Source organism: Phaenicophaeus curvirostris, chromosome 6 (assembly GCF_032191515.1).
Source record: "Phaenicophaeus curvirostris isolate KB17595 chromosome 6, BPBGC_Pcur_1.0, whole genome shotgun sequence".
In the NCBI taxonomy this organism is placed as follows: domain Eukaryota; kingdom Metazoa; phylum Chordata; class Aves; order Cuculiformes; family Cuculidae; genus Phaenicophaeus; species Phaenicophaeus curvirostris.
Window position 1 is genome coordinate 48402645 of NC_091397.1, and position 144179 is coordinate 48546823.

The window sequence follows — 144179 nt, forward strand, 5'->3', positions numbered from 1 at the left end:
CACAGCTGAGCTGGACCAGGTCCTGCTGCTGTTCTGAAGACCTGTTTATATAAAAGAGCAGGGCGAGAGCACACCACAGCGCGAGCTCAAATTCTGTTGTCACACCAATGCAATGCTGAAGGTCGACCTTTTTTTCTGACACACAGGGATATTCTCTGGCTTAGCTTATGTCATGCTGAAATGAGTTTAAAACAAACGCGGGGGGAAAAGTGCCATATTTATTCCCCAACAACAGCATCCACACAGGCCACTGGCCTAGTGGAAGGACTGAAATAAATTTAACAGTAATTGCTAAAACATTTCTGCCCAGAATCACTCAGGGGGGCTTACTGGAAGTGTCGATCTGCTGGAGGGTAGGAAGGCTCTGCAAAGGGATCTGAACAGGCTGGACCGCTGGGCTGAGTCCAATGGCATGAGGTTTAACAAGGCCAAATGCCGGGTCCTGCACTTGGGGCACAACAACCCTGTGCAGTGCTACAGACTAGGAGAAGTCTGTCTAGAAAGCTGCCTGGAGGAGAGGGACCTGGGGGTGTTGGTTGACAGCGACTGAACATGAGCCAGCAGTGTGCCCAGGTGGCCAAGAAGGCCAATGGCATCTTGGCTTGTATCAGAAATGGTGTGACCAGCAGGTCCAGGGAGGTTATCCTCCCTCTGTACTCGGCACTGGTGAGACCGCTCCTCGAATCCTGTGTTCAGTTCTGGGCCCCTCACCACAAGAAGGATGTTGAGGCTCTGGAGTGAGTCCAGAGAAGAGCAACAAAGCTGGTGAGGGGGCTGGAGAGCAGGTCTTACAAGGAGCGGCTGAGAGAGCTGGGGGTGTTTAGCCTGGAGAAGAGGAGGCTGAGGGGAGACCTCATTGCTCTCTACAACTACCTGAAAGGAGGTTGTAGAGAGGAGGGAGCTGGCCTCTTCTCCCAAGTGACGGGGGACAGGACAAGAGGGAATGGCCTCAAGCTCTGCCAGGGGAGGTTTAGGCTGGACATTAGGAAAAAATTCTTCACAGAAAGGGTCATTGGGCACTGGAACAGGCTGCCCAGGGAGGTGGTTGATTCACCTTCCCTGGAGGTGTTTAAGGCATGGGTGGACGAGGTGCTAAGGGGAATCGTTTAGTGTTTGATAGGAACGGTTGGACTCGATGATCCGGTGGGTCTCTTCCAACCTGGTTATTCTATGATTCTATGATTCTATGTATTGTGATGTCTGTGCACAACTAGGAGGAGGGGAACAACCAGGGCCTGTTTTGGCACCATGTCACATGCTTCTGTCACGGCGCTAGTGCTGCACATGCAAATAGGGAAACACTAGTGCCTTTCTCCATCCCAACACCTCCCAAGCCAAAGCGGCCCTCAGAGCTCAAGAAGGGCAATGATGCTGCTTCTGGGAAAGCACACGGCCACGAGGCATGTTCCTGCATGGTGGTGGGAGCTATGTGATGTCTTCTGCAGGCTGAAGGTTAGCAGCACAGGAATGGTCACACATGAAGAAGTACCAGCCTTCTTCCCGTGAAATACACTGCAGGGCTGAAATGTAAAGCCGTAGGGTTAATACAGGACTGGAAAGTACCATCTGGAACTGAATTTATTCTACAGTTTCCTTTTGCTGAAAGAAGGAAGAAACCAAGAGTGCTCCCAGCCTATAGAAAGCAAAATGATGGGAAGAAAGCAAATTAACATTAAACTGTAAATAATAATGAATACTAAATAAAAAAACTCAGAAATAAATTGTAAATGCACTCTAAATAGCAGGGCTGCCTAAAGACAGCAGGAAACACCCTTTTCATCTGCCAGTCTACATTCAATAGTCGTAACATTCATGGGTAAAAAAATTCTCAAGTATTTGGCAGCCTGGAGAAACAACCAGGTTGGTGTTTGATGGGACACAAATCCCCAACAGAGGAAGACAGCAATGTGAACTGGTCCTCTGCAAGGAGTGACCACTTTTGTGGTGGGAGGTGATAATGTACCCTGAGACAAAAGACCACAGAGACATCACATTGACAAAATTCTCTTGATGCAGTGAACTAAGAGATTTCAGTGACAAGGGAAACTATTTTGACAAAATCTCCTGCAATGTTTGCTATGTATTGCTAGAGAACTGTTATCATTCAGAAGAGCGTTACAGTGAGAGAAGTAAAACACTGGATCATGGGAAAGAAGTCAGATTTTGAATTTACTTACACAAAGATGAGCAGAAACTCAACATTAAGCTGTTCCCACTGTACACCTATATACAAGATGAAAAACTGGGCCCCAGGTACAGCCTGAGCAGTACAACCCAGCATTCTTCCTTTGGAAACTGAGTTAATTTTGGCAAGATTTACAAACCAGTTGCTGAAGTCACACCTGCAAGTACCTGTAGGTTTGTGAGCACAGCAGACACCTTCACAAGCCAAAGCGCCTAAGGCCAGCTGCAAGCCAGGACTGTGTGCACTGAGGTCTCTTTGTAAAAGCACTCTCCCATCCTCTCATGTGTCCAGATTTCATGCACATATTTTTTTTAGCTTTCCCGCACGTATTTTTTTTAGCTTTCCCATATGTTTTGCCCCTCCAGGAGTTAGAAGGAGCTCAGGTGGCAAGAAGCCTGTCAGTGTGTCTATAGACACACAGAGGCACAAGCAAAAGCAAGACATATATACACATTCCTCTTTTCCCTGTATCTGATCTGGAGGAGGGATTCAGGGTAGCTCTCTTTTCCCTTTGCATCTTCCTCCACCTTGAACAGCGAGAACCACACAGTGACCTCTCAGGAACATGCTGGGCAGCAGCCAGGGAGAGCTTGGACCTGCCTCAGGAAGGGCCCAAAAATCACTTTGGCATTGGTCAGAGCCAAAAAAAAAAGGCAGGTGTCTACATGCACAGACACTAACATTTTAATGGGTCATGCCTCCTAAATGACTGTACATTCTATTTGGAGAAACATGTGAAAACAGGATTACAAAATGAACAAAATCATTACAAAATGATGGATGATATTCCCCCTGGGCAGCAGTGTTACAAGCCCCATGGGCTGGTGGCTATTCTATCAGGCAGGGCAAGGAAGGGATTCAGTCTAGGTTTCTGCAGGACATCATAGTCCTTGTTTTGTAAGGAAAGAACAAGCCCTCCAACACCATGAGACGTTGTACAATCATTTGCATTCATTTGCATGAACATGAAATCCCTGCAGACCCCCAGACCTCGCACACTGCATTAAGAAGCTACCACCAGCTGTAACCATCTTGCAGCAAAAAAAAGGTATCATTTCAATGAAATACTAATTGCGGAGCACATCCTAATATGGCTCCTCAGGGAGGAGAGAAAAGCTGTGGGGAGGACGGCGTATGCGGTTCATTTGCATCAGTTGCCCTTACTGTTCCTCCAGGTTCTCTTTTCTTCTTCAATATTAATTAAGGCTCATGCTGTGACAACCATAGGGGGCAGAGGGAGTGATGAGGAGGCACACCGAGTGACTGGCAGACATTTCAGCAGGTTTAATTTATCCTACTACATCTTATTTTTTTCCTAATTTCCTTATTTTTTTCCTAAAGACCTAAGTAGCATAGGCTCAGGAATATATTGCATCTAGGAATAAAAACCTGATGGAAACAAATTCCTGTTTTCTCTGCATAAATAACCCTGTTGATCTCCTCCACTGACAATGCACAAACTGCTGTGGCTATCCAGAGCTTTCTCTCATGTTTGGGATGCTCTCAAACAGGAGTCATACTCCTGACTGCTTACTCTGCGCAGGTTTTGTAGTTACATCCAAGGGGAAACAATGCCTCAGAATTGTTTGAGGCTTCCAACAGGTTAACACGGGTCTCATGTCAGCAGCTCCAGAGATAGACTGTGACTTCAGAACTGATTTAACTACAAAAAACATAGGGTTTCATTCAATACCCTCCTCTCCAGGAGAGTTAATTGTAACCTGAAAAGGTCATGAACTAGCAGAAGTGAGAAATCTTGTAGTACCTCCAAAGCCCTGCAGATTTCTATGCAAATTGCTACAGGAAAGGTCCTCCAATTCTCCACCCTCTTTTTTCAACTGGAAATTTGGTTTCAAAGCAAGGTCTGCCCACAGTGCCCAAGTATTTCCTTTGCAGATACAGCCATTTAGCCGTGATTTGGATGCACATCAACAGACAGGCTTGCAAAGCTTTCCCTCCAGACCAGATCCACCTCCCGTTGATGCTGCCTCACCATCAGACTGGCCACACTGCTGCTTGTGGAGACCCAGGCTGGGGTCCCTCCAAGGGTCATAGATGAAACATGCCTCAGCAGCCCTGCCCGGGGCTTTCTGTCCTTTTTCTGGTTCATGACAGGAGTATTTTTCTCCATCTCAGGCTTGAGAGTAGAAAAACAAAGAGCTATCTAAGCTGTGCCACCTCACAGTGCTATGGCAAGAAGCTACAAACAATTTAGAAGCCGATTCCTAATGAGCACAAACACTGGCCTTTGCGTCTTTGGATTAGCAATGAAAACCTAGTTTTTCTGACAGTAGGATTCAGAATTAACAATCCCTTTTCCAAGAATGCTTGGCATGCTCTGCAGACTCAGGAGGCTTTGTTTCTATGAGGTGCTCAGTGCTCTGCAGTGGATATTGGCCATCTCACCAGAGCGTGCAATGCACATTTGGGTGCTCTACCAATTATAGTTTTAATACAGGCTTTAATAAGAAGAGGCTTAATAAAAGCTGTTGGGAATAGAGGTTTGTATTTTCCAGATATTTTAAAGCCAAAGCTTACTGTGACATTGACCCACACCATCAGTGTTGGCTCTTCCAATTCGACTTTCACAACTGTCACCCGCATGAATAGTTGAGAGGCTCAGTGTGCTATTTCTGAATTGCCGTGGGCCATGCTGGGGAAGAAACGGTCTTTAGAAGTGCAAATTGATTGACTCAGTTTAATTAAAAATTAATCTAAACACCATAAATCTAGATTTACTTCAATAGCATTTGCATTGATGTCATGCTATATCTAGAACTGGTAAAACCAACTTACACCACATGCACCAAAACCATGACCCTGGAAATATTGGGTACTGCTCCTTGGTCATAAAACAGGTTGGTATTTAGTAAAGACTATAACAAAAGCAAACTTCAATAAATTTTATTCTGAAAATGCCTTTTTGAGTGATTAAATACTTAGAATTGCAAGTGGCAGTGTTTAAAATGAATTCTCATCCCATAAGTTTAACTGTAATTTTGCTAACGAAGGCTTTCATATGCACAAACCCAGACAGGAGATCAGGGACTCGGTTTCCTCATTTATCAAACACCTGACTTTGTAATATTTAAGTCTTGATTCGAAGAGCATGAAAAAGGACACAAGTTTGAGGGTTTCTCCGTGTTCAAAATATACATGCTTTTTGAATGAAAAATGATCAAAATTGTTGTTGAAACTCTTGAGTATTAAGAAAACATGGTGGGGTTTTGTGGTGAATGTCCAAAGCTTCAATAATGTAAAGAAAATTATGAAAGGCTGGTTGGGGATTTTTCTTAGAAGGAGGTCACTTTGAGATTAAAAGGTAACAATTGCTACATGCTTCAGTCAAATTCCTACAAAAGATTTTTTCTCTTTAGAAAGAAATGTCAAGCTCAGCTCATAAGGGACCGCTGACAGCAAACCCAAATGGGCAGTTCAGCATGCACTAATGCCTGGAAAATATGCCCTCCTGCAGGCTGGAGCTGGCTGATTTCAGGGTACACAAAGCTGTGAGCTTTAATCAAAACCTAGGGGCCCTCCAATAGCATCTCCCATGGGATGCCCACCATCTCACAGCCATCTCTGCCTGTTTTCTTGAAAGTGGCAGAAGCTTAATTATCTCTGAAAGCTCTTGCTTTCTGTCACCTCTGATTGAAAGTAGTCAATAGTGCAGAAGCCGCTGGAAGAGGAGAGATACACTTCTTCTCACAGAGTTCACATTTCCTTAGGGAAAGGGAACTAAAAGCATATACTAGAGCAGATTTTCAAAAGATATGTTCCGCTACTTGCTGTTGTAAGGAGTAAGATTGGGGAAGTCTTGCTGTATAATCCTCTGACCCATGTAACAAAGCACAATGGCTCCTTCTCGCTCTAAAATATTTATTCCTGCCTAAGAAAAAAAAAGCCTCTAAAAATAGAAAACTGCTAGTCGTGAAGGATCAGAGCTGCATTTAGCAATTCATTGCAGTTTATGATGAATCTAAGCTTCTCCACACCTGTGTTGGACAAAAGAAAGCAGAGATTCAAATGGAGTGCTGTGCACATCGTTAAAGAAAGGAGCCACCTCAGCGCTCCCATTTGCTGCTTCCCCCTCTGTATTTTGCAGGTGAGGACCAGGAATTGTGCTGCCAGGGATCCCACACTGAATCCTGCATGAGCTGCCTTTGCTCAGGAAGCCAGCATGGGCTGAGGGTCTGCACTAATCATAGACTCCTAGAATCATTAGTTTGGAAAAGACCTTTGAGATCATCAACTCCAACCGTACCTGCCTGCTACTAAATCAGGTCCATAAGCACCTCGTCTACTCGCCTTTTAAACACTTCCAGGGATGGTCACTCAACCACCTCCCTCGGCAGCCTGTGCCAGTGCCTGATGACCCTTCAGTGAAGAAATTTTTACTAATGTCCAATCTAAACTTCCCGTGACGCAGCTTAAGGCCATTTCCTCTAGTCCTATCACCTATTGCTTGGGAGAAGAGACCAACACCCACCTCTCTGCAACATCCTTTTAGGAAGCTGTAGAGAGCATTAAGGTCTAATGAATGGGACCTCACCATTAATTGTCACACTTTTGATACTTACAGCCCTCCGTGGCTGTTTTGCTGCAGTGTACATATATATGTATGTATGTATTGCTTCAGCAGCTTATGCTTAGGGGTAGACAGCAAGAAGGCCTCCTTCTGTCTCATTAGAGCATCACTTCTGTCAAGGAAAGAGTAGAAATACCCCTGGTGCACTTGCAAGTCTGCCTGCCAACGCCTCCTTGCCTTTTACTCCTCCGTATTTCCTGCTTACTCTGCTCTGAGTGCTCCCAGCTGGAAAAAGCTGGAGCACAAGTCTTACGAGAAGAGGCTGAGGGAACTGGGATTGTTTAGCCTGGAGAAGGAGGCTGAGGGGAGACCTTATCACCATTTACTACTACCTGAAAGGAGGTTGTAGCGAGGCAGGTGTTGGTCTCTTCTCCCAAGAAACAAGTGATAGGACAATAGGAAATGGCCTCAGATTTCACAAGGGGAAGTTTAGATTGGATATTAGGAAAAAATCCTTTACTGATAGAGTGGTGAAGCATCGGAACAGGCTGCCCAGGGAAGTAGTGGAGTCTCCATCCCCAGAGGTATTCAAAAAGCGTGTAGATGTAGCACTTCAGGACATGGTTTAGCAGACACAGTGGTGTTAGGCTGATGGTTGGACTGGATGACCTTTGAGGTCTTTTCCAACCTCAATGATTCTATGAATCTATGAAAAGTTGCATTATTTTACTTCTTGTGGAACACATCTAGTACTTGTCACAGTACAATCCTCTCAGAGGCAGTCTTGAGGCTGACAGGCAAAATCCACTGTCTCTAATTTAGCAGGGAGTCTCTAAACCTCCCCGTTTCAGTACCAGGGGCTGCAGGTGCTGCTTGCTGACAGTGTGTCCCCCCTGCAGAGAATTCCTTCCTGTAGAACCATAGAATCACTAAGGTTGGAAAAGACTTCTAAGATCATCAAGTCCAACTGCCAGCCCAACATCACCACGCCTGCTCAACGATGTCCCAAAGTGCCTCGTCTACATGGTTTTTTAACATCTCCAGAGATGGAGACTCCACCACTTCCCTGGGCAGCCCGTCCCAATGCTTCTCAACTTTTGGTGAAGAATTTGTTCCCAGTACCCAACCTAAACCTCCTCTGGTGCAACAGAGAGCTGGGGGTGGCCAATGCAAAGCAGTGGTGACCAATGGAGAGTGGGTGGCTGCCAACGGCATGCAGGGGGCAACCAACAGAGAACCAGAGGGTGAACAATGGTGAATGGGGGGCGACCAATGGAGAGCAGTTGGCTGCCAATGGAGAGCAGGGGGTGACCAATAGGGAGCAGGTGGTGACCAATGGGGAGCGGGTGGTGACCAATGGAGAGCAGGGGGCAACCAGTGGCGACTGGGTGGCTGCCAATGGCTAACAGGCAGCGACCAATGGCAAGTGGGGGGAAACCAATGGGGAGCAAGGGGTGACCAATGGAGAGTAGGGGGGCGACCAATGGTGAGTGGAGGGGGACCCATGGTAAGCAGGCAGCAACCAATGGCGAGCAGAGGGTGACCAATGGCAAGCAGGTGGCTGCCAATGGGGACTGAGCAGCAACCAATGGGAAGCGGATGGCAGCCAATGGGGAGTGAGCGGCAGCCAATGGGGATCGGGCAGCATCCAATGGGGATCGGGCGGCAGCCAATGTGAAGGGTGCGGCAGCCAATGGGGAGTGGGTGGAAGCCAATGGGGATCGGGCGGTGTCCAATGGGGAGCGGCGCTGCTCGGAGGCCCCGCCCCCAGGTTCCGGAACTCTCCAGGGGGCGGGGCCAGTGGAGCCGGGAAGCGGCGGCCAATGGGGATGGGGCGGCGGCCAATGGGGAGCGAGCAGCCACCAATAGGGATCGGGTAGCAACCAATGGGGAGCGAGCGGCAGCCAATGGGGAGCGCGTGCAGCCAATGGAGAGCGGCGCTGGTCGGAGGCCCCGCCCCAGGCCCCGCCCCGGCGCGGGTGGCGGAGGCGCTGATGGAGGCGGGCGGCGATGGCGGCTGCCGGTGCTTTCTGTACTACGCGTACGGCAGCAACCTGCTGCGGGAGCGGCTGCTGCTCCGCAACCCCTCGGCGCGGCTCTGCGCCCCGGCGCGCCTGCAGGTGTGCGGGCGGGTGGGGCCGCCGGGGTTAATTGGAGTGCGCGGGGGGGGGTGACGGCGCCTCGGGGTTCCTCTCGGAGCCGACGGAGCCTCAGTGTCGTCCTTTGGCCCCGGCCCGGCCCCGTTTGGCAACTAAAACCGAGCAGTTGGGCTACCGATTCCCTTTTCCCCCAGGGAGAGGGAAGTTATAGAATCGTGGAATGGTTTGGCTTGGAAGGGACCTTAAAGATCATCCAGTTCCAACCCCTTGCAAAATGAGAGGAACAGGCTGGAAACTGGAACAGCTTTAATGAAATGAAAATGGAGAAAATAATAGGAAAATAGTGATAAAGCCTTTACAAAGGCGTGTAGTGTTAGGATGAGGGGCAATGGGTATAAACTGGAGAGGGGCGGATTTAGACTAGACATAAGGAAGAATTTCTTCACGCTGAGGGTGGTGAGGCCCTGGCACAGGTTGCCCAGGGAAGCTGTGGCTGCCCCATTCCTGGGGGTGTTTAAGGTCAGGCTGGATGGGGCCTTGGGCAGCCTGGGCTGGTGGGATGTACCTGTCCATGGCAGGGGGGTTGGAGCTGGATGATCTTTATGGTCCCTTCCAACCATTCAGCTCTATGATTCTAGGTGTATAGAAATACATGTAATTGCCTCCCCCCTGCCCCGATGACTGCGCCATCCCACAGAACAGAAAAGGGTCTAGGCTAGGAGGGGGCTGGACTTGGGAACTGGATTCAGGAATGCGTGGATCTGGGATGGGTGGATGGCAAGCAGACAGATGAGGGCCTTGCTGAACATCAGCTATCAAATAAAAGAGCGATACTTTCCCTCAGTTTATGCAGAGTATGATGTATCTGAGCTGGAACGCTCTGTTGGTCAGTTTGGGGTCTCCAGTCCTGTCTGCCCCTCCGTGCAGGTGCAACCTTATTTCACACCTCTTTCTTATGGCGCTGCCAGGTCGAGCATAGCCTTTGTTACTGTGGGGATAAGTATGAGCAGTAGCCTCTATACACCAATGCCACGTATTTTAACTTCTGGAGAGAAGCACTGTCGGAAAAACTTGCAATTAACTTTCAAAAGATGAAGTTACTTAGATAAGACTTAGCTGAAGTCAGAAAACTGATTCAGCTTTAGCTCAAACCAGAACACAGGTGCTCATCTGGGCTTACGGGCCAAGCTTCTGGCAGTTTTAAAAGGATGATGCTTTGTTAAAAGATGAAAATTCCTCCTTCCCTAGTGCCATGCTGGTTGCAAACGAGGAGCCCTCCCTGTGCCCTGTGTTAGGTGAGACAGAGGCTTTCACACAGTGCTGCATCCAACACCTTCCTAGGCCCCCAGCAGTTATCCCCCTGTCTAGGGCTATTAAATGTTAGGATATCCACTTGGCCATAATGTAGGCTTGGATGTAAGAGCTCAGGATCATTAAGCTGTTGATGTACAGATCTGTGCAGCTGGAAGGGTCCTTGGAGGAGCATTGATTGACTCCACTTAAGGATGACTTGAAGGTTCTCTTGGGATAATTTGCAGGAAATGATCTATGATAGCATGAATGAAGAAGTTCCAAAAACTTGTAATTAATAAGCTCTCTATAGTCAGATACTTTGTGTCTCTTGGGACTATCGACCTGGCAACTTAGCCCTGCTCCTGTAAAGACTGAGCCGGTTACAGATAACAGTGCAGAGCTGAACGTGCCGAGGGCCCAGCGCCACGCAAGATCAGACCTCAGAGGCGAGGAGGAAAGCAGTGGTATTGCACACTTACCTTGGAATAAACAAAACCCCTTTGCTTCAGCTCTCCTTCTGGCTTTCAGGTAGATTTTTAGGTTATACATTAAGAGTCTCTTGCGACACTGCAAGTTAGCTGTTCAAGAGCTTTTCTAGCTGGCTTTTGACGGATTGCTGTGCTCCCTGCTAACACCGGGTGGCTTCACTCCCTTGCTTCAAGCTGGAAAGTCACTGATACTTGGGAGTGAGGAAGCCACAAAGACTGGAGCTGTTTTATATTAATTGCTCTATGGTAGTACCATGTTGGCCTAAAAAAAAAAAGGGAAAAATAGCTTGTAAACAGAATACTTTGGATGCTAAACTAGAATATTACATTCACTTCTGTCTGGCTTTATTTTACAAAAACTTGTTACTCTTCTATCAAAAGCTGTAAGAAATAAGATGTGTAACAAACATAGAAAGGGCATTGCACCGGTACTTTGCAGAAGGACCAAAGACCAAGTTCTTGACCCAAGAAAGTATACAGTGTGTTTGTTCCCTCTTCCCTGCAGTGCCTGCTACGCCTGCCCATGTGGCATAACATAGGATTTCCTGCTTCCAGAATCAGTGAATCATAGAATCATTTAGGTGGAAGGGCCCTTAAAGGTCATCCAGTTCCAACCTCCTGCCACGGGCAGGGACACCTCCACTAGATTAGGTTGCTCAAAGCCTCATCCAACCCAGCCTTGAACACCTCCAGGGATGGGGCATCCACAGTTTCTCCAGGCAACCTTGTTCCAGTGCTTCACCACCCTCACAGTAAAAGATTTCTTCCTAATACCTTATCTAAATCTTCCCTCTTTCAGCTTAAAACTGTTACCCTTTGTCTTATCCCTGCACTCCTGGAGTTAACCACACTATTTCCAAACAGTCTGTGTTGTCCTTCTTGGGTGGTGTCTGACTATTTTATACACTTCTCACAGTTATTCAGTGCAGGAAAATATAACTGGAGGAATAAAATAAAAATTGATGGGTTTTGATTTGTTTTGTTTTGTTTTTAATAAACTGCTGTAAGTATAGTCAGCTCTACAGGAGTATTTCCTCGGGGCTGCCCTGCAAGCATTTGTCCACATCTGTAACTTCACTCTTGTATTATTTACTTGTGTGCAAAGTACAGTTGAGTGAGGAGGTGGCACAAAAGTCTGGAGAGCACCCAGGGTGTTATTTCATAATTGGGCAGTGTTGTATGTATTACTGTGTGAGGATGAGACCCAGAGTTCATTGTCTTGTAGGCTTCTTAACCCTTACTATTTTCCTGGACCATGTATGGTAGCATTTAAGTCCTGAAACAGTAAAGGAAGCTGAAAAGGAGCAGGCAACAGGTAAGCGTGTCTTGTGAGGAACAAGAAGGCAGCAGCAATCATTTCCCTCATTCGTGGTGCACCTTAGCTAAGGGCTCTTCAGATTGTGTTGCAGGAGGCACATTATCAATCCTGTTACTGCCAGCTTGGAGAAAAATAAAGCTGACATTTCTTCAGCACTACTCTTTACTGCAGAATTAGGTATGTGTGCAACACCTGAAAAAAGGCCTCCTCCACTTTCTTCTCACCACTATAAATTGTTAGCTAATGTTCAGGACAGACTACTAAGAGGTTTGGACATTGATCTAGGCCTCTGCAGACCAAGGCTTTTATCAATAGTACCTCTCTTCCCTTTGTCTCAAGGCTGCTATTTCTCATGGAAAGGTGGAAAAGGCTGACTTTGGTCCTTCATGATATGGGAGCTGGGTCAGATTCCTACCTGTCCATTCCTCCTTCTGTTGCTCCAATTGTAGACTCTCCATTAGCTGCCCTTTCATGTCAAGAATAGCCAACAACCTTTATCTTAAGTGGAAACTGATTCTCTGCATTGGTTTTATTTGCAGGATTTTAAGCTTGAGTTTGGCCATCATCAAGGCAGGACAAGTTCTGTCTGGCATGGAGGTACTGCTACCATTGTTCAGAGCCCTGGAGACGAAGTGTGGGGAATAGTATGGACAATGAACGCTAGCAATTTAAGTTCACTGGATAAGTAGGTGACTTAACTTTTGCTGTCTTCTACTATTTTAGAGAGCAATTGAAAAGTCGTAGTTAATTTTTGACCAAGAGCTATGTGGAAGCTTTGGTGTTGGAATCAAGATGATGCTTTGGACTTTAATATGTGAATTTCTTTTCACAGTACAAGTATTGACTTCTAATGTGTTTGTGATTAAAATGGCCTTGTTTTCAAACTAAAACTACTTAGGAGTATTTTAATACAGATTGGAGCTGATGTATTTGGTTAGGCTCCTTTTTTAATACCTGTTCTCACAAAGTCCTGTCTCCTAAATTACTTTAAGCTCTGTATGTCCCATGAGACTTCCAATTGCTTTAGGGAGAGTTTCCTTTGACACTTGACATCAATTTCTGTCTCTGCAAGTCTGTGGACTCCAGTTGTGGAGAAGGAAGGGATGATAACGAGACTTTGCGGAAGATTAGGAGATCTTTAATACAGGCAGAGACACCTTTTGCAGAGGTTATTTTGCATGTATTCCCTTCTAAAAATTCAAACTTTTGTGAACTTGAGGTAGATCCAAGCCAGGAGCTGGGATGGTTTTGTTTTTCCTTTTGAATGGCAGAGGCTGCCTGTACCATAGCAATGCATGACAGAGAATGTTCTGTCTGGGACTGATGATTAAGACTAGTTTAGGGCAACCTGAGCAAGTTGTTCCCAGGCTGAAGTCTGGAGGACCACCTGAGTTAACAAATCAAGGGGTAGCATAACTTCTTGCAGGGTCTAAGGCAGGACTTAGAACTTAATCTCCAGAAATTTGGCTGGTCTCACGTGCTTATTGCAGCTTTCAGGGTGCGCCTGCGCAGCATGGTGCTTCTGGGACACAAGGATCATTTGTTCAGAGCAGTTCATCACTGTCAGTTAATTCCATCAGAAATCGAGGCTAAGGAAGCTGGGCATATTGAAACCCGTTGAAAGCATTACATTAATACAGTTCTGCCCCTGGTATTGTTGCAATTTTGGCTATGGCTGCTCTGTGCTGTGTAAACATGTCCTTATAACCTTGGCCACGAAACCAGAAGTTCCAACTTGCTTTTCATTGCCTACAGCGAACCTGAAATACAACAGAAACTGTTGCCCAAGTTCTGTTAGCACATCATGGGAATGGTCACTCTCAGCACCCTCAAGTCCTGGTTGGGAGAGTTAGTCCCAAGCAGGGGGCATCTAGCTGTTGTACTTCTGGTTGGGGAGAGTCACGTGTCCATGTTTTATTTTTTTATTATTATACCAGCACTTGCTTCCTGGTCCCCTTTCTGCTGACCTTTACTAAAATTTCCTGATTTACCGTGCTATCCTGATGTGTGAAGTACCAAAGTATAGAGAAGCTGTCCGGCAGTATCTGCTCTGATAGTATCTCTCTGATCCCCCTGTAGGGGCAGCATTTTGTATTTTAACTTTTGGACATGTTGTTTACATACTATAGAATTCCAAATCCCTGGAATTTGTTTGATGGGATAAAGTTTAATGCTGGCTAAGATGCTAGAGACTTGAGAACTACACCATCACCAAAAACTGCAGGACAGACACTAGCATTAAAGATGGCTTTTTCCCAGCTGCCTCATTGATGCCATGAAGGTAAACTGGAAATGGAAGGAAACAAGATATGTTCTTGGCTTTTATAACAACAGTTGATACTGTTCTTCTAAGGATTGCTCCTAATCAACTCAAAAGAGCTTGCACATGTTGTTGCTGAAGAGCTTGGGATTCTTTGGCTGTGCACAGACATATTTGTAACTTCTCAACCAAGTTATTTCCTGGAATTTCCATGTATCAAGAAAAGAAGTAAAAATTGGTATTTGCTCTCCCTCCTCTTTTTCCCCTTGCCTAGTCTGGATAAAGAGGTCTGCTTTGTTATCCAGAAGCAGAGGAGGGGGACATGTAATTGATGCTGCATGTTGTTAGTTGAAATGCTACTAAAAGAACATAATTTATATAGAAAATAAATATGTGAGGGGAATCTTTAGCTTAGATGGCTTAACTTTTTGGTTCCAGATGCATTTTGGTGCTGTCTGATGGTCAGGTTATTTTTTGTCCTTTGTACTTCACAGTTCTAAGTTACAGACTAAGTCATGGGTTTTCCTCATATATCTATGCAATGGATGTTACTTAACTGTAACATTTTTCTTGCTCTCACACACCCATGTGACTTATTTTACAGTCTGTCAGCTTTGAGTCTGCAGTTAGCTTCCAGTCTCTACTTGCACTTAACCTAGTTATTCACATAACACGGCACATTAAATAACTTGGAATGGTAGTAAGTCTTTGAAGGAAGGATAAGTTGTCAAAATGATATTTGGACGAGTAGCATTAAAGCTCATGTTTTCACTTATATCTAAAGCACATCTAAAATTAATTGTGCTATAAAGTCTGGCTTGTATTGCTTAAGCTTCTCTTTTACTACTTAGCAATTTCCTCAGACTTCTCTTGGTGGCTAAATGCTAATGGTTAAAGGCAACAAATAGCCTTGTTGCTGAATGTAGTTTTGTTTTTTCCCAACACAGCCTGATTTTGCTAATTAAAAAAAGTAACAAAATGTTTTTTGCCCTGATCTGTCCCATTGTTGTTGTACACACCTTCTGCAAATTAAAGGGTGTCCTGGCTTATTCTTTGGAATGCACATTGCGAGAGTTTTGAGTTTCCTCTTATTCAAATGTAACACAATGGGCAAGATAAAACTTTGCTATTGTTTCATTATCTCTATAGAAGGTAATGAGTGATATGTGCCTAGCTAATCAATTCTGAAAATCCTGGTTGTCTTTCTCTTGTAGATTCCCATACTTGCACAGTATCGGTTCCCAAGAAGTATTCTCTCTCTAACTTTGCAATTTAACTACTAGTCATCTTTCCTGCAGAGCTGAAATGATAAAAGTGAATGCTACTTACTTCTTTAGAAACTTAGTTTTGTAGATGAAACAAGTTTGCACAAAAAGGACTGGAATATGCTTTGCTTTATTTGTTTAACCGTGCAGACCGGTGTCCTGTCTTGAATTCTGTTCATGTATTTAATTGCACAGTTTGTTTGAAAGATGCACCAGTCATTTGGCGTGAAAGGAATATGTGTCCTTTACAGGCAAGAGGGAGTTGAAGATGGCATCTATGTCCCAATAGAAGTTAATGTCCACACTCAAGCAGGAAAGGTACTGACCTGTCGGAGCTACCAGATGAAGGACTATGTCTGCGGTCCCCCTTCTCCTCAATATAAAAAGGTAGGTGTTGCACCACTGTGATTTTGGAGAGAATGAACAGAAGTACATAACAGAGATATATATATGTTTAATAAATACTTTATTTGCATTATATGGAAGGCATGAGTAACTCTAATGTAAAGGTATAACTTAACACTTGTGCAGTGTAGTGATGTAGTGATGTTTGCAGGAGATTGTTAGCTCTTACAGGCCTGTTAAGTTAGTTTTATTTTTTGGCTTCAGTTATGCCTTACAGGAAGCCTCTTTAACTCATTAATTAGTTATGACTGACACAAGTATTTCTGAAGGATGTTGTTTACATGTTTGCAGCAATTCTCTGTTTGAAAAATTAATGTATTCCACAAAGAGGACAGAGAGAAGCTTCTGTGGGGAGAATACAGCACCTGCTTCTAGTCTCAAGGACATGGATTATCCCTATTGTCTTAATATCATTTAATACAGGAGTCCACCTGCCTCCTTTTACCAGGTACATCATCTGTATATCACAGGACTCCCAGCAACATTGCAGAGCATTGCAGGTTCCCACTTGATGGCTGGTGAGGCAGAAGTGTTTCAACACTGTTCTGCAACACACTGACTCTATAGAGACACGTGATCCAGTCACGCAGCAGGCCTGACCTGCTTAGCTTCCGAGATCTGATGCAGGCCTAGCCTCAGGTGGCATGACTGCGTGTCTGGAATTGTGCAGCTGTGAGCAACTGCAGATAGACATCACTGGAACATACCAACTATTTTTTACCGAAAGCAAAGAAAACAGGTTTCAAGCTTTTTAGATCCTAAGCATGCCACCTTCTCTTAACTGAGGAACTCGCTCCTATGAATCAGCTTCCTGGAGCATAACTAAGGCCAGTTGCTGCAGGACTTCTGAAGAGAAAGCTTGCTTAGAAAGCAGACTCTGCAACTTCACAAACCTCCCTGCAAACCTACTTTTGTCAAGGCTGGAGGGTTTCAGGGAGCTAATAATGTAGTCTGCTGCTGTGTGTCGGCTTTCACTAGTATGCTCTAAGAGCAGACCTCCAATATGGGCAACTTTATTGAGCCAAACACTCCCTTCTGCTGTTCTCAGGGTCAGCCATTAGTTCTTTCCTTCCTCCCTGCCCCCAGCTTTTATTTGTTTAAGTTAACCAGGCAGGAGGGCTAAAAATTTAGTACAAATGACTGCATCAGCACACAGTGATCTATGTCCACTTACTGTTGTGTACTTTCAGTGGCAAAGTCCATCCTTTCTAGACATCTCATCCTTGAATTTCCTGGCTGTTGAATGCATGAAAGAATATGTACAATACTATCAGCTTTTAAAATCTGCATAGTTATCTATTCATTTCTATGTAAGAGCTTACTGGGCTCTCTTTAAAGCCTCCTGAAGCATCCTCTTTTCCTCTGACTGTCACTTCTTTTCTCTTGCACCAATACTTAAGTTTATTTTGTATGTAGAAGGAAAGCTGCAGTAACAAACTCTAAGGAATCTGTGTTCTTTCACTAAGCTGATTATCTGTTTGTGGTACTCCTATAACCTGTCTAGGTACTCACTGTTGTGCTTTGGATTTGAACAGCTTATTTTTAAAATACTCAAGTACTATATGCTGCTTCTCGCTCAGCAAGGATGAGAACTATGCTGCTTTCTTCCAGTGAGGATGAGAACTACTTTCTCTGCCTCTATCCAGAAAGTAGCTCTCATCCTTGCTGGAAAAAAGAATGGAATAACTGAGTAACAGCTTAATTATACAGTTTTGTGCACGTTAGCAACGTTTCAGAATCTTAGGGGTATGCCTTGGTAGTTAAAAGCATTTTTAGAGTAATTCTGTGGACAGTACTAAGGTCTTCAGTGGTCTTCCAGAAGCCTTTGGCTATCATTAAGTACAAATAACATTATTTGGGATTAATTCTCTTGTTACCTTAAGTGATTCTTCCCATATTCGTAACATTATTACAGATGGCTTTTTTCCCCCCACGTTTTAGGTTATCTGCATGGGTGCAAACCAGAATGGCTTGCCAACTGACTATCAGAAGAAACTGGAAGCTATTGAAACTAATAACTATGCAGGGCCAGTGCCAATCATGGATGAGATTGAAGCTGCTATTAAAGCAAAGAAAATAAATTCTGCGTAGAATACATCTGCACTCGCTTGGTCATTCACCTTGATTTAGATACCTGTCCTCACTGGGCTGATCAGCAGTTTCTTTATTTATCAAGAAAAGATGAGTTTGCTGTGCATCTACAGTAAGCCATTAGACATAATTTGCAGTCTGAAGACACACTAACATTGGTAACTTCAACTCTGTGTATGTATGACTTGAGTACATGCTGAAGCTTTTGCAGATTTAGAAATTAACTTTCTGTAATTATCAGGCAGTGTCATATGCAAATTTGTGTCTTGTTTACTTTAAAAGAAAAAGGCTGTCTCAGTGAGTATTGGCATCTGTTGCCTTCTGAGAAATAAGGGCTGCAGGATCAGGCCCTTTGTTCTTAAATATTTTATGCATAATTACCAAGAATTTCAAAGATTTCTTAGATGCCAAGTAGACTCAAAACTGTAATCCAAGACTAAACTTTTTCCTTTGCTGCCTCTCATAATGGTTTAAAGCCCAGTCTATCTGAAGCTATGGAGTTCCTGTTTCTGTTTATATAGTTAACAAAAAAAGAATGGGTAAAACCAAAAAAACTATCTTCATGTTATTAAGTGTTAGTTCAAAAGGCAGCCCAGGCCAGAAGACAACATTCAGCAAAGGGTCTCATTCAAAGCATAATGGCCTCCTGCTTTATGTTTATTAGTCATCAGAGCTGACCCGGTTAGGTATAACCAACAGACTTCAAAGGATTCATTTTAGTTAGGTAACGCTAGGGTTTTCTAAATTACCTTTTTGACTGGCTTGTTGCTTATCTTGTCCTTGGTGACATGTCCAGTGAAACTGGAAAATCTTCTGTAAGTTCTAGTGAATTTGTCATGGTTTTGTTTGTCTGTTAAACCCTACATCAAGAGACTCGGCCTTTTTTTTTTTTTTCTCCTTTTTTTTTTATTTCCCCCCCCTCCATCCCCCACTCCAGCTTTGACAACCTGCAAAACTGGAAGCCCTTGTAAGGTTTAGAGTACTTACCTTCAAGGTACTTGGCAACTTTTGTAGTTAATTTCTGGGGGACAAGTTAAAATTGACAACCTGGAAGAAGTCAAACAACTGAACTTTGGCTTATCTTCTGTACAGTGTATTTTTTTCTTTTGTTGTACAGAGGGTGTGAGATATAATCAGTGTCACTGTGTGACTTTAGATAAACAAATGACAAAATAACAGACTTGCCGTGTCTTCTCTGCATAAAATTATTTTGCAAACTTCTTCTGCCAGGGAAGTATAGGTGCTGTGCTGATGTCATATGCCCGTTTCCAGGGTTGGGCAAGTGGCTACAGTAAAAACATGGTACTTTGTGCAGTAGCACTGTCTAGTCTGAAACTGTGTAAATAAAACTGTGATTACCAAACATCTCCTGTGTGTGTTCAGTGCATGCTTCAAGAATATCAGTGGTGCTTACGTAGGCGAAAGTTGGAGATATGGAAATGTAATTGAAGCTTCCATTGTTTGTGGTTTTTAATGGCTATAATTTCAGTATGGAGGGCAAATTTGCTGATGACACCAAGTTGCTTGGTGCAGTCAACACGCCGGAGGGAAGGGATGTCATCCAGAGTGACCTTGACAGGCTTGAGCGGTGGGCCTGTGATAGCCTCATGAAGCTCATGCACTTCAACCAAGTGCACGGTCGAAGGAGGTGATTCTGCCCATCTACTCTGCTCTTGTGAGATGTCACCTGGAGTACTGTGTTCATTTCTGGAGTCCTTGGCACAGGAAGGACGTGGATCTGTTGGAGCAGGTCCAGAGGAGGCCACAAAGATGACCTGAGGGTTGGAGCACCTCTGCTATGAGGACAGGCTGAGAGTGTTTGGTTTGTTCATCCTGGAGAAGAGAAGGCTGTGGGGAGACCTTATAGTGGCCTTCTAGTACCTGAAGGGGGCTACAAGAAAGCTGGGGTGGGGTTCTTTATCAGGGAGTAGAGTGGTAGGATGAGAGGTAACAGCTTAAAGCTGGAAGAGGGAAGATTTGGATGAGCTATTAGGAAGAAAATTTTTATTGTTAAGGTGGTGAGGGGCACTGGACCAGGTTGGCCAGAGAATTCATGGATGCCCCATCCCTGGGGCTGTTCAAGGCCAGGCTGGATGAAGCTATGAGCAATCTGCAGAAGGCGTTCCTGCCCATGGCAGGGGGTTTGGAACTATATGATCTCTAAGGTCCCTTCCAAGGGCTACATGACCAAAATGAAGGTTTCTATGAAAGAAAGCAATCAGCTTGCTGGAAGACCCATACAGCATGGAGTGCATTTTGGTTAAAGTTCTTTTATGCAGCCCCAGAAGTGGCACATAGTTATCAGAAAGTCACACCACCTTTAATTGTGGCCAGTGCTCAAAAGCAGATACCAACAAGCAGCGTATCACACACAGGGGAGTGGTAAATTCCCCAGCACTGGACACTTTTAAGATTCAGCTGGACAGAGTGCTGGGCCAAAGGCTGGTCCAGACTGTGCCTTTGCTAAGAAAGGTTGGATGATCCTTGGTCCCTTCCAACCTCAGATTCTATGGTTCTATAATTAAATCATCCTTGACTTGATTTTACACTCCTCAACATCAGCACCACTTCTTTTGCTCACTGTGCTCCTGTGAGCTTTAGAACTTTTACCTGGGTATTCTACTCTTGTAAGAAGAAAACAGAAGATACTCTCCTGGCAGCCTCCTCGAGTGGGAACTGATCATCAATTCTCCCATCAGGTCCACGATGCCTCCTGTTGAGGAAAACGGTGGGAGCTGTGGAGGGCCTGGGGAATGCCCCCATCTCCTGAGGTGGGACCCCCAGCACCTTTCCCGGTGGAGGAAGCCTTCCCACCATAGAAACATAGAGTAGTTTGGGTATATGGTGTATTAACTGCAATGGAAAAGAATCAGAGAATCACAGAATCACCATGCCCCTCAGCACCTCGTCCGCCCGTCCCTTAAACACCTCCAGGGAAGGTGAATCAATCACTTCCCTGGGCAGCCTCTGCCAGTGCCCAATGACCCTTTCCATGAAAAAGTTTTTCCTAATGTCCAGCCTAAACCTCCGCTGGCGGAGCTTGAGGCTATTCCCTCTCATCCTGTCCCCTGTCACTTGGGAGAAGAGGCCATCTCTCTCCTCTCCACAACCTCCTTTCAGGTAGTTGTAGAGAGCAATGAGGTCTCCCCTCAGCCTCCTCTTCTCCAGGCTAAACACCCCCAGCTCTCTCAGCCGTTCCTCATAAGGCCTGTTCTCCAGCCCCCTCACCAGCTTCGTTGCTCTTCTCTGGACTCGCTCCAGAGCCTCAACATCCTCCTTGTGGTGAGGGGCCCAGAACTGAACACAGGATTCGAGGAGCGGTCTCACCAGTGCCGAGTACAGAGGGAGAATAACCTCCCTGGACCTGCTGGTCACGCCGTTTCTGATACAAGCCAAGATGCCATTGGCCTTCTTGGCCACCTGGGCCACTGCTGTATTTTGTATTGTATTTTGTAATACAATAGAAAGCTTTATGCCTTGTGAAGAAAAATTCTAATAAATGGCCATCTAAAAAGAGCTCTCGAGAGCTGGCATAGAGAATCATGGAATCATAGAATGGTTTCAGTTGGAAGTGGCCTTAAACATCATCCAGTTCCAACCCCTGCCATGGGCAGGGACCAGGCCTCCCAAGGCGCCATCCAACCTGGCCTTGAACACCTGCAGGGATGGGGCAGCCACAGCTTCCCTGGGCAACCTGTGCCAACGCTTCACCGCCCTCATGGTGAAGAAATCCCTCCCTATGCGTAGTCCAAATCCGGCAGAGCCAGCGGGGTGGGAGGGGCTGCCGGGCGCGGGGAGAGCCGGGGAAGGGGCGGGGCGAAACCAAGTTTCTGCCTTCTTATAAGTCAAAGTTTCTTTCCTAGTGGTGCCGCGGAAGGGGTGGCTCCCTCTTGGAGAGCTTCCTGCGCTCTCCGAGTGGAAATTTTGGGGCTTTTTCGTGTTTCTTCAGCTGCTCCTCCCCCCTCCCCCCCGTGCGGGATGGGGGCTGCCGTGGGCAGGGAGTGAGGAGCGGGGTGAGCCCGCAGCGATGCCCCCGCAGCTCCTGGTCCAGGGAAACGGCGCCTTCATAAGAGCATCCTCCCTGGAAGTGTCCAAGGCCAGGTTGGATGGGGCCTGGAGCAGGCTGGGCTGGTGGGAGGTGTCCCTGCCCGTGGCTGGAGGGGTGGAACTGGATGGGCTTTAAGGTCTCTTCCAACCCAAACCATGCTCCTCTCTTGTGAGACCTCATCTGGAGTATTGTGTCCAGTTCTGGAATCCTCAGCATGAGAAGGATGCGGAGCTGTTGGAACAGGTCCAGAGGAGGGCTACAAAGATGATCTGTCTCAGGCTGAGAGAGTTGGGGTTGTTCAGCCTGCAGAAGAGAAGGCTCTGAGGAGACCTTATAGCGACCTTCTAGTACCTGAAGGGGCTATGGGAAAGCTGGGGAGGGACTGTTTACAAAGGCTTGTAGTGATAGGACGAGGGGTGATGGGTATAAACTGGAGAGGGGCAGGTTTGGACTAGACATAAAGAAGTATTTCTTCACTATGAGGGTTGCCCAGGGAAGCTGTGGCTGCCCCATCCCTGGAGGTGCTCAAGGCCAGGCTGGATGGGGCCTTGGGCAGCCTGAGCTAGTGGGAGGTGTCCCTGCCCATGGCAGCGGGGTTGGAATGGGATGATCTTCAAGGTCTCTTCCGACCTAAACTATTTTATGATTCTATGACAACAAAGCACAGTAGCGCTGCCAGGAATAAATGCTGCAACACGGGCTGCCTGGCTGTGTGGGTTGCAGGCGGTGCTGGGCACGGTGTTACGAGAAGTAGTTACTAGTGCAACAAGTGGAATATTTTTACTTAAGCTAAAGCAGAGTTAATTGTATTTTTTGGAAGTTAGACAGAATGTCCCTCTGATGGCGTGTTTTTTCAAACGGTGTTTTTCCAGGCACTGTTACATCTTGTGCAAAGCATGATCTGTGCTGAAGAGATGTGTCTTCTGTAATCACCTCTGCTTGCAGTGTTTCTCGATCTGAAAAGCAAGGTAAGGCAGAGAGCTGGAGCCAGCTTCAAATTAGCAAGAGGTTTAACTGTTGTGAAGTTCATGATTACATTAAAATTACTCCTGGGAAGCTAATAGAATATGTATTAGATTTCTGGGAAACTTTATACATATGCACGTGGGTGGGAACTATATTCTGTAACCAGCTCTTTTCTTGCTTTGTGTGATTGATGGAGGTTGCTTCCTCATGTTGTCCAGGCCTGATTAAAGGGTACTGGCTTTCTCAGACTTCAAAAGCAATCTTAGAGAGTTTATTTGCTGGCATTTTTGGTATCAAAGGAGTGAGGAGCAGGGGTCAGCTAGGGCAGGCAGCGATGCCCCCTGCAGCTTCTGGGCTGGGAAAGCAGTGCTTTCATACAAGACACAGCAGCACTGCCAGGAATAAATGCTGCTACAGGTGCCGGCTGGCCATGTGGGTTGTTTGAGAGCCATTAGGGAAAGGTGGCAGGGTCCTGAAAGCCCTAATAGGTAGGAATGAGCACCTTGCAACCCTGGCATGGAGACCATGCCCTCCTCACCCTTCCCTTAAGTGGCGGATAGAACAGAAGCAAAAATTCATTTTCTTGCCCTAAACCTGACTGAAGATTCCTGTCCGTGTGCTGGCTCACATGAGAGGCATCAGAAGCTTGGCACTTTGCTCACTTAATGCGAAAGAAGCTGGAAGAGTGGGAGACAGGAGTGGTTTGTCTGGGCATGCCATGACTGTGGAGTGGGCATGGCATGGCATGGCATCTTCTTCCATTCTGGTGGGAGTTTTTGGCTCCAGCAGTTAACGCTGTCCCCCATGGACACCCAGGCAGTCCCCACTCAGGACCCTGTTTTGTGGGATCAAGGAACATAAGCCAGTAGTGTGTCCTAGGGTACATCAAGCACAGCATTGCTAGCCGGTCAAGGGAGACAATTGTCCCACTCTACTCTGCACTGATGTGGCCCCACCTTGAGTCCTGTGTGCAGTTTTGTGTGCCACAGTATTAAAAGGATGTAAAGCCACTGGAGAGTATCCAGAGGAGGGCTACAAAATTGGTGAAGGGCGTGGAGGGGAAGCCATATGAGTAGCATCTAAAGTCACTTGGTCTGTTCAGCCTGGAGGAGTCTGAGGTGGATCTCATTGCAGTTTACTGCTTCCTCACAAGGGGAGGAAGAAGACCCCCTACTATGACAAATTTCATTTCCCTTTTTCATTTCCCTCCTTATCCTTGGCCTGATCCCCATCTTGCTTCCTCTTTGTTATTCTTAGTTCTGCAAGCTTATGATATGCATCTCTTGCCAGACTTGCTGTTGCTTCTCGCACCGTTTCAGTCCCTGTTGACACTTCATTTGGCCAACGCCCTGTCTTCTCTCTCTTCTTTGCCTTTACAATTGATGGGTGAGCACTCTGCTCTCTAGTTCTTCTAAACTCCTAGTAACATGTTTTCTGTCTTCTTCCCTTGACCAAAGCCGCTGTCCTCAGAATGGTTAACTGAATTTCCTCTCCCACATCATTGTTAGTCACTCGTTAGTAAATCGTTAGTTAAATCGTGTTAGTAAATCGTGTTTTTTTGTTTTTCCTCTCCCGAGCAAGCCCATTGGATTCCCACACAGGAAGCTTTCCCCCATAAGTGTCTCTCCCATTTTCTCTCCATACAACACTGCTGCTCTGCCCATGTATCATCCCTCTCATCTCTCTCTGTTCCTCCTTAGTTATTCTGAGAAGCCTTTGTAAGAGCCTTAGTGTGGCTTTCAGGAAAATGATTGTATTCATTAGCCCTTTCAGAAATGAACTGGTTCCAGAAATGAAGCAGTAGTTCTCAATGGTGGCTGGTTTTAGACCTTGGTCAGTGTACTGAGGTGTCTCACATTAATGTGTGTCTCTTTCTTCTCTGGTATCGTCCCCTTGACTGGTGCCACATCAGTCACAAGAATTGCACTAGAATTGAATCTGGTATCTGGAATGCCCAAGATAAGGCAAAGGACACTATATGCACTCTGGCAAGCAAATGCTTTCAACGCATTTATAAACTGTATAAGCATTTACTTTTAAGCACACTAGATGTGTAACCTGGCATTGTAAAGCTAACAGATTCTTGTAAAAAGAGACTTAGTGCTTTGTAACTGTGTGATTCCTCACTGAAAAGTCTTAATGTTAAAGCACTATGGAAGCTGGAACTCTTCCCAGAAAGAGAGGAGATAGATTTGCAGATAACTCGGAGACCTCATGGTGTCATTTGCCTCATGTTTAAAAGAAAAACACAAACAAACCAACAACAAACACACCTTCACTCTCCCATTCCAGCAAAACGGAATCATGTATATCAGAATTGTATTCTCTTAAGAGAATATGTAAGTTTCCCATGCTGATCAGGACTTTTAGGTGCTCTTCTGGTACATTATGCTACCAACATGCACACACCTGCCTTGCTCTTAACTGCATGTGGCAGGAAGTCTTTCTGTTTCAGCACCATTTAAGGTGTTCAGCCACTCATCTGATGTGACATTTTCCTAGTCTATGGATGGTGGAAATTTCAATTTTTTCTTAATAAAAGAGACTGATGAAAATTACTGTTTTCTCCAGTACCAGGTACTGTGGGTTTTTGCCTTAAAGCTAATATTGCCACTGAAAATATCACTGAGTACATCATCTTTCATAGAATTCATTTTGCAAGCTCTGACCTCCCTGCTCAACATTTTTGCTCTTTCTTCTTTTCTCCCCTGATGGTTAGCCTCACTTTATATTCTTTTTTTGATTGCTCTCGTTTCTCTACTCTTGCAGTTCACCCTTTGTGAAAAGGAACACGTTGTCTCCTGAGTGTATAGAATCATAGAATGCCAGGTTGGAAGGGACCTTAAGGATCATCTGGTCCCACCTTTTTAGGTGATGTGTAGTTTAAGTAAGGTGGTCCAGAACCCTGTCAAACTGAGCCTTAAAAATGTCCAGTGTAGAGGAATCCACGACTTCCCTGGGAAGATTATGCCAATGTTTAGCTGTTCTCATAGTAAAAATATTCTTCTGGAATCTAATCGGAATCTCCCCAGGAGCAACTTACATGCATCATCCCTTGTCTTTTCCATGTGATTCCTTGTAAAAAGGGAGTCTCCATCCTCTTGGTATACACCCTTTATGTACTGGTACATGGTAATAAGTTCTTCCCTATGCCTCCTCCTCTCAAGACTGAAAAAAACCAGTTCTCTCAGCCTTACCTCATATGGCTGGTTTCCCAGTCATTTGATCATCTTAGTAACCTTTCTCTGGACCCTCTCCAGCTTGTCTGCGTCTTTTTTATGTAACAGGGACCAAAGCTAGTTACAGTACTCCAGGTGCAGCCTGACAAGTGCTGAGTAGATGACTTCTTTATCTCTACTGGTGATGCCTTTCTTGATGCACCCCAGCATCCTGTTGGCTGCCTTTGCTGCTGCAGCACACTCTTCACTCATGTTGAGCCTGTTGTCCACCAAGACCCCCAGGGCCTTCTCCATAAAGCTGTTTTCCAGCCAGGTGGAATTAAATCTGAGCTGTGCTCCAGGGTTGTGTATTTCTGGGTGCAAGACCTTATGCTTGTCTCCATTGAACTTCATAAAGTTTTGCTAGCCTGCTCTTTCAGCCTATCCAGGTTACCTGGAGGGTAGCTCTTCCCTCTGGAATACACCCTTCCAACAGCAATCAGGTTCTGTACTGACTTGGACCCAATCAGGTGCAGGGCAGGCATCTTTGAAACCTTCTGATCTTTTCATACTTTCCATGTTCTTGTCCCTGTACTGTTATTTCTTCTTTCTTTTCTTATCCTCTTGGTAGATGGGTCTGAAAGAGTGAAGAAAATATTTGTTTGTTTGTACGCATGACAGCACTTTGGTTAATTATCATGGTTTTCTGGGTGTTTGTGTCAATTTGTCTCAACATAGGCAGAAAGAAAATGCAGTAACCAAAGAAAGCAGGGAACATTGATTAGAAGCAGTATCTTGAAAGAAAAGGGTTAACATTTCTATTGCATGTGTTTTAAGGTGACTCTATCTCTTTAACTAAAAGTTTGCAAAAGCTTTAAAGTAAATGATGTTTTCAACGTTGTTTTGTCTTCATTATAGAGTTCATTTTTGGAACAAGCTTTCTTGAACAAAGCGATGTGCCTGTGTGGCTTCGAGGAAGTTGAGTGACTCAGAAATCAGCCACTTCATCTGGTGGGTCATGTGAATGGCGTAATGAAGGGTTGATTTGTCTGAGTAGATGCAGTCAGTCATGTGGTAAGAAAGTCAGATCACTGGGTTATGTTCCCTTTGGTTGAAAGAGTTTTGCAGTTTGGGAGTTGGCCGTGATCCAAAACAGTTGTGCTCGTCTCAGCCTTTGGAGGGCTCAGCTCTTAGTGTGTTTATCTGCATCTGTGAAGGTCAGCAACTGTAAGTTAGGACCTATTAGTCTCCTGAAATCAGAGGAGCTAAGCTGTTTCTCCCTGTGGTTTTAAGTTTACATAGCTAGTATCACTAAAACGGCAGTAATATAAACTGTGTCTTTCTCCAGCCTCAAGCAGGAGAAGCTACACTGATGCAGACTGCAGCTTCTGCTATGGAAAACCCATAGAAATGAGTTTGTTCCGGTAGCAGGTCACCTAGAAGAATCCGTGAGCCATCAGGGCTCAGTTATAGCTTGTCAGGGGAGTGCTGGGGAGTGTTCGGGAAGTTTGCTGGCATGGTAAACGTCTTGGGAAATGGTGAGAATTTTGTAGCAGCAGAGGTGGAACCTTTGCAGAATTGTTGAAGAAGGGCTTCAATTATATTTTCCCTGTTTTCCATGCTCTCTCAATCAATAGATGTAGGAGGTGTGAAACACTTGCCCTGTGCCTCTAAGCGGTGTATCAGTTCTGAAATATACAGCAGCATTTTCACTGTTAGCATTGTTTTACTCCGGACTGTCTTAACAGAAACATATGATCCGTGGGTTTCCCACAGCCTCACCACCACCTCTTGAACCTGGTGCCCTGAAGGTAAGGGCTTTTTTCTAGTTTAGCTAAAACTGTCTCATTTCACAAGTCCTCACTTCCAGGAGCAGTTGGCAACACTTTATACAGGGGCTGTTGTTGAAACAAAGGAAAAGCAAAGTGAATTGCTACTATAAATTAATTCATCCTACAAAATTAATTGCTGTGAAGTGTAATTTTATTCCGTTTATTTCCTTGTCCAGATATGTTTGGACAGATGCCCTGTCTGTTGAAACGTGACAAGCTAATGAAAAAAATTGAATTATGCACTAAGAACAAGCAGTTGATAAAGCTGATGCCAGTAGTGGTGTTTGAGGCAAGTGACAATAATGTACCGGTGCAGAAGGGAGGTGCCTGCTGGAGATACTATTTTTCTAAAACCTGAACAAATAAATGGAAGTAAATGAGGAAGACAGGTTTTAATAAAGTTGGCCATGATATTATGTAGAGATTGGAGTTATTCTTTGACTGCTAATTGAAGGATGTATCTGTGTAGTATAAGGTTTAAATTGAGATTCTGTACAATTAACTTCTTACAGGCTCAGTGATGTGAAGGACAAGCTGCCTATTTCCACAAAGTTAATTCCAAGCTGACTTCTCACTGCAAGTGGACAGTTTGTCAAAGATGAGGCTAGGCAGAGCAGCTTCTTGTTATCTCAACTATGGAAGACCAACTTTGTGCTAACCTGGAGATTTCAGTGGAAAAAGCTCTAGGAGCAAGTCCTTCATCCTTCATTGCTTTGCTGAAGGTGTACCGAGAACTTCTGGTCAGTAGAATCCGAAACACGCAGTGTTTGATCGACAACTTGGTTAAGAACGACTACTTCTCCACTGAAGATGCAGAGATTGTTGTCCAGTTTCCAACTCAAGCAGATAAGGTATTCTTTTTATTTCACTAACCAGCAAAAGCTTTTCGTTACTTTCAGTTTTTTTACCACTAGGTTTTATGGGCTTAACTGGCAATTTGACGTCTAGTGTCTTTTCTCATACTTGCTAATTTGGAGTTTCCCTCCCCTGTTTCATTTAGACAAGTGTCTCCAGCACATCTCTTTCCAAGCATGGCTGGCACTGCTTGTAATGCCCATTGGCAGCTCTAAGCGCAGCAGGGTGATAATTGCTGTTCTGTCCCCCCAGCTGCAGCTTTGTGCTCTATTAAGGAGGTGACTACAGTGGCTGTTAGGGAGCAGCTTGCTACACTAAAGCCTTCATTATTGTGCAGAGTACTGCAAGGAAAATCTAGTTTGGATGCTGTGGAACTGATCATCCTGCATTAGAAACAAATGAAATATTGTTTTAGAAGTTAATGACTCTGTGTTGTCCATGTGCACATCTTCCCCTTTCTTTAAAGGCCTGTGCATATCATAAATATTTGTATGGAAAACTATCCTGACACATTTGAAGCTTTGATTCATCTTTGGACATCAGTAGCAAAAATTATTTCCTGGTCTTTTGATAGGAGAAAATTATCACATGTACACAGTTGCTCCTTGCATTGTGACTTAGAACAAAACTCCTGATCTGTTTCTCTGAACGGCCAGTCACGCAGCTTCAGAATAGAGTCACAGTTAGAAGCAGGCAAACCATGAAAAATTCAGAGACCTTGGAGTTCACTAACAGTGCAGATTTTCATGAAACAGTAATTCTTACTGGCAAGTTGAAATGGTCTCACAGTGCTCACTCTGTGCACAAGGTCAAAGCTGAATAAATGCACCCTGTATGATCATCTCTATTTCTTATTGCTCAGCGTAAATATACATTGTTGTTGTAATAAAGCTGAGGGGGAGCCCATACATCAGGAGTCTAAGCAGAGACAGAGAGCAGACCACAGTAGTATGCAAAGTGGAAGCTTCTCTGGAAGGCATAACATTGCTTTTTAGAGCATGCAAGTTGTTAAAAAATACCATGCTCTTGCTGTGTTGTATATACCTCTCCCTGCTTCAAGCTCATGAGGGACCACAGTCTCTAGAAACCTTTGTCTGGTTTAGAACTGAATTCCTCCTTCACTTCTAGCAAGAAGAGGATCCAGACATTCAAAATGGGCTTCTAAATGGTTGCTGTGTCTTGCAGAGGGTTTTGTATTAGGGTTTTACCCCGTACTGGCTGCACAGAGATCAGATTCTGCCTTGCCTTTAGAGTTAACGCTTAGTCTTGAATGCTCCAGCCATTGCCTCGTAGCCATTGGTTTTAGTAACAGCTGAAGGCAAAGAGTCCGTTGTACAGAGAAAGCCTGCAGAATTGAGTTGCTGTGTTAAAAGGAAGACTTGTAGGTTTCTGGATCTGCATTAAAATCCAGAGAGAGGTTCTGCCTACCCCGCTCTGGATCTGGCTGGGTCCTGAGGTAAATCAAAGTAGGACTGGAATATTTAGAAACCAGAAAGTGAATGTAAGGCAGTGAGGAACCACTCCTTTCTTTATTATTTTAACCAGCATGGGACTCTTAAAATATATAGCTAGGCTGAGGAAATCCTTTAGGTTCCCTATTGAGGAGTGATATTTATCCATTTTGTTTCTAGTTAGCGTATGGTTTAGCTACAAGTTCAGATATTAACTTGCAGAGCCAACTTTCTCACAGTATCCGAGTACAGATAGAAACTCAGTCATGTAATGGTTCAAATTCAGAGCTAGATTTTGAATTCAAGTTTTTGGAGCACCAGTTTTGATTTTGATGCCCTGACCTTGTCCAAAAAGGATCCTCAAGCAGTCTACAAATGCAAGTGTGATAAAATGCTCTGTATCAGTGATCTGTCATGTGGTGTTTTTTCAGGTTCGCAAAATTCTAGACTTGGTTCAGAGCAAGGGAGAAGAAGTCTCAGAATATTTAATCCGCGTCCTACAGAAAGTCACTGATGCTTACTATGAACTTCAGCCTTGGCTGGATGAAATAGGTTACAAGCCTTCAGAGAATATTTGTAATAAACCTGTGGTAAATACAGATCCAGGTAAGGTTATGCATCTGTATCCCTTTCCTTTGAACTACCCCACTATGTAGGAAGCTCTAGCTAGGTGATGTGAGAGTAAGAGAGTCTAGGCAGGAACAGCCTGGGAAAATAAATGTACGCATGCTGTGCTTGCTAGTGGTGGTAGCCGGATAATTAAAAGGCCCGCTGTGTGATGCAGCAATCGTGTTGATATATTACATTCTGGTTTGCTATCGTCAAGCTGTTTCTGCATTCTTTTGTGGATATGTAGCATAATGGCATAACCACCTTGTGCCAGCTGTAGTATTTTCTAGGCCTCTGCTACAATTTATTAGCAACACTGTGATGTTTTGGCAATGGAATAGCCAGTATTTCATGAGCAAAGCAGAGGCAGGTTGCCCAGAGAGGCTGTGCAACCTCCATACTTGGAGGTTTTCAAGATCCAGCTAGGTAAAGTCCTGACTAACCTCATCTGATCTCATAAATGACCCTGTTCTGAGAAGGAGGTGGGACTAGAGACCTTCTGAAGTCCCTTCCGACCTGAATTATTCTGGGATTCTAAATGATGAGTTATACCAAAAGCAAGGAAACTTCAAGTATTGAAGAAATAAATGTTTTTCTCTTGAGAGTTTTTTTCATGCTACGTAAATATGAAAATTACTTTCCCCCCATCTGAAGCAAAATTTCTGTTGCAATAGAAACGCAGGCTAATGTCGCACAATAACTGAGATGCTCTTTTTTTTTTTTTTTGTCATCTTAAAAAATTCCAGATGTCTGTCACCCAGTTTCTAAAACACATGCCTTCTATTTACAATAACAAAAATTACCAAACAAGTTAGGAAGGAATAACCACCTACCTAATAGAAATTGGGGGTAAAATATAAATCTAGTGACAAGACAGGTGCTGAAGCTAATGAGTGACCACCAACCCCTGCCTTTGCAGAGAGCAAAACAGTCTTTAACAAAAGGTCAGGAGCTTGACTTTCAGTCTCAGCTGAAAGACAGCAGCCCCTTAAAGCAAACATTGTTAGTTCTGGCTTTCAGGAAATGCTGGCTCATGTTACCACTTTCATTGACACCTGGATTCACCAGGAGAGTGGTGATGACAACACAAAGAAATAGAAGTAATCTGTCAAAGAACCAACTTCACCTAAGAACTTTTTTAGTTTATTACCCCTTCTCAGCTCCCAAGAATGGAGAAGCAGGTCTTTGTATATATAGGCTTTTAATAATGGTCTTTTTAATAACAGTTCACTGTTGTTTCAGTTAGCAGGTATTGTGAGAAACTCAGATATGAACTGGGACGGGACTCCAAGTTTGTTATGTCATATGCTCAGAGGGAAGAGATGCTGCTTGATGAAATCTACTCTAACAGTATTATGGAGCTGGTCAGTTTTACCAATGAGAGTCTAGGTGAAGTGTCTCAATTAGAAACCCTTTTTGATGATGAAGTTGGGCTGATTAATGAAGATGGAGAGACTATTTATGTCTTTGGCGATGCAGGAATTGGAAAATCCATCTTGCTGCAAAAGATACAAAGCCTTTGGGCCAGAAAAGAATTGGACATAGGAGCCAAATTTTTCTTCCGTTTCCGATGTAGGATGTTTAGTTGCTTTAAGGAAGATGAAGCCATATGTTTGAAAGACCTGCTCTTCAAATATAATTGCTACCCAGACCAGGACCCCACAGAGGTGTTCCATCACATCTTGCAATTCCCTCATACAGTTCTTTTTACATTTGATGGCTTCGATGAGATCTATTCCAACTTTGATCTCAACAGCGTTCCTGAGATGTGTTCGCCTGATGAACCCACCCACCCCTTGGTGCTGCTGGTGAGCCTTCTTAGAGGGAAGCTTCTTAAGGGATCCAAGAAAATTCTTACAGCGAGGACAGGAACTGAGATCCAAAGAAACATCATTAGGAAGAAAGTGTTGCTACGTGGTTTCTCCAGCAATAACCTGAAGGAATACACTGCCATGTTTTTCAAAGATGAGGGGCAACGAACCCTGGTATTGAACCAGTTGGAAGCTAACCCCAATCTCTGCAGTTTATGTTCAGTGCCTTTGTTTTGTTGGATTATCTTTAAATGCTATGAACACTTCCATTCCATGCTTGACAGCCATGAGCTTCCAGGCTGTTCTGTTACATTGACAGACGTATTTTTGCTCATGATTGAAGTCCACCTGAACCGATCTCTGAAAACAAGTTTGCTGAAGAACAACACTAGAAGCCAAGCAGAGATGTTCAAAGTAAGAAAGGCAACTCTTCTAGCTTTGGGTAGAATGGCGTACAAAGGGATGGGGGACTCATTCTTTATCTTTGATCAGGAGGAGGTCTCATCAGCGAACATCTCCGAAGAAGATTTGCAATTGGGCTTTCTCAGAACAGTTAAAGGTTACAGTGGCTGTGACAGTAAGTCCACTTATGAGTTTTTGCACTTAACCCTTCAGTCTTTTTTCACAGCTCTGTTCCTGGTTATTGAAGAGAAAGTGAGTGCCAAGGAGTTACTTCAGTTTTTCAATGAATGTTCTTCCACTGAGACTGCCCAGCCTACTTGCCTTCGTATTCCTTGGTTGAAGAAACAGCTGGCGGGGGAGGATCCTTTCAGAAATAACGAACACTTTCATTTTACCAACCTGTTTCTTTGTGGCCTGCTTTCTAGATCCAAGCAGAAGCTCTTCAGACATTTAGTTTTGCCTTCAATCATTAAGAGGAAGAGAAAGATGCTCATCACATACCTTGTAGAGAGCATGAAATCCCACCTGAAAGGCCTCACTCGGTCCAGGCTTCCAGACTACAACCAGATACAGGTGCAGCCCAACTTCGTTTGGATGCTGAGGTGCCTTTATGAGACTCAGAGCGAGAAAGTGGGGAAGTTGGCTGCCAAACGCATGCATGCCAATTACATCAAGCTCACATACTGCAATGCCTGCTCTGCTGACTGCAGTGCCATTTCCTTTGTTGTGCATCACCTTCAGAAGCGCCTGGCTCTGGATTTGGACAACAACAACATCAATGACTACGGAGTAAAACAGCTGCTACCTTGCTTCAGTAAGCTTGCAGTGATCAGGTAGGAGTCTGTGCAAGCAGGTCCTTGATTATACTTGGTTTATTCCACAAACTACTGGAGTGAAGGAATTGATCTTGAAAGTGGAGAAAGATGAGGATTCTTATTGCTCCTGGAAGTTAGTTTCAGACCTTCTGAAATCCTTGTTCAGCCTGTCACAAGAGCAGGGACAAGCTATGAATTTGAAACCCAGATGGGAAGGGTGGTAAGGAGTCCATAGAATCTAGGACTGACTAAACCTGTAGATTCAGTTAGCTTCACCACAAACTGTTTTTCTCAGAAGAAGGTTTTTATGGGAGAAAGTGCTTAAGGGAAAAGAAAGGAAACGGTAGCGCTTTCTCTATCTGAAGATTGCCTGAGCCAATCCCTGCCTTTGGTCATACAGGATAAGAGAGGATCTACTATTCACAATAACCATTGTTCAAAAGCTGTGATTTTCTTGCTTTTACATCCTGCCAAGATGTCTGGCTTTCACAGAACAAAAGCTAACATGTAGTGGTCCACGAAAATATGTAGTTGAAGTCTTTAGATGCGGTGTTCATCTGAGGTGATATGAAGGGAGGATGTGGCTTGGTGTGATGAGGGAGAACTAAGTCCACCTCTAACATCACAGGCCAGAATGTTCCACCTCGAGTCCTTTGAGGTTGTGCCATGTAGCTATACCTTATTTGCCCAAAATATAGGTACAGAAAACCAGGAACTTCAAATATGTCTTTTTAAAAAGTCCCTTCAGCCTCATTGTGGTTTTGGTTTTGTTTTTTAGTTTTTTTTTTTTAACAAATGGATTTGTTCCTCCTGGTTGGCTGTGCTCTGCCTTGTTTTCCTCTAGGACTAAATCAAAGCAAGTGAAACATATTTTTTCTGGTTAGTTGCAAATCAACTGACCTCCCAAGAGAAAGTAATAAAGAAACTTGGAGGAAAAATGCCTAAGCATGTAAGAAAAAAACAAAGAAGAAAAGGACAGTATTTCATTCTTTGTCCCTGTCATATGATTATGCCATACACAGTGTGGTCTCAATACCATCCCCAGCACCAAACCAGTCTGTTAGACTACATATTTGGTTTTGTGGCTCTTCTGATGTTAAGACTTTGATTTCTAATGACCAGTTTCTGCAGGTTAGGAAATTTTATTTCTGAATGCTTAACCATCCCTTTCAAAGAAGTAGACTGCTCTGATCTGTAGAAATTGGCACTGATTTCTCCTGCATGCTAGTGAATTCCAAAGTGAATTTTCAAAGTTCACCTCCAGGGATGGGGCATCTCCAACTTCCCTGGGCAACCTTTGCCAGTGCCTCACCACCCTCATCTTTTCACCCTCAGAATTTCTTCCCAATGTCTAATCTAAATCTTCCCACTTTCCAATTTAAAGCCACTCCCCCTCATCCTATCACTACATGCCCTTGTAAAAAGTCCCTCCCCGGCTTTCTTGTAGCTCCCTTCAGCTACTGAAAGGCTGCTATAAGGTCTCCCTGGAGCCTTCTCTTCTCCAGGCTGAACAACCCCAACTCTCTCAGCCTGTCCTCGTAGCAGAGGGGTGATTCATCAGATGTGATTCATCAGAATTGAAATGCTCCATGGGAACCTGTCCATCTAGGCAAGGTGAAAAAGCTTGAGAAATTTAAACACTACTCCCTGCCCTCTCCCCCTAAAAAAATCCACAAAAAAACCCAAACTGTGAAAAGAAGTACTTTTATTCTGTTGATGACTGATATGGATTTATTTCATGTCTAGTTGGGACAATAAAATTAGAAACATATAGCATACCGAGTTTTATTTCCAAGCCAGGGCTTTTCACAGCTTTTATTTAGTAGAGCCTGGATGTGTTATGATTTTCAAGATGCCTGGCTTTCACTCGATGGTTTGCTTTTGCTAGGATGTAAAGCAGAATTTCTTCCTGCAGTTACAGTAAACACGGGAGGAGGAGGTGTTGGTCTCTGGTTTCCGACTTACTACTTTTTGTTGTTTTCAGTTCTATGGACAGCTTTCAGAGCATTAGCTTGGAGATTTGGGGGTTTTTGTTTTCTGTTGGTTTTGAAGTGAGCTATATGAAACTGAGCTCACATTTCCCCTAATGGCTTTTAATATGTGGCATAAGGAGATGTTAAAATATCAAAGGAAAAGGCATAGACCTCCAGTCATTTGTCCAGTCATTTGTGAACTCATAGGTAATGAATATTTTTAATCTGTATTGATACAGAATTTCTTTTCTTTCTCTTCTTTCCAGGCTCAGTGTAAATCAGATAACGGATCATGGAGTAAGGATCTTGTATGAAGAACTCTCCAAGTACCAAATTGTGTCTTTCTTGGGGTATGTATCAGTTGGGAGCAAACCACTAGATACTGGCACTAGAAAATAAAAATGCTGACGATACTGACACACCCAAGGTGGAGTGGAAAGCACAAATGCCTCCTTATTTAGTGAACATAAGCAAGGCAGCATTTTTTGTCAGAAATTATTTAGCTGCTGCCCTGTTCACTGGGAAGAGGGCTACGGCTTCCTCTCCTGTTGCACCTCACAGGGTGGTCTCCACAGGCATCAAGCCCTTCTATAACACAGTGCAGACCATGGTCAGGTTACTGAACTGTGTGGACATCCTAGTTTTATACCTAAGGAGGGAGCATGAGCAAGGGAGTGTGTACTTTATGGCTGAAGCTTCCTGTTTTCTCTGCTAGAAACTGGTTTATTTCAGCTATGCAAAGTAGATACATCTTAGTAGACACTAGTATGAGAAACATACAGTTTCAAGTGTCACGTTCATGGTACCCGTTTCTTTAAAACCTTTATTAGTTCTTAAACCAAGTTGAAGCTGGAAGGCATGTTAGCTCTGACTTCCCGCTCTTGGTTAAGTAGCTACATAAAAATGACTGTTTGAGAAGTGAATGTGAATACCAAGAATTGTTTCCTTCCTCCAGTGCCCTAATGTAAGTACATCTGCTCAGGTATCTGATCTTCAGTAATATTTACAAGCGGATTTTATGACTTTTGAAAGACCAAAAATACTTTCTTCTGGTGTTTTCTTTTCTGACTTCTCTTCTGGGGGCAATATTTCTGTACTAACAAAGGAATAAAGAGAAGATAGAAGATTTATTTGCTTGGGGAGACCATTTATTAAAAGAATCATGGAAATATTTTCCCGTGATTTACAGTCTGGTCTCCATGTGTTTTATATCTTACCCTTCAGAATATGAATTCTGTCAAAACAGAAGTACAAGTGACTGTGAATGTGTACAAAGCCATACAAAAAAAGATAAGATGCTAGTTGTGCATTATAAAACATTCAAGTTGTAACTATTAAAGTAACAGCAAGACTAACCTATTTTTACCAATGTGATTTTTCTTTAAGCTTATACAACAATCAAATCACTGATGTTGGAGCCAAATATGTTGCAAAACTAATTGAAGAGTGTTCAAGCCTTGAATATGTTAAGTATGTTGGACGTTTTTCCTTTCTACAGTGTCCTAATTAAAAGAAAGCAGCTTGAAATGGGAGGGAGACTGGAAAAAAAACCCCAAAATTGTATTTCACATAAAATGTAACTCAGATTGCAGTTCTACATCCTTTTCTAGCAGTCTAGGGGTGAATGGCAGCAGATGAGACAGATGAGATAGTAGTAAGCAAAAGGAGAACGTGGGGCCTGTTCTTTACCTAAATCCAGTCTGAGCACCTGAGTGAGGCTCCAGTGGTGTGTGCACCTTGCTGCCCCTTGCAAAAGGTGAATTCACTTGTGTTTAGTATCCAGCTTCTTTATATCTCGCCTTTCACAGGCCATTGGAGTCAGGCTGTGCTGGTGTCATACTTCACCTCTGGAATTCCCCAAATTCACTTGGTGAGTGAATTCCCTTTAATTCCTGGAACTTCCCCAGATAAGAGTGTTGGGCCTTGCGCAGCACTGGTTTGAAATAAAGGTAGATCATTAACCAATGGTTTAATTGTCTCCATAGCAGAAAATAGAGGTAACTACAGCAATGTCAGCTGATGGTATAAATGTAACAACCAGCAGCCAAGGACTCTTGGGTTCTAGTCCTTTTTCTACCAGTAGCTTGCTCCGAATCCCCACACTAGCCACATCCTTCCCACTTGAAATATTTGCAGTTTTGAAAGCTGAAAGCACTCTGATCCTTTCAGTGCTTTGACACAGGGCTTTGCTTGTTTAACCTAACTTTTACAGAAAAAACCCTGGTGGAAGATGGTTGCTTTCAGGCTGTGTAGTGACTCCAGAGATTGTTTTGAGATAGAGTGCATATTAATGTGTCTGAAGTCAGTCAAACAAGCCAGTTTTACTTTATGTAAATATAGTGGGTTGAGGAGTTTCTGGATTTGGGTTGTTCTTTACATCAATGTGTATGCAATTGAGACTTATCTCCTCCTTGAATTCGAGGTACTTGATATCCCCACATAAGCCAGAAAAGAGAAAAGGTCTTCTGTAGAGTGCCAGATACACTCACTGCTTCACTGACCTGTGCAACTACCTATAGCCTATGCTCAGAATAGAAAGACTTGAAATTATTACAATCTGTGCTTAATCAGCTGCAGTCTCCTCTGGAGCCACACAACCAAGAAATATTCTGTTCCCTGTGGCATCATGAAACATACTGCATGTAATTCACATACTCTGTAGCAACTGCTGATATTATGAACTATATTAAAAACGAGGCAGCGGTTATTGTCTTAGGGATCAGTTCCTAAAGCTCATTTCTCACACACAAAACCAAGACTCTACAGTAGTACTTCTGATTCAGAGGGCTGTGATGCAAAATATGTAAAAGACAATGTAGAATTATGTCTTTTAATCAAAGGTCAAATGCCTGCAGTATTGTTTTACTCCACATTAATGTTTGATAACTGTAGTCAGCCTACAGAGTTAATTGGCCTTAAATATTTGTGTTGTGTTCTGAGCCGGTGTTCTAATAGCTATAATGTTGTAAGTGATGTACCTCATCAATTCACATGTTTTGTGCAGAATAGGAGCAAACAAAATAACGAGTGAAGGAGGGAAGTGCCTTGCCCAGGCCATCCAGAAGAGCAAGACAATGTTTGAAATTGGGTAAGCTCAATGCTAAGAATAGAGCTCAGGGCTTGGTCTTGTCAAAGTACCTGTAAATCCCTTAGGATTCCTTCTTTCATTTTGCTTCCTTCCTTCTGCCATTCTACCCATGGCAGCATTGGAACAAACTGGTGCAGAGGCATGGCCACATTTTCTATTCAGAGGGAAAAGGAGGGCTGCTTTATTGTTCTCCAGTTCACACGTTTCTTTTGGGTTTGTTTTTTTTCCCCCCTGTTCTGACAGAACTTTAAAGGAGAGACAAGCTAACAAGAGGACAGTAGATAAAAGTGGCCACTTTCCTTATGGCAGCACAGCTGTTCTAGAGATATTTGGTCATCTTTAAAAGTCTCGGTGGTTTTATCACTATTGACAATGTTCTTAGTTATTCAACGTCTTTGCTGTAATTGTCAAACTTTCTGCATCAAGTTCTGATAAAGTTGTAAGCTGGGAGAACAAGAAGGAGTTCCCATTATCCTTCTCTCTAGTCTGTCCCAAACTGGACAATCTGCTGTTGTTGGAGAGAGGTCTGACTGTACTGTAAACATTTAAACCCTGTCCTCTTTCTCGGGAGGTAATGCTAGACTTGAGGGTTTGATTCCCACACTCTCCTGGCAAATCCCAGTTTCTCTTTCCAGTCTTCAGGAGAATATTTCCCCCAAAATCTAATGCTCAAATACATGGAATTAAAACCTCCTTTTGGCCATTGGCAATATCACAATAATCCTGAAATGTGAAAATCTGATTTAAACAATCAGATTTTTGGCCTTTAATTTTGTTGTTCTACCGAATTTCACAAGTTTGGTCAAAGCACACATACTTCCCTTGCACAGAGCTGGGTCTTCTGGGCTGTAATTTCAGGGAAGGACTTCTGTTTTCTCCGTGGAGGAAATAATCATTCAAAATGGATTTAGGATCGCTTGGACAGAAAAGTTTAAACAGATACATTCAGCATTTATGTAAGGCACCACATTGGGACTGAAGGACAAGGAAATTCTAGGGAACTTACTGGAAGTGGACGTGTTTAGATACCACAAAGCTCAATTGATTTTAAAAGAGCTGCCAACTAATTACCCATCAAGCTGAGTGTGGGTCTGAGTCATCAAGACATGATCCCTCTAAAAAAACCCCTTACTCCTTCAAACCTTTGAGGGTGAATTTTCGAAGTAGTTGATCTGCATAGAAAAGATTTAACCAGAATCTGCTATTAAATGTTGATCAAATCTGCAGCTTTTACCGCATTACCTTCTCTTAACCCTTTGTGTTACTGCGGGTTGTTTTACCATTGGAAATACTATTCCTTACAAATGTGTGGAAACACCTGAGGTCATAGTGTCCCTGTGAGATTTTCATCTTTCTCTTGTCAGCTGGAAAGAGAGGAGGTACCACTTGGGTAATAACGCTGAAAGAATTGTAACTGTTTTGCCAGGCTATTCTAAATGACAGGGGGGAGCTTGCAGAGCAGTTCACTTCAGAAAGTCGCCCACTTGGGCATGGATCCCTGTGCAGTTGTGAATCTGGGGAGTCTTTCCCAAGACCTGTACTTTGCACTCTCTAAAGGCCAGTCCCTCCCCAACAGGTAATGGGAAAACTTCAGCAGGGGCATGGGGAGAAGATGCTGAGCAGGGAAATGATGGCATTTAGGACTTATTTCTCATGGCAGCTCAGTACAGGACCACGAGACTCAGTTACCCCATAAGGGTACAAGGCTGCAGAAGGTGTGCCCAACAGCAAGGTGATCCCAAAGGCACTCCTGCTGCAGCAGGCTGTCTCCTAGAGCTGCTTCTGTGCTGTGGCCTTAGGGTACTAGTGAGTCAGCGGAGGCTGGTAGTGTGGTGTGCGGGGACTGGAACACAGAATCATAGAATCACCAGGTTGGAAAAGACCCATCGGATCATCGAGTCCAACCATTCCTGTCAAACACTAAACCATGCCCCTCAGTGCCTCGTCCACCCGTGCCTTAAACACCTCCAGGGAAAGTGACTCAACCACCTCCCTGGGCAGCCTGTTCCAGTGACCCTTTCTGTGAAAGGATACTTCCGTGAAAGAAATGCTTTACTCAGCCAGGGGGATACCTGCCAGGTTTCTCACAGGCCTGAAAGACTGTGAATAATGGGGAGTAGGGGGGAAGGAAAGAGAATAAAGGAGAGTGCAATGCCAAGGTGCAGTAGGGCAACACACCTGATAACCTGATTTCTCCTGGTTTCCTCTCTTCACCAGGATGTGGGGTAATCAAGTTGGAGATGAAGGAGCAAAGGCATTTGCAGAGGCCCTGAGGAACCATCCCAGGTTAACAAATGTGAGGTAAAACACCAGCGGACCCAGGCAGCTCAGTGCTGGCCTTTCCTTTGTGCTTTGAAGCGGTGACTCTTCCCACCAAGGCTTAGCTTGGAACGCCATCTGGTACTGTAGCCTCTACTGTGTAACCAACAGGCTCCTGGTGCAAGCAAGAGGCCAGATTGGATCAAAAAGCCCTGTGCAGCCATTAAGCAATTTAAAAATATTGCAAGTCTGGCATGCTTTCCTCTGTCTGCACCTCCTCCCCTCATGCTGCGCAAAGTTACTGGCATTTGTCAGTGGCACATGGTCAGTGGGTGCCATTTTGATCTGGGAGCATTAGCAGAAGAATGCACCAGCTGTCACAGAATCAGGCTCCCAGTGAGCTCAGCGTTAACAGTTTCTGTTGTGAAGGTACAACAGCTTTTTAGGCAAGTACAGCAAGTAATTTTTAGGCGATAAACTATTTGGCTAGAGGCTGGGGTATTCTTAAATTCAGATTCATCCTGTACTCCAGCAGAGCTACGATACCACACATTGAGTGCTAATGAGTTTTAGTTTTCACTGGAGTTTGGAGATTCATCTCAAACTCACCTCCTGGAAGCCCTAGCATGGGTGAAGCTGGTAGCACAGCACAGAGAGAAAGCCAATGGTGTAAACCAGCCTGTCCCTGCCATATTTCAAAATGCTGCCTAGGGATTTAAGAATGCATATTGTGGCTTCTGCTGCTGCTTTTTGGAATCCCTCCACACAGTTGGAGCACTGAGTTCATGGTGATCCTTTCAATTTGTCCCCTAGTTGCACTGGCTTCTGTGGTGAGGGGAGCAGACAAGGCTCCATGGTTTCCCCACAAGGTGGCACATGGCGCTAGCAACTTTAGAAATGTGGTACTCAGGGGAGTTTGAATATCTCTGGAGAGCTTATTGCTGCCAGTACAGATCCAGGGATTTCAGAGCTGGTGCCTTGTCCTCCTTTCTGTGAGCAGATAGCTAGGCTCAAAAATTAAAAGCTGAACAGGTGCAGTGACCTAGATATATTTAAACTTAAAAACTATCTGAAATAGCTATCTTACCTTAATTGCAGAATCCATCCAGACGCATCAGACTTGAAAGAAAACATTTTGAACCTGAATCAGAGCCAAGTGATTCTCAGACAGGAGCAAATATGCTGATGAGTGTGTTTGCAAAAATAAGGAGTTCCTGTGCGCGCCAGAGCTAGGTTTTGCTGGCACCTGTGCAGGGTGAATCTTATGCTCCACAGTATACTTGCACTTGGGTTCATTTCTTGTCTGGTTAATCTTGCTTCATGATTTGAGTTAATAGGTAGCACCAGTGGCAGCTTTATGCAAAGATTAAGGGAAGATAATCTCTGCTACATCAGTTTACTTCAACATCTTTGCCATTTTTAGGCCCAGTCATGATGAATGGAGAATATCTAGTTTCAGGTGAAGCAAGGAGAGACTTGTGCTAACACGTATTTGTGCCATTGCCCTACTTTAGCCAGCTTTCTACCATTTTTTGAGACCTCGCACTACGTTCAGGATCTGGCCTTGCTTTTGAGGTGAAAATGCTTTTTGCACTCTCAAAGCCTGGAGCATAGCTTTAACTGGTTGATTTTGCCAGTGTCTATTCAAAGAATGAAGGGCAGACTAAGAAATGTTTGTGGTTTGTAATGGAAAGTGTGCATTTACAAGCTCATCTCTCCATACACAACAAAAGGTGTTGTGTTTGGAAGAAGAATGAGTTATTCAGGATGTAAAGGACAAAGTGGCCAGTTTGTACAGAGACTTGAGACACAAATTCCTGTAAAACCTGTGTAGTGTTAAGCACACCTCTTTGTCCTTGTTAAAAGCTTTGACTCAAAACCACTGGGTGCAGTTCTGCTGTCAGTCCCAAGAGTTCAACTTGCTGACAGCAAACCTTATGCTGTAGGACGCACCTGCACTCAGACTATAGCCTGTGAACTGTTCTCACTATTCAAATTTGTAAGGACTTACTGGTTTGCAAAGCGTGTGAGCCTTTGAAACACCCAAACACTGGACTGTACAACTGGGAAACAGATCATCCATGATGTTCACTAGCATTTGGCAATAGGAGGACCGAATGATGCTGGCTGTTTCTTACACCTTTCTATCTTTACTCCACAGTCTTGCATTCAATGGCATCACAACAGAGGGAGGCAAAAGTATTGCTGAAGCTATGCAACACAACAACTCTGTGAAAATATTCTGGTAATTGGCAGCGTGCTCTACTTCTCTTCTTTCTCCAGAAAAAGCAGCAGCTTTGTTTTATTTCCTCCAATTCTATTGCCACCTCCTACTCTCCCCTCCTCCTTCTCTCCTTTCCCTTATCCCTTATGTTTTTACTACCAGCAAGCTATAAGATATATCCCTTTGGAAGAATGTGGACATGAGTAATGGATCAGCAGCGCGTGGCCTGTGGGACACATTCCCATGTCCCAGTGTCATGCTTTGCTTTGCTCCCTCAATCTTGCTTTCTTCATCTCCTCTCACTTCCACCATCTGAAGTCAAGTTCCTTATCCTCAGTTTTTGCACCTCTTCAGTGTTATCTCTATCTCTCTATCTTTTTCCACTACACCTCATCCACCTTTTAGACACTGAAACATTATGAAAAGTATCATTAGAACGTTGCTCTGAGAAATGAAGTTCTGATGCTCGTCTCTTCTATCTCTAGGGTTTCTCTTCTGTGTCTCTGTGTCCAGCCTTTAGAAATTGCTCAGAGCAGGAACAGCACATCCCTCTTTGGCTGTGTTAAGCTAAGTCACAGACAAGCTGGAAAAGCAGGGGGCTGAAAAATAATGATAATATCCTAAGGGAACACTTTCTCTCCCACTTAGGTTGACTAAAAATGAGCTGGATGATGAGGCAGCAATGAGTTTTGCAGAGATGCTGAAGGTCAACAAGAAACTGGTGCACTTATGGTGAGTTACATTCCACAGAGGCACAGGCTCTTTGGCAGTCACTGCATTAAATCTTCACCTTCCAAGTCTATGTAGGTCACAGTAAGCTCTCCATGTGTGGTTTAGATGCAGCTGACTGGTTATAGACAGTTCTAGTGGAAAGTTAAAAAAGGTGCTGTCTAGTATTTTGAACCTGCTTTCATACAGGGAAAAGTTTAAGCTGTTGTGTGTGCTGGTGTCTTCTGAACTACTAATTGATTTAATTTCTCCTTAGGGGAACAGTACTGGCCTTAAAAACAAAAGTTTCAAAAAAAAGCAAGCAGACAGCTAGGATAGAATAACCTTGTTATAATTCTTACTATTCATCATAGTACTATGAAACTAGCAAGCTCAACTTTTACTCTTTAACAGAGAACCTACATGACAGACACTTAAACCCATGTCCCATTTGCCTGATGTTTTCTTCTAGGGCTAGTGCTTTCACTTAAGCAAGACATTCATCTATAAGACATAAATCCCCAGGAAACCAGGGATTTAAACATCTAAGAAAACACAACATTGGCTGTTCTAATCCAGAGGCTCACAAGAATTTGTCCATGGATGGTGTCAGGCAGATGTGGGCTGTGAAACAAATAGCCATCCATTCTTTTGAAGTGTTCAAGAGAACATAATAAATCGAGTCCCTTTACAGTCTTTACAAAGACTTTGCTAACCACACTGTAGCACTCCCTGTATTAATCCTAGTTCCTGTCCCTTAGGAAGTGGTTGTCAGAGGCACCAAGTACTTGTAACCTCTTTTGAAAGCAGCAGAAATTCTGGTGCCCATCACCCTGAAAATAATACAAAGGGGGGAGAGCTTGATTTTCATTTGTACACAGCTGCAGATATGCTTCACTGAGCGGTTTGGTTTGAATTCATAATAAAACTGTCCCCAACTGAAGCAGACATGATAATCTGGAAATGTGTCTTTACCATGGCTCAGTATTGTCCAAGGGATTCTGCCAGCAGACAAACTTATATCTTGCTTTGTTGGTCATACCTGTGGATGCCTCTAAAAGGTAGTGACATGTATAGGTGACTGAACTTGAGGCAAAATTATTTTCCCAGTAGCTGAAAGGATCTACCATATCCCTTTGCGTTTTTATTCATTTACCCAGTGCAGAAAAGTCCTGCAATGGGAATGACCTCCCTGCTCCCCCGCTTCTCTCCCTCCCTAGGAGGTCGTTCAGTTCATTCCAGTTTTCAGCCCCATCCTGAATCAGCAATGTGGTAGATCACACCATGGTAGACCAAAAGGTAAGTATTGAATTAGGTTAGGCTGATGAGGGGTTTATACTCTACAGATGAGGGGGATTTGTTCGTTTTTAGCTAGGGGGATGGTCTGCAGTGGCTAACGAGAGTTACCTGCTGCTTCATCAGTTGTGCTACTTGAGGATCTTTTGTATCATTTTTTTTTCCCCCTCAGCTTAGATTTTCATACTTTATAACTGCTTAGGTGGCTTCACTGAGACTTGCACCTGCTAAAACCAGAGTCAAATTCAATGCCTTATTTTTCACAGATCTTGCTGGTCTGATAAACAAAATGGAAGGATTTGGCAGCCTCTAGATCATAACTGCTAAAACACTAGGCTTACACAAGTTCTGTACTTAGAATTTTATGTACGTCACTTGAAAATGTCTCACACTGTTCTTAAGAAGAAAACAGAGCTCAGAGTCTAGAGTGTCTCAGAGAGTCCAAATATCACAACCACATACCATTTCTTAGCTGAAACTTGTCACCTCTATAGTTAAGCTCAGTACCTCCAACATGCAGCTACATGCAAGGTTAAAAGGAAAAGTTTAATACTCTGGTCTCTGTTTCTGAAAGTGCATATGAGACATTTGACCAATGCTGTGTAAATCCTCACAGATGGAAATCACAACTGTCATCTTGTGGCAAAGAGACAGCTTTGCTCCTTGATGTCAAGCTCAGTGTGGGTTGTGCATGTGCTGTAAATCAGTTTGCATATTAGTTTGACATGACATGCATTTTTCTTTTTTTTTAGGCTTATCCAGAATCAAATTACATCCAAAGGGGTGAAGTACCTCAGCGAAGCTCTCAAGGAGAACACAGCGATTAAAGAAATTTGGTAAAGAGTCCTTCCTTGAAGGCTCACTTCGTAAATTTTCTTTCCCTTTAGAACACTTCTGACATTACTACTTTCCAGTCTAAAAGATTCAGAGCAAGTTTATGTGAGGCAGGGGTTGTAGTTCCAGCTGTGGGTTTCAAATACGTAATAAGTGTCTGTCATTGAAGTGCTTCACTGTGTGTTACATATGTCAAGCAGTTTTGGTAGTTCGCATCTGTCTGTACCACTAATTTGCAGAATGTGAGTGTTTGCAGAATTTGGGCCTAAATTATAAGCCAAATTTTGTTTGCCCTGATTTATTTTTAAACTTCTGAACATGTTCATGCTTTTCAGGAGCTAAATCCCAACAAGCAGGAGATGGTTACGTTTAATTAGCATTACTAATTTGGTTCATAGAATTTGTGCTTGGATTTTCTTCAGGCAGTGCTCCAAACACACCAAAAGTGGTAGGCTATCCAAGAAGATTAACTTTTTGTAATTTTTGTTTGGTTTCGATTAGGTAGGCATTACATAGTCATGCATGTGCATTGTAAGGCACAAAGCCAAACACCACATTCCTTCCCTCACCTCAGGGAGCTCAGGAGTCAATAGGACCAAGCTGGATTTAGCATTGCTGCTTTATTATTGAACATGAAATTTATTTTTAAATATACATATGTTTGTTTTAGTGAAAGGACACTGAATTCTTGCTTAGAAAGATGATGACTCACTGCTTGACTAAAGGGTTCCTTGGAGATGTGGAAGAGATGCTTTTTCTGAAGGCCACTGTCAGCTTTCATCAGCAAAAGAGGCATCAATTCCTGCTCAAAACATTCTGAATTTTCAGACAGAAACTTGTCTTTTATTTCTTGCCCGAATTTGCAGAGGTGTTCATTAACCCCAATAATTTAATAAGTCTAAATGGTTTAATGGATTTCAACATTTCTGAAAGCTGCTCGTTTTCAGGATTGTAAATATCAATGAAGATTAACTTTATGCAGCCAGACTTGAAAATTTTGCCCTAAGTCATTTCACATTAATAATGCCTGAGCACTTAACAGTTTCATTCCCGTGTTGTCATGGCAGACACAAAATACTCTGAAGACTATTCAAATTTCTTTAAACAAGCCCACTGCATGGTAAGAACCTTTGCCAGCTCTGTGCCGCTTGCTGAAATGCAAACAGCTGGATATCCAGGACCAATTTTTAGTTCAGTGAGGATTAGGGGTTAGTTCCATTTTATTTCTAAAGAGGCAGCTTGGTCCTCGTTTGTGCTGTGGGAGTGGCAGTGCTGTAGCCTGACAGTCAGAGCCCAGCTCCTGACTATGTGTCCTTGAGAAGCACGCAGCTCATACAGCATTGCTGGTCTGTGATCTCTGCTCCAAAATCTTGGGAAAATAGAAGATAGGCAACAGTCACTACCTTACTTTCACATCCCTTTTATTTTTCCCCTCCAGTTTGAATGGGAACCCGATAAGCCAAGAAGAGGCCAAAGCTTTTGAAAATGAAGAACGGATCATTTGCTTTTGAATGAGGACTTCCCCGGTTTTGACAAGCTTCATGTTACAAAGGTTACTTCTCACTTGGACAGTAGAATTTATAAAGGGGTGAGTCTGTGGTGCTCATGGCAGGAGAGAGATACGTGATTAGCTGCCTCTTTATGAAGGTACTGCACTGCCTCAGCTCCGTCCCTTACCCTGCCTGTTATTCTTAATCCTTTTGGTAAGTGGGAAGTTGTTTAGGTAAATAAATAATGTTTGTTTGGTGCTTTGAAAACGAAATGCAAAGTGTTGAAAACCAAGTCCACTGGCAGGTGCATACATTTTGATAAGTGAGTTTAGATTTATTCTGTACACTGATGTAAATAATGTCTAACTTATTTATATACAGAAATATACACACACAGACAAATATATATATATGCCAGAAAGGGTGCAAGATGCACAAGCTTTATGGTGTTATCTGTCTCATAACTGAAAATGAAAATATGTAACTTTATTGGAACCGTAATCCATCTGTAGTAGTTTCATGGTACTGTTTTCAACAGGAATACCTTCCTCCTACCTAGAACTTAGGCCCTTACTTCTCCACTGAGTACAGGCAGCGTTATAGACACTGGGTTTGGAGGTTTTTGGTGGGGGAGAAGTAGATACATGGGGCTCAGATTACTTTCAATAATCTTTTTTTTTCATATTGAAGCCAATACTTTTTTCTTTTATATAAACAGAAATCTTTAACTGCCATCACTGCAAAAGCATAAAACTGGCAGTAAAACAGTTCTGCTTAAAATTTCCTGAGGGCTGCATAGAAACTGCCACCTCCTGTTTTCACAGTGTTTGTTCTGGGGAGGGGGTCTGGAGTTAAATGTGAAATATTAATTAGCAGGCTGTTCATTGCTTTGGCGCTTGGCCTAGACACTGTGCCGATGGCAATATACCAATACTAAATTGCTTAGCTTCAGTGGGGGGAAAGGACTGACTGAAAATCAGTTGTGATAAGTAGAAATCCCTTCTCCCGGCAACATCTAAGCATAAAGAAGGATTGAGATTTGCTTGGAAAGCTTTTATTCTGTGCTTGAATCAGTGGAAAGAGCAAAGCAAGGTGCAAGTAGCAATGCTAAGGACCAGCAAGAAAGCATTATCCCCCTCCAAAATAATTAGTGTTTAGGGAGTGACCTTTAGAAGCCCTTACAAGAAATCAATTTGCAAAGGAATGGAGTATTTTCTTATTTGTTCTGTGTGCAAATTAGGCATACTTTATAAAGGTAAACTCAAATTCCACCCCATAGTGTGTACAAGGAAACCAATATGGAAAAGCATGATCTGTTTTCCTTCCTTCTTCCATGTTACCACCACCTTCCTCCCCCAAAATAAAAATCCTTCAAGAAACAAGTCTTCAGTTGCTGATGAACCCACAAATCCTTGGCAGGGTGGAAGAAAAATCACTGGTTAAAATGCCAAACCAATGAACCCTCACCTTCTTGTCTCCCAGAGCTGCCCCATAAAGCAAAATGTGAAAATAAAAAGGCTTGCCTTATAGGTCAGAGTTTCTCCATTTCCCACATGGTAGCAGACCTTTCCCAGTCCCCAGTTCTGTCTGCTCTCTTCAGCTGACACATTTTAAAATTGCTCATAAAGCTTGTCACAAAACTTGTAGTTTAGAAAAAAAGAAAAGAAGATGAAAAGAGAATAAAACCAACTTAGTGTTTTTCCTCTCTGTCCATGATATCAGCACTGATTTTTCACAGGAAGATAGATGAGGCTTTTAGACTGTGCCAGAGGAAAGTCGGCTAACTTGAATGATTTCTTCACCTGAGCCATTTGTTTATTGAAGCAAAAGGGCACACAGTTACAGATGAGCTGGATTTCAACTGCAAAAACATCTGCCAAAATAAGAGCTTTAACGACTACTCAGTGACTTTAACAAAGCAGACACCTGTGCACCTTGTCGAAAGTGTTCTGGTTTACCAGCCTGCCCTTAAGGAGGGGAGGAGATACTGGAGCAGGAAGGACCTTCACCAGAGGTGTCATTTGCCTGTGTTGGAGGGAACTGTGCTCCAGGTTTGCTCTTATCACTAAATTATTTGCACATTTACCAGGTAGAAAATATAGTTTAAAACTCTAGCTCCTGTCCTCATTTCACTGACGGAGTAAAATCATAATAAAGTGACCCTGACAACTCTCCCCAAGCTTTCCAGTGCAGATGCTTCAGAGTAAATTGTGGCAGGATCGAGCCCAGCTCTGTGCAGGACCAAGTCTGGCATTGATTATGGTGCCAGTGACTATGCCAGTCATAGCCACTCTTTTCAAAGGTGATTTTAGGCTGCGAGCACATGTTTAGGCTGTCTGGCGTTGGCAAAACCAAGGGGTTTCAGAGCATCCTGCTCCCAGCTCCCTCAGGGCAGAGGGTCTGCTTCACACAGTACATCACGGCTTTGGGAATCTTCTGCTGGGGAAATAGGTTGCTGCTCTGGAAGCCACAGGAGTTTCCTTATTTATTGGTACAGTATTTTAGGCTGCAGTTTGTTTGTTGTAGTCTCACTGGACTGTTTGTAGAGCACATCAGAGCAACACATTTCCAGCTTGCAGTGAGAGCCGTTTGCTCCGATTCAGAAACAACTGCAACTTTTTTAAGACTTGCTTGTAATTTGCCAAGACCTCTGTACACAGAGTTATATTTTTTCCACTTGTCCACTGTAACAATAAACAGCTTTTTAAAGAACTTGGAGAGATTGCCTGCAAGTACTTTGGCTTTGCTGAAGCCTTGTCAAGCAGGTGCTTGACTTGATTGAGATGGGAATATGACAGCCTAACTGATTCTGGCTGCAGAGGAGAGAGAGGAGCTGCCACAGCTGGAGAAGGCCATGCACAGCCACCACCCTCCACAAGCGACCTTTCCAGCAGCAGGTGCCAACCCAGCTGGGCACAGGGAAAAGTGCGACAGTGGCTTGGGGACGCACGCTCTGCTGCCGTGCCATGCTGTGACGTGCTGACTGCAGGAGCTCTCTGTGTTCCCACTCACTGCTGCGGGTAAATTCATGCTGGCTTGAGGTGCAACACTTGCATTTGGCTGGTGCAAGCTGCCTGCTTACGTGGTGCCAGATAATACCACATCCCTCAAGAGAGCCCTGCTGCAACGCAGTGCTGTCCTGCTCTGGTCCCACAGCACCAGGTCTTCAGGAAAGGATGCATTCCTGAGCCTGGTTTAGTGCTGCTAGCTGGGTGTCCGACACCAGTTTGAGACTCACAAGGTGGTGCAAAACCATGCAGCCTTTGCTTCTCAACCACAGCCAGCGCAGGACCCTAGTCACTTTGTCCCATCCTTTGGGAGCAGCACAAATGTTGAAAGGCCCTGGGAGATGCAGTCCTGCTTCCCTGTGGTTTCTCTGTGTTCCCTTACCTGAGTTTGATGAGGCAGAGCAGGAGCCTATTGCAAAACTGTATAAATGGTCACAGTCAGGAGCAGAGGTGTCAGAGCTGGGCGAAAGGCTGCGAGGGATGAGTGCACGAGGAGGAAGGAGAGGTCACTACAGAGGACACTCGGTTTTCAGCTGATGGAACAAATAATCTTGGCAGCCAAAGGCTGGAATTGTGCTTTGGTAAGTAGAAATGCAATGGCAGGATAGTGCTAGATGAAAACAGAGGCCACCTCTGGAGCTACGTTCTGGGACTCCCGAATTTTCCCACAGGAGATGGTTTCTGTTCACTTGCTGGGGGCTCTCAGTTGCCCTGTGGGATGGGTGAGGGTTCTAAAAACATGACATAAAGGCAGTGGCGAGTCCCACCTCACGTCTCTGGGTGGGGACAAATGGCAAGAGGCTGCAGGGCCTGCCACAAGCGCTGGGGAACTCCCTGTTTTACACTGGGGAATTCGTGTTTGGATTCCCTGTGAGTCTTGGCAAGATAGAGGTTAACCAGTGTTTGATCTCTGTTCCCAGAGGTAATGAGAGGTGAGGGCATGAACCGTAAAGTTTTGAAATAACTTGCCTCAGGTACACAGTGGGACTTAAAAGGAGGGACGGTGTTTCAGAGAAAACAGCTGTGGCTTCAGGAACATCAAGACGTAAGAAGTCACAGCAGGTGGGTTAGAGAATCAAAACTGGTCTTGTAGTTAGCTGGGCACAAAAACTACAGCCATCACTTCACATGGAGAAAGTGGGGGATGTCTGTGTCCTTGTACTGAGGGAGAGTCCCTGGGTGGCTGCATCAGAAATCAGATGGCTGGTAGGGCTGATGCCACCTCGCCCACCAAAGCTCGGTGCCCCAGCAGTGTGTTAAGGTGGTGACACACTAGCCCTTGTCACACAGGGCACCTGCAGCCGTTGCTGGCACCAGGACTGCTCAACAGGGGGGAGAGAAATGGAAGATGCAGAGATGGGTGCTGGGTACAGGAGAAGAGGAACCAGTTATTTCCCTTGCTCCAGCGGTCCTGCTGGCAACTGCCATCCTGTTTTCTTGTCCAGCAGAGCTGCTGAGGCAAGGCGAAGGTGTTTAAGGCACGGGTGGACGAGGTGCTGAGGGACATGGTTTAGTGTTTGATAGGAATGGTTGGACTCGATGATCCGGTGGGTCTCTTCCAACCTGGTTATTCTGTGATTCTATGATTCTACGAAAAGTCAGATGCCAGCCTCCCCTGGCCTTGCCCTGACCCTGTACTGGGGTGGTTCAGGGTCATTCCCAAGGGAATCGCTGCACCGGGCACTGATTTTCCTGCTTTGTCAGCTCCTCCCGTTCTCCTGCCCCAGAGCCACAGGCTCTCACCAGAGCTTTCACAGTCCCCGCCGCAGCAGCCCTGCTCGTCAGCCCCTGCCCACACAGCCGCTCCTGCCGCCCCACAGGGACCGGCCAGGACGGGGCAGACGCTTTCCCCGAGCTCAGTGCCCTCAGCCAGCGCCCATTTTGTGCACCACGGGAGCCCCTGGGTTTGAGAACCTCCACCTGAGAGAGGTGTGGCACCCGGCCCCTTCCACCCCCCAGCTGAGAGCAAACAGGCCCCTGAGGAGAAGCATCTCATTTGCTCCCACAGGGAAAAAAGCTGGAGCTTCAGCTCTAGCCAACCCCGTGCAAACAACTGCATTGTGCCCAACCCCAGGCGTGTGGGGAGTCATCCTGCACTTAATTAGCAACTTAATTAGCTGCTAAAGCCTCGCGAGCTGGGACACCTGGACTCACCGGCTGGAGCAAAGAAAGTTATCAAGTTTTCACGCTCCTGTTACCTGCCAGACTCTTTAACCCTGAGTTTAGCAGGTGTTAATCCTGGCCCAGGTGACTTGTGAGGACGGCCCCTTCCTTTTGGGGTCACCTGGGTCCGCGGAGGCCGGGAGCAGGCGAGGGGAGCGCAGGGGGGGCATTCTCCTCAGTGACAGCCGCCCAGGCTCAGGCAGAGGGGGGGTGTTTTCTTACTGTTTGAAGCTGGCTTAGAGAAGGAACAAGGAGGAGAAAGAGGGGGAAGGGAGTCGGTTTTAAAATTCAAACGAATGTTCAAACAAAGAAATCCGTAACCAGGGTGAAAATGAAAAGCAAGGCAGGAGCTCAACACAAAATACAATTCAAAAGATAATGGGCCAGATCCAGAGAGGCACCAAGCACCTGCGGTTTCCACCAAGCTCAGCTGAGGATCCATCCTGATGCTTTTAATATCTGCCTCCTCTTACGCTCTTGCCGTTACGAGAAGTGAGTCATCTTGCGTCAACTGAGGATGGGCTTTATACAATTATTTATTTATGTCAAACTCTACTCCCTGCCCCCACGCATCCCTGATCTCATCCCCCTCAGAAAACAGATGCTTTATTAAACGAGGGCTGGAAAACTCCATCTCGCTTGGCTTTTGCTGAGGCTCCTTGTTGTCCAGCGACTGGCAGGCGAGGAGGTGACGGGCACAAGCCGCGCAGCACCTCGCAAGCAGTGGCATCTGGCCTTGTTCGGATTTTTTGGACATGGGCACGCCTCTCCCTGCAGGATAGGATGGAGCTGGGCACCTCTTCAGCTAAATAAACTCGCCAGGGGATGTTGGCAGAGACCAGCAGGCTCCAGCCTAACCCCCCCAGGCATGAACATTGCTCAGGTCTTGTAGCCTTAGAAGGAGCGCAAGAGCTTCCAGCACAGGACACTCAAAAGCCAGCAGAGAAAAGGCTTCTTGCTTACCTCCAGCCGCCGCAGGAAACTCTCCCCTCCCTCCCTGCTTTCTTTGCCAGAAGCTGCGTGTTTCTGTCCCCTTCCTGCTAAAAGCACTGCTGCATCCAGCAGCAGGCTTGGACCACTGGCCCTACATCAAGCAGCGGCGTGCACCAGCAGGGCCAGATGCACACAGAGGTGCGGCATCACCATCTTACACCGACAGCCTCCAGAAACAGCCCAGGGCCAGCACTGCTGCCCCCCAGGGCAAGCAATTTGGGGCAGAGGGGGCATGTCCCAAGTCCCAGCACTAGGCAGGAAGGCAGGACATGATACCAACAGGTGCCACTAATCTGAATTCCACACATGAAATCCTGTATCTACTGAACTGGAATGGTTTCCAGCTGATTTTCCTGATACAAAGCCAAACGTGCCTCTAACAGGTTATTAATTGCTTCCATAATACAGCTCGAGACCAAGGAGAAAAACACAGGAATTGCTGGCAAAGAAATTCAGGCTTCCCAGAAGGCGACTGGGGAGGTGGGGGGGAAGTTACACTAGCAAGAGATATGAACACATTCCTTAGTAATTATATCCAACTGTCTCTTGGTGCAGACTTGACTAATTCACAAATTAAAACTATCATCTCCCACAGAGAGAATAACAAGTCATAACTATTGCCACGCTTTAACAACAGGTTCAGCTACCCCCGGCTTCTCCTCAAAGTGGAGCAAACAGGGATGAATATCCAGCCTTAGAGGCACCTATGCCATAAATTTTTGCATCACATTCCACTAGCAGCTACTTCCAGCCTGCTCACAGCCCCCCAGGCTGGGACCACTGCCCTGTTAGGCTGAGATGCAAGACATCAACGGGATGCGTTTCCTGCCTGCAAAGCAAGCTCCTTTCATTTTCCTCACCTGCATTTGACCTTGGTGAAATGCACTTTGGCTTTGCTCAGATCGCTGGTAGCTCCACTCCCAATGAGTGTAGAGGAAGGGCTGTAAAATCACTGTGTTGATGGTGTGGTTCTCTGCCCTTGCCAGGAAGCTCAACAGCTCAGCTGGAGGAACATTTAACCCCTTTGGTGGCTCTGGCAGAAACTCCTTCCTTCTGCAATGCTCTGTGGGACCTGTTGTAGTGGCATCCTCCCAGCTTTTGAGGGACAGGCAGGAGGGTGTTGGTGACTGCTGTGAATAAGGAAATCCATGCACTGTCCAGCTACAAGTACACTGGCAGGGAGTCAGGTTTAAAGAGGAAGCTACAAAAGGGCTTTGGGGAGGAAGCCAGAGTGGTACCTGGCTAGAGGAAACTGGAGGAATGAGCAGCATATTAAGCTAGCTCGATGCTTTGATAGAGCTTTCCTGTCCCTAAGTGATGAAAAAGGGCTATTTGTGATCCCTTTCCACCTCTCTTTTTTTTCTTTTTAAATCACCCATGAGTTTTCCACCTCCAGACCTGGCAGCTATAATTTCTGCTAACCTTGAAGGCCACCATGTCTGCTGAACATCACCAGAGGACACCTCAGCCAGAGACGCCAGCCCCCCTGGCGAAACAACAGCTACATCAGCTTGGCCAGCTGGATAAAAGCTGCTTTGCAGGACACATGAAGAGCACAAGGGGCTCTGAGAGGGGCCAAAGGCTGGCCCAGAGGGTCTGCACTCCTACCTGCAGAACTGCAGACAGGCGGAATAACAGTATCCTTTCCAGCTGTGACTATTCACCATGCATTGCTTTTCCTTCCTCTGCTTCAGCCTGGTCTGGTCTGCAGCGCACACATACAAAAGCTCTGCCCCACAGCAATGCCTCTTTCACCACTACTTACAAATAAAAAAAAATTACATGGAAGTGTGGAGAAAACTGTGCTTTAAAAGATTTATTACATATATTTGTACATATTTTACATGAATGGAATGTTAAACATACAACCTAAAAATCAATAAAAAAATATTTTCATTCATGATTATGTACTGGCAAACCACTGAAAAGAGTACCTTAGAACAACTGAAGTCAACTTGCAATCATACTGCTCAGTTAAAAAAAATACAAATATGTTTTACATTAGACATCACAAATTACATTCTGATTTCTGCTCTGGGTAATGAAGGAAGACGTCTCGTCCATATCACTGCATGTACGGGTGGCATTTCACAAGCTAGCACGGAATTTCCTCTAACTTGTTGTGGGCAGGGTTAGCTCTGTGGGAAGAGGTGTATAAAAAAAAGGGAATGTACACTCTGCTTCCTACCAGCAGGTACCTGCCAAAGGGTAGGAAGAGCCAGAATGAGATTCGCAATCAAGTGATAAGGTTACTGCTGGATCATCGTTCATCCTGTGTGATGATGCAGCTTTGAAAATGAAGTATTTCATTAGAACATCCTCTCTACAACTAAGCCACTTCCCTTCTTCCTTGAAAGTTACAGTGCTTTGGCAATATCAGCTCGGAGAGAATTCTTGACTGTGTGACAACAAATACTTCGGCTTCATCTTAACATATAAAGGAAGAGCACAGAATCACGCTTAGATGTCTCTTCCTTTTCACATTTCACACCTTAAGAGCTTGTGACCAGTCACGTTGAGAAGTGTTTACTATTAAATATAACAAATTAGCAATAAGAGAGACAGATTTGAGGGAAAACAAGAGGAACAGGATTCAGCAAGAGATTATGTTCTTGCAACGTCAGGTTACTTACACTTGAACCTCTGCCAGAATCAAGCAAATCGTACTTATCATTGCAAAATCTTTGCCAAAGCACACCCAAGGGCAAAAGTCTCTCAAACAAACACACATAGATTAAAACCTGCCAGAAAGACCAGCTAGCGGGCTTGCTGCTTTCTCCTTCTTGTACACTGGCAATTTATTAGATTGAAGACAGAACCAAGTCCAACCTTTTTCAGGTACAGGATATTCCTACAGTGGTTTACCTGAGCATGTGTTCAGCAACTTGTAATGAGCCACAGTGAGGTCATTTTACAGTTTATACCATCAGCAGCTCTGACTTACTTGAGAAATGGCTTTACAGAACATGATGCAGCAGCTTGGGAAGTCACTGTGGGAACTACACAGCTGAACTGTGTGGTGAGATAGCTAAATTCAACTTGAGACAATTTGAGAGCAAGGACTGTTTTCCACCCCCCTCAACAGGCTAAAACATCTTCAACCTGATTTTTGAAACAGGTTAATTTACATGGAGAAACATCACAGAAGTTTCCCTCCTCGTCCAGCTACAACCTCTTACATTACTTTGGCAGATGCCAGTGGAAAGCATGTTCAAAGACTGAGGAGACACAGCCTGAAATGTATCACATCTTCAGCTAAGAAGAGGAGAAGAGATTGATACTCAGATGACTTTTGAGCTTGGAAGGGTGGAAAGTGCATCATAAAAATACAGCACTCATCAGAAAATGAGATAATACTCTGCTGGCAAAGGTGAGTTGCAAGATCCATAGTAGCATTTCTGTGTTCCCAGGTACATGGTAATCTCTTGGTAGGAAACTAAGTCTCTCCTTGGAAGGAAACTTTCAACTGTACAGCAAAATTAGGAGGTACAAAGCAGCAATACCGAATCTACACAAAAATATTCTCTTTCAATATGGGAAAGCAGCTAAAATTCTCAAAACTCAGAGAGACCATTGCCTATGTTAAAACCAACTTACGCTTTGTTCCTGTTTAAGTGCAGATAGTAGTGACATTCAAGTACCACGTTCCCTGCTTTTGGTGGAACACAGAAGAAATGGAGCAAGTTTCTGAAGCCGTCACATGGAAAAGGCAGCATACTAAAAGCATACATATGCACATCTTGTGTATTAGACGTTACCCAATCTGAAACACCAACGATCCACATTTCTGAATAAAAATTATCTTTCCCGTATTTGCTGAGATTTTAGTCTTCTGGGAGTTGGTTTTACCGGATCTCCAGCCTTTCAGCAAAGACTTAATTAAAAAGCCAGTGCTCCTAGCGTTAAGAACTAGGATAAATGTATAAATTTCAAGATTAAGTCATGAAACCCCCTTCACATCATAAAGAGGGCGAGCAGGGGGGGAAAAGGTCACAAGTATCCACCCACATCTTTGTACATTACCTACACATATTCCATTTCAAAATACTACAGTACACTTACTCTTGAACATGAAAGTTAAATTCATTACAAATAAGACCATCTGTTCTACACTTCATTCTTCCCAAAAATAAAATACCACAAGTTTGAAGTGCGCTTTGCATTTTTGCTTTTACATCCCACTGAACTCATCGTTGAACACACAAGCTGAAAGAAAATTAGCTACCTCCTTCAAAAGGGAAGTGTTACTATAGACATACTGTTTTCTAAGAGATGGGCCAATGGGTGCCCTGTGCTGACAGTAGCACGGCTCTCTTGGTATCATATGGAGGAGGAGGGTTATGTACAGTCCAACTCATCACCACATCCACTATGAACTTCCAAACAGAAGTTGCTACTCAAGATACATAGGTACGTTACAAGTTCAGAAAAATCTCACATTTCAAGACAGCATTTATTCTACTCTTCCCCTTCTGGCAAGCAGCATGTTTATGGCAGACCTGAGTACGGAAATTATTTTACACCCTTACATACTTAGGGAAGATATAGGCCAGATGAGAGAAGGTACTCTGAAACAGAATAGAATTGGCAATCTTAAGATATTCACAGGTAAAGAAGCATATCGCACCGTAATTTAAGTTATTGCATCTTGTGGACAAGTGTGGTATTCCTTGATTGAGAAACAGGGCTTGTTTGGTGCTTATTTTCCCCTCCTGAAGCACAGTGAGTCGGGGCCACTGTGAGAACATTTTTAAAATGAAGGCTTTCCCTGTAACTAGAGCTACATCTACAGCATCGTCTTCACCAACTGACCAACACAACCGGTGACAGAAAGCTTACGTAAGTGAATTTTCACAGGCATTTTCAAACTCAAGCACCACTCTCATGCTTCCAGTGTCATTCTAGGCTTGGTCTCAATTACAGGCTTTGATAGAAGCAAACCTCCCATAGCTATCGGAAAAGATCTATGGATACCAAGAATGCCAAACTAGGGTCTAAGGCTGACCTTGCTCCTCAAATAATCGAAGGTATTGCTGCTCTACCATGCCGATGAAAGCAGAAACTGACTCTTGCCCACCAAGCCACACGTCAGCACGGTTGCTAACAGAGTGCTTTTCAAACACTAGTCCTGAATGTAGGACAGCAGTGATAACTGCTGGGTCTTTAAATCAGATACTTGCATCTGAATACAGAAAATTAAGGTTCTTGGAAAAAAAAACCAAATAGTAAATAAATTAGAAATACAAACTCCCAAAACTGAGCTTAAGTTGTAAACAGATTTATGTTCATAACATTTACCTACCTAACCCCCAAGCCAAAGGCTATTTATGACCTCGGAGCACAGGACACCAAAATACTTACCTACCCCCTTTACATTATTACAGGTGAGTTTCTGTAGGCATGAAGCCAACAGTAAGCATTAAATCAATGCAAATGGAAAAGCTTTAAATTCCTGCTATCTTCTGAAAGTAAAACATTGGGAAAATGGGCCTGTAGGCAACGGCCCTATTCGAGTATTACAGGTGCTGTAGTTCCTCCCCTCCCTCCCTCTCCCCATGATAATACAAGGCAACACAAATATTCTCGGCTAAAAAGGAATTTGTACAGGGGACAACTGTACATTCGATGTGAGTACAGAATTGAAACTGTGACAAAATGATGCTGCTCCCACTGAATAAGAGAATACAACAGGGCCTCATAGTAACAGGTTCAGCTGAAACCGGTGATGCAAGCCCAAAAACGTAGAAACTGCACTGGCAATTACGACAATTATCTAGTTTGGACTCCTTTAGATTTGCACCATAACAAAGGCATTTTACAGAACAACATTCAGGAGAAAATGTTATCCAGGCAAGAACTGCTCTGCAAGCAAGATAGGAGAGTTTAACATGCACTGCCCTTGTTCTCCAGATAGCAGCAATTGCTCCTGTTCTTTGCCCTTTTTGATATGAATCACAGTAGCAATAGAGAGAAATACGTACTTAAACAAAAAGGAAAAGCATTATTATGTATGTACAAGAAAAATGTTTGAAGTGTTGTGCAATTTCTTCTAACTATTGAAACCCACTAAAAATGCTGTTGCTAATAAATATTCATAAACTCTTCCCTGTGCTGTGAAATTCAGAAACTACTGATTATTTCTTGATACAAAAAGTATGCTTTCTAAGCCCTGATATCTGTTCCAGTTTATCGTCTTCCCCCACCCAACCCACCCTCCCCATCTTTCTTTGTTTTTTCATGAACTGTGATATTTCAGGGGAACTAATACTTACCCACAGTTTTACTTGGTGTACCCTCCCAGAGACATCCTGTGTTTTGTGGAGTCCTGGTTGTACCAATATAATACAGTAAAATAATAATAAATTAAACAAATGCAGATGCATTTAAAAGAAAAAAAAAAACACACTGTCAAATGCCGGTCTCTACATGAAGAGACCAAGGATTTAAATGCAAAGTACTACAAATCCTGCCATCGAAAAAAAACATTCAAGCAAGAAAACAAAAACTTGCACGTTGTAAAAGCTAAACACAAATCCCACCTCGATGTTATCTCACCCATGCCTACAAAAACCTCTTGCTGTGCCCACAATTGCAGTTATTCATCTACACTCAGGAGGCAGCCTGGAGATGAGAGTAGTACAACAAAATAATTACCTGAAACATTTTTAAAAAAATACCCGTTAAACAAATTTCTTTAACTGGCAGCACTTAAAATCAGTAATTCTTCTTTTTCTTATTTAAAAAAAAGTTGCATAGCTGTAAGATTTTGCTTTGCTGCATTTTTTGTTGTTGTTGTTTTTACTCACAAGCAGTAGAAGAGAAATTTTAGTTACTTAAATAGCAATACAATGTGCAGATTTCAACAATCTCTATAGCTTGATCAATATAAATTAGTTACCTGTCTTGGTTTTATTCTTTGGACTGCATTGTGACAAAGGTTTAGTTAGAAAATTTTGAAATATAGTATTCCTATGCAGAGAAGTTTATGTTTTCTGTTCTTGAGAAAAGTGAAGAACGTAAAACAGGGTGTGAATTCAGTAAATTAAGGTCACACTATTAGATCATATTTAGTTTGCCATTTACTCTTCTTCAGATGATGAGAAGGTGAAAACGTTCCCATTCAAAACTGCGGCCATCCTCCTGCAAGGGTCTCAGATAGCACGTATCGAACGTCTCCGCTTCCACTTGAGGCAGTAGGAAACATGTCCAATAACCCGCTTCTTCACAGAACCAGAAGTTAGGCTGAAATTAGGAACTTTGGCCTTCTATAAAAAATAGCGTCAGTAATGTCTGTGGAGAGTCGATTGTTACAGAATGTGCAGCATTTTCAAAATCCCTGTGTGTCCTTTGCATGAATGTTTGGTATGCCGAGCACTACTGGCACATAACCGGCACCTGCAATGCTTTTTCCATGTCACTGTCAGTCTTTGCCTTTTTCAGCCACAAAGAACCGTAAGTCTCAAGGCAGGCACGCTGTGTTCAGCAAGGGAACCTCACATCTCCTATGTTTTCTGATCAGTGGAAGCAGCTGTTGAAAAAGCAGAAGACAAAGTACCATCATCCCAGCTATTTCAGTATATAACACACACAAACAGCATGAGCATAACCACCGCATTTTCCTTTCCCTCTTCTCTAAGCCCCCAGTTATCACCATCTCTGCTGCGAAAAAAAGCAAACAGAATTTAACATGAAGGTAGACACCCATGTGCATGTAAAGGGACAAACGTGTTCATAAACATCATGTGGACTTCTTCCCCAATTCACTTGCTGGAGATAATACAGGAAATGCGTTTGTTATTAATTTCAGCTAACAGTGCCCTGAGGCTAAAACCAACTGTCCCTGTAGCCAAGATGCCTTTGCTCAGGTTCTCTCTGCTACTCCTGCAACAACCACAGCGCTGCAATGTGACCAGAAACACAGACTCATGCTCTGAAGCAAGATGAAACAAATGGACAAAGGAATGAATATCAGAGAAGTTGTGGATGTCCCCTCCCTAGAGGTGTTCAAGACCAGGTTGGATGGGGCTTTGAGCAACCTGATCCAGTGGAAGGTGTCCCTGCTTTCAGGCAAGGAGGCGGAACTGGATGGTCTTTAAAGTCCCTTCATTACTCAAACCATTCTATGATTCTGTGAAATGGAAATGCTAAAGTCTTCAGATTATACTTTCTTTTTTTTTTTTTTTTTTTATTTCCATCAGAACAACAAACCCAAATCCTTAGCTACCAGTCAGAATTTCAGGTATCTCCATTTCTCGAAGAATTATGATGACTGTTCACGTGTTTTGAAATGCTTAGGGTCAGTAGTTTAATGCAAGATAGAGCTTTCAAACTAGTCAACTAAAAGAATAAACGTACCCTTTAAACCTTTAACACTGATTGCAGATCTCCTATCATTGACATAAAATGTAAGCTGGAAAAATGTGGAGCTTCGTGATGGGATGGATAGAAACATGTAAATGTTTTATTTATTTATTTATTTAAAGCATTCTGGAATACATTAGCATGACAGTGGTTTTGAAAATACCTAGTTTGAACTTTTTCATATGGTTCTAAAGATTTCCGTCAGAAATCACAGAATCATAGAACAACCATGTTGGAAGAGACCCACCGGATCATCAAGTCCAACGATTCCTATCAAACACTAAACCATGCCCCTCAGCACCTCATCCACCCGTCCCTTAAACACCTCCAGAGAAGGTGACTCAACCACCTCCCTGGGCAGCCTGTTCCAGTGCCCAATGACCCTTTCTGTGAAAAAATTTTTCCTAATGTCCAGCCTCACTCTCGCTTCCCTCCTGTAGTCCACCCAAGATGCCTGTCCCTTCTTCCAAAGCTCATAAACATTTCTCTTCTTCTTGATATCTCTCAAGATGTCTCTGTTCAATCAAGCTGGTTTTTTCCCCTGCCGGCTTTTTTTCCGGAACATGGGGATGGCTTTCTCCTGAGCTGCTAGGATTTCCTTTTTGAAGAGCTCCCAGCCCTCATGGGCTCCCTTGCCCTTAAGTACTGTCTCCCACGAGACTTCGCCAACCAGCCTTCTGAAGAGTACAAAGTCTGCCCTCTGGAAATTTAGTGCTACTGACCTGCTAACCACCCTCTTCACTTCACCTAGAACTGAAAACACTATCATCTCATGATTACTTTGTCCTAGGTGTCCTCCTACTGCAACATCCCCCACAAGGCCTTCTCTGTTCACAAACAGCAGGTCTAGGAGGGCACCCTCCCTTGCTGGTTCATTCACCAGCTGTGCAAGGAAGTTGTCTTCCACGCACTCCAGGAACCTCCTAGACTGCTTCCTTTCTGCCCTATTGTACTTCCAGCAGATATCTAGAAGATTGAAGTCTCCCACAGGAACAAAAGGCATCAATCTAGAGACTAACCTCAGCTGTTTATAGAAGAGCTCATCAGCTGCTTCTCCTTGGCTGGGTGGTCTGTAACAGATTCCCATCACAAAATCTACCTTCTTTTGGGCTCCTCTGATTTTAATCCACAGGCATTCAATCTCCTCATTGCCACAATCCATCTCAACGGAGTCCAAGTCCTCCCTTACAAAGAGGGCTACCCCGCCTCCTCTCCTGCCCTTCCTGTCCCGCCTGAAGAGTTTGTATCCCACCATAGCTGCACCCCAGTTATATGATTCATCCCACCACGTTTCCGTGATGGCAACGACATCATAGGCTCCTCGCCCTACGACAGCTTCCAGCTCTTCCTTATTCCCCATGCTGTGTGCATTGGTGTAAATGCATTTCAGCTGAGCTGCCGAGCCTTCGGCCCTCTTAGAGGAAACAGAGTTCATTCCCAATTGCCTGGTAACTGGAGTAGCTAGCACCAAAGCACCCATATCTTCCTTACCACCCCCAGGTGTGTTCACCCCAACTTGCTGTTTGGTGATGTACTGGTGGTCCTCACCAGCACACCCTCTCCGAGTCACCAGTGCCCCACGTCCAGGCTCACTCCTGTCTAGCCTGGTCTCAACCCCCTCCCCCTTCACATCTAGTTTAAAGCTCGATTTATGAACTTAGCTAGGTTTTTAGCAAGAGCTTTAGCCCCCCTAGGAGACACACGTATTCCATCCTTAGCAACAAAGCCTGGGGGTGCGTGAACCACCCCAAGATCAAAGAAACCAAAGCCCCTCTCCTCGCACCAGGCTCGGAGCCAGGCATTAATTGAATAATTCTTCCTGACTTCCTGCTCCTCTCTATTTAGCCTTGGGATGGAGCAGAATACTATTTGTGACCCAGAGCCCTCCATCGTTTTCCCAAGGGGCCTGAAATCTCTCTTGACGGCTTTGGTCTTCCTGTTCTCTAAATCATCACTACCAGTTTGGACTAGTGTCAGAGGATAGTAGTCCGTCTCATGGACCAGGGAAGGACGTTTTCCAGCTACCTCCTTCACTGATGCCCCCGGTAAGCAGCAGACCTCTCTGTGGAGCGGATCCGGTCTGCAGATGGGTCCCTCTGTTCCTTTTAGGAGGGAGTCCCCTACAACAATCACCCTCCTCTTCTTCTTAATGGAGGATGTTTTTATCTTTTTCTGAGGATGGTGCAGCCCAGGGAAAGATTCTAGGCTGTGGGAGCAAGTAGTCATGGAACAATCCAAAATTACACAATTGTATTATTTTGTTTCATTTCCATGGAAAAAAATACTCTTTAAAAGTTGATGCTAAAGCTTTATTGGCACTGACTTGCCATTTTCCAGTACTAAAACTGGAATACACCATGTCAGACCATGCCATTTAAGGATGCAGAAACCTCTTATATATTGCAATATGTGTCAATACTTACGGATTAATACTGTAGTTCTGAGACAGAGTAGCAAATCCACAAATTTAAAAAAAAAAACAGCACAAAGAATTATTTCAGATAATCAAGATATTTATTGCTGAAATGTATGCATCTAAAAAGAGATATTACCTAAAAACATGAGTCTTGTCTTAATCTGATGGATGCTCAGGGCAAGATCTATTTACTTCAAACCATTCATCTATGCAGCTGTGGGATGCAAAACAAAAATGAAAACAATTGACATGAACGTCTTGCTAACATTTAACAGGAAGATATGAATATAAATTTGTTTCTCATAACTGCAATGATAAGTAGGATTTTACATTATATAAAGAAGTACTTGTACATGTCACTGGAAAATGTAATAACCTCAAACCACAGTAATATGTGGCTATCAAACACTGAAAACTGAAATTTCCTAAGAATTAAGTTTTCTAAAGAAGCATTTTACAAGTTACTATCTGGCCTTTATACACAGGCTATTTCGCTACTAACACTATCATCTTGTTTATATCAATCATTGATGCTTTACTTCCTCTATATACAGACACTTCTGAAAACAAATATGAAATAGGATTAAAAAAGTGTTCCCCCTTCTCTCCATTAAGTCTATTAGCATTTGACAAAATTTCAGTACACACAACCTAAGCTCCTTAGCCATGACATGATGTGCATTCCTTCCTCATACAGGTGATTTTACCTTATTGATCCTGTGGGCTTTTGAGAAAAATTACAGAGTAAGGAAAACTGACCTAAAATACATTGGAGAAAATGCAGAAAGACGTTGTTTTAGAAACGTCTTTAGGGCTGATGCTATTGTTTCTTTGTTTGTTTTTTAAATGTAAGAAGTAACTAAATTTTAGGGATCCTTAAAGGAGTTACCCAATAAACGCAACCTTCTGGAACTTCATATGCATCTTGAGGACTACTTACCCTTTATGATATATGCAGAGGCAAGGCAGCCGTGCTATAGTATCTCCTTGCTGCAGCTCTTCCAGGCATATTGCACACTCCCCAGCATCTTTACTCAGCACATCCTCTGAAGAAAGAGCACAAAAGTTAAATGGTTAAAAGGCAGACTACGACAAGCAAAATGTTCTTTATTCAGAACACTGAGGACAGCTACAGAAGAGACTTCTTGTCCTGCAGAAAGCCCTGTCAAGGTTAGAATCAGTCATACACCCACCACCTGACTGAAGATTCCTGATGGAAGAACTCTCAGAAGCTCAAATTAAAATATGATTGTGATTCCGTTTCTTGCCCTAACAACACAGCCATAGCTCAAAATGAAGTCCTGTAGGAAGATGCTTACAGGGAGGAGCAGCCATAATCAACAGCCAGTATTCCTCTGCATCTCTCAGCAGATCCATGCCCTATCCCACAGCTCCTGTGATCTGACCTCAGAAACCTGCGCTCTGAACCACGCAGCCACACGCTGTGCTGCCATCCGCAAGAGCACTGGAGAAGCTGGATTCTTCATACAGATGGCATGTAATGTCTCCAGGGCTTTCAAGATTCATGCTGGGTAGGGTTTTTGTAGCTGTTCTTCCCTGTACTCAGTTTTTACTATGGAGGTTAAGTTCAAGCCCGTATGTAACATTTCTCCAGACAGGACACTGCAGGTAATTAACTAGGTAAAGACTTTCTTAACTTCTAAACACAGTGCCTGTAATTTGCTTTTTCTGCTCTCCTACTCACCTCTCTTCTAGGCACGTAGGTTTCTTTTATCAGCCTTACCAGTACTTAATATTTCACATCTTGAACCCCTCTCTTCTGACCACGTCAGCATGTTCTACCACATCCCAAACACCTTTTCCTCAATGTAAAGTATGCAGCTGCTAGCAATAGGAGTGGGAGTTTCCCATCAGGGAAAGATCAGCTCCAATGACCCTAAACTCCTTGGAGATACTAGATTTTTCGCAACGTTACCAAGTCCCATAACAAAGGAGGAGAAGGTAAGTTACTGGGAATGCACAAGAGTTGGCTTTCACACAGGCTTTGCCGGGAAAATGCGTTATTTTTAATAAAAACCTTCTCTCTTGAACACTTCTTTTAGCCAGAACATGGGATGCAGAATTCAGTCTTAGCACAAAGCAAAACAGGAGATCACGTAGGGCCCTGTTTGCCAGAAGCAGGTTAAAAGACTCAGTCAGACACAACCTCACACAGTGCACAGAGCATTCCCAACAAGGGATCACGTAGCAACCAAGCTGGCAATCTCTGACAGAAAAGAAAGGTGCACAGTTGGCAAAGCAAAGCCCATGTGTTCAAAAATTTCCATGGTTCCATGGGAAAAGCATCCCCTTTTTAACCAAAAGTAGCCTAAAGTGACTGTTTATGGAGAGCAGGACTGAGAAACCACCAGCTCTATGCTATTCTCTCTAGTGGCTCCAATACTCATCACTATGGCATTCCAAATGCATAGAAAGTGACAAGCAGACAACTAAAGAGCTATCATCGCAGCAAAAAGTGAAATGAAATTAGGTCTACCTTGTTTCCCTTCAAATGGCAGCAAGCTGTCTTGCAGGTACTTGGGTTTCTAAAACAGTGTTTATTTCAGTTTCTGCTATATCCATTGGTTACACTAAAAATACTGTATAATGCCACATGTGTGGGATTTTCATGAGGATACGTGAAGGTTATCTAACGTGAGCTGAACTGTTACAAAGAAAAATATTCAAATCAAAATAAAACCCAATATATTTCCACCATAATAAAGGGAATAAAAAAATGAGGTTTTGCATATTGTAACATTATTGGTAGGCATCACATTAAGAAACTGCTCCTGTTGTTCTATCAGAAGCTGTAAGCCTCGGAGAATACTAGAGGTACCTAAGAGCCAAAGCAATTTAAAACAATATGAAAGATCTTAAGAACTCTCATGTGTCCTTACAAAATCCTGACACTAAGAACTTGCCCAGAAGAGGGTGCTAAGGATAAATACTTCCTTGAAGAGTTGGTTTGGTGTTTTTTTTTTTCCTTTAATAAAAAGATACTTTAATATTTGACACCAGGAGGCAAAGACTCTCCAGACAGTATTGTTCTGCTACAGAGATATTAATCTTTGTCTAAGGCTCTCAGAGACTACTTTCCTAGACCGCCTCTTTGTACAAGTACTTTGCCAGAAGTCTTATGAGCAGATCTACTCTCTTCCCAGATTTAGGTTGCAGGAAGAAGCACCATAATAATTCAAGCTCGTATCATACACAGAGCAAACTTAATAAAAGTCATTCTTTCCATGGAGTCACTTTATCAGATCAGCAGCTGGTACCCAAACCAAAATGGCACTAAGATACCTCCAGTGAATTACATCCAGCCTCCATCTTTCAGCACTCTGAAGGAGGAAGCACTCAGTCAAGCTTTGATGACAAAAATTAAAAAGCTGTCCAATAAAAATACAATTTATAAAACAAAACATTCTTGTGAACTGCTTTCCCATCATTCTCTATTGTACATGTCTGGCTTATCGTGTGCTCCCCAGATTGAACAACACTCGGGTCTGAACTCCTGCCGAGCAATTTAACAAGGTTCTGCACCTTTTGGCTAATATTTGGGTAAGATGCCAATTCAAACATTTGTATCTCCCACAAGCCCTGGCTTAAGTGTGTGAGATGCTTTTCCTTCCCCCCTCAGTACCCCTGTACTCTCCTCAACTGCCATCAGCCCCCCTCTATGATTCTTGCCAATACTGGCCCTACTGCACCAGTCCCAGGCGAACAGCCTGCCACTATCCCTGGCTTCATCCCAGGCTTTCCCACTGGGATGAGCTGCTGGGCACACACCCGGCTTTGCCTTGTCGTGCCAGAGGGGACGCTGATGACAGCTGGCACAGACGGGGCCTCAGAAATGTGGTGGAGTTCAGACACCCCTGCAGAAGCGATTTCATTAATAGGTTTCAATGCATTTCCTCTGAAATAACAAGGAGTTGGCATTCCCTGCTTCTTGTGTTAACCTTACGAATCCTACTAGGCTCTTGAGCGAGAGAAAAAGCATAAATACTGTGGGAATTAGTACAATATACCCAACTGCTATAAATGCCTACGTGCAACTTGGTGCTGCACGTGAACAAGACTCCAAACCCATGTAATTATGCTCATAACTCATTAGAAATGTAGAACGACAACAGCAAAATCAAGTCCTTCACCAGCCTACAACACTTGGGTCTTACTCCCTTTTGACCATTTTAGGTGACTCAGATCATCAATCCCTAATAAAGAAAAAAGAGTGAAAAGAACTGTTAGACCTGTATCCAGTCAGAATTTGTTCTGTCCTTGCTTCATAGAGCACTCTGCTGTACCAACACTGGCTCATACCAGATGGAAGCCAGTTTAAGGGCCATTTAACACTGCCTTTTAAACATATCTGTTACGGAAAAGTGTGTAAATCATTTTACACAGAACCACTGCAGTCTGAATAATTTTTTTCTTCTCCTATTTTCCTGCAGTGGAGCGATTCAGCAGATATATATCATTCTTTTCCTTTCTCTCTTCAAAGAAAAAAAAAAAGGACAGTTGTTTGAGATTTCTTCAATGTTATGATTAAAACATTTATGTGAGTGTATTACCTAAATGAAAGTGGCAAGAGGAAATAAGAAGAGGCCACAATTTTTCCATTTTGCCCACGTGTGGGTACATACACAAATACTCACCACACCCCCACATCCATCTGCTCTGCACCAAACAGGAGGTAAGCACTCCTCCACCCTCCCAGCCATCTGAACAAGGACTTGCTAGCCAAAGACTGGTGTCAAAGACGAAATCTTCCAAAACAGAGTAGTATTTGCCTCCTGTGTCTGCTCAAGTACTTCTCCGCCCTCTCCTCTATCCCTGCTTAATAATACAACTGTTTTAACTTCTGGTTGCCAGTAATTTTTCCTCCTAAGATTCTGCTTTTATCTTTACCAAAAAATAAATTCTACTCCGCTCCTCCATTTTTATAGCAAGTAAGCAGTGTAATTAAAAATATGATCATCCTGGCGATTTTGCACATACTTTACCAACTAAAAACTTCAAAATATATCCAACAACTATCAAAGCCATCAACTCAGTCATGGTTAAAAACATAGGTGCCTGTGATGAAACAGTCTGTCTTTGAACTGAGGACTGCAAGAGCACGTGCAATACATACCTTATGGATTAAGTCACTAAAATCTCTGCTACTGGTTTTTGTTTCTCTTTTTGAAACACAGATAGATATAGCCCTCGGCTCAGGAAACCCCAAATCACAAAACATGGAGATGGCAAGAGTATTTGAGGAGGTATCACCTCATAGATGCAGTATTTTTTTTCTCTCTAGGCACTGACTGGAAAACAGAACACCAAGCTAGAAAGACCTTTGATCTAATCCAATATGACAGTTTTTCAAAATACCTGCATTTTTCTGAAACTTAAAAGCTTAATTGTCTGTGGAAGCTGCCACTGCAGAGCGCCTAACAGCGAAGGACGCCACAAAAGTGCACCCTTTCAGGACTGTGACTGAAACTTAATCAGAGCATCCTTTCTGAACAGTACGTTATCAACACTAAAATTGGCAAAATGAGTCATAAGAGGTTAAAAAATAGTGATTAAACTTCATTAGATAGTACATATTACCATATATCTGTTACACAATCATTATTTTCTGTTGTTCTCTCATTTAAGTACTAGAGATTGTCTTTGCTTGTTTTTAAAGAGTATAGCAAGCTCTAGGCATCTAGAAGCCAACATATTTCTTCACATGTATGGTACAAATTAATCTACATTCCAGAATTTATTATACACTTTTACTGATACTGCCTTCTGGGACAATCCAAAGTTTTTCTTACACTGCTACAAAAAAAAGTAGACGAGAAGGACTTGCATGTTCCATAGGTAATTAGTTGGTAGCCAGCAAGTACGTGCGTATGTGATTAACATACTCTTTATTAAATGCTGCTGATGTGACTTACTAAATCTTTCCGGCTTCTGCCACATCTTTTTCTCTCTCTTCATTCCTTTACAGATATTTCCTACTATGCTCTCCTCTTCAAACCCATTTTCCCCAAAATATAATTCTCTCTAGCCCTACTTTTTCTACCACTCCTCCTACCCCTCCTCATCTTATTTCACTTACTGTTGCAATGCAGGCATTGGAGAAAGGAGAAAGACATTAACATTTTTAGCCACTATGAATTCAGTATGAATAACATGGACAACCTTCTTACTTGGGTTAATATCTCTGGGAGAAGCAGACGCAGGAATGGAAGGAAAAGGGACTATTATGCAGGGCATGCTTCTCTTGCATAGCTCAGTAATTTGTCTCTCCAGCCTGATACTGGCTGCAAGCAAAAGCTTTCTCTCCTGGTCCATCCTAAGCACTAGGAGAGCGAGCAGTTTCTTTGGCATTCTACCTCTCTTTTCAGTATTCCGGCTGCCACAAGAGGAACATCCTTGGTTCAGCACACTTCAGCTAGGCTTCATTCTTGGATGACCAGGTCAGCCCTCTGCCTCTGCTCAATAACTGATGCAGAAAGACGCTCTGAAATACAGCCAAATCTTTGGTGCTCAGTGCCCTCAACAGCAAGAGAGGACATCCAGTTGTCACTGCAGAAGATATGTTTTTGCCACTCAGAGCTTTCCAAGCTACAGGGTCTGTCAGCAGATTTAGCAAGGCAGAGTTAAGCCATGAGCTTTGTTCACCTATGAAGGCTCAGTCTTCACATCCCTAAGTTAAATTTGTGCTGTCCTCAGCAAGGAACACATCTTCTGAAGAAACAGTGGATTCCTGACCAGAAACGCTTCTTATTGCTCTAATACAAGCAGCCTCCTGTAGATCAGATGCAGAAGGAAACATTTTTGACATCCAGTGTTTTTACCTACACCACAGCTAAGTGGTTTTGGAGATCCACAATACCAAAAAGGTAAGCTTACGGAAATCAAGAAGTCAGGTCTCCTGAGTATCTTCGATCCAAATTTCCTTTTATAATGCTGAACAAACTAATACCCATATACTAATCAAATGCATACCTTTTACAACTTTTCATGTGTTTCTGACAGGCATGATAACCCCAAACACCAGCACACGACTTGTGTGGTAATACCTAGTACTTAACCAATCTAATAACACCTTCGCCACCACAATACACAAAAACATACTCTCTCTAGAATGAGCTAACAAGCTATGACAAGTGTGACACTTCCTCAAATACTAACAAAGGGTTTGATGTATTTTGGAGGGCTTTGTTCGACATCTCACTCTTCATCCACTGCAACACGGCAGCCCAGCACAATTTCCTACTCAAAGTCCAAGTGTTATCCTTGTTTTCCCCTTGCCTCTCACCTTGCTCAGCGTTGGTCCAAGACTGAGGTATTTATATACAAACAGACACCCATCATGAAAGACTTCCTGCACAAACATTGCCTACAGTCTTTGGTACTCCCTTCTCTTAAAACACAAAGGTGAAGTGGAGGAAGCAGGACAGACAAAGTGAAAACTGTACAAGAAAAATATTTGCAGAATAAGGCCTAAGTGGCAATGTTCGTATTGCAACAGCATGCTGAGCTAGGAGCAGAAGTGTCATTGTTTTTCAGCTAAACCACCTGGATTCAGATTTTTGTGGGACATTCTCAGCTTTCAGAAGCTAATTCTGAGAAACAGCTAGATACTTCCTGTTCAGACAGATAATGATCATGTGAGTGGTAGAGAAAAAAATGCTTACGTTTTGTTGAATAAAGATGAAAACTGAAACAGCAGCGATAGAAATACATTTTAGGGACTAGGATGAGCATACAAGCCTGTATAGTCCTAGCTACCTAGAATTGGATACAATTCTAATTTGGTAAACTAAATAATAGAGAGAGCAGAAGGCTTTGTGCACTGAGGGAAACAGTTCTTTTATAAAGAGGTTTGCTTCAGTGGCCACAATGGAAATCTATCTGCAACTTTAAGACACATGGTGTCAATACAAGCTACAGTTCTGCAAAAAAAGTTTACATTCCAACTTTACACAGCTTTCATATGAAGTCCAATTAAGATATCTTGCCCATAGACAAAGTCAAGTTTGCATTCCAGGACTCCCAGTAAAGAGCCCAACTTTGAAAAAAGGCCAAACAGTCTGAGAAATACATTTCCTTACTTCCAAGCAACAGCATCCACAGCCACTCCCATACTATCATGATCAGTGCACCAATTTTCTCAGTTCATCTTTATACTTCTGGTAGAAAGCACTGGGGTGAAACAGGTACTCACACAAGATAAAATTTATGAACTCAATTGGACACGAAACATCTTGTGCTCCTGTCTTGAGATTTATTGCCAGAGTGACTATGCATTTCCAATGATTCAAGATTTGCTCTTGATACAGAGACAATTATCTGATTGACTCTGAAACTTCTGCTTAAGCTACAGTCTTTCCAACTTCTGTTTAATCAATCTGCTTGCAGTTTGAGACGCCCTTGAACATTAAATCTTTGCAACATAGCCAAACAACTTTCTCCTGTTGCACTGACTTCTAAAGTTAAGTTTTGTTCACCACGTTTCTAAGCATCATGTCCTTAAACTGTCAAATTTTAGGCCAAACAGCTGCACCTGTTCACAAGTGAACCACAAACAGTCTTGCCCTCCAGAACAGGATGTAAAGAGACTTTGTGCCAACCTTACCCGTCATGCAATAAGTCCCCATTCCAACTGAATTGATGCATATGTATGTTTTGAATGACCCAAAGGGTAATTTGTTCTTTCTTGGCATGCTGTGTTTGCCCCAAGGCTTCCCCTGCTCCCTTCAGAAATGCCATTCCTGGGTGATGAAAATGCTTCTAAACCTTATCCCAACAGGAGGCCAAAAAAGGTTGAAAAAACCTTGAATGCAGCAGTACCAAACACTGAAACCCTGTCTTGAGTAGTGTATCCCAGTACATACCATCTGAAACAACAGCTGCTTATTCCAGCACACGGAACAAGCAAGCTACCTTTAAGGTTTTACTCAATATTACATGACCTCTCAGGTTACTGGGCATTTACTTTAAATGTCTGGAGTTAAACCAAAAGTAGCATGTAAAGGGGCAAACCCACGAGAAACAAAACACCAGCAAAATAAGACTCCTTAGGAAACAATGTAAGGAACTATCACTTAGGGAATGCCTCCTCCTTGGCTCCATCAGGTAAGAATAATTTACACTTCTCTAGACCGAGTTTACCATCAAAGAGGATCTTACACCACAAATATGCTACAAAAGAAGGAGTGGCTGAGTAAATGGCCAAGGGCAACCAGCACGTATTGCCGACAGAGTCTGCTGCAGGTAGAGAGGATTGTTTGTTACAGGGAGCTGGAGACAGCTGGGGTGAAGGAAACTTACAGCAGCAGGCAAGAAAGAAGAATACTAGTGAGTGATCCAAGCATGCAGATCTTTTATCATTTTTATTCTTTGCTAAATAATGCTTCTTGTCTTTGAGGAATAAAACAAAGCAAGATATTTAAAGGCTACTTATATTTACCTGCTAATTTGTACCAGCACTAAGAAACTGCTACAATATATGAAAAATTGATTTAGGTTTGTTGAGAACTGGGGATTGCAACCCAGAGATTCAGTCCAAACATGGCTGAATCATACAGTTTCCCCCTGAGCCACAGGCATATATTAAGCCTTGTCACCAAAGGGAGCATGCCTAAGAAAAATGAGAGAAGCCTGAAGTTCAGCTTGCCTTGTATAGCAGATGACTCCTTTACCAAAGATAAAAAAAAGAAACCGAAAATCCCAAATCAGAACCAACCAAAAAACATAAACAACCCACCACAACAACCAGCCATAAAATCCCAGGAGTATTTATCTACAGAAGCCTCTTCTGGTAGTCAATCACTTGGGAATCTGAGTTAATGATTTAATGAGAAAAAGATACCACTGTGGTTAGGAGGAAGGTGAAGAGTTCCTTTCATACACCATGCAGAGACAGTTGTCTTCAAACTGCTTTATGGTGAGAAGGAAGACTTAACTACAATGCTGTAAACCTGTTAAAAGGAGCAATTTTTCCCAGTCAAGAGTGGATGCAATCACCACCAGTGTTCACAAAGACTGGGAAAGTAAAGAAGAGCAAGCATGACAGAAGATGGTGTCTATGACTGAGATGAAAGGAAGATGTAAACTGGAAAAGATCTTGTAATTGCAAGATGTTAATGTGAATGTACAAAAGGAGGTTAGAAAATCCCTCTTGCTTTGGCAGCTTTTTAAGGTGACTGAGCTTGTTTTACCTCCAACACGAAAGGATACCAAAAACATTGCAGAACACAGTTTTTCCAAATGGCAAGGCTTTAACATTCACCATCACTGAAACCATGGAGAAATTCCTTTGTAACGATTATCAGTTAAGAAGTTTCATTTGAGTGATGGTCTGCGACAAACTAAGAGTATGTGATGGGGACATGCTGGTCTAATGAAATCTGTGAGAACTCTCATGTAAGACAACCTAAGTGAAGCAGGCCCACTAGAAACCTTCATGGAAGGAAAGGGTGGGGCAACAGTGTCCCTGAAGAGCCAAAGCACAGAGAGAATGAAGAGAAGCTCAGATGTAATTATCTATCCTATTACTCTGGGAGACACGGGTTACTTTAACTGCAATGTGTTTTGAAGTTGGATGTAGGATCTGATTGAGTGCTTTGTTCACTTTATCCTTTTTCAAGATCCTATTCCAGGCTTCTTACAGGTGCCCTGAGCATAATGGGTTTTGCCAAGTCTTTTTTCCAGTCTTTTAACATCGGCCAAATAACTGACTCATTTCTTTGCAGCCTTGTAGAGGAGTTTGGTTTCATCTGATGCAAAATGAGTGCAAAGGGAGCACTAAGGAAGATGGCACGGAAGATGAAACTATGAACCTAAGCTCAAAACAGGAGGAGGGGAGAAAAGCAGGTGTGTCTGACTAAGATGCTATTCTGAGGGAAGATACGATGCATTACTGAGCAACACACAATGAAAACACTGGTGCCAAAACTCAGTGAGCATAAAGTCTGGCTTATTAACCCCAGTGCCAGCTGCTGGGCCTACAGGGTGCTTTTCCCAGCAGGCTTGAGATCAGTCTTCTCCAAGTTAAAATTCAATGTCTGGTGTCAACATGCATACAGAGGACAGGGATATAAATCACTGCGTAATTTTTACTTGCCTGTCTTTTCCGTTCACAGTAGACAGACTGCTTTTTACAAGCTATTTCCATTTTAAATACAATTATCCTTATGATATAGATGGAATGCAAAACATGTCTAAATGCAAATACTTCTGATAACATCAAATATTTAGTTGGGGCTTTCAAAGCTATCTCATCTTTTCTGCTCTACACTTATCCATAATCCAGCATTAGAACTTATACCAGTAAGGATAGACATACAATATTTCTGGTGCTAAAAGGTACCTACAGGTTTTCACTATCCCACTAAGACACGGAGCATAAGGGTCTTTCACTTCAAGACAAAATAAATGCTCCAAAACAACCTTCCTTTACATTTTATAGCAAACGGCATCAATTTCTAGATCCTAGCAATTAAATAAGACTCATGATTTCAACAGCAATGATGATCATTCACAAATAGTAATACAAGAAGATTAACATGGGAAACGTTTTAAAAAAAGGTCTCAAAGACAATTCTCTAGTATCTGTTCAAAGTTTTACGCACATAACCTGACAGTATGTTTCTACAATCATATTAACCTTTCATCTCATTTTTTAAATTTACAGGCTATCAAAACTATTGGATACCATTACAACAAGGCATTTCAGCTAATAAGACCATTATAAAAACTTCCTTGCAACTGAGGAGAAAAAAAAGGTAAATCAAAGGCTAACCAAACAATTCCTCCCTCATCTCTTCATTCCAAACAAATAAACATTATTTATGGACTAAAAATTATCAATTAATGGATACTATTGCTTAGGCATCCCATACCTAATATTAAACATGAAGACTATATAATTAAACTTCACACAAGAAAAGAGGGGATGAGGAATATAGTCAAAATGAATAACATTTGATATGGCTTTAAATTAGAGATAGCTATTAGTGTAGGGTTAAAATTGAAGTTATCTGAGGATTTTATGAGGAAACTTTAACAAGATTCCGGGAGTGTTAATATAGTTTGGCAATGAATCTAGCAACAATTAAGGTTTTCATGTTTCAGCTGTGTGTTGGAACTCTGGGTTATTTCTGTAGCTAAACCAACCTGTAGCCAAGAGACTTATGCAAATTTCAGAGAACAAGGACATTCCTCCAGGGAAGAAATAACAGGCTAGTCTAGCATTTTCTACCTGTGTCAGTATATAATCAATGCAATCCCTGCCAATAGACAATTTACAACCTGTTCTAGTATCACTGGATTTTGTTAAAAACACTAAAAGTTGATAATATTTTCTCCTGTGTAAGCAGTGATAATAATACTCAATTTAGATGGGAGAGTACTGTATCACACTAACAGTGTTTGCATCCAGGTTGCTTCAGAAGAGTTAGAGTTGTCCTACCACTGAAAACCACTGCAAAAGCTGAGCTGACTTCTTTTGTTATTGAAGGGTTGAGCCTGCAACTCAGAAGCACAAGACAGCTTAAACAATCAAGGGTTAGCATGTTTTAAAGCAAGATTTTAATCTGAAAAAATTGCAAATAACATTTCAGGCAATTCTTTCAATTGACCTGCCCTTGGGTTAGTTTTTGAGCAAGACGGAGTGCCTTTTATTCTTTTATATTTCTTTAGATAAAATTCCTGATCTGCAAATAATCTGCTCTAGCTCCTACAAATTTAGGGAAGGAAATACTGTGGAATTCCTACACAGATCGCTCAGTCTCAGTGAGGTATAGTTTAGCATTTATTTTTAAACCCCAAGATTCCAAGTAGTTTTATTTCAAAATCCAGCCAATGAAGCCTATTTTCCAATTTTAGGAAAAGCTTTGTATTTTCAAGGGGTTTTGTTTCCACAAAGCAACTACAAAAAAATAAGTCAGTTTGCTGCTAACAAGTGAGTAAATTCTCAAGGTTTTAGAGGTATCAGCTTGAAAGACTGCAGAATTACCATACAAAACTAGGAGCATTATTTCCCCTAAAGCTAAATTCCCAGCAGTCACAAGACTGCAGCAGTTGCAGACACGATTTATGACATCCTCCGAATGACCTCTCAAAGCTAAAGACTGATTTAGTGTAAGACATAGAAGGTAGCATCCTATCTGCCCACATCACATGATGCAGAGTCACAGCACAGTGAGCATTTGCTACCAAGCAATCAAAACGGTCCCTTAGCTTTCTACTGCATGCAGCACTGCACTGCATTACATAAGAGAAATACAATGTCATACAGTGCAATATATTGGGTCTTCTTCTAACCCAATCTGAATCACTTTTCCTGTCACCAGCAGATGTTCTTTGCGGTACTGGTTCACAGGTGTATCTGTAATTTTCTAGGACAAGAATTGTCACTAGACTGTAGCAGTACTGTCAGTACCAAAGCAAGACAATGGCAGCATCTGAGGTTAGGAGTGGCTTATAAGGAAAGGAAACAACTTAAGCTATTCAGCACATGAATGATCCTATTTTCTCTATTTCTTTCAGAAACAAGCAGGCTTGTTCTATAGTTGTCAAAAGCTTTACTGTATTTATCCAGTGCTGCACATAAAATATTCCTGTGGGACATGTATGCATTTATATAAAGGCAATTCCAATGTACTGAGGAAAAAAAGATATTGTCTCACTCTTTACAACTGAAGTTAAGTAAGAGGTGACATTGCCGCTATTTTGGCCACGAGAGATTCGTGGTGGGTTCATCACAGAAAGTTCAGTCTAGCAGATTTAGGCCTGGCAAGGGAAAGTACACAGAGAATCACCCACCAAATAATCTTCTCCCCAAAGGCTCATCGAAAGAGCCAGTCCCATTCACAACAAAACAGATAACGGTTTAAGACATGAATGGATGTGATCCCTGCAGTGTACCCTTCTCAGCAGGATCTGAGCATGTTGACTTTACTTCACTACAGCAAGAAAACTTGGCATCACCTATTGAGCATGACCAACCTGAACCACCAAAGCGAGCCATCATAGCTTCTTTACAAACCCATGCCTCCCTTTCTCTTACATGAGAAAAAAAATAATAAGCAATATTATTATTGCTTATTATTACCACCACTAAAACTCTAAGATTTATCTTACCAAGATAAAAGGGGTAGTCTGCAGTTCTGGGAGCTGCTGTTCCAGAAGTTCGAAGCACTTCCCTCTCAGTTACACTGTGTTCATATTTCAGGAGCTTTCTTCACAGCCACACCACTAGAAATACACAGCTTGCTTTTTTGATTCTGTAGCAAAGGGTTGACAGTTGGTGGGTGTGAAGGAAAGATAAGAGGCTGCATCCTCTAAAAGTGCTGCAACTCCACGCTATCATGGACTGACCCACTGACGGAGGCTGAAATGGGGTCACCAGAGCAGGCTCTACCTCCCTTTCGGCTACACGTTTAACTTGAGTGTGGTTTTATTTAGTGACATTTGTCAGCATTACTCTTTAAAATGAACAACCTCCTCCTTAGTGAAGCTGAACTGTAAAAGTCTGTTTTTGTAGTCATGGTCATTTATGATGTACCAGCAACTGCTGAAGGAAAGATTTGGGGTGGCTGCAAGGAAATACAGCTTTACCGAACAAAAGGTAGTAAGAGCTAGTTTGCCACTGTTCCGCTTGGCAGTCTGGTTTGGACAAATAGCTGTACACAGCTAACACTGGCGAACACCAGTGGAAGTTTCTCCTTTTCTCAGGTGTTACTGACAATTCTTACAGGGAAGCAGTACAAACATCAAACTGTGTTCTCCAAAACTGCAACAAGGACTAACAGTCTTGAGCTGATATTATAACAATTCACAGAATTACAGCTGTGTCAGAATAGAACTGTACTTACTATAGTAATGTTAGTCACCATGTTAAGCAAAACCTCAAAGTTCAACAGATATTCAGCAGTTCTAATTATTTTCAAGGAATACTGAATGAAACTGTTTTTAAAGGATCAGGGAAACTGAATGAACCTCCTACACACTCTGGAAGATGTTCATGAGTACACAACATCAAAATAAGAGTAAATGTCACTATTTTAACTGCAAGCACAGGATAACTGTCTCTTCGTCCTGGTAAGCTACTTCATGAAGTATGCTCTTCTCCCTTCCCAGCAGTCCTGAGGACAGAGTAGAGAACCATCCAGGACAGAACAAGAAGGAAGAAACTTTTAGCTAAGAACCTTGTTGAACCGCAAAAATGGGAAAACAGAGAAATTCTATGGAGAAGTTTATACCTCAGATAAAGTGGAATGAAAGAACTGAATCATAGAATCATAGAATAACCAGGTTGGAAGAGACCCACCGGATCATCGAGTCCAACTGATTTGCCTTAGTATTATTTTTACGACTTTGCTGAAAGTCTAGTCCTATTAAGGGATGAGGACAAGGAGGAAGGCTTAAGCTTTTCCTGGCAGACTGGCAAGACGCCCTTTTGCAAGGTCTTTTGGGGTATGATCTCAGGAATCCTTGCAGAGAAGTGAACTTGAAGTTCGCAATTCCTTTAACTTCAGAATAAAGTTTTGAGGGCATCAGTCAAAACAGCTGACAACATCAGCCCTGCTGAGTAAAATACCCTCCCTTTCTTTATGCATAGAAAGGACCAAGGAAATTAATTACTGCAGGGAGCAGTACTACCAGAATCACACATCTCAGTGGTCCAAACATCAGGTTAATAATGTGTGATATTTTTATTCCCTTCTACTGAGAAATATAAACTAAGTTCTGGCACAAGTAGCTTTCCAGAAGATATGTAAACAGTCACCAAAGAACAAAGCTTATAACTTGTGTCAGAAAAAAATAGGCTAGTCCCATTAAAACAAACAAACAAACAAAAGTTTAAAAAATATTTTTATTCAGTCCTTTAGGTGACTGCCAATCTTCAAGTCTCTACTTTTGATTAGAATGCGTATCTTATGGCTGTTGACATTTACATGTTGACAACTCCAGGATTATGGCTTACACAGATTCCAGCTCAGGATTCTGACTCTCAGGCCTCCGGATGTGGCAGTACCAGCATTTCTCTTTCCTCACAAGACAAAACTTACTCCATTGCCTCAGACTGATTTAGAATAAAAAGCGTACTTAAATCCTTGTGGCAAAATGCTGCTTTGCATCCTTGCTAATCTGTATCAGTTGCACGGTTGTGGCCCAGGTCACCCTGAATTCAGTGAGATGGCACAGGAATATTTGGGTAGCCATGCACCGTGTTAGATTCAAATACCCCAGAAGACAAAAGTTCATTGCCAGACAGGAAGAGCACACTGAGTTTCACTCCAGTACACCTACCTTAGTTTTTAATATTCTGTCTGTAAGACTCTTTCCACACACTAATCCTCCATTCAAAACACAGCTGGATAAACTTTAAATATAAAACCATAAATGTAATCCCTGCTATCTGTGATGTTTGATCCTCTGCTCTCTTTTGGTGTGATAGGGCTAAAAATAAATATCACTTATCATAATTTAAGAAGAATAACTTAAAAGTTGTTACCTTGAGTAAGGAAAAAAACCTCCAGCAGCTCACACACTGGGTGTCTCAGCATTCTTTGTCTCTGAAATTACACTAGCAAAAGCTTTTCCCCTTAAAATGAACCTCAGTAAATACATTGGCCAATCATGAGACCCATTGCCATATCTGAATTAAATGCAGAGCGGTCTGAGTGAAAGCAGCACTGATGTCAAAGCAGCACCACCCCTGGGCAAGCAGCTTTGAAGAGACCCGCTTAGAAAGTTTCCAGTAGAACAGCGTTCCGACGCAGAAGTGCTGACTTGATGAAACCTAAAATATTCCACAGGAATGTGCTAATTCAATCAGAACTTTTGAAAGAGGACAGGCCGGCTCGCCAAGCCCGCTAACCAGTCTAGTGAGCTGACTGGCCCTCCCCAGCTCTCCAGGGTGACTGGCTTCCCCTTCTGGCCAGGAGCCAGGCTGTTAGTCCCAGCTCCCAGAGGGGCCCTTTAGTAATAATAATAAAGTCTTACACAGTCTTCCGAGAAACAAACAAAGAAATTTTAAAATGAAATCCAGAATTACTTTGGAACCAACGCAAAGTTTCTTCAAGAGGAATTGGTTGCATTTGTTGCAAAGTAGCTAAAACTTCTGCCCCGAAAGACACACGTCTCTCCTGCATCTTCTCAATTTTTATCAGACACCTTACAGGGATGAAAAGCACCAATACTCTAACAACACAAAATGAAGAATAATTATATTCCAAATCTAAACTTGACCAAATAGGTCTAATTATCAGGAAGGAGTTGAAGACAAGTTGCTTCCAAAGCACTCAGTAAATCTGAGTTAATGCCTCTGCCTGACCAAAACACAGGGCTACCTTGTAAGCAACATCTTTTGCAGAGCAGTCCTTCAGAGAGCTCCCTGCATAACTCACCACAGCAAACTCAAATGAGATGGTGCAAGGGGCCTCAATTAATGCTTTGGAGAAGCTCAAAAGCAGCAGTTTTCCAAAAAAGTCTGTCAGCTAGCAAGTAACCCACTTTCCTCATAAAACTGGCTTTTGGCAACCTGTGGCTAACCAGTGCATGGAACCTACTGTTGCTTCTCAGCAATTTGGACAGTAACACTATGAAAAGACTTTTTAATTGCTAAAAAAAGCAAGGCTATTTAAGACAGTCACACCCAACACCACAATATTTTTGCACAAGTCCATTCATTTAACCAGCTTTTGTATCAAAATGCCTAGATAGTGGTTCATGTGTGAGCATCGTAAGTAGCTTAAGAGAAGTGGAACAAAGTTCCATAGAAAACAGAAAGAGCTCTCTTTACATGTCAAATTGAGTCAGCAATGAGATCTCTGTTGCAGGCCACTCACGTGACTTTGAAAGAATAAGGCTAATAAAATGTACTGATTTATTTATTTGAAAGTCAGCACAAATTCAGTTGTCACAGAACTGGAACAAATTTGTGACCACTCTTTCAGAAAACACGTGTAAATCAGACATCTGCCAGAGTTTGCAGTTCACTGACCCTTCTTACTGCCAAATGCAAGGCACAAAGGTAGCTCAGAAAGCAATTAGAGATTGGCTGTGAGGACTCATTAATTTTTTTAAACTTCAAATCACAACTAAACAGTCTTATAACATTTCTCTGGGGAAGACTGTATGCCTCAGATTCACACTTAAAATAAAGGTTTGTCTTCTCAGAAAGACAAAATACATACAATTTGCTCCATGCAGTTTCTTAGAAAGAACAACTAATACAGTACCATGAGGAAACACATCTAAAACAGAACTAGACATAAACACAATTTAATACAACTGCTCAACTTTTAAACATCTTGGCATCTACAAAGTTTAAAACTCCCTTTACCTACTTGCAATACAATATTCAGAGAGAAAAGAAGCTGGGGGGGAGGGCAGGGAGAAAGAAGAAAATCAAAAAGATATTTTTCTTGTAGTGGTAATAAAACTGGGAACGACCAGGGACCACAGAAGTAAATGATGCCTACTTGGCTCTACTCGACTACGTATGGCGTAAGACCAAGGTAACAATAAGAAAGTCAAGCATTAAGAAATGCCTTCCACTTTGGAAGAAGATATCAAAAGTTGATAGCAGCACCTTTTTGTCTTTCAAGCAAAACTTGAGATGTCCTTCTTATGCCTTATGACAAAAAGGGAGATCTGTCACTGATCTCTTCATCACAGCAAACAGCAAAATGCATAAGAACTGGCCCCCTCAAGTCCCCCCGCATATGGACACTCATATGCAATTCTGGGCCTGAAATCATAGCAATATTAAGTTACCAATCTGCTAGTTAATTCTCTTTTGTTAGCTTTATTTCTTTGTGGTGTGATTGTGAACCCTTTAACAACTGAGCGCTGCACAACTTTGAAGCCATATCCTCAATTTCTTCACGCTGCAGTAATTGAAATAACCAGCTATAGGCTACAATTTAAGATTTAGCCCATGACTCAAGGAGCTCACCAACTAGAGTTACACGGATCAATGCACACCTCTATTAAGTGTTTGTAAGAATGAGACCATACTTCTAGTTGAGCGTTGCTCTCAAACCAGTCCATGTAATTCAGTATTCTTCATTCAAACTTACATAACCACTTCCTAGAATGAGTTTCTGAGGCTCTCTATACAGCAGAAACACTCCTCCATGCTGCTGGTAATAAATCATATTGCCTTGTCCATAACTGCTTTTGTTGTGTTGCAGATTACCCAGGGAGTGGCTTCAGGTGCCACACACAGGTTTTACTTCTGGTCACTTATATGGAAGTACTTTAACATAATGGACTGCACAAGGGTAACAAGATGGCCCAAAGGAGCAAAACCAAGCAGCGTGCCAGCTGAGAGAACTGTGCAGGGAACAAAACAACGTTGAATATGGCACTGTTGTGATACAAATAAACATCACAAACAATACCATGAGGTTTACTTCAGAGAGATACCGTTGCCCTGAAAAAAGGTAGTTAGCTAAGTGCGCCCATTTGTACATGTCAAGAAGCAGCAGGGGCAAAAGATTTCTATCGGTCAACTCATAATTTGTACACATCCTGTACACATGCCATCAGTTGGGCTACCACCAGAGCTTGTTCTCTGCCAGTTTGCCTCTACCTACTCCACCCTAACTGATCCTAGATGCATTATTGCCTCCCTGACTGTGGCAACTAGGCTGTTGCCACTCAACATCCCTCAACACACAGATTTCTAACATCTTCTCTTGGAAAATGCTCAGTTCTAAATTAAAGAAGGCAAAACAAAGAGAAACAAAGCCCCCTCTGTTAGATGAGGTCAACCTTTTCAAACATACATGTGGTAACACCAGGAGGAAAAAAAAATATTTACTCTTCCTGAGTGCTAGGCTTTGAAATGGATTTCACAACTGTGAGTATATGATTTCAAATAATTTTTGCAATTAAGGGTACCATTATGCTATTCAGACAGAGTAAGGTGGGCCCAACCATCCTTCAAGACCTGTTCCTATAAAAAAAATCCAGTGTAGGATACCACAATAGCAAGGGTGCCAGGATAATGCAGGTTATTTATACAATAAGTAACTTATGTTGAAAGGGACCTCTGGAGGTCTTCTGGTCCAGCCCCTGACTCAATGCGGGACCAAATTAGACTAAGATGCTCAGGGCCTTGTCCAGTCACTTTCTGATCATCTCCAAGGACAGAGGTTGGACAGCCTCTTCAGGTGCCTGCTACTATGTTTGACCACCCTCATTATGAGGCATTTCTACCTTGCATTGAATCAGATTTTTTCCTGATGCAGCCTGAGGCCACTGACTCTGAACTTGTAGCTGTGCACCTCCAAAAAGAGAGAGACTCCCATTCCTCTGCAATTTCTTTCTAATTGCCTTCTCTTCTCATGCATTCCACAGCTGATGGCTGATAAGCAGTAAGCTCATTCAGGAAGTACCACATACTCAATCTGCTGAAGAAGAACGTTCTTCAGCTCCTTCAAGAAAGAGTAATTTTCTTAAATAAAGTACAAATGCATAATGTGTCAACTAACAGTCCTTAATAATGTTCTCAGAAGGAGACTTGATTGCCCTACCTCACTGCTTGATGTCGTAAGATGAGAGGATGTTTAAGCTACACATATCTCAAGTGGACAATAAATAGACACTGGTCAGTATCTGGCCTTGTGGTCAAAAAATTGAATAAACACACTCAAATAAGAATAGTTTTATATTTGCAGAACAAGTCAACACTGTAAATCATATTGGCATGCAAAAAAAGGCCAGTTTCTTAGGAAGTATTTTGAAAAAATAAAATACAAGCAAAAGCCATACAGAATTTCTGAGACCACTGAACTAGTCACCAGAGTATCTTATTAAATAAAGAATTATCATCACACTCTAAAGTCTAAAATGTATAAATAATTATCAGCTTACTTCTTTCTTACCATTGTAGGTTATCCTTGGTTTTGTCAAACACATCACAAGATGTAAATCCATTTCGTCAGATGATACAAATTTTGAACATACAGGGCACTTGAATCCTATGGAAAATAAAAATATGTAAGTGTGAGTACACTCAACAATGTTGTAAATATCTATATTCAAGCCAAAAATCTCTTCTGCACACATTAAAAGAAAATAAATATCTGGCAGCTTTCCAGATTTTACCTGACATTTTCTACATTAATATAATTCCCTTGATTACAAAAGCTCTCAAAGTGGACCACTGTTTCTGCAAACTGATCTGTTGCCAACTGCAAACATGTCAGCACCTCTGGAATGCAGACTTTCCCAAGAATCCTAAGAATGTTTAAGACAGAAATAAGAGGATAATATTACTCTAGGAAATAGGAATGTATAGAGAATATAGCCACTAGCCATTAAAATCTGAAGGCGGGCAGGAGTCCTGAATTAACATCTTCACTTTTACCAGGAACAGCACCGAAATGTTACAAAGAATCTTAGTTTCACATCTCATCACAAGCCGCAGCATCTTTTACCAGACTTGGGGACAGGGAAAACATTAACGCAGGGGTGTTGGCTCACCTACAGAATCACTAATATTTCCTGTAGCGCTGAATTTGTTTGAGTTCTCTCATCCTAGCCAAGATTTAGCTTGTGAGGTCACAACCTGAGGCAATAGGGGGTAAAGAATAATTAAGACAGTTGGGATTGGGATGCAACTGCATAATAGTCCACGACACAACTGATAATTACTTCAATTTATGTCATTACCAAAGATAGCAGTCTTCCAGTTAAGGGCAAAGATTGGTTGTACAAGTTTTACGGTCCACAAAAAACTCTGAGAAAGTCCATCTTTTTTTTATTCTGCTGAATAATTAACATGCAACTGATAGACAAAAAGCCACTAACAGTGATCTTGATGTGTAACAGCTGCTAAGTAATATACCTGTAGGACAACACGCAGCAAAAATATCTAAATCCATGTTCAGTGCAAAGGAGCAACTTCTTCTTTGACGCTGTTGAAAAGTAATGATGCAGGCATGCATAAAAGGTCACTGCACCTTCCACCAACATCCATGTCTGGGCCTGCTCCCACATGTTTTAGTTTGCTCCCCATTACTTTTGTACTGCTAACCTTGGGAATCCACAGGGAACCAAGTCAGTCAAGGATGACAAGTGACTTGATGCTGCAGTTTCAAGTTACAGACGCCTGAGAATTTTGATCTTTACTGTTAATTATTATCCAGATATAAATCAAGCAACTAACCTGAAGCATTAGTGCTTGATATAAGCAATGGACTTCATTTGCCAAGGCAATTATTTCTATTTCTTTAGTGCAGCTAAGAGGAAGCAAGTCAAAGCAGACAACTGGTAACACCCATGAGGAACTCTGTGCAGCAGCAGAACATGTACTCAAAACCACTTCCTGAGATAAAGTACAGTTCTCATTCTTCCCATTTTAGTCATAAGCAGTTCACGTCTATTTCTTCTTATGACAATCTTACACTTCAGTTTAAAGACTGCTCTTCTCTCCTTCTTTTTAATCCTCCTCCTCCAACCCACATCTTTATAAATAACAGTTACGAGCACAGGTTAATAAGCATACAACAGCCAAACATATCTTTTGGGAAAAAAACAAGTTGAAAGTATTAATTTACTTGTAGAAAGCTTTGTCAGTGACCCTTCAACCACTATGTATTCTCCTTCCCCTCAACACGTCTAAAACAAATTAGTACCTCAGTCCTCCAAACACACCAAACCACTCATAACTCCAAAATAGACCTGAAGTAAATTGTCTATCAACCTTATGCAGCTGATTACTCTTAAGTCTAGTCAAAACTTACTGAGACCCATGCATTACTCTCATTTATGTGCTTCTATAAGGCATTACTGACAAAATATTTTGATGTGAAAACCCATTTAACTTCCTCAGACACTGCAGACTGAGTCCTGCTGTGCCAGAAGGGAGTGTTTGCATCACAGCAAGTTAGCAAGTATGGTCATGGCTAGTTAGTCACTGGGACAGTCATTAACAGGTTCCCTGTGCTTTCTGTACAGAATCTTTCTAGCTTATTCCCTAGGGTCAACAGTACATCTAATTGGGAGTGACAGGGGGGCAGGGAAAACCATCAACATATCTTTAGAATCACTGCTAAAGCTAACAGTGTTATTAAAAAGGTACATATCCCAGGACTGCTTGGAAGTAATACTTAAATCCAAATTAAGCAGTACACGGACGTTGATTTGTTAGTAAGAACAATAATGCTTTTACCTAAAACCACGCTTAAAGATATGCAGCTGTGAGAAATCCTTCTGGTTATCTACCTGGAGTATTCAGTTGAATGTGTTTATACTATCGTGTGCCTGCCCCTAAATCTAGTAAACAGTCCACATTTTAGCAACATATTAAGTCCACGTTTTAACAATATGGTATCTTGTGGCTTGTCCACTGTCAAGGGGTATCTGAAGGTAAGTTATGCAACTAGGAATACACCCTTGAGACAGCAACTCTGGGACGCCTGACTGCTACAGCTCTACTCAGCACTCAGAACAGCACATTAAGGGACCCAAGCATCAGAGGACACTACACTTAACTAAGCCTTATGGACCAAATCAGCAACCAGTGGTAAAGTTACCTTTGTGAAAAAGATGTTTCTCCAGTGACTAGCACCAGCTGCATGCCAGAGACTAATATTACAGCTGAAGAAGTGCCTTGAGTTTGCTCTACGTGCTGAAAAATTTTTCAAACACCAAATGAAATCTACTTCTCATTCCTTCACAATGTTCTGCTGCAATAATCAGCTCCTGGATTTAGCCATCTTCCCCAAGAGATGCACAGTATATGCTTTACGTGAAGGAAATTACTATTTCCAACTCCTTTAGTAACCCCAGAGAACAAATTATTTTAACTATAGATGCAATATTTACTTTATTTTTAACTGTGTTTGAAAAATACGAGTAACTGATCAATCAACACTGTCCACAGGCCAGTTAAAGGTCCTTAAAAAAAGCTGTTCTCCCACCTTTCCTCAAATGAGAAGGCAATAGTTTCATGACCTAGTTTACAATTAAGTACTCCATAAGAACAAAGGCTCTATTGTACCACTGCCCAGCAGGCTAACAACATTTATAGACTATGTTTGTTTTTACCAGTCTCAAGGAACAACTCTGATAACTTTCTTAAAAGTTTCACATGACTTTAACAATCAGCAACAGGTCAAAAATAACTTGGTTTCTACATGACATGTTTTACTGTGTTTTGCAGATAAACAATGCATACACAGACTTTTGAACAACAAAGTGGAAGTGAGTCATCAGATGAAGTGGCATCAGGTGAAGTGTCCTCTAAAAACTATGAAACTCAGTTAACTGATTTCTCACTACCTTTACAAGGAATGCACAAGAGATAACAATGAGGGTGGTAAAACACTGGAACAGGCTGTACAGAGAGAAGGTAGATTCTCCATCCCTAGAAACATTCAAGGTCAGGTTGGACAGGGCTCTAAGGAACCTGATCTAGTTGAAAATTATGATTGCAGGGGGTTGGTCTAGATGACCTTTAAAGGTCCCTTCCAACACAAATCATATGTTATAGCATCATAGAAACATCATACAGTTCTAGGTAAAACTTCAGCTCTTATAAAGGTGTTGGTTTCACAGCATCTTTTATCCTCATCCAAGATGAGGAACCTAATATCTTTGTATCAGGGTTATCACTGTAAGCACGTCACTGCAAAGTGGTCCTTCCCTCTCCCACAGCAGAGAGGACATTGTCTCTGATAAAATTTAAGCCAGGAGAAGAACCACCTCTCATGTCATTCTCTTTCTGTACTGCAAGAAAGAACTGAGCACCAAAACTGAGCAAGCACATGCTTCTAGCTGACCTTTACAACTGTCTGCTTAAGAGGCAAATTCTTACAAGCTCCCATCATCTGGTTTCACAACCCTGACTACAAAACTGAAAGTAACATATTACTTAAAATGAAACAATAATCCTGGAAAAGTGCACAATTACAAGAAAAGAGAGGCAGAACAGAAAGTTGCAGCATGGCCAACAGAAAATCCCGAAGTGGCAGAAAAGTTTGAAATAACTAAACCTGCACAAGCAGCAGGACTTAACTCTTCAGAGGTGAATTCTTGCTCTCATTCTCTCCTGAATGCATCATTTTCTTCAGACTCCACCATCTTTTGCAAATAAATGTCCTGTTAGCCAAAAACACCATCTTATCTCACATCCATCTACTGCACTCATAACTTTCATCTCTGGCAGGCCTGAAAACTATCCACAGGGACAGGTTGATGGGCGACCATTCTACTCCTATCGATTTCAACCTCTTATTGATACCATACTGTGTTTGCCTTGCTTTGCAAACATCAGACTGTTTAACTTGCAGTTCAGTGCATAGCGAAGCAAACAAAACCCATCCAATAATTAAACTCCTGAACCTCTATAATTTTTTCCAAAATCATTTTGGCATTCATTCTGGAATACCTACTTTGTCGTGGGAAAAAAATAGAACTAAGAGCTTCCAGACAATGCAGTGCTAAGTATCACAGAATTGCACATAAAGGAAATATATTAAAGCAGTATTAGATTTGCACTGAAGAATGGGTGACCCTTTTGGTCAATATTAAATAGTTCTAGCAAGAAACAACCACAATTAAAACCGACACCAACACAAAAGACTTCATCAGCCTGATCACAGTAACCTTTCAGTAGAAAATATCACAAATGCAACATGACTAGAACCAAACCAAAAATTAACAAGACCAGCGGTTCTTTTAAAACAAGTATGCAACTTATCAGCATTTTATGGTTTTGGATCCTTGTGTTTGCAAACACAACGGTTAAATCCATGTCAGTTTACATTTAAAGAAGTCATAAGAAATGATAAATCCTTGCATACACGTTTTCTAAAATGTATTTGACAATAAGAGGCCTTACAAATGTTACTTACGTACTTGTACATTTTCTTCAGTATTTATTTTTCTAAGTATAGACAATCTGGAAGCATAGCATCCACTAAATATGATGATATAAGGGTGGCATAAAAGATTACTGTCACATAAATAAAGTCTGCATAATGATGCTAAAACAAAACAAAAAAAACAACAAATAATTCCCTCTCCACAATAAACAGAAGACACCTCACATAATCAGAGAAACATGTTAGAAAGACCTCAAGAGGTCACCAAGTCTATCCCATACTGGAAAACTGGGTTAAACGTACTTAGAGGATTTAATCTGGCCTTAAAAAATCAATTAGTGAAAGATTTTACAGACATCTAGACAACATACAATATTGATTGGCTATTCCTAGGGGGTCAGAAAAATCTTCCCTTCTCTCTAATCTGGTAGCCTTCACTCACAAAAGGAAAAAAAAAAAAGTTGATTACTTCTTATGTGTTCAGTAGACATGGAAAGCAGCCCACAACTGTCCTCAGTAGAACAAACATGTTCATACTGGAAAATGTGTGCCCTTCACCTTTTTCCCCTACCCCGAAAAAAAACCCGAGTTACTCTAATCTTTCCTCGTAAGCCCTGATGCCTAAACCTTTTATTCCTATTGCTGTCCTCTGGACTCTCTCCAACCTTAACATATTGCATTGCCAAGAACCGGGCAGATCTTGCAGGCTGGGACTTCACAAGTTCCAAGCAGAAATTAACAGCAATCTATCACACCATTCTGTTACACAAAGTTTCTCTCTATATCTGTATGTATGGATGTATCTATACATTCAGATACCTCCTTTATGTGTGTGTATCTATGTACATGTACATCTTAAACAGATCAACAGATTATTAGCTCATACCTGTTGTGACCTATAACAATTCCTAAATCTTCAGCCGTATGGTTCCTAGCAAGGTCTTGCTTTGCAGTGGTGTGTTTCATTTCTCCTCACATTTAATAATTCTCATTTGTCTTCCTTACTGAATTTTCATCACCTTCCTAACATGTTAAAAACATGATGAACTTCAATTTCGCCCTCCATAGTGCTTTCAGACCTTACAAGTTCGGTGTTATATTTCCTTTATTAAAGTGCTTACCCTCCAAAAAAAAAAAAGAGATGATTGAAAACAGACTCAAAGTAAACAACTGTGATATTTGATTTGAATTGTACTCCTAGAACAGATACAGGATTTTTTTCCAACTATTTAATCATCTACCTACTTTTTCCACCTAGACCATATTTTTAAGTTTGCTAATGAGAATATAAAGTAGAATAGTATAAAAATTTCATGCAAGTCATAACGCCTTCACTTCTTCCTTTTATATTCCAACTGTGCAGAGGCCTATGAAGTGAGACTGTAAGAACAGCAGAAAAAGATGGAAATAATTCAGATTCTCAGTGAAGCAACTACAGTCGTGGTCCAGTTAAATTTGTATTACTCCCTCTTTTGTAAACTAATCTATAAAACTTAAAAGAAGAAAAAAATATAGCTCCAGAAAAGATTATGTGGTCTAACAGAGTTACATGGCCACAGAATTTTCTTCTCCTCAGACAGCTGAGATGGAAAGAATGAATAATTCCTTGAGCTCAAACCCTTAAGCTTCGTACATGAAAGCATATTGCTTTAACACAGCTAACATCTCACCTGGCAACTTTACCCTACCACCTAAGAGGATATAAAGATTATTTCACACTGAATTCAAGAACAGAGAACTGACATTTTAAAAATGTCTTTAAGTTAGACTGTAAAAGAAAAAAGGGCATTACCAATTCACAACGAACCCTCTGTAGGAGAATTTCTAGCTTCTGTAGCTCCATATACAAGTGACTTGGAGAAAGTTTGTTACTTTACGTAGAGAAGTAGTAGAACACTAAAGGAGAGTGTCTCATTGAAAAAAGGTACACCTAGTTGTCTACTTTCTGTCCTTCCTTATGTTGTCAATGGCTTTAGTTGGGAGAACACTGCACCATCCAGAACGCGTTTCGGAATTTCAGAGATGAAAAGAAACAAAACAATATTCCCCTCAATTTGGGAGAGAATAGGAAATCAAATAGAAATAAAGAGCAAAATAAAAACGTTCCAAACTCTGCCCTTTCAAGAAAACTGAACCAGGATAAGCATAAGTATTTTCTTCTCAGCACTTACAGATTTTTTTTCTCATAATCTAGAGGTGTTTTCTTCCCCACTTTTGTGCCATAAAGCTGAATTAAACACACTTGTGAATTTCTTGAGGGAAATACGGGATTTTCTCTTATATTTTCTGATTTAAATCTCCCACAGCACTCTGTGGGAAAGGAAACAATATATCAAATACAGAATAAAGCCAAACTTGAAACTTTACTTTAGTTAAGGAGCCATTGAAATAATTACAGAAGACATGTTTGAATAATACTTTGTCTCCTAAGCAAAAACTTATAAAGACAAGACTCTTACTACTTAAGTTCTGAAGACCCCTTCATCTTGGTAACTGGCAAAGTGAGATCTTCAGTAACAATCACTGAAAAATAATGCAGTACAGAATGAAGAAGATAAATTGAACAAGACACATTTTCTTATTCATAAATAAAGCCTTTATCAACTGCACAACTTCAGGTGTCTAATATCAATGTAAATAGACATGTGATGATGATTGTAATTGACAGCTGCACTTTTTTAGAAACTGAAGAACAATAAATATAACCATTAAAAGAGGAAAAAACCAAACATGTTAAAATCTCCTGCAGACCAGAAGATGAACTTACATGTGGGAAAGACCTGTTGATTGATTTCACCTCTTACAACAAAATAAGACCAGCTGTTATTAGAGGAACAGCTTTTCAAGAGTGATATTTTAGACCAATGGAAGCATTCAAAGGGAGAAGGAGAGACCTTAGCTCCATCTGTGTTTGTGGGTGGGCGTTACCTCTCCATCCTAACATCCACAGGAATCTCTAGTCAAGGTAGATGAGCAACTGCTCAAGTCTCCTTCATCCAAACTCCTAGAGTCGTTACACTTTCAAACTGACAAGAACACAAAACCAATTTTTAAAGTGACTTGTAAGCTATTAATCCACTCTTTAACTTACTGCTTCATTAACTGCATTCCAGATGTGTCACCCCGTCAGCACAGATCCACACTACAAGTTTCTCAATACCATTAATTTCCACAGCATTTTTCCCAAGGGAGAGAACCCAAGGAAACACGCTTTTCCTCTCTTTTTCATATAGGTATGATGAATCCCTTCCAAAATCCAAATCAAGAGCAACAAAAGAAGGAAATTTTTCCTCTCTCTCATGTCTACTCATGATGAGATCTCTGACAAGCAAGAGCAAGGTCCTCTTCTAGCCACATTGGCAGAGTAATACCAATACTATGGGAAGAAACAAGCCCAATCTCCGTTTCAGGGGCTCCTGTACACAAGTGGGGTTCTTGCCACTCTGGAGAAATCTTGTGGAGCTGTGTGGATGATGACAAAGTTTTCTGAAAATGCTTTTAGGCCAGGCTGGACACATTTTGGAGCCAAATCAACTACCTTATTCAGAAAGCAAGTAGTCAAAAAGCATGGCCAACAGTTTTGGGCACAAATGTATTTTATTTACACACAACAGGCAAGATTAACCTGTCAAACAAGCTTAGTTCTTGCATTACCAGATGATGACAAATAACTCACTGCAAGTTGACTCAGAGGTCTGAAAACTTAATGTAAAAGAAATCCCTTAGAACTTTTACATTGGAGATCTTGCATATTACCATTGCTTTTTTTTTTTTCCTTCTTAAATCATCAATCATAGTTTAAGGAGGAAGAATTCTTCTTTCTCATTCCTAGTCTCTCCAAAGCTATAAATTCACTTCTTTTCTTTCTTGCATATTTTTCCTAGTCTCTCAATTTTCTCTTATTGCTTAGAGCGACGTTTTCCTCAAATGCCTGAAAAAGGTCTTTCCACTCCTCATTTCACAATGAAAGCTGGCGGGCGGACAGGTAACAGTGTTCTACTGTCAGAAGTGGGGTCTTTTGGAGTCACTGAGTAATTTGACAAGACAGCTACATATTTTTAAGTAAAGGAACCAGTTTGCCTATGCCCACCCTTCCCTTCTTCACACTGTCAGTAAAGTGCCTACTTTCAAATATATGCTAGAGTTAAAGAAGTTTCCATCAGAAACCGCATTATTTAAAAGGAAGTATAGGAAGAGCTGCTCAAAGATCAGAAGAATGAAGTCCTACTTTTCGAAAATGCACAGACATCAATATCTTGAAAAGTTGTACTGTACAATGCAACAAATCTGATTAAAATTATATGAAGCATGATAATAAGAGAGGAGAGGGTGGCTATATCATGCTGAGAGTATATTTAATGATAGCTAAAAGGGAAGAGGTATGATGTGAAAACAGCTGAATAATGGTTGACAAGGATGACTAAACTGAACAGGTGAAACAGAGCATCTTGTTGGACGCAGAGAAGTCTTCTGAGCAAACTGGCCAAAATGCATAAAAGGTCTTATGAAAAAAAGAAATGGGAAAGACAAAGTAAACACTGCACTTGAAACGCAGCAGACAGGAACAAAGGAGCAAGCCCCAGGAGAAGGCAGCATCTTAGAAGACAGCACAGATAGTGATGCTGCTTGAAAGCATGCAGAAGACAAAGTCTCTTGAGAATCTGAAAACTATTAATCTACTACACAAACAAGGCAATAATGGAGACCTGAGAAAGCACAGCATTTACAGACAATTGGTCTGTTGTCTACAAAGTTTTTACCAAAGTAAGTGAGGGTAAGAAAAAATCCTCACTAAGGCAAAACTTTGTAAAGTCTGATTTAGTTGAAATACTTACCAATAACCTACTTGTTCCTGCAGAAATAGAGGTAGCAGTGACAAAGAAAAAAGGGGAAAATGAATCAATGACAAAAAAGTCAAAGTACAAAATATTAAAGATTACAACTGGGGGGAATATATGTAAGCAAGAAGTTAAATTATTGTGTGGGATGTTCTCAGAAGTTTAAATACTAATTCTAAACATAATAATGTTTCAATTTTCCACAGCAACATTAAATTACATATTAAAAGCAATTAAAGTTACATTTATTATTCAGTATAGTAAAAAAAATTATACCTATTAAAAGTACAGTTTCAAGAAAGTCAAGGACATATATTTCAAAGCATACTTGTTTTCTTGTGCTTTTCATCTCATTATTTGACCACACATACAAGGGTTTTCAATATGTAAGCACAACAGTAGACTTTCTTGCATTAAGCTCTCAAAATAGCAGTACCCCAGATAGGGCACCAATTTCTTAAATTTGGAGGAAAGCATTGAATCTAGTGGACTAATTTACTGTCATTCACTTAAAACTGGTGAGAGTAGAGCAAGTATGGTTAGTTGGCTGGTTGAGTTTGTTGGGTTTTTTTTCCCAGAATAAAGGAATGAGTTATGAATAAGGTCTGAGCTTAATAGAAAAGGCTCGGCTGAAAAGTATCATTCATTCTTAGCACAAAGGAATTTTGTTCAAGGAATAACTTTTAAGCACTGCTTATCTCTCTGCTTATCATAAAGCAGCCTTTGGTTTTAAATGGAAAATTCAACTAAGAAGTTTGCTCTACATTGACCCCTCTATTCTTCCAGTCTGGAAAATATTTACCTCAGACTATTGCAGAAGCTATGATGCGCGTTCATAAGAAGCCAGACTTTCAACAGAATAATTGGAGAACCTTACAAAATGGCGAGGAGACCAAGGGTTACAGAATACATAATTTCAGAAAGGTGTACACTGGAATTCGATCATTGAATCCTTCAGTATTAACAGAGTTTGAGTGTTCAACTTGAATTACGTAAAAATCTTGATAAAATGTGAGAGCAGTCGGTTAGAATGATATGCAATTATGTATTATGCAAAAGTTTTGCAAAGGCTCCTATTTCTAAGGCTGAACCTTTTATTAACATGTGGGGAGGTATGACTGTGAAGAAATCATGCAAAATGCCTAATAAGAGGAACATTAAAGATGTATAATTGGTTCAGAAAAAGACAGAACTGAACCCATAAAGAAACAAATCCAAACCAAGCTTTCTTAACTATTGTCAGTAAAAGCTGAAGAAAATCAAACAGCTGACTTACATGCTTTAAATGTATAAATCATGACAGATTCATCTATATTTAGTCTTTCACCTCTTTTAAGAGAGAATACATCACACCCATACCATATTCTGCAAAAGCTTACAGAACATCTATCAATCACAAGACAAACAAACCTTGAAATTACTTGCCCATTCATTCCCACCCCAGCAATGTTAGCAATGTAATTCTTATTTTTGTCATGGTTAAGATGCCACTGTTTGAACAAACTGTTAAGAAACACTTTGTGTATCACTCACATTTAAAATCAGCTTTGTAGAGAATGCTACTGAGTATTTTCTATTTTTCTCTGTTTACAATTGCTGCATTGGTCTATCAGATTGTTGGGAAATTTGACTAGTTATCCTTTTTAAACATCTACACTTAGAAGACAAACACCTTGTTTACATTAACCAAATCATGCTAATAAGATGCACATATGCATGCATACATACACACTGAGCAGAGATTGTAAATAAGTTTTAACAGGGATGTGCAGTTGGAACAGATTAGTTAAATGACAGATATTTTGACTTTTCAGAAGTTTGAAAACTTACATCATAACTCAAATGCTTTTACTTATCTAATTATGGCTTTTATTTAAAGAAGTATATGTTTTCATTGCTTTACTCATCCATAACGCTACTGAAGGTAATAGAACCTGCAGCTATTTAAGAAGTGTATTTCCTTCTTCGCTGTTCAAACAAAATCATGATCTGTCATTTTTTATATATATAAGCATTGTACACAGAAAAATGAGAGTCTTGAGTATGAATACTGAGATAGCATGAAATTGCAACATGCTAATAAGTTATAATATAAAAAGAAAGGGGTGTTGGTTTGTTTGGGTTTTTTTTTGTGGTATGATTTTGTTTGCTTTTTAAACAACTGACCAAAGATCGATCATAGTATTCTTGTTCCAGAAACGCCCTTATAAATCAGGATCATAGTGTGCCAAGTGCTGCAAGTATGTTTGTTTGCGTATATGTATTAGTCCCTCTCCCAAAGAGCTCACATTCTAAAACGGAAAAGAAAAAGCTATGGGAGTGATGTCTCCATTATAGACTTTAAAAATACAGTTAGAAACTTGCCCTAGCTCACACAGAAAGGCAATTCTCGTAAGTCTTTAGGTGTCACCTTATATAAAAATGCTAGTTGTCCACAATGACATTGAGAAAAGAGTCACAGAAAAAGTAAATCATGACATAAATTTGCTCTGCCTTTCCATGTAGCGCTGCCTTACCTAATAACTTAGCAAGGCTGTACTTCACATCCTTAAAACCAGTAACTGAGCAGCTAAAATATAAAGAACAAAATGCTGTAACAAAAAAAAGAATCTGTTTTTTAAAGAAGAAATAAGCTCTTTAGAACAGCTCTTGAGAGCAGCATAAAGAATGCCAGAGTCTGAGCCTGCACTCCTCTCAGTTCATTTACATGTTCATCCCTCACCTTCCCTCTCTTGGCAGCACCACCTCCTTTGCTCTTGCTGTCTCTTCCTGCCTGAGTGTGTCAGCTGGTGAGGACCAGCCCAAGCAAGTAGGACTCTGAGCTTTCCCAGCGGTAGATTGGAGCAGCTGACTGCACCGTGCTGTATTAGACAGCCTGCCAGCAGCATATAAAACAATTCAGAGACTGATAGGATCAAAACAGCAGCTAGAGGACAAAAACAAGTTTACTTTTAAGTAAACCCTTCCATGATAGAAAAAAAAAGGCAAAACAAACAAAACATTAAAAAACTGTGGACTTCTAGAACACGAAACAAGCTAATGAAGGATGCAGCCCAAATGTGTACTATATCCATGCTTCAGCAGCAAACTACTTATTTAAAGAGCTTCCACTATCCACGTTAAATAACCCAACACCTAGCCCTTTTCAAACAACTAAGCATCAGTTATGCCAATTCAGCATTTTACTCATTTTACAGTATAGGTGGGATTATAAATCCTGCATTATGTTATTATTGCTCTTGACCTACCCTGGTATCTCACAAAGCTGAGGGTAGTACCAACCAGGAAAATAAATCAGCAAGCCTTTAGGAATAAATTCAGAGTACTAAAAGGATAACCCAGTCTTCTCATTTATTAATATTCTACCAAGAAAATGTGTACACAAATCTGACTCTTTAAAACCCATTTAGATAAAAATTCAGATCTCAAGTGTATTAATATGGAGAGCTACAAAGTTCTAGGGTTTTTTTAGTAGATTGTATACAACAATCCATAAAAGATACAGGAACCTCTTCTAAAGTACTAGTTATGACAACTTTTATTATCAATTCCTATTCCTTCAGGGGCAGTTTTACAGAAATAAATTGAAAGCATGGCAAGGAAGAAAAGGTCCTGGAAAACTACTACCTTTCGTCATGCACTGGCTAATCCATTAAAGCAGGTTTTAAATTTATTTAAATATAAATGTACATGGTAGGTTCCACCCCCAACCACGACCTCTCCCATCCAAGCAAATACATGCAGTGTTTCATTTGCTATCCAATCTCTGTATGTTCCTATAATTAATCAAGGAATGAACTGCTCCAATACCAAACCTACAAAATCAGAGTACCAGGGAAATAACTTTTAGAACGCAACTTCCATGAAGACCTTCAACTTTTCAGTAAAATCATGTTAAATACCACCTCTATGATGAAGCAAGTTTAAGGGACAAGCTTTTCCAGGACATTGAGGAAATTCTAATACTGATTTTGTTTAAAGATAGCATTTCCATTTTTCACTTAGAATTTGAAATGCATGTGTTCCAACAACCACAACAGCAAACCCAGTTTCTACTCTTTTCCTCCTGAAATTCACTTTATTTCTTCTAGCAGAGAGGGAGTGCAAGAAATGCATGTGGCTTCCTTTTTTATTTGTTTAGCAGTAAACTGAATAAAGCTGATGTTTTTGCAGAAGCTAGTCTAATGGTATAGTGGTACTCTGAAAGGTCTTCAGCATAAAAATGAAATAATACTTACTTAGGATTCCCACCCCTAAGGAAAATCCTGCAAGACATTTGTAAAAAGATAACAGTAAGTAGGAAAAAAAGCACAGACTATCTTAAATAAACTGCACTTAAACAATAAGGGAAAAAAATATTCAAACCACATAGCAGCAGGGTCCTAAAAAGAAAGGAAAAAAAGTCACTGCAGTATTTACAAATCCTGTTTTCACATGCGAATCAAAGTATTACTGTTTTCTCCATCTTGGCTTTGAAAGCCATTAAGTGAAATTAAATATTTACTTGTTTTGTTCTTTCCTCCCCCCCCCAACAAAAGATGGATCTTATCTTGTTACTTCAGCATTACTAGATGCAAAACTATCCATTTCAAAAGTAAATATTTCAGAATACCACCTCCTAAATTTTAACCTCTTGTCAAGAAAAACTAATGTTATTTGGAAAGGTTAACCTTTCAGTGAGCCTCCTACTGCTCAAGGCACCTTTCTAATACTAATTCAAAACACACCAGAAGTTTCTCCAGGTTTTTAAACACCTAAGGTCAAATATTTCAATCATCTCATTTAAAAAAAAAAAAAAGTGGTGTCACATAGCATCAAAGAAAACTGATGACAGTATGATATCAGAAAGGATCTGTAAAACCTGCATTTTCTTTTTCTACTTCCAGTTACTGGAAGGAACCAAGCAGGGAAGTCCAGTTGAAACTACGAGACTAACAAAACTTTTAGCAGAAAAAAAGAACTAGCCTCAGAAAGTCCTTAAACCACATGAAAAACAAACAAGAGATATGAAACTAAGAACAAGGAAGCCAGCTTACCAGTGTTTGAGGAAGCTGCGACAAGAAATCAATTTTCTAGGATAACAGTGAACAAACAGATGAACACTGAACTTCTACGAACCAAATGAGATTTAAAAAGAAAACAGACAAACAGACAACCCCAAAAAACCAAACAAAAACCCAACACACAGAAACTGTATGCATGTGAGTCGGAATTCCAGGGAAGTTTATCTGGTCTAACCTCAAGCTGCAAAAGCGTCTTTCTGTATCCCAGGGAACTGGGGCAAATGAGAGTCTACCACAAAGTCTTGGGTCTTTTAAATACAATTCAGTGGTCCAACCAGAAAGCTTTGGGCCAGCATGAAACACGCTATTCTTGAGAAGTACTTTCTTTTACCTCCCAGAAAAAGAACCCGGTGCATCTCATGGGGCAGGAGGAGCCCCTGGAGAGGAGCAGCCTGGAAGGGGCTTCACTTGAGCTGTCCAGAGCGCAGGTGCTGAACGGGTCTCCAGACTCACAGGGGTTTGCTTGGGCTTGGGGGTTCTCTTCCTTTTGGCTCCTTCCTTTGGTGTGTTAAGTCCTCCTGAACAATTCACCCTTGATTAGCAGTCTTTTGTTAATCCTGTTATTAAGTGCAGTTAGCCAAATACTGCAACAATGACACCAACAGACATATCAATGTGCTAGGTCTGTCTTTTGCATGTTGTTTTTTTTTTTTTTCTCCTCTCGGTCATTGGACAAGATTCATGACTTAAAATTGCAAAGATGCTAATTTCAGTTTGTGTAAAGGATGACAAGGCAGATGTGGACATAAAAGCATCAAAATACCCCTCAATTCATACAATACTAGTGGAAATATGTGTACAGAATCACAATTGGACTTTCATCTGTGTTACAGAAAGTTTTTTACAGCACAGTTAGATGCTTTTATTTTTAAAGAATAACTGCAACTGGCTTCCTTCTTTATATGAGAAGAAGCAGATTCAAGTTATTAGCTAACATAAATAGTAATACCAGCTAACTCTCTACAGCTACTCTCTGTTTTTAATGCATACTGCTATCAGTCTATCCTCCAAAATTTGGCTAGGCAGACTGTCACTGACAGAAACAGTAGCCTGACTCTTTTAAAACAGTTACTTTATTGTTAAATCTAGTCTGCCTCATTACCACCATGTTCCTTTTTTTGCCAGACACATCTAGCAAATTAGACCTTTCTACAAGCCTCATTCAAAGTAAGCAGATACAAAAATTGAGAGATACTAAACCATAACCGTGCAATAAATGCCATTTCAGTTAAACTTCAAGGTTTAACTTTCAGTTAAACTTCAACAAGATATTGTTGAAATTGTATCTAACAGCTGGAAAGACTCAAGTACAATTAAAGATGAAAAATGATCCCTTCATATTTATAATTAAGAACTAACCCTTAATAAATGCATAAATTGCACACTTCTGCACTCAAAATTGGGAATCAGTTGTGAAACAGTAAGAATAATTTGCTTATTAGGAAGTGTTCCAACAGTAAAATCAGTTGTCAAATAAAATGCCCAAGGAAATAGATGGTTTTCCATTAAGAAATTAAGAAAGACTAGATAAACATCATCTGCTCGGAACAGGCTGAACTCAGCTGATCCTGCATTTCAGTGCTGGGAAGGAACTGTTAACCTCAAGGTACCTTCAAGTGCTATGATCACCAGCAAGGAGACTTTCACCCACACGTCACTCATTAGCATTAAATCTGTTCTTGTAACATCTTTTGTGTAAAGTTTTGGAGGAAAAGACATTGTATGCCTACTAACCTAATAATGAAATTTCATTTATAACGTTGAGAGCAAGACCCCTTGTTTACCAACAGACTGTGAGAAACGAAAATGCAATGTTTAAATGTTCCATATGACAACTTACTGTAACAGCTGACAAAGAATCTCTCTTCTGTAATTACCTCTCTATGTACAAGTATTTGCAGTGATATTCCAAATCCTAACTTAAAAGGTTCAATTGTCACACCATTCACTCAGTTTCATAGGAAAACACCATTAAAATTAGCTTACAAATTAAGAATTTCTGCGAAGGACTATAAAACTAACAATTTAAAGATGTGAATCTTTGGGAAAAAAAAAAAAGGCAGAAAGAGCTCCTTTCCTCCAGCAGACAAAGGAATTCTTGTCAATTATATATGACAATTCCTGGCAAATGGATCATGTTCTTCAAGGCAGATTTGCAAGTATACCAGAAGTTCTGCATATGCAAGACTCACTGACTTCAGTAAAACTGCACCCAGAGTGTTTAAGCTGTACGAGTAGCTTAAAACATTGTTTTCTAGTACATTTATCATCATTGCCTGAAGGTCCACAAGGCTAAGTATGTCAGAGAAAAACTAGAGTAGGGAAAATGCAAGAAAAATAAGGTACTGAGACTTGAGGCTTTTCTTCCTTTCCAATTTCTATATGAAATTTCACTTGTCTGAAATTGAATTACAAGAGCATAATTTTGTAAATGTACAAATCTGTAAAGAATAAACAGAAAACGGTTATGATTAGAATTTAATATGTTGACATTTAAGTTCTGAGCTTTAATGCCTTGTGCAATAGGTACAACAGTTAAGTTTAACCCAGTTAAATTTTGAGGAAGCAAGTTTAATCTGTTCTAACTTGTATGCATGTCAAAATGCTGCTGCTGAAAAAAAAGTTACATCATAATTCTCAAGTTTGGGGAACTACAAGTCAGAAAAACTGGAGACAAGAAAATACCTTAAAATAGACATGCTAAAATAAAGAATTTCATCAAAATGGCCTCTCTTCTCTTTGATAAAGAGCTAATTATCTATTTCAGTGTGTATCTCTTCAGTGTTACTCCTCCATTAACACTACAAATATAACTATTGAAAGATAAAACTATGATAGCTAAGTTAAAATCCAAATTAAGTGTAATACTCAAAATTATGTCTTTCTAGAAAAGAAGAAAAAAGTCCTAAACTAAGACACTGATTTTTTTTTTTTTCCAATGGGAATATTTTTAAGATCCAGCTAAAGCAGTATTTCTGTTGGATATTTTCGTTCCTAATAGCATTTACATTACTAGTACAGGTGTTGCAGGTAAGATGACTCATCTGCATGGAAAACAGCAAGAAGGGAGAGAAAAGGAAGAAAAAAGGAGAGGCTTTCAATAGGCTTTAGCATGTCACAGGATCACAGTTTAAGAGACTAGAAAATAACTGTGCACATACCTGTGCATCCTGACTTAAGTAACGCCAATATAACAAACATCATCATTGCATACAGACTTCTCCCTCTCTCTCGCTCACGAATTTGGTGCCCTTTTCAGAGGTTTCCTTTAAGGTTAACATTTCCTGCGGTGCTTATGTTTTTTTCTCTGATTTTAATTCTGCATTTCTGTGGATAGTGTCAGGTCAGCCAGATGTTGACCATGAACATTTGTTTTCAAACATATTTCAAAGAATGCTTGTATGCTGCAGCTAATAAAGTCTTACAATTACGAACTGGCTGTCACGGGACGCAGCTGTTAAACAGCCCAGAAATAGCTCAAATCCATGACAGGAAAAGGAAGAAAAATAAGATTCCTTAGAAGCGCATCTTCTAATTAGTATTTTGCAGCAATCTGTAAAATGCAGAGCATTTAAAAAGTATTACAGCTAAACAAAAGGAGAGATTTTTGACTACTTTCTTCCTCATGTTGACAAATCACGCATCACTTTTGCATACTTAACCTGCAAGCTAAAGTATTTGTTGAGCAAAACAAGGTGAAAATCAGATCAACCCCTAATTGATCTCTCTCTCATCTAAACAAGAATACATGCAGGTCTCTCCCATTCTCAGCTCATTATACCAGAGCTGAAGCTAGAGTAATATCCATTATTACAAAGCAGTATAACAACATTAGCCCAGCAACCTCTCTTCATAATTAGCAATCCAGACGTACCACCACCAACAGAGCTGCACAGCCTTTCAGACTCAAAAAGCCAACATAGCAGAGATAGAACAACAACCTGCAAATAGCAAAAGACAAGAACCACTTCTCCAGTGCACTTCAACAGGCATCCACTTCATTTTTTGGATGGTTTTGGCTACTTCTGGCTTTGCTGTTAAGCATACATATTTCACCAAAAAAAAACCCAACCAGGATAAAATACAAAATCTGTATACCAGTATCATCAAATTCAGTAAAAATGGATGCCAATTTCACTAATCCACTATTAAAAAATCAGGCAACAGCCATACGTAAGCAAGTATTTTGCAGCAAAAAACCGCGATGTCTGTTACAACAAATATAAGGCAAGTCATACTTATTGATAAAGGATAATTTTTTCCCAACAGTTGAAAAAAAACTTACAGAAATTAACTCCCACTGTTTTCTAGCGCTGCTTAAAGCAAGGGCTGTAGAAGAGGTCCTGAAATTATTTGCTGCATCACTTAATAACAAAAAACAGTGACATATTTAACAATTAAAAAAAATGGTTTAAACACTGATCAAAATAACCTTGATCAAAAATTACACCTAGAAAGTCCCTAAGAGTGATTCAATACTGACCAGAATTTAAACTAGAATGCTTTTGACATTGGCTCCACGGCCTCAGGTTCCACAGCAACAAAAACTTGCCTTATCTGCGTGGATAGGAACAAACAATCTTAACACTGCTGTGAGACCAAGCAGTCACCTTAAAGCTTAATTGTTGTCCACTTTTCACAAATCAACACATTTCCCCAACATATTAAACTGTATAACATCAAGAAGTTACACCATCCAAGCTTAAAATACTTTTGAACGTTTCTTCTGAATAAAGCTTTAATGCAAAATGTACAATCATTAAATATATTAAAGAGGTTTGTTGCCTGCATACCTGTAGAGCGACGACATATATACCCACCCAACACTGCAGAAAGAACTCTTGCCCTCCTGCTCCACGTGTTCATCATCTCCTTTTGACTAGATTGGCTGAACACAACTGTGTAATTTACAACTGGAGAGGCAGAGTGGAGACACAATGAAGAACAACCTGAGCCGAACACATCACCCCCACAATTGGTCAACACAAAACACGTTAGTTGTGTTACCCTTCTTATTTCTTTGTTTGCAGATGAACTAGTTTCCAAGGAACATTTCCTCTACTTCCTAGCTGTATGCTGTCACTGGATTTTGGTCTTACCATATGTGCGAAACCAAAAGTTTATTTTAGCAGATGTTTTATTATGCTATGAATGGAATCTATATTTCCTCTAAACTGAAAGCTATTTCAGTATTGTTTTTTTACTTCTAAGGCATTTTAAGCATTTTGGTTTTTCACATCCATGGTAACAAAAATGCCTGGTATCAGTCTTTGAAAATGTTATCACTTGCAATCCACACAAAATCACAGATATGAGACAATCGGATGTAAACTAATCCAAGGCTGAGCCTTAGAAAACATACAATTAAAGCTAAATTAAGAGTAATATAATTCAGTCCCTAAGAAGTGAGGTAAAGCCTGTACACTCGTCATCTAGCATCCAAATGTTAGGAGAGCTGAATTAGATATTCAAAGGGTGTTTTTTTGATAGCATGCAGCCCTTTTACATATGTGAATTCCAGGCTGTTTTCATTCATTCCAGTGAATGATTTCTCTTCAGCCAGCAACAGCCTTATGGTTCTACTGCATGGGCAGAACAGATACGTCATTTCTGTAACCAGCAATTGAAAAATATGGGAATAGTTTTACAATTATGTAATTGTAATTTCTTAATAGATTGGTAAGACCTTTAACAAAAATCAGGGTCTTCTTTCATTTTCAACTCGCACAAACAATCTACTTCTCATGTATTTAGTACTACTCTCAAACAAGTATTTATCCACACTGATCTGACTACCTCTAACAACTATATCCATATGGACAAGGCGGGGGGAAAACCCAAACCAAAACACTCAAACCAACCCTAACTGACCATTATGGTTGCAAAATCACAACACTGAAAAATTAAAACACTCTTGAAAAAAGTTGCATAGGTAACCCTGTATTTGGGCACTTCACACCCGAACTCAGCACCATTACCTTTCAGGACACTTCATCAAAATCGCCTCTGAAGATAATCACGCTTATCCAGTCAGAGACTATAGGAGCCCTGAGACACTTGCCGCACAGGTTTAATATGACTTCCAACATGCAGAATGTACGTGTGTGATTTAAAACTTACTCTTCCCAAAGGACAGCAAATAGTCAAGTCTGACATCTTAGGTTACATCAGTCACCCTTGCTCTAGGCTACTCTACTCATCCTTGCTGACTAAGCAAAAACAATGAAGAAAGAGGACTGCCTCAAGGTGAAAGCAGTTAAATGACCAGAGAGAACTGCATTTCACCATTGTTACTGTTCTTTATTATGGAGGCCATCCACCATTATCTCTCTGAAACTCACTTAACTGATGATGCTCTGCTCTATCTGGTAGGGTCACAGCATCTTCTCAAGACAGGAAAGATTCTTCCCTGTACTGGAGCTTCTATCCATATTCATGCTCGAGAATCAAGGAGAAATTAAGTTCTTCAGTCCACGAGAAGTAAAATTCCTGATAGTTGCAGGAAGTCAGGATTCAAAAGTGGCATGATTTTCAGTGAACCATCTAGAATTCTCAAAAGGAAGGCAGTTTCTTTTTTAACTTTTCTAAAAGACTATGATCAGATTGATCCAGATTTCATTATAAAAGAAAATATGTTAAGATTCTCAAAACAACGTCTGTTCGGGCAATCTGCAGGAAGCACTTTTAAGCAGACCTTTATTTTGCTGCACATGGAAAACTTCACCAGTCTTAAATTTATTTTTTGGAGGCCACATCTGTTAGTGGTACACTATGACAGCTTCTATTTTAGCAGGACAGAAGAACTGCATTTAGGTTACACTTAGTGCAGTTCAGCAGGAACTCATCCTTCATTTTTGTTTCAAATGCAGTACTCAAAGACAGATGCATTTTAATAAGATACGAGTCCCTCTCCTATTTGCATTGAGTCCTTGTAATTTCAAATACGTGGTAAGTGCCTTAACTGTATTTTAACTCAAGCAAAAGCACATGCACCTATACTTTATGAAACAAATTTCTGGAGGAATCATAAGTAAAGCTTCTTCACCACAGACCAGCCTTTACACATGTTCAGGCAATGTGCCTGCGCTGATACAACAAAGTAATTTACTAGCGCTGATAATACTCCAGATGTTAAACTGACATCTCGCATCTTAAACTCCACCTTCAATTTTTAAAAACATAGTGAAATCACAGTATAAATCAATCTGACACAGAGACTGATTATGGTAGCCTGACTAGGAAGTATTTTGGAACACCATTAAGTTTTAAAAGCCATTTAAACTTAAAATGTTGCTAAGTAATTGGTACATGTAAGTGACACTTCATATGGAAAGCCAAATAAATTATAACAGCTCTTTTTTTCTTGCCATTCTGCTTAGGTGAATTTATTATAAGTTACTAGAAGACATGCAAAGCGCACGCCAGATGAGAACTCTGTATTTATAGCACACTAAGTCAGTCAGCAAACAAAATATACTAAAAATATCCACAATGGTATGCAGCACACCCACCCTTTGGGGAGTATTCACAGTCTGAACTGGTGGTCTGATTTTCAGACAGAGCAGACAAGGAAGAAGAAAACGCCCAGGTAGGTCAGTTCCTGAAGATGACTAAGAGTAATGGAGTTGAATCCCATAGAACGATTTGTATTCCCTTTGTCAGGCAGTCAGACAGCTTGAGCCCCATGCATTTTCCCACGTGCTTCCTTCCTGATCCCTCCGGGTCAACTGTATGCAAATTCCATGAAGGGAACAGAAGCACATACTGAGTGAAAGCGAGAACCAGCTCCATTCTTGCTATAGCTTACCCTCCCATTTTTACAAGCATCAGGAATTTGAAGCCTATCAAATAACAGGTGCCAAACTGTTATTTTATATATATAATATATATATATTATACGCACTGAGGCATCCATATATAAGTCACAATGATGATTTACAATGGAAAGGTGGCCTTGGGAACACAGGCACTTGTTCAGGAAATACCTAAGCAGAGAGTAGACGGCAAAAGCACTTTCCTGAATGCCTATGAAGTGCTATCCTGGTTTTATTCAGGTAATCATGGGGTTTTTTAAACACTATTTATTTATTTATTTATGAGATGCTTGTCCTTAAAAATATTCCGCAATAAAAACTCGGAGCACTCAAGGGTTTCTCACTGTCTCTTTTCACACGTAAAACATCTGCAAGAGCAACACGTTCCATTACCACAGTAAATGAACACAATCTGTAGAAAAGACCATACGTCTCTCCTGAAACTAATTAAACCATTAATGAGCAGTAGACACACTGCAGAAAAAACTGGAAAATAATACAAATTTGGTTCATGCATCTGCAAATAGCAGGGAAAACCTACCCAAAAATCTTCACAACATTTTTCAAAACTTAGAAGTCTCAGGCAAGACTGAGACAGTACATCAAGAACATTTACACAATGACATTTTCCATGAGCAGCTGGCAAGAACAGGAGAAGAAAACTTGCCCAAACAGATGGGTAGGCAATGTGATTTAAAAATAGTTTTGACTTTCTAGCAGTGACAAAAGGCTTTCTTTATAAGACAAAGAAATTGCCTGAGAGGTTGTTGGAGACTGGTGTACAATTATGTGAGAGAACACAAGGAAAGGAACACTGTCAGGATACCAGGGTTGGACACGTATTCAGAAGACATTAAAGAGGAAGGCCTTTGTTTGAACTGGCACTGCAAAGACTCAATTATGTATTATCGCTGTTTTGATAGCCAAAAGAAATATTTATATATGCCATTATAATGAGGTTGTTTGTTTTTCTTCAGACTGTTAACTATTTGCATTTCTTCTCTAAATGCAGTGCTGTAATTTTTATTATTTGGCTTCTCCTAACCCTTTTTGTTTACCAGACAGGAGGAGAAGAAAAAGAAGCCCTCCAGAGGTCTTCCATCACTCATCTCAGACTTTAGTCCAGTGCCCCAAGCCTCTCATCATCACAGAGACCTGCTTCCAACTGAAGAAAACAAAAAACGGCTCCCAGGGGCTTCACTAGCACTACCATAAGATTCAAACAGTTCTTATGGCTCATGTGTCCAACTACTTGACATTTGAGACTTAAAAGCACTCTCCTGACTGAGGTGGAGCAGATGGGTGGTAGTGTTGGACTTTGCTACCTTTTTCTGTCCCCTCCCTTACAGGAATTTACATCTCTGCCACCACCCAGGAACTGTATGTGTGCAGGAACACCAGGAGAGCCCACAAACTGCAGCAACAGTGAGAACCTGAAGAGCAATCGGATTCCTCAAATCCCTCTGTCAGAACAGCTCTTCTGAAATTCCTTATCAATAGTCTTCTCCTTGTACTGCTTACCTAGCACACTGGATTTTTCAATTTGTTGGGTTTTTGTTTGGTTTTTTTTTTGTTGTTGTTAATGGAACGCTAATACATTTCCAAAACCGCCTATTAGCTTCAGAGACTGCAAATGACTCTTTCACTTTGGAGTCAATGCATTGGTATAACTGAAGAGAAAACAAGGTACACATCTATCTTCCCCCTAATCTGTTGTTGATGTGAAGTTATGTGTATGAGTACAGCCACATGCATTTCCCTCAGCTTTCAGACTGGTCTCCACTTCAATGTTCTTCTACCATCACCAGACTTCATTCAGCCAGCCTCTCGTTATTGCTTTCATTTTTCCAAAGTGGACAAACATGCATTTGACTGTGTTTCACTGCTGCAGCCAAGTCAATAGAAACAAATCAAAATACCAAAGCACAAACAGCCTCTTAGCTTTCACTGTTCTGCAACTTGTAACAAGTACAGCAGCAAAACTATCTGAAAATTCACATGGGATTTTTTTTTTAGCGTTCACAACAGCAAACAGCAGTGTTAACATTCCTCTAAACCAAGGCAGAATGTGCATGGAGAAGTTACAGCTTTTAGTAGACTAAAAACCTTACCCACCTTCTTCCTCACTCTGAATGGCTTGGAAGTCATTTAGAGAAATATATATTGTATCAAAGACTCACTGGCCTTTCTCAAACATCAAACAAACCTTCCAACTGCCAGGAAGAGAAGACATGTCAAGTGGCACCAAGACATACAGGCTGAAATAGCAATGGGAAATTTCACTGCTTCTAACGCAACTCTCACACACAGGAGATCCCAACAGTCTCACTGCAAAGAACATTTCCCATCACTTCTCCCAAGTCTGGAAGCAAAGATCTCAGAGCTACAACTCTGGCTGGCAGCCAAATCAACAGCATTGGAGCCTGAAGTGTTTAAGAGTTTCACAATTTTTCAAAGCAACAGCACTTGTGTGACACTGGGAGAGAAGGGCAATGAAGTGACCAAAGGATAGTAATACGCTCCCCACAAAAAAAGGTGTGAGAAAGATGAAGAGGACCTCAAGAACCTGATCAAATCTACCATGTAACTAAGTGGATCAGATAGTAAACAAAACAAGATGTGGCTTTCTAGACAGTTCGAAAGACATCTAAAAACCCTCTTTTCTGGGACTTCACCTCATTCTTCTGATATCTGCTTCTCACAATCCAACAAGTAATTCAGGTTATAACCTAAGGCTTTTGTGAACGTTCTTCTACAGAATGAAGAATTCATTCATTAATTCTACCAGCTACATTATTTGACTTGAGATCAATGTAACGAACTTCCTTTTCCTAATAAAGTTAAACAGATGCAACTTAATCTCCAAATTATTCCTCCAAGTCTTAACACAGGCCTGAAAGCTGTCAACAGTTGTAGTCAACAACATCACACATTTAAAAACCTGTCTATAAATACATCTACAACTGTATATGACCATATATAACATAATCTGAGATTTTGTATAATACAAGTACAACCTCTGCTCAATGAACTTGAATGAAGAGCTGATGTGCAAATTTAAAAGACTCAACATGTAACACTTCTGCTGTCTTTGGTTGAATTTTTACATATTCTTCCCCAAGACACTTCTATAAACAACAAAACCAAATATTTAAAGGCTTCATCTGCATCTTATAGCAAAATTCCCAAGAAGAGATTTAAATCTGAACACCAGGATAGTCACACTAGGACTCTTCACCAAGAATTCTCCCTGTTGAAGCCACCCAGAAATAGGATCAAAACTACAAAGTGGGTTCTGAAGAGCTGTCAACATTTTACGTGAAGGAAGTAACACACCAGCAGCTATCCAAAGCAAAGAACATTCCCAAAGACTGACCATTTTCAGCTGATCCAATTGCCACAATCATCATGGACAACAGCAGCCTATATCAGAACTACAGCAGTAGCTTTCCTGCAGTGCTCATAGTCTAGGCAAGAACACTTGCCATCTGAAAACTCCATGGAAAAACTGCTTGTGGATCTTGGGGCCAACTCTTTTACACGCTGTTCTTAACAATAGGTAGGAATATTTACGTTGAGGTTGGGAGAGAGGGGAAGTCCCATTCACTGAGGAACGGAGCAGGAAAGTACTGCTCAAAATTCCTGATAACAATGTTATCACCTTAAAGGAAGCTGGAACTCGGTGCTGTGTTGCAAGAAAGGGCTTGAACGTCACACACAGGTTTGGCCTCTGCATCTGGGAGTGCCATAAGATCTTATGGAATGTGGGTCTCGCTTTGCTTAATGCTCTAAGCCTACTGCAGGCATGTTTGCAGCATAAAGTTAAACACATTTATTTTTATGTGAGACCAAGACCTCAGTTATTCATTGATTTGAAGTCTCCCTGAGATGAGACATAAGGTTACATAGCAGTATTTACTCTGTTATACTTTGATCATAAAGGTGCAGTAGCCGGAACTCAGACAGGAGCATCAGACCCTCACACTCAGGAAAAGCTGCTGTTACTACCGTTCGTACCAAAGGGACACAGAAAACCACTAATCACGCTTTCCAACACATTAACATACAATAACATAGCACTTTCTATATTCTTGTTCAAATGGCCTATTAGCAAGCACAGCATGGATTTAAGTACGTTACATGAGACAGTTAATATTTCTACGCTATTTCAGCATTCAAAGCTGCTCAGTAAAAGTGACAATAGAGTGTAATTCACTAATGGCAAATTAATAATAGTAATTTAACAAATGCAACACCCATGTGTCACTGACTGATGAAGCCAAGCAGTATGAATAAAAACACAAACAGCTGGAGACTTAGTTCAACTTATGGAAGTTATTCTTGCTCTTTTTTATTTTAATTTTCATAGAACTGCTATGCTAACCCTCAAAATTAATTTCAGTAGTTTTCAAAATAAAAATAAACAATTCAGCTAATTTGCAAGTTACAAAACGAGGGAGGGGACTTCAAGCATGCTTATGATACACAAGATAAATGCCAGATACCACACCTAGACAAGCTTGAGCTAGTTACCATCAGGACAAAAACAATGCTTCAAATTATTTTTCACCATGCTGATGGTACTAATGGATGATCTCCAGTGTGGCTACTTGTTCCAAGCATCTAGTTATTACAAGGAATCAAGAAAACACGAAGACTGCAACAATCATGCATCACTGATATTACAGAATATTTAAATTGCAAAAAAAGAATGTTTCCAGTGAGGCCTCCCTCACAGGTGTGGCAGTGTCGTGATTAAACAGTTATTCATCCAAATAAGAAATACTAAGATTTTTAGAAGAGAAGAAGTAGATGCATGACCACCTTGTGACCACATAAGGACTGTGTACATTGAAATTTGCTACTAAACTCCTACCATATGACATTCCTTTTTTATTAGTCAGTAGATGAAGAGAGAGCACCCCTTCTGGCACTTTTCCTGCACTGGGAAGAGCAATGAGCTTTGCATAATTTCAGCCTATATCCTCTTTAGCACATCAATTTCAGAGATTTGCAAAAGACAAAATACAGTGTAGTACAGCAATTAATAGTTTATTACGTGCCACAGAAAAGTATGATCAAATTCAGAGTTATTCTGAAGAGACCTCCCTGCACGTAAACAGTTTCCTAGGTTATTGATCTTCATCACTGCATTAACATTTAATCCACTCCCTCCTGGCAGCAAAGCAGGTTGCAAGACAATGTTTAAGCAAGGAGGGGGAAAAAAAAAAAAAAAAAAAAGTTTTACCTTTGAGGAACAACTGGCTACATATTTTAATGGTTCCCTTGAGCTTAGCATGAACTGTACAATATTCTGTGATAGGGCATCCTTTGATCAGTAAGAAAAAGGCATGCACCTTCTCCCCCACAAGCTATCCCGACAGTATAATGAGCACCCTTGCAACACAGCACTTATAGAGCAGCTTGGTACCATGAGAACAGTTATGTTTTCTTTCTTAAGGGCAAATATTCCTCTATTATAACAGGGCTTGACAGCTTTCGGTTAATGTTCAACCACTGTGCTGGGAGGAGGCAGTTTTAGATCTAAGAAGTAACAGGGACGCTGTCTTCACATGCTGGTCAATACCCCAACAGCATGAAGGTGGCAGCCCACGAGGCAGACACGTCGTGCACCCTGCGAGGATCAGACTGAAGGAGCCTTGCTTTGGCTACCAACAGGTCACATTACAGAAAAGAAGAAAACCCAGCCTGCTACAAATAGTATTTATGACTGGATTAAGTAGAAAACAGAAATGCGTGAATTTTACAGTAGCCTCCTCTTTCCCAAAAGAAAGTTCTTGGGGAAGTTGGTTAGTATTCAGAAAGATTCTAATACGTACATACATATATATGTGTATATTATATGGATATATAAGAACTATCAAGAGAATTAATCCATGTTAAAAGTCATCTGGTACCATAATATCTGACTTATACAAACCACGACCTCTAGAATAAGCAGTACTGACAGTGGTCAGCAGCTAGCAACTCACAGGCAGATTTTTAACTTTAAGAACAGAGGCAGCAAAGTCCAAGCCCTGTACCAGCCCTATTCCTCTCAAGATCGCAGGGGAGACAAAACACCACGACAGCTTGCTCCACGTTTAATGTGCCTCTTAAAAAGCCTCAGATCCTTGGCTAATTCAGAGTTCAGCTGCGCGTTTCTCCTGCCTCAGGAGCACATCCATCCTCAAGACTACACGGTCCCGGTGGTACGGGCAGCTCCGCGGCTCTTCGCATCTCTCAGGGGGAAAATAAGCGAAGAAACTTTACTTTAACTTCTGTTTTCCTTAATCGACTTTCAGAACCGGGAGCCGGAGAACTCAGAAAGAGGAACAAGCATCAGCCGCGCGTTAATCAGTACCTAAAGAGGGGCTTGGTCCGATTTTAGAATAAACGGCGGAGGCACATGATCCAATTAAATTCTAATTACGTAAGTAGCAGGCAAGAGTATTTACACAGGCGCCGATTACGGCTATTAGAGTCTAAAGTCGCCGGCCGGGGAGGCTCCGCTGCCCCTCCGCCCGTCCCGACCGCGGGCTCCGCTTCATTTTTAACCTCCCCCTTCCACCTCCCTCCTTACAAACAGCGGCGTGCGCTGGCCTGAAAACCCCTGTCTCTAAACCTTGGGGTTTTTTTCTTCCCTGGAAGAGCCTCCGCTCTCCCTAAAGCGATGATTCATCACCCGTCCCGGGAGCCGGGGAAGGAGACCCCCCATCACCATCCCTACCCATCCCAGGAGCCGGGAAAGAAAACCCCCCATCACCATTCCTACCCATCCCGGGAGCCGGAGGACACAAACACCCCCCATCACCACCTCTACCCTCCCCGAGCCCGAATTCCGGGAGCCGGGGATGGGAATTCATCCCTATCCTACTCCGAGCCCGCACCCTGGGAGCCGGAGAAGGAAACTCATCACCACCTCTATCCATCCCGGCAGCCGGGGAAGGACCCAAACACCCCTATTTCCACACGTACCCATCCCGAACTCCAATCCCGGGAGCCGGAGAAGGACACAAACATCCCCATCACCACCTCTACCCTCTCCGAGCTCAAATCCCGGGGGCCGGGGATGGAAACCCATCACCACCCGTACCCACACCCCCCCTTCCCCGAACCCCCATCCCGGGAGCCTGAGAAGGACCCAAACACCCCCATTCCCACCCGTACCCATCCCAAACCCCAACTGCAAGAGCCGGAGAAGGACACAAACATCCCCATCATCACCCGTACCCTCTCCGAGCTCAAATCCCGGGAGCCGGGGATGGAAACCCATCACCACCCGTATCCCCGCCCCAAGCCCCCATCCCGAGAGCCGGGGAAGGACCCAAACACCCCGATCCCCACCCGTCCCCACGCCGAGCCCCAGTCCCGGGGATGGAAACCCATCACCTCCCCGAGCCCCGGCCCCGGGAAGGTGCTCCACCCCGTCCCCACCCCCCCGCCCCGCTCTCACCTCCGAACAGGTGCGGCGAGAGGTGCGCGGGCAGCGAGCCGATGACGAGCCGGGGCCCGCCGGAGGAGCCGCCGCCCGGGGGCCGCTCGCGGCCGCCCTCCTCCGGGGTGCTGCTCACCGAGTCCTGCGAGCCGTAGGGGCCGCTGCTGTGGGGGATGTTGAAGGCGGACTGCGCCGCCCGCGCCCCGGCGGCGGCGGCTCCCCCCAAGGACCGGCTCCGGGGCGCCGCCGCGGCCGCCGCTCCTCCTTCTGCCGCCGCCGCCGCCGCCCCGCCGGGAGGCGCCGCCGCCAGGTGCGCGTGCCGCCCGCCCGCCGAGCGCCCGCCGGTCCCGTTAGCGCCGCCGCCGCCGCTGGACGAAGGCAAATCCCCGCCCGAGTACGCCCGGGTGCGGCCGTTGGCGGCCGTGGGGCTGCTCTGCTTCGCGCCCATCGTCCCGGCGCCGCGCGGTGCCCTTCGCCGCCTCCCGGTGATGCCCGCTGCCCTTCGCCGCCTCCCGGTGCCCTTCGCCGCCTCCCGGTGATGCCTGATGCGCTCTCCCCGCGGCTCCCGGGGGAAGAGGAGGGCGAAGGCGTCGCTGGGTGTCGAGGGAACGGAGAGGCGCCCGCCAGGATCCGGCTCAGCTGGCGGCCCCGGCGCGGCCGTTGCCGCCGTGTCCGCGGCGCCGCCGCGAGCCGCTCGGGCCGGTGCTGCCTCCCGCCGCGGGGCCGCCCGCCGCCGCCGCCGCCATCCTCCCCCTCCTCCTCCTCCTCGTCCTCCTCCTCCTCCTCGTCTCGTCCTCGCCCGCCGGGGGCAGCGGCGGCAGCAGCGCCGCCGAGGCCGCTCGCCCGCGCGGTGCCTGCGCCGGGGGAGGCGGGAGGGGGCGGCGGCCCCGGCGCAGCCGCTCCTCCGCCGTGTCGCCATGCTGGGGGCGGCACCGGCCGCGGCGCCTCGGCCGCCTCCTGCTGCGGCCCCGCGGGGAGCGGCGCCCCGGCCCCGGGGCTGCTCCGGGAGAGTCGGGGGCTGGGGCTGAGGGCAGCCGGGTTGGGGCAGGGGACGGGGTGGGGGTCACCTGCCTCCCTCGGGAGCCTTCCCGGGTCGGGAGTCTCGGGCTGCGGGGGGAAGCCGGAGCAAAAAGGAGGAGAGTCTCCTGGCTCCGTGGCAGCGGGTTTGTGAGGGGAGAAGCCGGGCAAAAAGGACGAACATCTCGTGTGTCCATGGCAGGAGAGTTGGGGGGGCAGATGGTGGGCAAGAAAGACGAACATCTCCTGGGGGTGTTTAGCCTGGAGAAGAGGAGGCTGAGGGGAGACCTCATTGCTCTCTACAACTACCTGAAAGGAGGTTGTGGAGAGGAGGGTGATGGCCTCTTCTGCCAAGTGACGGGGGACAGGACAAGAGGGAATGGCCTCAAGCTCCACCAGGGGAGGTTTAGGCTGGACATTAGGAAAAAATTCTTCACAGAAAGGGTCATTGGTCACTGGCAGAGGCTGCCCAGGGAGGTGGTTGAGTCACCTTCCCTGGAGGTGTTTAAGGCACGGGTGGACGAGGTGCTAAGGGACATGGTTTAGTGTTTGATAGGAATGGTTGGACTCGATGATCCGGTGGGTCTCTTCCAACCTGGTTATTCTATGATTCTATGATTCTATGATTCCTGTCTGTGGCAGGGGCGTTGAGAGGGAGATGCTGGACAAGAAAGACAAACATCTCCCGTCTCTGTGGCAGGGTGGTTGGGGAGTAGGTTCTGGACAAGAAGGATGAAAATTTGCCTCCATGGCACAGGGGGTTGGAGCTTGATGATCTTTAAGGTCCCTTCCAACCCAAAGCATTCTATGATTCTTTGCTTCACAGGCAATACAGGAGAAAGCCTCCTGTCACTATTGATGAAAGCTTTACACAAGGATTGACTGACAGCCAAAAAATTTGGCCCTGTGAATGATGCCAATGTGGATAACAGGCTCAGCTTGCTCATGGCAAAATGATCGGAGACATAAGATTGTTTCGTTCTTGAAAGACATGTGGTATTGGATGTCGTGCATGTTGAATTTATATGAACACAATTCCTACAATCGGTCATCTGAGGTAAACCAATTGTTTTTATGGATGCTCTAAAGTAAGGGATGTCACCATAAAACAGTGCTATACACCATCTCCAGACCCTCCATCATACCGCCTAGGTAGAGGTTCCAGCTACATTAATTCCTGTGTCACAATGGCGTAGTACCTAAGCTATTTTACAATTAATACAATAAAACAGATTCAATCCTTAATTAACTTGCAAAGTGTTGTGTAGCTTTTGTACTATACATGTGGATGTAAATAGCACATCTATGTTATTGTATATATTGTGTATACATGATGTACAAATGTAAGGCACATTGGTATATTTGGTACTCATCCTTAGATGCAAATAGGTGTGAAGGCCTCCCTTTCCTCCTCCTTTCGCCATCTGCATTACGGCTACATGTGGTTGCTTTCTCGGATCAGCGCAGCTCACAGTTCCTTTTGCAAGAAGAGGTACCGTAGCTGGGGACGGCACAGAAGGTTGCCAGCCCTAACTCTTCATTCTGACACTGCTTTTCTGGATAGCTGAGACACTCTGTGAATAATCTGAACCCCATTTAGAGGATGCTGCTGTAAACCATTGCCTGTTTTAGCAAGAGGCAGCGATTCCACAGCTGTCTCATGAACAGCTTGGTCTTTTGTGTGCTGGGTGCCGGGCAGACAGCTGGGGTAGATAATCTGCCGTCCCAAGCTCTGCCATCCCCACTTGTGAATTATAAGCTGCGGTCTCTCCTACCAGTGGTACGTACCCCAAGGCCAGTCAGGCATGAGCTCTTTCTAGTTCAGTTTCCCACAGAAAGAAAACCAGAGGGATTATGCTCTCTGCTCTACCACCAGCTACTTTTGAAAGCCTTGGCCAGCTTCAGTCAAATCTCTCAGTACAGAAAAGAAGCAGTTATGTAGAAGACAGAGATCCTGTTAACATTCCCACAGAAGGAAAAGCTACCGTAAGAATTCCTCTCTTGCTAGATTCCAAGAATCTGCACGGGCAAAGGACGTTGCAGACATGACTCATAATTTCTGCTGCTCGCAGAATGCCTGTGGCATGTTCAGCCCTATTGAAGCAGGTTCAGAGGACAGCACACTCAGTGTTTTATGGAGTTTTTAAAATTTCCACTACTGAGTACTAGGAGAGTTGGTCAGCTGCTAGAATAAACAGCATTTTTAAAATAGTACATTGCTGCTTGCTACCTTGGTCCTTTCTATTATTTCTTTACGTTGGATCTAAGAGTTGAGAAGGTATTGAATACAGATTATACTTGGCTGTGAATAACCTTTTTTTTTTTTGCAATTTAGGGTTAAGTTATACTCTGGGAGAAAAAAGCCCTCAAGACATCCAAGCAGTTGCTCAGTCTTACAATCAGAATATTACCTTTAATGGCATAGAATATTTCACAGAAAAGAAGCTACAACAGGACAGCCTGTGTTTGCTTCTTGGAAAGCGTGGCTCTTCCCACTGTGATGTGATGCTCTTTTTTTCTTTTTTGGGGAAGGGGTTTCATTTTTTTTGTTTTGCACCTAGGGCATACGTTTGCAGGTCACTTACTATCACAGGTGAGTCTAAACAGGAGACACACCTCAGAGAACACCTAAATCCTCTGAAAAGCAGTGGTGACATGCTTTTGAGCAAGCTTTCTCCCCTCCATCCTTCCCAGCCCTCTTACAAACGGCTGTACAGAAATTTTTCTACATACGGAAATTTGCTTTACACAGCCAACAGTACAGTTAGGTTTTCACGCTCATATTTCTTCTAACAAATGACTGTCTGCTAACCGTTAAGTCTTGTAGAGGCAAGTACTTGCACTGTGTCCTCCACCCATTTGTTCATTAATACACTCCAGAAGTCATTTGCATCAAAATTTCAATTTCTTACCCAGTGTAGAAAATAGCCAGTGACAAGGGGAAACAGTACAGAAAGTAAAACATCTTGCTGCTGACTATATTTCCGCAAATCTCAAGGACTCAGTGCAAAGCAGATAAGCTATATAAAAATTTACTTCTACGGTCCTATAGGGGTGAATGCTTTTGTTATTCCTGTAGAAACATATCTAGGGAAACTTAATCATAATTAAATAAGTATGAAATAGGAACTAAACTTCTTGTTCCTTGTCCTGAATAGTGGAAAAAAACTGGTTTAGACAGGCAAGTATTCTTGCTGTTCTTTGTTATAAGCTGCATACCTCCACTTCAGTTCTGGTTACACTACCTTGTCCATCAGCAGGTGAAAATAATGAACTATTTTCTTGACCAGTTTCCTTGAAAATACCAGGCGGCAGGCATGCCCTAAGCATACAAAAATAGCTGTAAATTCATAATATTGCGTATTTTGGAGAATGTGTGCCGATTAACAGAATAGGGCTCTGAATTTTGCTCAACAGTGAGTTATGTAGTCAGATCATCTTCCCTCTCTGCTCATGCCCCCTTCTTTGGTGGCTTTTACAGGGACACTGAAACAAGATTTCAGTTGAGGTTTTATTTCTGACAAAAGCATTGACCCTGAACTAATAGAGACAGCCAGGCACGTATGTTCTGTTCAGAACTGGTCAGACACTCCTTTCCAAAGGAGAAAGGTTTAAAAAACAGTGGCGCACACTCACAGTATATAACAATTCTATAATTGATAGCGTGGGCTGTCAGCAAGGTTTGGGCAACTGGATTTTCTGATCAGATAACAAACTAGAGGTGCACATTGTTATTGAAAGAGATCAGTGCAGTTTTTACATGACTCTCTATTTCAGATGTTTAAAATAGGTAGCACGACACACCATTTCTTTACAGGTGCTGAAAACAGAGACTCCTGAAGTGTTCAGTTGCTCATAGAGGAAGCAAAACAGAACTGTTTTATCCTCTAAAATAAGGTGTGTCAAATAGACATGCCTTGCATCTGCAGCTAGAGTACGCCATCCAGCAGATGGGACTGTTAACATATATGTTTGCATCTGTATGGTAAGGGAAATAGGTCTCATATTACCCCTGTCAGCGTGACTATGAATACATAAACCTATTGTAGGCATCTTTTGGGGTATATTTTGGTATCAATGTATCTTCAGCTGGTAACGGGTATGTCGAAAGATGTAGGAGACCATATTATCCAGTATCGTAGATTTTTTTTGCATTGAATTAGTCTGTGCTTACACTGATGCATGAAAAAACAGTTCTGCAACATGTAATCGTCATTCATGGAGTAAAAAAACTAAGGAGCTCAGTAAGCTTGAGGTTTGGTTCCTAAGATTAGTCTGGAAGTGTGTGATGATGTTTACAAGGATAAGGAAGTTTATCCTTGCTTTATAAAAATTCTGTTTAAAAAGATCTATCTTTTGTTTGAAGTTTATGCTTTTCTGGAGTTTCTGTCACACTGTAAACAATATGTGTAAACACAATATGTATTGTGTTCACTGGAGTTACCCGTAGGGGAAACTGACGTTCACAGAAGAGATAACAAAGTCTTAAAAACAAACTGACATTTTGACTGGGCTTATCGATTGAGCACTTTGTATGAGAAGAAATACTTGAAAACACCTTACTTGAAGAAATGGCAGTTCGTGCTGTGCACTCCATTACTACAAGCTATAAAGGAGTACTATAAGAAACAGACTTTAGTCTAACAGTTGTAATAGGAAAGGAAAGAGTATTCACTACAATAATTTCTAAGGTGTTCTACACTCACAGTTATATTATCCTAGCAACCAAGTACTTTCTTAGATGACCAGATGCAATACCAACTGCCATTCATATGAATTTGCCATTTTAGCACATAATCAGGCCAGTGTTGCTACTGGTTCCCTAATAAACTGTGTTAGTTTTATTTTATTTGTGGTTTTGTTGTTATCAGCTTTGTGTGAATTATCTCATTGTGTAGCTTGCTGACCTTTCATGCGTCTGTTGCCCCCTCTATGCTATCTTTCTTCAGAAGCTACCGTGCAGACCATTTTTGCTATATCCTCAAGGAATAACAGGAGACAGATAGCATCTTAGGCTATGCCCATATCTACGCTAAAGGCATTTACACCAATTCATAAATGAAGTGACATCAACCCATGTTTATCTGGGCCAGGCATAATACATGGATACGTGGGTGTGACAGTCCGGGGGTAGATCAGTTGACATATAAAGGTCCCATCCAGCTAATTTTTCTGTTTCTGTGATTTCTAAGAAGAAGAGGGGGCGGAGGGCAAACTGACAGATGGGAAGTGTGTTTACTCTCCCTTGTTTCCAGATCTCGTGTATCAGCGCCCAGCAGTGCCAGCTGAATATGGATTTAGGAGTCAGAGGAGAACTGTTGATTGCCTTAGCTCCCTTTACTTCTGCAGAAGGAAATAATAATAGTCTTTCAAGGTATATTCCTGAGTGACATTGTTTTGCCTTGCAATGTAGAGTGCGAGACCATGAAACTCCTCTGCACCCACAGAGGTAACCGGCTTTATAGAAAACCTTATCTCAACAGTTCATGGCAGTTAACAAAGAAGACACTTGAAGTCTTGACACAGTGAGCATTACTTAGGTAAATCAGTCTTCAGAAGCTGATTGCAGGCAACCTCTTTTACAGCATACATCTTTCATTACCAGTATTAATTGCTTGAATGCTAGACATCTATAGAAATAGGTGAGTAAATGGAAAACACTATTTCAGAAACAATAACAAAGTGGAGTATGTAGGAATGACAGCAAGTGGTAGAGCCATGTCACAGTAGATTTGCCAAGTACAATTTGTATTCTCTCAGGTTCTGTACTGTCTGCCAAATATTACCTTACCTTCTCAGAATCTAGGAGAAAAAATAACTTTGTCCTTATTTTTGCACAGTATTTGCTAATATTTTCAATTGATAGTCTTAAGCACAATTCTTTTAGTACTCTATAGCCTCCTACTTAAGAGTCTGCTACTGATGAGCCTAATAATAGGAAACAAAAACACAGTAGATACAGTTACTCGTAGGGTTTTTAAGCTCAGCTGCTTGGGCAGTTACGTGTCTTGCTGTGGCTTCTTGGAACAGAAGTCAAAGGGACAGTAACAACCCTGAAGTGTAACAAAAACAAGGTGTACTATTGTATGTACTGGGCTATCAACTAATGTATAGTGAAGAATTTAGAAGCATGTAACTGGATTTTTCTGAAGACCTAGATCACAGCCACAACTCTACCAACTTAGAAGGAATGTCAGAGAGTTTTCGCTTCGCACTCTCTGCCAGAAGCCTTTTCTGCCTCCGCTTCTGTGCATCCCGCCTGGTGTAAACCAAGCATGAGGGTGGTGTAAAAGGCTCCATCTGTTGCGTTGGATCAGATCCACTTGACAGACGACAGAACCCATGAAAGTAAAAGATAGGAAATCAGAAGCGTGCTTCCTCCTCTCCCTGCTCTGCACTTCCCCAGTTTGTACTTCACTGGGAGCAGTGTTTTGTTCTAGATTGCTGCTTGCAAAATGAGGGGATTCAGGGTGCTTCATGCATCTTCCTCAGCCCTCCCATATCATCACGGAGATCACTCACAATTTAAACTAGGGAACTTAAATTTTTAAAGAAACAGATTTATTTTTTTTTCCCAAAGAGTGATATAAATGAGTCGTTTCACCACTTCAGAAAGCCAGCATACACTTCCTGGTGGGTTGCTCTGCCCCACGCTGGTTTCAGTTCAGTATTCAGAAGATACCAGGCAAATAATAAATCAGGTTTAAGTTAGAACAATCCTTGTAACAAGCTGGTGTCGCAAAACATTTGGAGATGATGCAACGTCTTTCTAGACAGTAGGAATGCAAAGACTCTGTCTTGTCAGTAAGTTCTCATTGAGATGAGTACTATTAGCTACAGGATTAATCATCCCTGTGGAGCACCAGCACCTGTGTAACACTATCCTAGCAGGATCACAACTTCCCAAGATAAATCAGAGCCATTTATTTTTCTCTATTATTTTTCTAAACAAAGCTTTTCCACCAGAGTCATAGTAGCTCCTCTTTAACTGAGACATGGTGCAATCACAGAATGGACAGGGCACTTTTACAGCCATATTAATCCCAAAGAAGGACAGAATGCAATTCTACACTTTCCACATGGAGTACAAACGGTAAATAAAAGATCTGTTTTGTGTGAAGTATATCATGAGGCTGGAGAGACTTGGATTCACTCTGGATGGCAATTCTTCCTCTCTTTTTAGAAGGAAAAATATACAGTGCAATCTGGTATTGCAAGTCCACACTGACATCTAGTGCTGAAAAAATTGCACTAGCCAGTGAGGAAACAAAGAAGGAAAAAGGGGTTGGATTGGAATGAAAAATCTAAAAATAGAGCAAAGCGTCACCCCTGCTTTATGAAGGAGACTAGTGGTTTGTAAAACTCTTTGATGGGCAGGAGGTGCTTTGGCTCCGTGAACTTGCATGCCGTGGAGATCCCCCTTGGAAAGCTGCATGGGGTACCAAGCCTGCCAGAGCAATACACAGTGGAGCAACCCCTGACTGCCCCTCAAAACTGCTTTTCAGAACAGGAGGAGTCTTGACCTGTGACTTGAGTTTTAAGTTTGTTTTGTAGCCACTATTACTGTAGGACTTGGCCCGAAGCAGCGTAACTCATAGGGCACTGCTAACAGTGGCCCTATAATCTTGATTTTACATACGAAGACTTCACAAGGAGGAGATGTTCTCACCTTCCAATCTGAGAAGAAAACTCCCTGGTACATTGGAAAGATTTCTCCTCTAAGCTTTTCCTAGGGAAAGGGGTCGTTCATTTAGCAGTGACTTTTAGTTGTTAATGTTCTCTTTACCTCCCATTTCAGTACAAATCATTCTCAGCATTTTTACACACACACACAAATTTGCACTTTGTAATATTTTACAGTGCCTTTACGGGCAGGCAAAGGCTGTAAAACAAAACATTTGTGATTTTTCTTTGTAATTTCTGCCTTCTATGTGGAAGTGAAAAGTAATAATAATGTACTGGATAATGAGTGTTTTCTAGTGTCTTGGCTGCCAGCACACTTCTTTCCCAGTCACCAGGGAAATGGCGAGATTAAAACCATGTACTTCAGAACTGAGATGTGCACATCAGTGTTGTATAAATCATCAAAGGAGACGAGCAAAGGACAGATCCAAAGCCACTGAGATCAATGGACTTTTTTTTCCCCGTTGAATCCCATGAGCTTTGGATCAGGTCCCAGCAGATGTCAGAGCTCTGCCAGACCTACTGAGAAACTGTAGTCCAAATGCTGGCATGCTGTTTGGCAAGTGGTAACTGTAAGGTTAAGAAGAGGTTGGCAGATGTATCCTCCGTGGAGGGAACCCTGGTGTTGACAAGCAGGATTTCACAGCAGGACCCAGCATGAAGGGCTTCTTGTTTCTCTGCATGCAGGCAAAGCAGGTCCTAACCTATCAGCCATTGCTATGTGTGAAGACATCCTCTTCCTCCAGAAACTCTACGCTGTGCGCTGGGGCACATTGGCAAGTTTCTCCTATCTTTTCATACTACCTGGGAATATCTCTTACCTGCTCCTCTTCACAGCACAGCAAGCAAAAAATGGTGGGATTTAGCCCTTACTGCCTTGCAAGTGTGAAAGCCTCAGATGAAAATACGAATTTCATCCTGTCCACAGTACCCTTCCTCCCCTTACGATCAGAAAGCCCAAGTACTCAGGTACAATTTTTCCTTTTTGTTTTTGCATTTCTTTTTTTCCTGAACAATAATCATATAGAAGCAAGTGTGTTGTCACATCTAGGCTGTATTCTTCCATCCCCATCTCTTGTAATCAACAGTCATATGCAGATTTTAAAAATGTTTCAGACTCTTGTGTCTGGACAGATTGGGATATGCAGGGAGGATTGGCAGGCTCAATTAGACAATGAGTAGCATAAGTAGCTGTCAAAAAATAGGGCTAAAGCAGGAGAAAGCATGTGGCATCTCTCATTAGATAAGCAAGAATGATTGGCGTACTCAGTCAGAAACACTCATTTTCTGATTTAATGGAGGCTTAAGACAAATTGTCTTGCAGCTGAGACCATGCAAATCAATCATTAAAATGTAGGGTTAGAGTCTGATGTCAGTTTAAATTCCATTATTATCAGTGGAGTTACACCAAATTTATCCACTCAAATTTATAGGGTGCAAAATTTGACCCATAATTATTATTCGGAGCAAAAGCATGCAAAACTGTATTCCACATCTGGAATTTTTCTGACATAAAAATATACTGGAATAGTAAAAAACTAAAACTGTAGAATAGACTAGAGCTGAATAGAAAAACAAGGGGAAGGTAAAGAAGAAGGAAAAGAAGGGCAAAAAGAAAGGGAGAAAAGAGAGGAAAGGGACAAAGGAAAGAGGAAAAGAACAGAAAATGAAAGACTGAAAGAAATGCCAAGAATAGAATGCAGGAACTTAGGAAAATTCCCTGACGAAATTTAAAAGCTTGAACGAAAAATCCACATGTGTAGTAATAACATTGATTTAAATCTCTTCAATATTGGTGTGATCACATCATGATTTTGTCCATCCTTTCAGCTTTTTAGAGGACTCAAAGGACATGCAATGTGGTGATAGCAAATTATTCAAGAAGGTGCCACTAACATTTTAACGGTCACTGGTTTGCAGAGCATATTTGGTGCAGCGAATGAACATGCAGTATGAATCTATTCAGCTGACGTTAGTTCCTAAGCCTTCAGGAACATAGCAGAGTGTATTAAAAGCAATGTTTTTTTTTTCAGTACAGTGCTAGGTAATAATGGATATAATCCCGACTAAGAGCAGCGATTTGCTTTGTGCAGAACACAATCTGATTAAATGAAATTTCAAATATATTTTGGGAAGCAGTGACTTAGGTTGAACTGTAATAATTTAGTGTTCTGTGCTTAATATTAAATTCCCCACCAGATCCTTTGCCTTGTGTTTAGGAGAGCGGTTCAAGAAGGGAACACTCCTGTATGTGCAAAGAGCGTGAGTCAGGGCTACTTGTCAGCAAGGGTTGTGGGATCACAACCCAAGTCAGAGAGCTTTAGTGACTCAGTGACCTAGGACTTTGACAAATCTCCAAGTTGGCATGAAGGAATATCTTTTATAAAGGAGTCAGTGCTATTGCAGACTGGTTTTATGAACAACTGCTGTCTGTGGGACAGGAATGACAGAGTTTTGGTACAGACCCAGGGCAGCATATTAAGCTGGGGTGGCTGACATAACCATCAACCTTCTCTGAATGTACTGCCCTTATCTTAGAGACTAGAGTCTTTGCTTGGAGCTGACAGAGATACAGACAGCTTAACATGTTAAGAGTAAAGCAAAAAGGATGTCAATCAGGAACAGTGGTGGTTCAGGAGATGCTGCATGGCCCTTCAATTCCCTCCCCTGCCAGGCTGTAAGGAGGAGTGGAGCTGCCTTGCTTTAATCCCTTGCTGCATCTGAGCTAATATCTTGGTGCTTCAGAATCTGGCTATGAACAGCTTCTAATTCAAACTGGCTGTCTTCAGCAACAAAGAAAAATGTAAATGCACCATGACAGTTATGCAGTGCAGTGCAGTGTTTCAGACAGCAGTAGCGGAGGAAAATAATGTTTTAGAAAATTCACAAATATATAAGACCCCTTGATCTGAAGGAACTGACGAGCCCCCCCCCCCCTTTTTTTTTTGTAGCTCCCTCCTTATAGTTTGTGTAATTCTTGCCTTTATCTAAAAAAGGTTATTTCCAGAATCCTTTTAGACTTCATACTTCAATTAAAATCATATTTGATCACCTGATAGTTTGCTCTGACTGAGAATATTACTATGCAGTTTTCATCAGCCATAACTCACCTAATGTGGTGTGCCTCTACTGACAGCGCTCAAACCAGGTCTTTGATTCAGGTCCCTCTTTGCAATGGAGGCTAAAGGAGAAATCTTAATGCACTTCCGTTTCTATGAAGGACATTTCGCAAAGGAAAGAGAAAAAGTTAAACTGAATAAGAATTCTGAAACCAATTTTGAATGTGTCATTAAATCCAAAATTATTCACATGAAGAATTTTTTCACAGTGGCAGAAACTGGAAGGAGGATGCAGTGCTTGGAGAGAAGTAGTGTAAGTCACAAGGAAACTTGTCTGTGTTTATCAGCTATCTGGCTTGATTATTTGGGCAAATTATAAGTCACTTTGCCTCTTGTTGATTCAATTCCTCCCTTTCTAGTCTCTGCCTCTTTATCATTTTGTCAGGATAAAGCACATCACAAACTGCAAGAAGCTCAAACAAGTAAAAGGACCTTTGTAAGCCCAGAAGGTCAATACATTTTATACTAGATCCCTATGATAAGAAGAGCTTTGAAAACATAGAAGTTATGTAGACGTCATGATGCCGAGGTTACGCAAATGCCAGTCACAAATAATTTGCCATTAATGCTAGCCTGCTAAGCAGAGCTATGAAATACAGAACACACAATAAACATTTCTGCGAAAATCCCCTGTAAAGTCACATAGAGCAGGATATATCTTAAAAATGGTCACAGGAATATTTTATCATATAAAGAGTGTAGTGGCTAGAGAAGCAACTTCTGAGTTCACCTGGAGCCTTATAGATATAACCTATACTGGAATATAATAGATGAATATTTTATCAATCGGCAGCTGACAGAAAAGAAATGTGTTCACTGTTAATGCTGTTGTCACAATTAATCACAAAATCCCAGGAATCGGGTACTATAGCACCTACTGTTTTTCATTAACATCACTGTGTGGTGCATATTAAGGCTTTCTCATGTCGGAAATTAATTCTTATTAAAATGTCTTGCAATCACCAAAACTGAAGTTAAGATACAAGAATGAGCTTGGAATCCAGAGGCAAATGAGTTGGAGGGGGTTATATAGAACAGCTCCTTAATAATCAGCTGGGGTAAAGTCATGAGAAAAGAGGAGTATGCCAGATGGCAACAGCATTGCCTGTTGCCTGAATAGAGCCTTTCTCCCCGTTTTACAGAGGTAGGGTGAAACATTGTCAAGGCTGATCAGTTCTACAGACAGACAGTAAAGAATTTGGACTGTCTTACTCTATTACAGTTTGCTAACTGAGCTGACTGCCAACTCAGAACATTGGTGGAAATTTAATTATAGGTCTTGTTTCCATTGTAACTTGCTGTTCCTTGGGATTTTATTTCAGTTCTTAAGGCCTTTCTGTGCATGGTTTGATCAAGAAGGTAGCAGGACTAGATTCATTTAGAATCAGATTTAGCGAGACTGGTGCTGAAATTGTGATTAAACTAGCCTGACATACCTCTTCACCTCTTTCTGCTAAAAATCCTGCCGTTACGTTTAACAGAGTCCAACATAAGTGGAACCACATCAATAGTCTTTGCAGAAAAAGCATCTTCTAAGAGGCGTATGATTAATTTGGAATCTTTTAATGAGGCTACAACCTGGCGTTTGTCCAATAGACAGGTCAAGTGGCCAACTTTTGCAAGAAATCCTGAATTATATTCCAAATTCTGGTTCTCAAGAAGCTCAGAAGATCTTTGCCCTATTCTCCCCTTCCAGATTTGGAATATGCCCATCTCCCAGATCTACTGATTAATAAGGGTCTGAAAGCATAGTTGTTACTAGGAGGCCTACATATGTTTTAGACACCAGTAAATGGATATTTCTGAAAAATGAGAACTTGAAAGAGCAGAAAGTGGTATTGCCTATGCTGATTTTCAAAGAAATATGCAGATATATTCTCTTCTGCATAAATCAAAGAGGATCTAGAAAGGGTGAGTAGTTCTTCATCCCCACAGCAGGCAGTGCTTTTGAAGTCCTTCCAGAGTACTTGTCATCAAAGTATTTCTTACATACCTGTTTGGCTCTTTAGAGGGCCGCAATGTATCATTTTGGAAGATGTAATTTTATGGTTGCAAATCCAGCATGTTGTATGGCTATTTGTGTAGGTGGACACGTAATGCTTCCAGAAAGTGTTGCCACAGTGGCAAGAAAGAAGTTGGAACGGATCAACCAGGTTTTCCTAGGCCAAATTTGTTCAGGCTCAGCACCTCAGGATCTGTCTCCACTGTAGGTTTTACTCAAGCAAGCAGCAGACCCAGCAAGATCACGTGCAGCCGTACTGCAGGACTACACTGAAGTACTATCACCCACCTTTATCCTAGTTTGCCTTCCTGTAAAAGAGGAGAATGGGTGAACAGAGGTGGAAGAACAGTAAAGGCACTTTGGTTTTCGCTTGCATGTGGTTTCGGAGCTGCTGTGGGTATATCCCACGACTCTCAGCATTATACTAACCCAAGCTACTCTGTCATTCATTTCCAGTGAACCACTGGCCATAACTAGAACTAAAGATATCAAAATTATTTTCCTGCAAAATGTAACCACCGGGTTGCCAGTGTGACTGTTGTCAGCACAAGGATTTAGTGTTATAACCCAGCCTAGTGCAATGCAAAGGAAAGGCTCAGATGAGCTGGTCCATATTTGTGAACACACCAGAGATTTGGGCATGGCATCCAGCTAGGACTCCGAGGGAATCCTCAGGGACAGCTGGGCTTTGAGCCCCACATGCATAGACAAATGGGAATCGTCTTGAGTTGCCTGTCCTCATCTGTCTTCTTGTCACAGCTTGCTGATACTGTGCAGATATGTCCACCCTGCCAGAGGCAATGACCCTATCTCAGGAGACATCTATAAGCCATTTGCAGATCCTAAGCAAATCCAATTTAGGGTATATGGATATGTGTTATCCAGCCTGTCCAGGATGAATTTTAACGGGTGCATAAGGACGGTGTAATTATTGTTTTGTGTGGTATTTACACACGCTTTATAAAGATACCATCCTCTGCAAAGCTAGGGTGTCCCTCCATTTGGATGGTAATGAATCAGCATCCAGGGGGCCTTTTCTGTGCTGCCTCTTACCCAGCCCTGTTCCCTGAAACCTGAGCAAGGGCCCCAACAACAGATCAGCTAATGAAGATTGGGGAGGATGAGGACAAAGAGCCCTGCCATATCCATTGAGGGAGAAATCTGCATCTGAAAGTGCCTGCTGGAAATGGGCAAGGTGCCAAACAGCAAGGAGAAGGGTGGTGCTCTAGAATAGAAAGGAGGGCATACTATTATCTTTTTATGTCTTCAAGTCACTGGTTATTTGTAAAAAAAGTAAACAAACCAGGGGAAGAGTTTGATTTGGCAGCAGCATGGTTTATATTCATGTCCCAGCAAATGAAACGTCCTTTCTCTGCCACAGACCTCGCTGCTGCTCTGACTCCTCCTAATCCCACCCTTATCCTGTTCCACCTCCCCCTCTTTAATCCACAACAGAGCTTCTACCAACAGCTGATAAATATACAGGATCTGCAATTGCCCCAGGATGCAGCAGTCAAGGCAGTGCTATCTGAGCATGTAAGCAACTTAAGCGCTTGTTTCCAGGGATCACTGCCTTTTGGGGAGTATAGGGTATACAGCTGAGCAGCCTACACCTCAAGTCACAGCAAACCATCACTGATCAGCAGCCATCACTATTCCAGTTGAATGGGTTTTGGTTTATGGTTTCCGAGCAGGCAATGCTACCATGCTGCTTTTGCACTCCTTCTGCTTCCACCTGTTCTTACTCCTCTCAAGGGCAAGACGCCTAGGTCTTTCCCAGTATAGTCCATCTGCATGCCCCGCTGCCTCCAAGGAAAGAAAGCTTCCTCCAAGAGAGCCCAGTAGCTTTCAGACCCCAATGTTCAATGGTATCTTCTGCTGAACATAGAATCTAGGTTGGAAAGGACCCACTGGATCATTGAGTCCAACCATTCCTATCAATCACTAAACCATGTCCCTCAGCACCTCGTCCACCTGTGCCTTAAACACCTCCAGAGAAGGTGACTCAACCACCTCCCTGGGCAGTCTCTGCCTGTGCCCAATGACCCTTTCTGTGAAAATTTTTTTACCTAATGATCAGCCTGAACCTCCCCTGGCGGAGCTTGAGGCCATTGCCTCTTGTCCTGTCCCCTGTCACTTGGGAGAAGAGGCCAGCACCCTCCTCTCTACAACGTCCTTTCAGGTAGTTGTAAAGAGCAATGAGGTCTCCCCTCAGCCTCCTCTTCTCCAGGCTAAACACCCCCAGCTCTCTCAGCCGCTCCTAATAAGGCCCGTTCTCCAGCCCCCTCACCAGCTTCGTTGCTCTTCTCTGGACTCGTTCCAGAGCCTCAACATCCTTCCTGTGGCGAGGGGCCCAGAACTGAACTCACAGCTCACCTCAAAAGAGAAAGAGAAAAGCATCTTGGCAGCAGGCTACAACAGCAGAAAGTTCTTCAGTATTCGCACTCATGGAGGACAAACTGTAGCAGGAGCCTGGGTGACCTGTAGAAATGGCATGCCCAGCCAGCATCAATGTGCACTGTAACGCTGGAGAAGACACTTGCAGTCTCCCTCCTCCACCCCTTTTTTGGTAGCTAAGCTGCTTAATAGACAACAGCCCTTCTTCTGGGGGGCGGGAAAAGACTATATGTAAGCTCTGAGTGAAAGAGTTAACTGGGAAAAGCAATCTTCCCTCAGCAACCCAAAAGTTATGCTTAGGTCTAAAGTAGATTTTCAGCATGGTGGGAGGAAAGCTTTCAGCCCCTCGGTGCAAGTTTGATAACAGTGTGTCAATCACATGCCAGTGGACCTGGGCTGAGAATTCGCTATCTAAATCTTCCTTCTCCAGTGCCAGAAGCATTCCAGTTGGGGCTCATCCAGGATTAATCTGCAGACTAAGAAGGAGAAGGAGCAATGATTGACATAGTAATACAGCATCTCCCATGCAAAAATGCACTCACCCCCTCCAGCATTTTCATAACCAAATACACACCTTGTTTTGCACTATAAAGAGCATGGGAATGAGATGTGATAATGAGACGTAACGAGATGCATGTCTAAGACAAGCTGCGGACAGGCAGTGAACATAAAAAGAGATGTGTACATGTGCACATAGGGAAGAAGTGACAGATAGGCTTTTTCTTATAATTTAGCAGCAATAATCATGCCAATAATTAAGTTCTGCTTTCATTTTCCATCCCCCATGCACCTTTGGTTTTCTGGAAAAAAAGAAACAAATAACCAAGTTTTCTATTCAGATTCTTGCAACTAGGCTCCAGTGAGCACTGCCAAAAATACCCACTAATACCACTTAAACCATCGCACAAGTTTACTTCAGCTGTCTTCTGCCCTTTGTATTTTGTGTTTTTCCTTTATTGGTAAGGAGAAAACTGCATGGAAAGCTTACAGGCATGCATTTTAGAGAGAATATTGGAAAATAACAGTTTGGAATTCACTTTTCACAATCTAGGGCACACCTAGTGCTAAAAGCTGCTTTCACCTTATCAGGAATCAGAAGCAACACCAGACTTGCCTCTATTTTTAATGCTTGCAAAAGTAATATCAGCAAGCTTTGGGTCAGAAAGGACTTAAAGAGATTGTCTGGCAAATATTTTCAAATGATAGATAATAGGGAGGAAATAAAACAGCCTGGACAGTGCACCATCAGAAAAGGAGGCAATATTTGTTCACTAAATCTAATTATTGACATATTGCAACTAATCAGCATTAGAGGCAAAAAGAAGTTGTAATCTATCCAGGTCCTCCTCTTTTTGGACTGTTTCCAGTACTAATTGCTGCAGAGGAGCATTACAGTCTGGAATCCTCTGGCTTTTCCACTCATTGCTTAGAGGAACTCCAAGGCCACACAAAGTTACAGATTTTCTGACTTTTTTGCAGTAACAGTTTTGTCCTCTTGCTTTTTTTTTTTTTTTTTTTGTGAGGACATGGATTCACAGCAATAATCCTTTAGCTGAAAGCCTGTTGTAAACTGAACAGCAGATGCAGATGCAGAAACAGATTTCCCTTGGGAAAGAACGTAAAGTCAGTCTGACAGCTGTAGAGGCAAGTACTAGCAATGTTCATTGCCCTTGTAAATCTTGGGGATAAACATCCCTAAAATGTTAATGACTGATGGTGGAGATTGAATAGAATGTGTTGTAGTACATGGTATACATTCCTGTGCTGTTGTTGCATTAAAATGGTAATGAATGATCACTTATATTGGACAGGGTATGATTACCTACTCTAGAGCATGGAGCTGAAGGGCAGGCAGTGCTGGGGTGGGTAAAGGTGCTTCTACATGAACATGTCATGATAGTGAGTGTTCACTAACTCTTTTACTTCCTTATATTTGTTACTGTCCATCTGGCTGTTTCCTCTTTCTGGAGCAAAAATGGTTTATATGGAACAAAATTTGTTTATATGCAGCACAGCGGCTAGAACTGTGCAAGCATTAAAATGTGGATATAGAATCATAGAATCATAGAAAAACCAGGTTGGAAGAGACCCACCGGATCATCAAGTCCAACCATTCCCACCAATCTCTAAACCACGTCCCTCAGCACCTCATCCACCCGTCCCTTAAACACCTCCAGGGAAGGTGACTCAACCACCTCCCTGGGCAGCCTGTTCCAGTGCCCAATGACCCTTTCTGTGAAAAATTTTTTCCTAGTGTCCAGCCTAAATCTCCCCTGGCGGAGCTTGAGGCCATTTCCTCTCGTCCTGTCCCCTGTCACTTGGGAGAAGAGGCCATCACCCTCCTCTCTACAACCTCCTTTCAGGTCGTTGTAGAGAGCAATGAGGTCTCCCCTCAGCCTCCTCCTCTCCAGGCTAAACAACCCCATATGAATATGATTCATTCATACTGGTGAAAGGAAACCCCTGGCATAAGACAAGCAAACTATTCCATTTCTCTCTCCACCGTGGCGTGGAGGTCTCAGTAACAGGGAGTTCTAGTCTGGTTTTGCTTCCTATTCAAAAGAAACGTTTACTTTGCACCCATGTTGCAGTCTGGCAGGAGAAGTGGTGCTGGCTGCACACCCTCTTCTGGACTGGAAAATGTGCCTGTCACATTACACCGAAGCCATCCTTGAGGCAAATTTTTCCTCTCAGCCTTCCTTCCAAATACCACCTTTTGCTCTTTTTGCCCCAGGGGTGCAAGGGTATTACTGATGGGACACCAACAAAAAGGGACCTTCCACCAGCAAAACCAGCAGCCCATTTACCTTTGTTACTTTTTACTTATGCCTGGATCATCTTGCAGTGGTTTCTATGACAACGGAAAAATAATTTCTTAACATAAATCAAGTTTGTCAGACTTATACTCGTGCATAACACTTGCTGAAGGCTAGATAAGCAATTCTGAGACTGAAAGCAGACAAACTGATCCACTCTATGCAATGAGAACTAGCAAGGATATGTAATAGAAAAGATCCTTTGTTTAATTGTGGTTATATTTTGAGAAAGAAAAGTATCAGAATAGTGAATATCATGAATTATCTTATCTTTTAAATACAGACACTTTGGGATAAATTAATTGTGTTTCTATGAAAAGGAAGTGTGAATGTTCAGCATATAAACAACATAGTAAGAGGAAGAAAGGAAAAGATTTATAAAAGCTCCTCTTGAAAATGTGTGAGGGGATTTCTGAATTTTGTTCCCATTTGATACATGGATAATGATAGTAGTTTTTGGTAACTTGGTCCCCAGAGTGTAAAATCTTGAGTTTACCTTTTGTTCACACATTTTTTTCCTCATCTTGTCTTCTGGAATCTTTGTATTAGACTCTAAAAATATAGTCATTGGCAGATCGGAAGAACTATTTTGCAGACAGATCATCCCTACTGCATGAGTTTTTGCTGCATAGCGATGGGCTTTTAAAAAAAGTATGAATTTCTTTACAGCCTGAGTGCTTATCTCATATCTAGAGATAGTCTAGAATTATCATAATTTTTAGTTATGCCAAAAACCTTTCAGAGTTATGTGCAATTTGTGGTATTGATATGGCTATTGGCTTTAGACAGTGGATTACTCTTGTTAATCTAAAATAGGTGGTTAAGAGGCTGTTTTAGTTAAACTGTCTCTGACTGAGGGGGGTAACTTGTTAATCCTGTGGAGAACGAGCTCTGTGCCCAGGTATGGAGGACGGGCCACAGTACAAATATAGGCAAGCGTATTGTGTTCTGTCTACAGCACAACAGGCACAGCCTCAGATTTTGCTGCAGAAGGTAATGTACTGTTTATTATTCTTTCACTCTGTTAGGCTTGAATCACCAGAACTCTGTAGGAGTGATTTTTCTTCCTTTCCTTCTCATCTTCCTTTCTTTGTTTCTGCTCTACTTCCTTCTTGGCATCTCTCCTTTCTTCTTCCTCCTCCTCCTCTTTTCAGCAGTTCCAAAGCCAGCCCCAAATGCATCATCATTTAATTTCCACTCTTCTCCATCTGCTAAAATGTATTCATTTATTAGGTATCAAATGTTGACATTTACCATGTTGTCACTGAGGTTTTGATTCAAAACCTGAATGGAAACAAGCATTTTGGGTAGTGTTTACGTCTCTCATCAGTATTGTTCCAAGCTATTTTCAGACTCAATAGATGAGACTACACAGTTGGGTCCTACTAGGAAGATTTCGTGAACAACCGTGATGGATAGGAGCATTTTTTTGTTCTTTAATGGATGTTTACATGCCATAGGGTGTAGTGTTTCCATGTGGTCAACTCATGAAGCAAGTGGACTCAGTGTTTCAAGAATTCTATATCAAAGTAAACATATGCAACTGCACTAAAGTGAATGTGTAAGTCTTTTGAAACATTCGCATATATGCAGATGCATGATTTGGAGTGGGATTGCTTTCTTAAAGGTGCAATTCCACAGCAGTTTAGTATGATCTCAGATGGGTCTGCTCTCTGCCTTTCCTTAGATGCACTCTCCCATTCTTCTCTTCACTGAAATTTATCTGATTGTACAATGAGCCTGTTAAGGGAGAGAAATTAATTTTATTGAAAAAAAGGGAAGCATTTTCTTCCCATTTAGTTCTCTGAACCACCTCACTGCAGGATTAGGTGTGTGGTGCCAGTGTGAGGGAGAACTGGAAAATCCACCCAGTGGTTTTGTGGGGCTGAGGCAGGTAGTTGAGAGATAACAGCGATCTAGGTCGGTTTAGACTCTGACACAATTGCAGCTTCGGTGGAGATTTTGAAAACCTCAGATATGACTGCATTGTATCCATAAAAGCACCACAGATCCGTCAGACTTCAGAAGTATTGTGGCATTAGCAATGCTTGAATTTACAACTCTGTTTTCCATTTCTCTTCTTTAATGTATTGATTGCTAATATTTCTCCAAGCTATTTGCTATGCATCATACCTTCATCTTAGTAGAGGTCTCAGACATATTTTGTCGGCTCTGGGTATCTGGATAAGACAAATATCTCCAGCTGCACAGATTTATTTGATTTATTTTTATGGGATGCCATATCTAGCTATATGGATCTGAACTGCTTATACACCAATTACAAGACACTGTATTCAGAGGGAGGCAAAATATGAAATAGGATCAGGTACAGAGCCAGCCAGTCCTTATTTTACCCAAGAGGAATTTTTTTTGTTGTTGTTGTTATTTCATCCAATATAAGGTTCAGCACTTGGAGGAAAAGGAACAAAAAAAATTAGAAAGCTTGATTTCCTCTAGGTAAAGCTTGATTTCCTGTAGGTAAAAATAATTTCAAATGAGCTGAAATTCTGCTCCTTGATTAATGTGATGAAGTAAGTAAGAACTAGACAGGGTAGACTAAGAAGTAAATGTGTCTAGAAGGAAACAGAGGTGAAAAGATATTAGAGATGAGAAGAGAAAAGTAGTGTTTTTTCTGAAGCCTTGCACAAATGCCCAGCTACTTGCACTATGGCCCTTTTACTATGAACATGTTTCATGGCTTTTAGTGATCCATTATGTCAGCTTGCCAATCAGTCATTAGGGAGTCACAGAAATCAGTTACAGATCCTCTTTTTGCATCCTTCCCCCATTTACACTTCATTCAGTTAAGCTCCTAGCAGTGTACTAAAAAGTGGGAAAGAAGAGCTTTCTCTCTGTATGACTCCTCTGCCAGCAAAGCCTTTGTGTTTAAATGTTTTCTTTTGTGTTTGGTTCTTGCTGCTCCTGATCTTTTGCAATATATCTCATTTTCTCTAATCATTTTACAAACACCGACTGAATCAAAGGACACTCTCCAGAGGAGAAAGAAGTTGCCTTAAGACCAGGAGTTCAGCCTTGTTTGCTGTTAGAGGTGACCTACCCTGCACATTACATTCACAATTTTTTTTTGGTGGCTGCTTATTTGCTATAAGTCGTTCAACCCCTACATTGTATCCTAATAAAAAAGCCCTGGTATTGAAAGACTCTGAGGACCGCCCAAGGGCTACTGAACATTTCACACTCCAATGAAAACTGAAGGTTCAAAGTAACTCTCTGTGCTGTGCCTTAACTCTTCTAGCCAGATCAGCACTGAAAATGTTTACCCAAATACATCTGCTTCCCATCTTTCCTGTATGTGAACCGTCAGCTGATAGAGTTGATTGATCAGAGCAACGCAATTCTTCAGGTGTATCTCAGAGAGAGAAGAGCTCAGCAGCACTTTTGGATACGTAGACCTTTCTCATGTATTTTTTATCCCTTCAGTGGCATCTATAGGAAAAAGTAAACCTGTTACTGCAGTGGTAATTCACATGGGAGAAATAAGAATGCCTATTCCTTCACTGCTCCGTACGCTGACACTCTGGGCCTGGAGAGGGACCTGGGGTTGCTGCCCTCCTCTTCCCAGGGTCCATGAGTCAGCCAAGAAAGCAGGCAGTATCACATGGGGAACAACAAGCAGTACTGGCTGAAATTACCAGTAAATTACCTCTTTCTGAAGAGCTGCTATACCTGATGATTCTTGTTTACAAGTCCTTCATGATGGCAGGAAATAGTGTCTGTTCCAGGAACAATAAATGTTTTTTGGCAGAAGACATCAGTTTTCAGGGATTTGTTTTAGATTTCCTTTCTCTCATTCTTGAAATCATTAGCCAACAAGTTCTTCCTAGGCAAATATTTTAGACCTGACGGAAGCAAAACTCTCTCTAACTTCAGTGCTTGAAGGCTTCAGAACTGGGTCATGGCTGCACGTTTCCTTACATCCTAATTATTCTTTTACAGACTTGTGTGCAGGATCCTGGGAGCCATGAAAACAAAGCCATGAAGGCCAATTGGTGCAGTCCTGTTAAAAATGCTGTTGTAGTTTCAATGAGATGAGTATTATACAATTAAGTGGTTGAGATGGTGTTTGTATGTTGTCTGAAAAGCTTTTTTCTTTGTCCTTAGTCCACAGAGCCCCGGTGAGAAGGAGGGAGCTAGTTATTACCCTTCAAAATTAAGAAAATGAAATCTGATTTAATTTTTCATTAGAATCTGGTGCCCTTGGTCACTACAAAGGGGCTACTTTCAAAGCCTGAAAGTCCGAAGTCCAAAGCCTGAAAGTCCGAAGTCCAAAGCCTGAAAGTCCGAAGTCCAAAGCCACTGACTCTTAAGAGGAGTGGACAACCATAGATGTCTCTGAAGTCAGAAAGAACTGAGGGTGGAACTAAGAAGAACTGAGAGAACTGAGGCAAGCCCAGGAAATTTCCTAGAGTTCTGCATTTAGATCTTCAGGAACAACCTCCTGTAACTATCCAGTCAAAGGAAATTAACGTTGAGAATTTCTGCAGAAGAATTCCTCATCTCATCCCTCAGTAGATGAGCACAGGCCCTGGTGGGAGACTGTGTTTTGTGTCAATCACGAGAGTTTTCCATTTATACATCTTGTTATTGTACATGTGGCATCCATGACTTTTCATTGGCTACAGTCTGACCCTGCGGTGCCATCACAAGCTGATATATATCTGTCTTAAAATGGAGAGAAAGCTGCTTTTTTCAGGAGGTAAATTCAGAGATGTAGCCAACCTACATGTGACTCACAGGAAGGAGTGTATTGTTTAGTTTCCCTCTATTTTTTTTGTGGTCACGGGGATGAACTAAAGCTGCAAGGCTGCAGAAATGTTTGCAAAAATGGAGCTATATTGTTTTAACCCATACTGCACCTGAAAACACGATACAACATTGCTTAATAGACACCTGAGGTTGTTGCAGGAAGAAAATGGTAGCATTGTGAAGTGATTTCAAAAGGAATAAGAAGAGTTGTTCAGTCATAAAGCTAATACTTGGCAAGGGAAAAGTGACACATCTATAGGCAACACAAAAGATGTTTTCAGAGGCTAATGAGCAGAGAAGGATATAAGTAGGCTGTGCCGGGTGGCAGAAACAACAAATGAGAAAATAAACCATACCACTCAGGAATTTTACATGGCAATGAATAGTCCCGTGGGTTGTATTTTCAGCTGGTATAGGCTGGAATAACTCCACCGAAGTCAATGAAGACACCAAGTCCAGCTGAGGACGTGAGAAAGAAGTTTCTGTATTAAAACTTTTGATATAAACAACACTTGGGTGATTTCCATGCTGTTAGTTTTCCCCTTGTAACACGCCAAAAGCCAAATTTGGCTTACAAGGTTGTTGAGCAGCTTATAACACCCAATCTTATCAGCATAATCCCTGCCACTTTCAGGACCAACACATGGAGAAGCACTGCAATGCATAGCAAACAACACCTGGATCGAAGCAAGATGCCCATGCTGGGCGATGCTAACAAATGGTATACAGACAGGAATAGACTAGAGCCTCAAAACCAGACATCTGAGTTTACCTGCTCTCACCAGCATACAGCCTAGGACTGTCAGGACCAGAGGTACTGGGGCAGTCAGCTTTCCTAGAAAGACATTATGGTTCATCTCTGCATACCAGCTGCTTCTACTCCTCTATGGTTTCCAGAGGAGACAGGAACGAGCAATTGCAAACGTACACACATACCAGTCAATCTGTTGTCCCATTCTATCCCTAGATCTGCCGTGACTATGTCTAATGCTGTGGTGAAGTCAAACACATGGTGCATTGTGCATTCAAAGCCTGTGAGCAATTTTAAAGAAAGAACAAAGCCTTCAACAAGAAGTTTTGAGGAAATTAAAATTATATTCTATAGCATGTAGAATACATGCTTGTGATGAAAGCACAAAATTATATACAACAGAGGACTTGCAGAACATCACCACTGCTAAGCACAAAGCCATTTGTAGGGAACCTGAGGGGGGTCCTATGAGGTTTTGCATATTTCACTCATGTTTTACTTTGGCAGCATGGATGCAAGAGAATATACTGCCTAGTTTGGTTTTCCCTCCAATTCATTGTTCCAGACCTCTGCAAGTCAGAATCCTCCATAAGCAAAGTTTTGTAGTAATGACCAGCTACATCAGACCTCCAGGTAAATGGTTAGAGACAGTCTTGTATTGGCTCAGAAAGTGTACTTTTCTCAAAGTGAGTCACACTGTTATTTGCTTCCTCTAACTGCAAATGGCCTTTCCTGAGTTCTTCTTTCAATTTTTTTTTCCATCAGTAAATGCTCTTTAGCCTTGTGGACAGCACTAAATAAATATGACATCATCATATTCTGGTTTAAGAGGAAGAGCCCTAGAAGAAAAGTAGGGTTTGACGTAAGTACAGCACTAACCATTCATCAACTAATCTTGGGCAAGCCTCCTGATATGTTAATCAAATTAAATGGTTGGTTCTCTTATTTTTTCTCTCCATTTTTTTCCCCAAAGTTTTGTTACCTATTCAGAATAGAATCATAGAATGGTTTAAGTTGGAAGGGACCGTAAAGCCCATCCAGCTCCAACCCCGCTGCGATGGGCAGGGACACCTCCCACCAGACCAGGCTGCCCAAGGCCCCATCCAGCCTGGCCTTGAACACCCCCAGGGATGGGGCAGCCACAGCTTCCCTAGGCAACCTGTGCCAGGGCCTCACCACCCTCATTGTGAAGAAATTCCTCCTTATGTCTAGTCTAAGTCTGCCCCTCTCCAGTTTATACCCATTTGTCCTCACCCTATCATTACAAGCCTTTGCAAAAAGTCCTTCCCCAGCTTTCTTGTAGGCCCCGTTCAGGTACTGGAAGGTTGCTATGAGGTCTTCTTGGACCCCAACTCTCTGAGCCTGTCCTCGTATGGGAGGTGCTCCAGCCCTTTGATCATCTTTGTAGCCCTTTGCAGCAAGGTCCTCCTTGTTATGGTTGTAACCATAAGAGCACAAATATTAAAGACCTTTTAGTTTTCTAACATTTTCCTGCAACCTGCTCAGAGCTCACCAGAGCATTTTTTTTTCCCAAAGTCAGTTGCTACTGTCAGCAGGGCACTAAGTAGATATTTTTCTGTATTGGCACTGAAAAGAAACACAGGATGACCTATAAACCAAATACAGGTATTTTCTGAGTGCTCTTTAGTGCAACATAGATGTATATCCTGTGTGCCCTCTCCAGGTTGCCTATATCCACTTGTGTTCATGCTTGAATGGCTAAAGCAGTACCACTTTTGCATACAAGCCATTATTTAACTGCTGAAAGAACACAGAAGAGCCTCTCCTGGCAAGTTGTACCCTGAGCTTCCAGCCACCTGCCTGTTACTGCTGCACCAGCAAAAATGTTGGGAGCAGAATGCAAAGCAAACAGGTTTCCAGAAACCACTTTCCTGTCAGTGTGAAAGTCCAATTTCAGAGTCCGTGGAGAAGAACAGCGTTGAGCAAGCTGCTCGACTCTCCTTCCTAACTCCAGAGATACCTGGGAAACTCATCAATGCTTGAATGTTTGAGAAGAAACTGAAGTTTTTGCAGTTTAGGTGATTTTTCAAGGCTCTGGGCAAAGAGGCCCCTTTTGCAATGTACTTGCTTCTCTACATGTGCACTCATCTGTGTGATATGGACTGGAATTATAAATCCTAGTCAGAGGAGTAGTCCTGCGAATGAGGATTGGTCCTGGAATTAAGGAGGAACAGATTGGCACTGTCCACTTAACCCTATCTTATGTAGTTAGTTAAGCTCTCTTTATAGTTTGTGGTCAATGATACGTACTTTCCAAAAGCCATTCAACCCACCGAGCTTACACCTTTTTTAGGATATGATAGTTGCCCCAAGTGATGGCCAGTCTCCACGGACTATAGAATAGGCTCTGTACCAAGGTTAGCTTAGATTCTTTATGTCTAGAAGACTAAATTTAGGTACAATGAATGCCCTCCAACATAACAAGATTTTGTAAGTGCTTTAGATGTGTTCATCACAGACTACATCCAGTTTGGCCACTGTTAATCCTCATTTGGTATTACAAAAAACTCCATTTTTTGTGCAATGCCTTTCTCTGCTGAAGCTGTAAGAAGGCAAAGGGTGGCTGATTTGGATCACAGCAGTCAAGATCTTTCTTTTCTTTCTTCCTTGCAAATACTAGGGCTGTCAAACTTGATGTCTAAGATAAGATAACATTTAAACTGCAAAATACCTTTCTTTTCTCATTTATACATAAAATTCTTTGCCTCTGCTCAAGCTGCCTGAATCTCAGGTGTTGGCAACCAAGGTACAATAGAACCATGTGGGACTGGGACTGGAAGAGGCCACTGTCTCACAAGAGAAGTCAGAAGTGTCTTGGGGACAAGTCAGGCCCCTTCGAAGTGATGATGAGATTTTATGAACCAGTTTCACTAATTTTGCTGGAACACAGTAAGGCAGGGGTGAGTATTAGCAGCACCTGGAGTCAGAATTGCAACATACAAGGTCCAACACAACCCCGCCTCAAACCTGTGCCTGTAAGTCTTTTTATTTAACAAATTTAAAAACCAAGCTATGATCACCTTCAAAATAATTCCCTTCTGAGTTGACACACAGCTGCATACAATGCTGCCAACATTCAAAGCAATTCCAGAGATCATTTTCTGAAAGAATGTCTATAATTTTTGCTTTCAGATCTTCTACCAGCAAAAAATGGGTTCCTTTAAGCACAAACCTGATCTTTGTTATCTCTTCAACATAAGCCTCAGTCAATAATTGAAAGGTTTCTGTCACAGATTTCTTCAGTTTCAGAAGAAACTTGGTGTTAACTGTTCACTCTCACACACCAACATTTTCTGACCAAGGGTAAGAAATTGTCTATATTTGAACACATGTCCACTCATACTAATAGAAGCAATCGAGCTGAGCCTTGTCTCACTGTGACAGGTTCAAACATGTTCTATAACAATCTCTTTGTCTCTGCCCTCCCATTCTTGTTTCCCAGGCTATAGGGTTAGTCTCGAGTTTTTCATGTTAGACCATTTGGACCTTTTAGTTGCAAGACACCCAGGCTTCTTTTGCCATTGAGAGACACTCTACACAGCGGCAAGGACTCTCAACAGATTATTTTCATCCATCTGGAAGATTTCATCAGCCTATATTATTTGCGGTTATGATCTTTACAGCCTAATTTTCAGGGACAGCTCTCACCTCCAGCCTCAGTGACTCTATATAATTCTATTAACTGTACTTTGGGGAATTTACTTCCTGTGAATTCTTAACATAAATTACCCTATTGATTACACAAGGGAAAAATATTACTGCTGTATAGTATAGCTTCGGGATTGGACTCTTGAGGGTTAAGATTCTTTTGGCTATGATCAGCTTCTTCATTTGGTCAGCCTCCAACAACTGAAGACAAGCAGAACATCAGTGTACAATATGTAACTATATTTCTGACACATCACATCTTGCTGTGCCAT

General features: G+C 42.1%; 3 protein-coding genes across 5 annotated transcripts; 2 read left to right on the forward strand and 1 right to left on the reverse strand.

Moving 5' to 3' along the window:
• Positions 1–8690: 8690 nt before the first annotated feature.
• Positions 8691–19295, forward strand: GGCT (gamma-glutamylcyclotransferase). Its single transcript, XM_069860092.1, has 4 exons — positions 8691–8833; positions 12451–12596; positions 15688–15823; positions 17783–19295. The coding sequence occupies exons 1-4, from the start codon at positions 8708–8710 to the stop codon at positions 17930–17932; spliced, it is 558 nt and encodes a 185-aa protein (XP_069716193.1). The 5' UTR covers positions 8691–8707; the 3' UTR covers positions 17933–19295.
• Positions 19296–27051: 7756 nt separating this feature from the next.
• Positions 27052–50463, forward strand: NOD1 (nucleotide binding oligomerization domain containing 1). Of its 2 annotated transcripts, XM_069860102.1 has the most exons (12): positions 27052–27115; positions 28449–28787; positions 30674–30848; positions 32094–33897; positions 36119–36202; positions 37239–37322; positions 38857–38940; positions 41158–41241; positions 43361–43444; positions 44072–44155; positions 46180–46263; positions 47700–50463. In XM_069860102.1, the coding sequence occupies exons 2-12, from the start codon at positions 28572–28574 to the stop codon at positions 47770–47772; spliced, it is 2856 nt and encodes a 951-aa protein (XP_069716203.1). In that variant the 5' UTR covers positions 27052–27115; positions 28449–28571; the 3' UTR covers positions 47773–50463. The 2 variants fall into 2 exon arrangements, 1 of the variants encoding a protein (XP_069716203.1); XR_011337677.1 differs by lacking the exons at positions 43361–43444; positions 44072–44155; positions 46180–46263; positions 47700–50463 and having other exon boundaries at positions 38862–38940.
• Positions 50464–55722: 5259 nt separating this feature from the next.
• Positions 55723–116182, reverse strand: ZNRF2 (zinc and ring finger 2). 2 transcript variants are annotated; one of them, XM_069860152.1, is made up of 6 exons: positions 115705–116182; positions 85587–85682; positions 65633–65738; positions 64829–64906; positions 60814–61443; positions 55723–56053 (listed from the first exon to the last, which is right to left on the reverse strand). In XM_069860152.1, exons 1-4 carry the CDS (start codon positions 116132–116134, stop codon positions 64849–64851), a joined length of 690 nt encoding a protein of 229 aa, XP_069716253.1. In that variant the 5' UTR covers positions 116135–116182; the 3' UTR covers positions 55723–56053; positions 60814–61443; positions 64829–64848. The 2 variants fall into 2 exon arrangements, with proteins under 2 accessions (XP_069716253.1, XP_069716252.1); XM_069860151.1 differs by having other exon boundaries at positions 60188–61443.
• Between the last annotated feature and the right edge of the window lie 27997 nt (positions 116183–144179).

Excerpts from the sequence above, each read along its gene's own strand:
- GGCT (XM_069860092.1), top strand. The coding sequence starts at position 8,708 with ATGGAGGCGGGCGGCGATGGCGGCTGCCGGTGCTTTCTGTACTACGCG. Across the intron at positions 8,834-12,450 it reads GCGCCCCGGCGCGCCTGCAG|GATTTTAAGCTTGAGTTTGG; the intron begins GTGTGCGGGCGG and ends TTTTATTTGCAG. Across the intron at positions 12,597-15,687 it reads AATTTAAGTTCACTGGATAA|GCAAGAGGGAGTTGAAGATG; the intron begins GTAGGTGACTTA and ends TGTCCTTTACAG.
- NOD1 (XM_069860102.1), top strand. The coding sequence starts at position 28,572 with ATGGAAGACCAACTTTGTGCTAACCTGGAGATTTCAGTGGAAAAAGCT. Across the intron at positions 43,445-44,071 it reads AACTCTGTGAAAATATTCTG|GTTGACTAAAAATGAGCTGG; the intron begins GTAATTGGCAGC and ends TCTCCCACTTAG. Across the intron at positions 44,156-46,179 it reads AAGAAACTGGTGCACTTATG|GCTTATCCAGAATCAAATTA; the intron begins GTGAGTTACATT and ends CTTTTTTTTTAG.
- ZNRF2 (XM_069860152.1), bottom strand. The coding sequence starts at position 116,134 with ATGGGCGCGAAGCAGAGCAGCCCCACGGCCGCCAACGGCCGCACCCGG. Across the intron at positions 85,683-115,704 it reads CTCGCCGCACCTGTTCGGAG|GATTCAAGTGCCCTGTATGT; the intron begins GTGAGAGCGGGG and ends TATTTTCCATAG. Across the intron at positions 65,739-85,586 it reads ACCAAGGATAACCTACAATG|AGGATGTGCTGAGTAAAGAT; the intron begins GTAAGAAAGAAG and ends CTCTTTCTTCAG.